Consider the following 144,179-nt stretch of genomic DNA (forward strand, 5'->3'; position numbering starts at 1 on the left):
ACCCAGATCAACTCTTCTATGTGAAATGGGCTCATTGTCTTTGGACCCAGCTTATGCCTGACTCTCTTCCTTAAGAGTGAGTTCTTCTCCCACCCCTCCTTGGTCCCGCCTGCAAAGAGTCTCCCGACAGCCCACCTCAGGGATTCTTTAAGCACTAAATTCTAAATTCCCAATGAACATGGTCTACATTAAACTATTATAACATTAGTAATTATTATGGCCCCCCGCTTCCCATCATCTTCAACCACATTATCTTGTGCACTGCAGTCACTGAAGTGTGACCAGGAGTCCAGCACAGCAAAAAAATGGGTTTTTCAAAAAATGCTAGTATCTTGCTACTTCTTGATCCCTCAGTTTTAAGCAGTATCTACTGACCTTCCCTTAGAGAAGATGAGACTTTAACTCCATTCTTTTCTCTTCCCACAGCACACACGTGGACCCTGCCCATATAGTTACATCATAATTTTGTTTAGTTTGATAATCAGTGTTTATCGATTACATGGTGATATTGAAAACGGAGCCATGTAGTAAGTCTAGATTACTTTTTCTTATACAACTTTTCATTTTCCTTAGGAATAACTTTCTTCGTTTAGTTTTCTACGTACTTATCAGCAGTTTCACTTCAAACTGTCGTTCTTTAACTCTCTCCTCAAAATGTTTAGATTTTGCTATCAATTCTATCCTCTTGAAGAAATCTCTTCCAGAGCCTTCAGACCTTTGCCAGTTTAGATCTTTTCCAGTCCACCCTTCAGACCTGGTGGAGCACTGTCTCCTGGGAGGTCCCTTCCCTTCATCCTACGGATTCTCTTCATCTTTTTCTTGGGGCCTGAATTCAAACTCTTCATCTTTCCTGTTTTTGTTTTCTCCTTTTTGAGAAGAGTGTATGAAAGGTAAAATTTCGAGAGCTTGCAAGTGAAACTGCCTTTATTCTAACATTTAATCGATTGTTGGGAATTTTAAAAATCTAGACAAAAATAACTTCTTCAGAATTTTTTTCTTCCAATTTTGAGATGTAATTGACACACAGCACTGTATACGGTTAAGGTGTACAGCATAATGATTTGACTTACATACATCATGAAACGATTATCACAATAAGTTTAGTGAACATCCATCATCTCATATAGATACAACATTTAAGAAATAGAAAAAAACATTTTTCCTTGTGATGAGAACTCAGGATTTACTCTCTCAAAAACTTCTGGAGGGGCGGAGTCAAGATGGCGTACTAGGAGGACGCGGAATTCGCGTCTCCTCAAAACTAGGGCACCTACCAGGCACCGGTGGGGGACCACGGACACCTAAGGGGACAGGAGGAACCCCCAGCGACCGGGTAGGACATGGGGCATGGGGGGAGTGAAGGGGGAGAAGTGGAGGCGGGACGGGACTGGCGCCCCTGAAGGGCGGCTGGGGGAGGGGAAGGGATCCCTCGCCCGAAGGGGGAAATTGGGGAACCACTGGGAGGACAGAGGATCAAAAGGGAGTGTGGCCAGGTTTTCCGTGCCCACTTGGGCCCCCAGGAACCTGCTGAGATCCCGGGCGTGATCCTCAGCCCACCGAGGAGGTCCAGCCGCGTGGGTCCTGAGGGAGTGGGAGGGAGGGAAGGGGGAGCAAAAGTAAAGGCTGGACCTCCGGGACCGGTACCCCTGAGGGGCGGCTGGGAGAGGGGAGGAGTTCCTGTACCCAGCGGGACCCACCCACGGTTAGGGGTCCAGTGGCGACGGGGGAGACCCTGGCGGAGACGGTGGGGGAGGAGCACAAAGAAACAGAAGGGAACGAGGCCAGTGCTTTCCCTTTCCCTTAGGCACGGGGAAGCCTGTTGGGCTCCTGGGCCTAACCCTCTGCCCTTGGAGCCTTCCTCTTGCCGTGCAGAGCCCGAGCCCCGCCCCTAAACCCCACCCAGGGCCCTACCTCTACACTCGGAGACCCCCTCCAACGAGATGGGCCTAAACCCCACCCAAACACCCTCACTCAGGGCCCTACCTCCAAACTCGGGAACCCCACACTCCAGAGGCCCTCCTTTCCACGTGCTGCCTGCCCCCTTCTGTGCAGGTCCTAAGCAGAGGCCCCGCCCCACGCTTGAACGTTGCCCGCCTAGGCCCCGCCCCACACTCAAACATCACTCCCCACCCGCCTAGGTCCCACCCCCAACCCCCCAACCCCCCCCCCCCCGCACCTGCCAAAGTTCCACACCCCCACCTAAACTCCGCCCCCATAGCCAAGGCTTTTTTTTTTTTTTTACCTCTTTTAGATTGGGATTCTGTTTAATCTCGTTGATTCATTGTTGTTGATTCTTTTATATTTTTATTTTTCCTAATGAATCTTTTATTTTTCTAATTTTTAAAAACTTTAATTAATTTATTATTTTATACAGCAGGTTCTTATTAGTTATATACATTTTATACATATTAGTGTATATATGCCAATCCCAATCTCCCAATTCATCACACCCCACACACACCCCCCCCGCCACTTCCCCCCCTTGGTTTCCATACGTTTGTTCTCTACATCTGTGTCTCAATTTCTGCCCTGCAAACCGGTTCATCTGTACCATTTTTCTAGGTTCCACATATATGCGTTAATATACAATATTTGTTTTGTTTTTGCGGTACGCGGGCCTCTCACTGTTGTGGCCTCTCCCGTTGCGGAGCACAGGCTCCAGATGCGCAGGCTCAGCGGCCATGGCTCACGGGCCTAGCCGCTGCGCGGCATGTGGGATCTTCCCGGACCGGGGCACGAACCTGTGTCCCCTGCATTGGCAGGCGGACTCTCAACCACTGCGCCATCAGGGAAGCCCCTACTTTTAGTTTTTTAAAGAACCTCCATCCTGTTCTCCATAGTGGCTGTATCAATTTACATTCCCACCAACAGTGCAAGAGGGTTCCCTTTTCTCCACACCCTCTCCAGCATTTGCTGTTTGTAGATTTTCTGATGATGCCCATTCTAACTGGTGTGAGGTGATACCTTATTGTAGTTTTGATTTTCATTTCTCTAATAATTGGTGATATTGAGCAGCTTTTCATGTGCTTCTTGGCTTTCTGTATGTTTTCTTTGGAGAAATCTCTATTTAGGTCTTCTGCCCATTTTTGGATTGAGTTTTTTTTTTTTTTAATATTGAGCTGCATGAGCTGTTTATATATTTTGGAGATTAATCCTTTGTCCAATGATTCATTTGCAAATATTTTCTCCCATTCTGAGGGTTGTCTTTTCATCTTGCTTGTAGTTTCCTTTGCTTTGTAAAAGCTTTTAAGTGTCACTAGGTCCCATTTGTTTATTTTTGTTTTTATTTCCATTACTCTAGGAGGTGGATCAAAAAAGATCTTGCTGTGATTTATGTCAAAGAGTGTTCTTCCTGTGTTTTCCACTAAGAGTTTTATAGTGTCCAGTCTCACATTTAGGTCTCTAATCCATTTTGAGTTTACTTTTGTGTATGGTGTTAGGGAGTGTTCTAATTTCATTCTTTTACATGTAGCTGTCCAGTTTTCCCAGCACCACTTACTGAAGAGACTGTCTTTTCTCCACTGTATATCCTTGCCTCCTTTGTCATAGATTAGTTGACCATATGTGCGTGGGTTTATCTCTGGGCTTTCTATCCTGTTCCATTGATCTATATTTCTGTTTTTGTGCCAGTACCATATTGTCTTGATTACTGTAGCTTTGTAGTGTAGTCTGAAGTCAGGGAGTCTGATTCCTCCAGCTCCAGTTTTTGCCCTCAAGACTGCTTTGGCTATTTGGGGTCTTTTGTGTCTCCATACAAATTTTAAGATTTTTTGTTCTAGTTCTGATTGAATCTGTAGATTGCTTTGGGTAGTACAGTCATTTTCACAATATTGATTCTTCCAATCCAAGAACATGGCCACCATCACCCTGATACCAAAACCAGACAAAGATACTACAAAAAAAGAAAACTACAGGTCAATATTTCTGATGAACATAGATGCAAAAATCCTTAACAAAATACTAGCAAACAGAATCCAACAGCACATTTAAAGTATAATACACCATGGTCAAGTGGGGTTTATCCCAGGAATGCAAAGATTCTTCAATATATGCAAATCAATCAATGTGATACACCATATTAAGAAAATGAAGGATAAAAACCATATGGTAATCTCAATAGATGCAGAAAAAGCTTTTGACAAAATTCAACATCCATTTATGACAAAAACTCTCCAGAAAGTGGGCATAGAGGGAACCTACCTCAACATAATAAAGGCCATATATGACAAACCCAGAGCCAACATTATTCTCAGTGGTGAAAAACTGAAACCATTTCCTCTAAGATCAGGAACAAGACAAGGTTGTCCACTCTCACCACTATTATTCAACATAAGTTTGGAAGTTTTAGCCACAGCAATCAGAGAAGAAAAAGAAATAAAAGGAATCCAAATTGGAAAAGAAGATGTAAAGCTGTCACTGTTTGCAGATGACATGATACTATACATAGAGAATCCTAAAGATGCTACCAGAAAACTACTGGAGCTAATCAATGAATTTGGTAGAGTAGCAGGATACAAAATTAATGCACAGAAATCTCTTGCATTCCTGGACACTAATGATGAAAAATCTGAAGCAGAAATTAAGGAACACTCCCATTTACCATTGCAACAAAAATAAAAAAATACCTAGGAATAAATCTACCTAAGGAGACAAAAGACCTGTAAGCAGAAAACTATAAGATGCTGATGAACAAAATTAAAGATGATACAAACAGATGGAGAGATATACCACGTTCTTGGACTGGAAGAATCAACATTGTGAAAATGAATCTACTACCCAAAGCAATCTACAGATTCAATGTAATCCTTATCAAACTACCAATGGCATTTTTCACAGAACTAGAACAAAAAATTTCACAATTTGTATGGAAACACAGAGGACCCTGAATAGCCAAAGCAATCTTGAGAAAGAAAAATGGAGCTGGAGGAATCAGGCTCCTGGACTTCAGACTATATTACAAAACTACAGTAAGTAATCAAGGCAGTATGGTACCAGCAGAAAAACAGAAATATAGATCAACTGAACAGGATAGAAGCCCAGGGATAAACCCACACACATACGGTCACCTTATCTTTGATAAAGGAGGCAACAGTATACAATGGAGGAAATACTGCCTTTTCAATAATTGGTACTGGGAAAACTGTACAGCTACATGTAAAAGAATGATATTAGAACACTCGCTAACACCATACACAAAAATAAACTCAAAATGGACTGAAGACCTAAATGTAATGCCAGACACTATAAAACTCTTAGAGGAAAGCATAGGAAGAACACTCTGACATAAATCATAGCAAGATCCTTTTTGACCCACCTCCTAGAGAAATGGAAGTAAAAACAAAAATAAACAAATGGGACCTAATGAAACTTAAAAGCTTTTGCACAGCAAAGGGAACCGTAAACAAGATGAAAAGACAACCCTCAGAATGGGAGAAAATATTTGCAAACAAAGCAACTAAGAAAGGATTAATCTCTAAAATATACAAGCAGCTCATGCAGCTCTATATCAAAAAAACAAACAACCCAATCCAAAAATGGGCAGAAGACCTAAATAGACATTTCTCCGAAGAAGATACACAGATTGCCAACAAAGACAAGAAAAGATGCTCAACATCACTAATCATTAGAGAAATGCAAACAAACTACAATGAGGTATCACCTCACACCAGTCAGAATGGCCATCATCGAAAAATCCACAAACAGGGCTCCCAGGTGGCGCAGTGGTTGAGAGTACATCTGCCGATGCAGGGGATGTGGGTTCGTGCCCCGGTCCGGGAAGATCCCACATGCCTCGGAGTGGCTGGGCCCGTGAGCCATGGCCCCTGAGCCTGCGCGTCCGGAGCCTGTGTTCCGCAACGGGAGAGGCCACAACAGTGAGAGGCCCGCGTACTGCGAAAAAATAAATAAATCTACAAACAATAAATGCTGGAGAGGGTGTGGAGAAAAGGGAAGCCTCTTGCACTGTTGGTGGGAATGTATATTGGTACAGCCACTATTGGAGAACAGTATGGAGGTTCCTTAAAAAACTAAAAATAGAACTACCATACGACCCAGTAATCCCACTACTGGGCATATACCCTGAGGAAACCATAATTCAAAAAGAGTCATGTACCACAATGTTCATTGCAGCACTATTTACAATAGCCAGGACATGGAAGCAACCTAAGCGTCCATCGACAGATGAATGGATAAAGAAGATGTGGCACATATATACAATGGAATATTACTCAGCCATAAAAAGAAACGAAACTGAGTTATTTGTAGTGAGGTGGATGGACCTAGAGTCAGTCATAAAGAGTGAATGAAGTAAGTTAGAAAGAGAAAAACGAATACCGTATGCTAACACATGTATATGGAATCTAAAAAACAAAAAGTGGTTCTGATGAACCTAGGGGCAGGACAGGAATAAAGACACAGATGCAGAGAATGAACTTGAGGATATGGGGAGGGGGAAGGGTAAGCTGGGACGAAGTGGGACTTATATATACTACCAAATGTAAAATAGATAGCTAGTGGGAAGCAGCTGCATAGCACAGGGAGATCAGCTCAGTGCTTTGTGACCACCTAGAGCGTGGGAAGGGGAGGGTGGGAGGGAGGCGCAAGAGGGAGGGGATATGGGGATATATGTATATGTATTGCTGATTCACTTTGTTATAAAGCAGAAACTAACACACCATTGTAAAGCAATTATACTCCAATAAAGATGTTAAAGGAAAAAAGAAAGAAAAAAACTTCCGTATATCACATACAGCAGTATTAATTATGTTTGTCGTGTTGCACATCTGTAGTACCTCTTTATCTTATAATTGGAAGTTTGTTCCTTAGGGGTTTTAGTTGTTGTTTGTTCTCTGAACTCCTATTTTATTTGCATTCTGGGTTTTTTTTTTTTTTTTTGAGGTTGCAATATCCCTCTGATATCTGGAGGATATTAATAACTTGGGGGGGGGAGTTTTCTTCCTCTTGTACAGTCTCAGTTCTCTGCAAGTAGCTCTTTCATATTAAAGGCTCTCTTCAGATATTTTGTAATACTTGCTGTCTGCTTATACTTGACAGTGAGGACCAAATAGCTGATTTGAAGCTTTGTTCACATGAGTGGAGCTTACCAATTGTGAGCTTCATAGGAGGGCAGTCTGGCTAGGCTGTTTCCTTGGGTGACCCTGATGTAAGTATATTTCCTCTGGACTGGTTCATTTCCCCAGAGAATCCTCCCTGTCTGTGTTCTGGAAGGTGAGGAGGGGAAGATCCCTGAGGAGTCTTGGCACCAGTAATCTCACTGTCTCTCAGTCTTCCCGCTTGGAACCGCAGTCTAGGGACTCAGTGTTTCATCTTCCTAGAGAATAAATCCAGTCTTCTGCCAGGAGGGGAGAGAGCAGTTCAAAGACTGTTCAGGGTATGGTGGGGATCCTGCAGATGTACTTACTTTTTAAACTGCTTTCAACCAATTCTCCTTGTTTTAATGCCAATTCCCAGCCCCCTTGCCTTACCTCCACGGTTAAAATTTCCTGGTGCCACCAATTACTGAGACTTTGAAGGTGTAAATTGTGCTGGTTTTACATTTCCTCACTGCTGACTTCAAATTCAGCTTTCTTCAGTCTGCTCGATCAGTTAAAACTAATCTAGTTGATTTCCAGCTCTCAAAATTTTGTGGTTTTGTCCTCTCCCCTTCTCACCATCCTTACAGGTTCATGTTAAATACAATTGCTTCATTGTTGTTTTTTGGGTTTCCAGGAGTAAAATGAGATGTCTGTGTTCTCTCTCTCATTAACCCTCTACTCTGGCTCTGACTCCACCCCTCCACTTGATGTCACTCGTACCAAGTTCACCAGGGACCTCTCCTTCTCAAATGTGGTGGGCTGTCTTTCACCCTCGACCTAGCCTCTCAGCAGCCTTAGTCAAAACTGAATACTTTCGGGCTTCCCTGGTGGTGCAGTGGTTGAGAGTCCGCCTGCTAATGCAGGGGACACGGGTTCGTGCCCCGGTGCGGGAAGATCCCACATGCTGTGGAGCGGCTGGGCCCGTGAGCCATGGCCACTGAGCCTGCGCGTCCGGAGCCTGTGCTCCGCAACGGGAGAGGCCTCAGCAGTGAGAGGCCCGCGTACCGCAAAAAACAAACAAACAAAAAACAACAAAAAAACCTGAATACTCTCTTACTTCCTGCACACGCAGACTGGAGTTAGCACACGGCACGACCCCAGGATACCCAGAGACCTCGACAGCGTGAACTGTGATGAACTTGGACCACTGCCACCCGGTTGGGAAGTCCAGAGTACAGTTTCCGGGAGAATATATCTTGTAGATCATGATAACCAAACAACTCAGTTTACAGAGCCACGGTTACACCGCATCATGAACCACCACTGCCAACTAAAGGAGCCCAGCCAGCTGCCGCCACTGCCCAGTGAGGGCTCCATGGAAGATGAGGCGCTTCCCGCCCAGAGAGATGAGAGAGATTTAGTCCAGAAACTGAAGGTCCTCAGACATGAACTTTCACTTCAGCAACCCCAAGCTGGTCATTGCCACATGGAGATATCCAGAGAAGAAATATTTGAGTATCACTTGCCGTGTGCTGCAGGTTCTCTTCTCTCGGCTTCTGGGACACCACACCTGTTTGGTTTCCCTCCCACTCTCTGCTCTCCTCTTCTCAACTTTCTTCTCAAGTTCCTTTTCCCCTACCCATCCTCTACAGAGTGGTTTCTTCGAGGTTTGATCCCAGGGCATCCTCTCTTCTCCCCTCTACACTCAGGGAATCTCTCACTTTTGTTCTTGGCTCCGACACCCACCTTCCTTTGACTTGCCATCTTCTCTATCCAGTTGCCTATTTATCTCCCAAGCATGTTTAAGTTCAAAGGAGCCAAAACGGAACTCTTTCACTGGGAGATTTTTGATTACTGATTCAATCTATTTACTAGTAATTGGTCTATTCAGATTTTCTATTTCTTCCTGACTCAGTCTTGGTAGGTTGTATAGTTCTAAGAATTTTTCCAATTCTTCTAGGTCATCCAGTTTGTTGATATATAGTTATTCATATGATCCTTTGTTTTTCTGTGATGTCAGTTGTCATGTCTCCTTTTATTTTTATTTATTTATTTTTAAATATTTATTTATTTGGCTGCTCGGGTCTTAGTTGTGGCATGCGGGATCTTTAGTTGCAGCATGTGGGATATTTTAGTTGCAGCATGTAGGATCTAGTTCCCCGACCAGGGATCGAACCCAGGTCCCCTGCATTGGGAGCATGGAGCCCTAACCACTGGACCACCAGGGAAGTCCCTAATGTCTCCTTTTACATTGATAATTTTGTTGATTTGCAAAGCAGAATTCCTGATATTTTTCTCTAAACTTATTCCTCATCAAGTCTTGTTACCAAGTTCAAGCTCATACTGCTCATTGCACGACAGGCCAATAAATTAAGAGATGAGCTGTTGGGGCAAGGAATAGCGACTTTATTTGGAAAGCCAGTAGACCAAGAAGATGGTAGACTAATATCCCAAAGAACCATCTTCCCCGAGTTAGAATTCAGGCTTCTTTCACACTAAAAGGGGAGGGAGTAAAGTCCTGGTTCCAGCCAAACTCCGGAGGGGATGTATTAATTTCTTCCTTCATGCAGCCATTCCTGGTAGGACTGGCCAGAGTGTTTCCTGTGAGCTAAACAAAGGTATTTTAGCTTAATGCTCATTATCTGGGAGGCAGGGTTCCTAGAGATGGGCTATTAAGTATAATTTAAGTTCATAGGCAACATCCCTTTAGCGATTAACTTGTAATAGAATACAAAGTTTCTTTCCTGTTATAGTCTCCCACATCTACCCAAATATGCAAGCAGAAATCAGAGTCGTTCTTGTTTTCTCCCTCTTCCTTACCCCAACATCCAAAGCATCAGCCAGCTTTCTTGACTCTTCCTCCGTAATGTGTCTCAAATTGATCCATTTTCTCCATCCTCATTGCTACCACGTTAGTCTATAAGCGACTGTCATCTCTTGCCTTGACTCTTGCAAAAATGTCCAAACTGGTCTCCCTACTTTTTCTCTTGGCTCTCTAAAATCTGTCCTCCACACAGGTGATCTTTTAAAAACCAAAGGTTATTCTCTCTTCTGATAAAAATACTTTGCATTGCTCTTAAAACAAAATCCAAACTTCTTACCATGGTCTACAGCAGACACCATGGTTTTTCTACTGGGCACCTGTTATTTCTCTGGGTGCATATACTTCTTCTGGGTACCAAGTCTCCTGCCAGGACATTGGAGCCCTAGAGGTGCCAAAGCACATATCTCTCTTATTTTTGTGTATGTTTCATCTGGTTGGTTGAGTGCAAGGGAGGGAACTCTATGCCCTAACAGCAAACATCTTTTGAGTGAAACTGTTGTCTAGTTTTGCTTACATCCTCCTCCTTTCTATAGGATTTGGACACAAGTTCACAGAGGAGGGGAGTTTGGGAGACCAGGGGCATGAGGAGGGCAAGAGGTGACTTTTAATAACAGGACTGGGACGCACTAGGAACCATCCCTCTTTCTGATAGCAAAGACCTTGCTCTTTGAGCCAGCTTGCTTTCCCCAAATCGTCCTCCCAAGAGGCTTCTCAGCCTCTCAAGCAAATAGAGCCACCCAAGCCTATGTCTAGATAGATTTAGATATATTTGAACAATTTAGCTTTACACTGTTCCCCACCACAATCACCTGCTTTTCAAAAACTCTGTAATCACTCCAGGCCCTGCCTTTCCCCCCTAAAATATCTGCATACATGCTCGAGGGACCAAAAGAAATACACTGTTCTTTCTGTATGGGGCTTATTAGTAAATGCACCTAAAAAAATCCTGAAGTTCTATTCTTATTTGAGTTGCTTTGTTAAGAGTGAAAACACCTGCTCTCTGGCCTGTGTGATAGCAGCAATTCTCTGAGACTCGGAAGTGAGTTGCTTGCTGGTAGCTGAGAACCTGAAATTCACATCAATTCATTCAGCCTTATGAAAGAATCTAACAGGAGGTAAAATCAATTAATGCAGATAATTCAAACATTCTACCAGCCCACACGTAATGTTTTGCTAGCTCATTTCTCCCCAGCGCTGCCAGGATCACACCCTATGCAACACAGATAATAAACAAAATCAAATCGTCGCTCTCATATTTGTGGCTTGTTCCTGGATTTGGTCTCATGGTTGTTTATGAGGGAGTTCTAAACTGTGGAAGGAGTATTTTTCACCCTATTTCCAGTAACTGTTCTATTTTTCTCAGTCCTAGATAGGATTACTCACAGCATAGACACTGCTTGGAACTGGAAAATTTCTCCCACGGCCTTTTTAATCTTCATTTTTCTCCTGTGAACAGTAGGAGAACACACATAGCTTTCCCGCAGTGGGGTTGCCCTTGGAGAAGACCTTGCAGGCTCTCCACCCTGGAGCCATGACATACGCAGCTACTTAGATGTTTGCAGGTCGCCAGCCCAGGTGAACAGCTCTCAAGTGTGAGATCAGCATTGTGATCAGTGAGTGCATGGACTTTGGGTCATAAAGACCTGGGTTTAACTCTTGGCTTTGGTGTTATGGTTGACATTGGATAAGACACTTAGCCCCCCTAGGTCTCAGTGTTCTCATCATGACAATGGGGCTTTTAATGGCACCTACCTCTTAACGTTGCTGTGAAGAGTAAATGAGCTAATCCATGTTCAAAGTGCTTATTATACAGAGACTGGGACATATAAGTTCTCTGTAAGTGTTGGCTATCATTAGTCACAGGAGCTGTTCCCCCAAGTATACCCGTTCCAGCCTGGAAGCTGTCCGTGCGCAGCCAAGGGCCATCTGATCCACCGTCTATCAGAAAGGTGTTCTTGCGGGGATGGACACCAGCCAGTAGGCCCGGTCAGTTTCCATGGTCACCTCTGGGTGCAAAAGGCAGCTGCCTCTGGGCAGAAACTTGTACCTGTCTATGAGCTCTCTGCCTGTCTGGCCAGAAGTGGAGACACCAAGAAAGGGAGAGGGGCCTCTGTACTTTCGGAGTCCCATTGGGGGTTAACTTAGCTTGTCCCCACTCTTTGTCTTGCTCTGAGGATGCCAGGGCTTTAAGGACACTGTGAGAGAGCAGGTCCAGGCAGCCCAGCAATGTCAAAAACTGGACAGAAAGACCGGCTGTCCCAGTCAGTCAAGGAACAACAGTGACAAGAATAAAACATTTTTAAGGATTAAAATCATAGCTGCCATCTCTTGAAGACTTGCTGTGTTAGGACTTATGTTCAGAACTTTCCAAGCACCGTGCCCTCTTTCCAACAACACTGTAAGGCCGGTACCATGCTTATTTCCATGTCATAAATGAGACCAAGGCACAGAAACATGCTTGTGGTCTCACAGTTAGTAAGTGTCAGAGCCAAAATTTGAACACAGGTTTGTTTGAGGGGGAAAATGCACAAAACATTCTAAATCCTTGGTTTACCTACCCCCCAGCACAGGCAGAGTCGGGTGAACCTCCGGAATGGACAGTGCACCGGGAGCTTCAAGCATCTGGACAAATTCCGCCTTCAAAATGCCCCATGGGCTCTCTCGGCTTCTTTTCATCAGCTCGTGAGCTGCCAGCTCTCTGCCGAGGCAGTGCTTTCACTGGATTATTACAAATGAAAGACCTGATTGTCTGTCCTGCTCTTTTTTTTCCTTCCCCTATTTACTATAATCAGGAAGTCATGTTTTTCATTTAGGGTAAGGCAATTACTTTTCTGCTGACTGAAGACTAGCAGAAAGCAAACTGAGCCTCCTTTCTACATTAATTTTATGGGGACAGGATTGAGAGATGGCCTGACTTTCCAGGGTCTCACCCCCTCTCTTCTAGGTCTATTCCTTATCTGATGAAGGCATCAACCACAACAACCACCACCGAAATGGCATTGACAGTGTAAATGACTGTGGTCCTTTTCCCCTCACCTGGGAAATGATGAATAAAAGTTGCCATCTGCTGCCCTGAGCTCTGCTGGGGTGTGGTCTAACTTTATACTCAGGTCTAGTTAACGGTCTGCCTCGCCCGAAGGAGAAGTGTAATAAATATGAAAATCAATTTGTATTTTTTCACTTGCCTGGGACTCATTTTTTTTTTTTTTTTTTTTTGTGGTACGCGGGCCTCTCACTGCTGTGGCCTCTCCCGCTGCGGAGCACAGGCTCCGGACGCGCAGGCTCAGCGGCCATGGCTCACGGGCCCAGCCGCTCCGCGGCATGTGGGATCTTCCCGGACCGGGGCACGAACCCGCGTCTCCTGCATCGGCAGGCGGACTCTCAACCACTGCGCCACCAGGGAAGCCCAACCTGGGACTCATTTTTATTTGCTCTGCCTGTAGAGGCAAGCAACTCTTTGCAAAGGGAAATGAACAAGACACACCGCCTCTCTTTAGTGATCAGAAGTCCAGGTTAACTGTGATATGATTAAGCAAACAGCAAACAAAAATGGTCTGAAAGTGCTTTCTTTTCTTTCAGAGAAAGAATCTCAATTATCTAGCCTACTCTGTGCTACGTGAACATTTCTGAGAACCTTCAAGAGCCCCAAGAAACAAGTTGCCTCCATTTTCCAGGCCACGGTCAGAGGTGAGGAGAACTTTCTGTTCCACATCTTTGAGCTTTGCCTCAGAAACGCAAGCCCCGGAAGTGCAGAGGATGATATTATTAATTCAGCCAGTACAATGTTAGAAGACATAGATCATGATGACTCTAAAGGCTCTTAAGAATATGTAATGCTATGTGGATATTTTATCAAGACCTTCTCTGGGTTTTCAGAATTCTCTTTGGAAGTAGTACTGTGTGAGTATGCCTTTCTGGATCTATTCTCACCTCTAATTCAGTACCCCTCTTTTCCAACTATCACAATCTACAATTTGAAGTTGTTCTGACAATTAAAAAACTCACCCGTCCACCTCATCATCACCAGATTTTCCTCTCCAGGCCATTTCCAGTAGACTGTGGCTCATATTCCTTTGTGAGAGAACAAATTGGTTATTCCTTACATCTTACTAATGAGCAGTGCTACACAGGAAGGAAGCATAATGAAATCAGAAACTCGGAAATACCCGCAACTGCTTTGTCCCGGGTTTTTATTCGGGGTATGATAAAGTGCCACGGGACATTGATTCAGGCACTGAGACAGATTTTGAAGTTATTGAAAGAACTTGCTGAATTTCTTTAGAATTAACCCAACGGAGCAGACCTCTCTTCTCATGAGAATTATTTGGTTTAAAGATTAGTGGAGGGAGAATTTAGTGTTTCATTTCACATTTAAATTTCATTTCCTATATAAATGTTTTGTGGTATCATATTTAATTACTTTTATTTTCCAAAATTCCCTTTTTCACATTTTCTAACCTCCTCAACCAAGTCAAAAACCCATTTCCCCTTTTGCCATTTTAATAATGATATTTCAGTTTCCCTTTCTTGTTTCCACCGTGGTTGTCACGTTTACCCCATCTGTCTGCATCACCTGAAGTCCAGGTGCATCGTACATTTCCCCCGGGGCATGGAGTCATTCTTCAAAGGCGAGAGATGCATGAATGGGCCCCCGTCAACTGGCACTGGCTGACTTTTTTTACCCAGATGCAGAGAATGGTATCAGATTTTGTCGTTTGGGGCGCTAACCTCAAGCTCTTCCTTCACGACAAAAATTACAGTTTGTAGAATAATGAGGACCTGTCAGCTAGCCAAGACTGGGGACTGGGAGGGGTGCTCAGTGGAAGCTGCTTTAATATCCTCCAGAGGGAGGGTAGGGGCTACAGTTCTGGTTTGCTCTGCTGAATCTGGAGCAGTGGAGTCCTTGCTGAGGGCTGGCATTCTGGCCTAAAGAGACTTACCTGGGGTCTGCCCTGGAGGCCAGAACTATTGCTGCTATTGCTCTTCCTCTGTATTACTTTTTTTCACTTGGAAAATTGAAACTTATAAGGCAGTGAATCTATCTTTACTCATTTTCAGATGACTGATCCTGATGGCAGGTTTGGGGTCCTGTGGAGCTTCTGTTCTGAACCCTGACCGCCTCACCCAAGGTCTCCTTTCCCTGGCTCACCAAAGTTTGGGCAGAGCCAAGCCCAGTGCTCCAGTTTCCATAGAAATGAGTCAGTGGTGGTGCCCACCACAAGGGGTGTTAAAGTCTCAGATATGTTATTTTGAGAATCCCATCACGTAACAAATACTACTCAGCAATAGTTTTTTTTTTTTAAGGTGTGTAAGTTTTATTTTGTACTGTCTCCTCCTTAAAAAAAAAAAAAAAAAAAAAAAAAAGCCTGTACGCCATACAATGTTTTTTGCCACATATTCAGGTATTTTTAAAATTTTAATATATTGACCATTATCTATCTGGCATATCGTGGCTAATACTTATTTTTAAAAAAACTTTCTGTATCACCGGGCATTAGTGAGTATTTCATAAAAGTATGTAGTCCAATATTATTTGTTAATCCAATCTGAAAAGCCTTCTCTTTAAATGAAGGACTTAAATACATTATTAATTATTATTATATATTTTTCCCATCTTCCTACTATAATCTAAATCTACATTTATATTTTTAATATTAGCTTGTATCCCTGTTTTATTTTTTTTTAACATCTTTATTGGAGTATAATTGCTTTACAATGGTGTGTTAGTTTCTGCTTTATAACAAAGTGAATCAGTTATACATATACATATATCCCCATATCTCTTCCCTCTTGCGTCTCCCTCCCTCCCACCCTCCCTATCCCACCCTTCTAACTGGTCACAAAGCACCGAGCTGATCTCCCTGTGCTATGCGACAGCTTCCCACTAGCTATCTATTTTACATTTGGTAGTGTATATATGTCCACGCCACTCTCTCACTTCGTCCCAGCTTCCCCTTCCCCGTCCCTGTGTCCTCAAGTCCATTCTCTAGTAGGTCTGCGTCTTTATTCCTGTCCTGCCCCTAGGTTCTTCATGACAATTATTTTAGATTCCATATATATGTGTTAGCGTACGGTATTTGTTTTTCTCTTTCTGACTTACTTCACTCTGTATGACAGACTCTAGGTCCATCTACCTCACTACAAATAACTCAATTTCGTTTCTTTTTATGGCTGAGTAATATTCCATTGTATATATGTGCCACATCTTCTTTATCCATTCATCTGTCAATGGACACTTAGGTTGCTTCCAAGTCCTGGCTATTGTAAATAGAGCTGCAATGAACATTATGGTACATGACTCTTTTTGAATTATGGTTTTCTCAAGGTATATGCCCAGTAGTGGGATTGCTGGGTCGTATGGTAGTTCTATTTTTAGTTTTTTAAGGAACCTCCATACTGTTCTCCATAGTGGCTGTATCAATTTACATTCTCACCAACAGTGTATGAGGGTTCCCTTTTCTCCGCACCCTCTCCAGCATTTATTGTTTGTAGATTTTTTGATGATGGCCATTCTGACAGATGTGAGATACTGCATTCAGCCATAGTTTTGAAAGGCATAATCGACTTCATTGCTCTGGATGACTTTGGCTAAGGCTTTCCAAAGTTGCAACCATCCCCACTTTAAAATAATTCATTCTTTTGTTTGTTTTTCAGCTTGATGGAAAAAGATGCCTAATCCATGCCAGTCGAGTTCTAGATTCTGAACAGATGGTTTAACACAATTTATTACACTTTATATATTACATTTAATTTATTACACTTATTCTGAAAGTTTTGGGAGAAAATTCAGTACCAGCTAGAGAGTCGTAATTAAAGGAGCACAGAGCCAAGCAGAGGCTCCAAGCCCCTATTGAAACTTCAGCTCTACCAGAGACAGCACCTTCTTCTGTGACTCTGGGTGATTCCACAAACCTCTCTGAGCTATGATTTCCTAGTTGGTAAAATCGAAGGACTGGATCAGCTGATCTCTAGGTTTTTCTGGGTTCAAAATTTCTCTGAATTTATGGCACTACATAATAGCCAGAAGAGATTCCATGAAAAAAATAGACTGTTCCTCTGCGATAATGATTTGGTAGGGATGGTGGTAAGAAATTTTGTTTTCAGGAAGGTTGATAGTAGTAACATCATAAAGGGAAGGAAAGAAAAGAAAAAAAGGCTACCATTTACCAAACTTTTGCTGTGTGCTAAGCGAATTCACAGACATTATCTCATGTGAAAACACATAATTTCGGAGATTTCCTCTGTAAGGGAGAGAGATGCCATTGTTTCTCCTTTCCCCCAAAGTGCAGTGATAGGTAACAATGATGAGTGCTTTCTATGTGCCAGGCACTCTTCCAAGCCTTTACACCTACTCACACAATTCATTATCCCCATTTACAGATGAGAAAACTGAGGCATAGGTGATAGTAACTTGTCCAAGGCTATCCAGTTGGTAAGTGGCAGCGTCAAGCTCCACACTCAGACAGTTGGGCTCTAGAATCTATATTCTTAACCACATCCCCATACTGCCTCTTGTCATTCATTCATTAAGCAAATATTTGATGAGCATTGACTACATGAAGGCATTGAATTAATCTTTCTTAAGGATTCCAAGCTAAATGAGACAATATCCTTGTCCTTGAGAAGCTTAAAATATACATGGTAGATGTTCAGAAATGTGTGTGCAATCAGTGACCACACTTAATCCGAGAACTTTACAACTATCCCCTGTTTTCTGGAAGTGTTTGCAATTCCATTCACATCAGTGGACAGTACCTGGCAAGAGGGAGCCTTGCTCCAGGCCCCTGTTCTAGAGGCCCTACTCTGGTTTTCTCTAGGGGCCAGGAATCCAGGGGCCATGGGCTGCATCCACCTGGAGTCTGGGCCCCAGCTCCTTCTAACCTCCCTTCTGGGTATCCGGGACCTTGCAATTCCCTGCCCCAAAGGCCCTGACGCTACTTCCAGAGCCTGCATTGGAAGCAAGCCCCTTGAGGGCAGATTGCATCCCCCAGCCACAGACTCCTCAGCCAGCCAGCGGGGTGGCCAAAGGCAGCGATCTGTAGGGGGAGAGCGTAGATGGAACGTGGACTTCTGGGTTTACAGCGACGTGTGTCCACAAGGACTCTTGCAGAGCAGGACTGACTTGGGGGCAGGGAGAGGAGTCACAGACTGGGTCAGCTTGGCCTGCTCTGCCATGTTCAGCGCAGAACTTCAAAGACTCCGAAAATTCTACTTTAGAACCTGGCCTTTCAGGTCGTTATGAAGATAACTTGTCGAGATAAGAGGATACAACATATTTTTCCTAAGTGTGCTAACTTGGTTTATAAACCTTTAAAAAGTAGATATGTGGTATGAGGGTTTCCATTTATACTTTTACTCAGGCCCCTTAGCCTGTCCACAGGTTTTGAATGGGCAGTTGTCTGATCTCAGCACTTTTTAGGGGTCCTTCTACATGGGGTTTCAAAGTCCTGCTGCTGCTGTGTCTACCGTCAACCCCCTCTTCTCCCAACCGGCTACCTAAGGGCCCTACAGTAGAAGCTTCTTGGCCGCCGTGGAGCCTCACCTCGTCCTCCTCCCCCATCAGCTCCCTCCCACACAGTGGGTTCCATGTGCCACTATTTCAGCCACTTCCTGGTCCCTCTGTCTTTGCACATTACCTCTTCCCAGGCTTGGCTGAACCCTCACTCACCTGGAACTCGCACCCAGGTAGCTGAACTCTGCTGAGGAATCTCCACAATCAGCAGCCTCAACTGGGCTGAGGACTGCCCCCCAAAACTTACAGCTCAGTCTTCCAGTCTCTGTAATAATGATGGAATCCTTCTCTATTTTTCTCAGTCTCTGAAATCCTCCTCCACCCACTCTCAGTGGCTAACCTTGCTTCTTACTTCACAGAGAAGATAAACCCCATCCCTTTGGAGAACGCTCAACATCCTAGTTCCAAATCTGAAATCCTCCCAGCCCTCCTCCTGCACTCCTGTTACAATAGTGCAGATAGAGGTGCCCTCCTCCCACGGGGGCAATCCCATCGCACTTCTGTGGCTCTCCCCCTCCTACCCCCAGGTTTCAGTATCCTCACCTCCTCCTCTAGCCCTAAACACGCTCTAGTTTCTTCAATTAAAAAAAGAATTCTAATGTGGACTTTCCCTCCAGCTGCTACATTGCTGTCTCATCCCTCGCCTCTCCTTTACTCTTGAACCCACTTCAATTTGGCCTCCACTGCCAACATTCCACTGAACTTGACCTCCCTGATGTTAGATCCCACGGTCCGCTTCTCGGTCTCCATGTGATGCAATCTGCCTTTTGTAGATGCACAGTCAGAACTCTCTCCTCTCTCAAGATCGCTGACATGCCACGCTCCTCTACGATTTCCCCTCTACGGCCTTTGCTGGCTCCTTCCCTCCACTCACCCTCCAAATGTTGAACATCCTCCGTGCTCACTACCAGACTTCTCTTCCCATGCTACCTCCCTAGGATCTCACTGACTCCTATGGTCCCAGCCTGGACCTCTCTTCTGGACTCCAGCTTTGTATTTATCTAACTGCCAACTTGACATCTTCCTACACATGTCACCCGGGCAGCTCAAAGTCAACGAGATCACAATTTCACTGCACCTGCTCCCTAATCTGACTCTGATGATCCCCATTCCTGCCTCTTTTCACACTCACCACTCCAGCTTAGCCTCCTCCCAGAGCCTCAGGAAGCTGGGTTGGCAGAGTACCTTCCTGAGGTGTTAATCCACATGGGCACTGAAACATTGCTGGAATCGATCAGAAACATGATGCCGGTTCACGCAGTTTTCCATTCCTGTCTCCGGTCACTGGCAAAATGTCAATTGGCCCTATTCCCAATTGGTACATATGTTAGATACCTTATTTAGAATCTGAATATGTGACAAGAAAAAATGATTGTTATTTATGATCCTCCACTGCCTGGTAATGGAGGATCTTTCAAAGCTGAGTGTGGACAATATCTTCGTCCTTCAAGTCTTTGATACGCCTGAAGAAAGTGTTAAGCTGTGGTTGAAATATCAAACGAGGAGTCAGATGCTGGGACAGAGGTAAGTTGCTTCTCATAAGAAAGGGAGCAAGACGGGGGACAGGAGAGATTGAGCTGCAAGGGGTTGGGGGCGGGAAGCAGGGGCTGGGGAGGTTGAACACTAGAAAACAAGAACAGGGAAGGCCAAGCTATTTGGGGAGAGAGACATTTCTTCAGGTATATTTCATATGCTGACGCCTCCTAAATTAATTTTCTAGCTGAGACCTCTCTCCTGAGTTCTAGACTTAGAGCCATGTGATAAGGAGAACTAGCACTTATAAAGCCACTTGTACTATATGCTGGAAACTGAGCTAAGTGCTTTACCTATGTGAACTCATGTCTCAGAGGCATTGCAAATTCAACCAAAACAGTATTCCTCATCTACCTGCCATTTCCAGACCTCTCCATGCAGATAACAATACTAGTTTGCCTCTAGGATTCCTCTTCTCAGTAACTGGCAATCCTATCCACCCAACTCCTCGCATCCTCCCACATCATCGTCTCTCTCTGCGAGCCTCCTAATGCTCTCCCAGGACCCAGTCTGGCCTCTCTGCCACCCGTTCTCCACCTACCTCCCGAGTGACAGTTCACTAAAGCAGATCTGATGCTGGCAGTGCGTGGCTTCAAGCTTACCAGTGTTTCCCATTGCTTTTAGGATGAAGTCTAAATCCCTTCCTATACTCCTTTCCATGCCTGGGTTGGCCCAGACTACTCCTGCAACTCCTCTCATGCTCATCTCATTTCCTTTCCTCACAATGCTCTGGCAGCTGAAACAAGGTTGAGAAGACCTGCTGGGGCGTCTTAAAAGGAGAAGCAAAGGCTGCAGAGGAATGGCCAGCCTGGGCCCTGGGGTTTGGCAGGCTCTGGGCTCAGCGTGAGGAGGAGGAGCCCCTGATCTTGGCTCAGTGAGTCTTTGCTCACTTCTGCATTATGGATCCTGATTAGTACCTGCCGGAGGGACGTCTAGCAGCTCTGTGCTAAACTAGATCTTCTTTAGTCCACATTACTCATTCCTACTATGTGCCAGGAATGCCCTGGACTTAGCCTACCTACTAGATGCTACATACTGAGTGCTATAGACCATGTAACCTAGTCTACATTCTATCCATTATATAGGATATAATGAATACTATACCTATATTCTGTATACTTTATAAGATATAATAACAGTACACATTACAGTATATATACAATTGGTAATAAACAAAATGTATTAGATGGGTATTATATCTACTAGCAGTGTTTTGCCATAATAGGTATTTAGTAAATATATGTTGAATGAGGGAACATACCTCAACATAATAAAGGCCATATATGACAAATCCACAGCTAGTATCATACTCAGTGGTGAAAAGTTGAAAGCGTTTCCTCTAAGATCAGGAACAAGACAAGGATGCCCATTCTCACCACTTTTATTCAACACAGCAGTGGAAGTCCTAGCCACAGCAATCAGATAAGAAAAAGAAATAAAAGGAATCCAAATTGGAAAGGAAGAAGTAAAATTGTCACTGTTTGCAGATGGTATGATAATATATATAGAAAATCCTAAAGACCCCACCAAAAAACTATTAGAACTAATAAATGAATTCAGTAAAGTTGCAGGATACAAAATTAATATACAGAAATCTGTTGTACTTCTATTCACTAAAAATGAACTTTCAGAAAGAGAAATAAGGAAAATAATCCCATTTACAATTGTATCAAAAAGAACAAAATACTTAGGAATGATTCTAATCGAAGAGGTAAAAGACTTGGAAAACTAGACATTGATGAAAGAAATTGAAGGTGACACAAATAAATGGAAAGATATACTGCACTCATGGTTTGGAAGAATTAATATTGTTAAAATGACCGTACTCTGCAAGGCAATCTACAGATTCAATGCAATCCCTATCAAAATACCAATGGCATTTTTCACAGAGCTAGAACAAATAATTCTAAAATTTGTATGGAAACACAAAAGACCCCAATAGCCAAAACAATCTTGAGAAAGAACAAAGCTGGAAGTATCATGCTCCCTGATTTCAAACTATACTACAAAGCTATAGTAATCAAAACCGTATGGTACTGACACAAAGCAGACCCATAGATCAGTGGAACAGACTAGATAGCCCAGAAATAAACCCATGCTTATATGGTCAATTAATCTATGACAAAGAAGCCAGGAACAGAAAATGGGGAAAAGACAGTTTCTTCAATAAATAGTGTTGGGAAAACTGGACAGCTGGATGCAAAAGAATGAAACTGGACTACTTTCTCAAACCATATACAAAACTAAACTCGAAATGAATTAAAGAATTAAATGTAAGACCTGAAACCATAAAACTCCTAGAAGAAAACATAGGCAGCATGCTCTTTCACATTGGTCTTAGCAATATTTTTTTGGATCTGTCTCCTCAGCAAGGGAAAAAAAAGCAAAAGTAAACAAATGGGACTACATAAAATTAAAAAGCTTTTGCACAGCAAAGGAAACTACCAACAAAAGAAAAAGGCAATCTACTGAACAGGAGAAGATATTTGCAAACAATTCCAATATCCAAGATATGCAGAGGACTCATACAACTTAACATCAAAAAAAATTGAAAAATTTAAAAATGGGCAGAGGATCTGAATAGACATTTTTCCAAAGAAGACAAACAGATGGCCAACAGGTATATGAAAAGATGCGCAACATCACTAATCATCAGGGAAATGCAAATCAAACCCACAATGATACCACCTCATATCTGCCAGAATAGCTATCATCAGAAAGACAACAAATAACAAGTGTTGGTGAGGATGTGGAGAAAAGGGAACCCTCAGGAACTGTTGGTGGAATGTAAGTTGGTATAGCCACGATGGAAAACAGTATGGAGTTTCCTCAAAAAATTAAAAGTAGAACTACTATATAATCCAGCAATTTTACTTCTGGGTATTTACCAGAAGAAAACAAAACTACTCATTTGAAAAGATATATGCACCCCAGTGTTCGTTGCAGCATTATTTACAATACCCAAGATATGGAGGCAACATAAGTGTCCATCAACAGATAAATGGATAAAGAAGATGTGGTATATAGACAATGGAATATTACTCAGCCATTATAAAAGAAATGAAACCTTGCCATTTGCAACAACCTGGATGGATCTAGAGAGTATTGTGGTAAGTGAAATAAGTCAGACAGAGAAAGACAAATACTGTATGAGATCACTTACATGTGGAATCTAAAAACCAAACCAAACAAACAAAACAAGCTGAAAACAGACTCATAGGTACAGAGAACAAAAGAATGGTTGCCAGAGGGGAGGAAGGTGGGAAGGTGGGTGAGATAGGTGAAGGGGTACAAACTTTCAGTTATATAATAAATAAGCCACGAGGATGTAATATACAGAATAAGGAATATGTTCAATAATATTGTAATAACTTTACAGGGACAGATGTTACTAGAATTATCATGGTGATCATTTCATAATGGATACTAATGTCAAATACTATGTAGTACACCTGAAACTAACACAGTATTGTACATCAAATATATTTCAATTAAAAGTGTATATATAGTCTTGAATGAATGAAAACAATACTTACTCAACACTATGGCATTCTGACAGAGCCTCGTCATTGAGGATTTATTCTTTCAACCCTTCTTTCTTAGCTGTCTCTTTAAGGCAGTTTCCTTCTTTTACCACATGTCCTGGCTCCTTTGGGACAGGCAAATTCTTTGGCTTACCCAAGTCTGAGCTCTAAGTGTGCGCACATGGAGCACGCAGAGCTGAGTGTGCACCTGGAATATCAAGGCCCTCAGTGGGTTTGGAGGGAAGCCTGCCACACCTCCCAGCCCCATCCAGAGAGAGTGTTCCGGCTGCCCTGCGATTCCTGAGAACAAAGTTCGAAGTCACAGAACTGGAAAGGGTGTTAGTGACAGAGAGTCCAGCCCAGCTCTCTCAGAAATTATAGGCCCTACTCTCTGCTCCTCAGACCAACTAGGACAGGCAGGGGGTCTGACTGCTCCTTAATTCTTCGTAGCAATAGTTTCTCCCCTGTTTCTGGGCTGTCATCAGCTCCACTGGTTTTGAACAAGTGGCCAGAAAGCTTGGGGTACCTTCCAAAGCCCCCAGGATGGATGAATGGAACGAAGGTGGAAGGAAGAAAGGAAGGGAGGGAGGGAGGGAGGGAGGTTGGGAGAGACGGATAAATAAAGGGGTAACCCTAGCCGGCGAGGCTGAACCCCTCGCGGAATCCACTCACTCCCATACCGCCCTCCTCCTATTCTCAGGCCGCCGCTCTTGCGTCCCACGTCCGGCTGGGGCGCACCGAGGGAGCATGCGGGGAAGCGTTTGACTTGGCACGGGGTTGGGGGTAGGGCAGCAAGGGCGGGGGGAGGTGGGGGAGGAGAGGTGGGGAAGGGGAGGGCCTGGGAGGAGGAGGAGAGGAGGGGCGCGCTGGGAGCCGGCGCGGCGGAGGGGGCGGCTGGCGCCGCGGGAGCTGGGCGCCTGGCTGCGGCGCGGGCGGGCAGGCGGGTCGAGGGACGCGATGCCGCCGCCGCCGCCGCCGCCGCCTCCTCGCCGGCCCGGGCTGCGCCGCCGGGGCTGAGCCGCCCTAGAACCGCGAACCGAGCGGCCGCTGGGCGCGCCAGCAGCGCAGGAGGATGGGCTGCGGCGGGAGCCGGGCGGATGCCATCGAGCCCCGCTACTACGAGAGCTGGACTCGCGAGACGGAGTCCACATGGCTCACTTACACCGACTCGGACGCGTCGCCCAGCAACGCCACCCCGGACAGCGGCCCCGAGGCGGGCGGCCTGCACGCAGGTGAGTGCGCCTGGCTCCCGCAGACCCCCAGCGCTGGGAGGCTGGGCACGGGAGGGGGAAGCGGGAGGGACGCGGGGCGCCGGGGCAGCCCAGTCCCCCAGAGAATTCTGTGCGGAATGGTGTTGGTGGTGTTGGGGCCGGGGGAGGAGCAGGGAGGCGGGAAACAGACAGCACCTGTCTGCTGACAGACTGACCGACCCAGGGCCAGGGAGCAGGGCCAACCAGAGACCCCTACAAAAGGCTCAGCTAATCCCCTGGGCCTCGCGGAAACCCCGCACCTCTTGGCCTCCGCCCGTGCCTGCTCATTGGCCGGGGCCGGGTCGGGTGGGAGGACAGCCCGCGCGGCTCGCACACCTGTCCCGCCGCCCACCCAGGCTTCTCGCCCGCTTGGACTCGCCTCCGCTGGATTTTGGCCCGTTTCCTCCTCTGGCCGCCTGGACACTCTCTCCCTTGTTTTATAGACTGGTCCAGATTACCTGGGTGGTTTCTTCCTCGTGGCTTCCGCCTTTTCTCCCGTGTCTCGGGTTTTGAAAACCAGAATCCTAGTTCAGGGCAAAATAAACAACGGCCGCCCCATCACTAGTTCTGCACTTCAGCTTACTTTTCAGGCAGTTGTTTCATAGCAAGGACTTCCTCTCTACCCCACGGTGCCTCGATGCTTTATACGAGGCAGGGCATGAAAGCGGATTACGACTATAAATTAAATACTCTTACCATTCTGGCAGAAATCTGATAGAAGGATATGCAAAGAACTTTCTGGACCTGTCGCAAATCATATTTTGTTTTTTCTTTTAAAGCAGACAGTAATAATTGTAACGTAGAGATGAAAACAGACTGTTGCCACAGACTGACCTTTAATCATAAACTTGTTAGTGACGTTAAACGGAAAAAACCTCACTGCTTATTACATGGATGTTGTCAGAAGCCAGATCAATATTTGTATAAGGATGTTTTAACTATTTCTCTTTATGTTGCTGGCATTTTTTAATATTGAAATCTAAGATAGAAAATGAGGTTAATTTGAAGAATAGCATATATTATAAGGAGGAGGAGAGAAATGTCAACTACTCCGAACACATCAGTAGCCCTAAATTCCTGCCTCCTAAATAAGAGCTGTCACTTTAATCCTGAGACTCTGTCTCCATCTTTTAGGACCAAGCTGGGTCCTTTTTCACATGAACTTTGTGATTTTTTTTTTTTAAGCGAGAACCGTCAGTGAAAATTGTGCAAGGCGTAATACTTCATTTGTCTCTAATTTTTCTGACTCACAGTAGCAATCATAATGGTTATTTCGTATTGCTGACGCTTTCAGTGGGCTTTCAGATGGTGTTGGCTGAATTCAGTGTCAGAATGAGGATAAGACACGCGCCTTCAAAATAGACCTGGTAAATGTTAGATGTAACAACATTTCCTGAGGAGGTAAGGTACCTCTCAGGAGACACTCAAAAAGACCAGAGCTGCACTCCAAGGAAATAAGGTTAAAAACATCTAACGTGGAAAAGAACAAAGTACAGCTTCAGGGAATGGTTGCCTTGGTGACTGGAACTATATAGTGTGTGTGTGTACATGTGTATGAGTGTGAGAGAGTTATTATGGGATGACTAAATATGTACATATTTATTTGTTTCCAATGCTTATTCATTTATTACTCTGCCATCCTGAGTCATGTCCCATCGTGCATCATGAGATCTGGTTCCCGCAACAGGTGGGGTCCGGGACAAGCATGCTCATTCATGGTACCCTACCAAACATGGGACAGCCCTGACAGGCAAGTGGTGCTGAAGACCTGAATCATTCACAGGAAGGGCTCGGCTCCAGTCTCAGAACAGCGCCCTGAAATTGGCAAGACACTTAGATGGGCAGGATCATTTCAATTCCCTAGAAATTTCCATCAGCCTCAGAGGAGAGGAACGTGTCTGAAGATCAAGATGGACTCAAGCTGTCCCTGGAAATCCACTGGCATTCCCTTTAGAGCCTTTAGAAAAAATGCCTTCTTGATTCTTGTGGATTTTCCAGACTAGCAACTTGTCATCTTTGGTCAGAGTGGGTCATTGGAGAAAGCGACAGTTCTCCTGGCTTTCAGCCACCCTGCGAGATTAGCCAGCATCCTTTATTTTATTCTTCCCTCCTGCTCCCCCAGCCTCACCCACCTGCTGCCAGTGCACCACCTGTGAATTCAGTTCCAGTCTTCTGGGGGGCACCCAGAAGTGGGGCCCGCAGTGACTGTGTGGTGATGAGAAGCCAGAATGCCACTTTTTCCTGTTTCCATCAACTCTTTTCTGATGGGGGGACAAAAGGAGAAGCTGGATTTAGGGGAATTCAGGTTGTAAAATCATCACTAAGGCCTTCATGACTAGAGCTCTAGAGCTGGAGAGGCTCTCTGAAGGTCATCTGTTGAAGGCAGATGGGATTCAGTTAAGTTGCCCCAGTCTGCACTGCACAGCCTCCCAGTCCTTTCACAGTTCTTATCCCCAGCTCCCTCAGTCCTCAAGAGTCCTTTCTTTCTGGGCCCCTGGTTACTCTCCTTTAGTAGCAAATTGAAGCCCCTTTCCTTCTAGCCCTCCCAACCTCAGGAGCTCTGAGGGCAGGGAGTGGACTCATGCATCTTTCTATCTTGTGCTTAGCCAGTTACACTGTGGAACCCCCAGCTGGGATTTTCTTGAACGCATAGGCTCTCCGTTTAACCCTCCCCTCCCCTGTCAGCTCTTCCTAGATTCCCTCCCCCTTTGCTCTGCCTTGCATCCCTTGCTGCCGATGTTTTCCCACTTGAATGAGTTTAACCTAGATTCCTCCAAGTGTCTTTCTGAGCCCACAGCTTTTCTTTAACAAGTGCCCCCAGCTTTGCCCTACCCCATTGAAACCCCTGGCCCAGCTCAAAGATACCATTTCTTCTGTAGCGCCACCACCCCTCAACCTCAACTCCACACCCATATCTACCAAAAAGCCCTATTTAAGCACATCTGCTTGTAAACCTCATTTCTATTTCTCTTAGTCCAGTCCAGATTGAGGTCACGTCACATGACAGGTGTTCAGTATTTGTTGAATGAATTCTGCATTTCACCGCAGGAAGGAGGCATGTTTTTCTGCCAGTTCCACAAAGGAGAGAGTTTCTTTCCTTCTTCTCCTTACTTACAGGATCCTTACATGATCCTGAGCCTTTGATCTCTGTGTTTGGGGATCACCTCCACTTGCCAGCAGAATTCGATTTTTAGATTTAGCTATTAGGTAGGCTGGAATTAAAGACCTAACTGAAGCCGCAGTATCTGATATCCATTGCTTCTCTGTGTCATCGAAGCCTGTCTCTCTGTCACAGGAGGAAATTAAATTGGTCTGGTGTGATTTAGTTCTCATAAAATCAGTTTACTGGATTGAATTTTACCTCTGTGGTCTGATGGAGGTCTCCTATGGAGAAAGGGGGTCTCTGAGGTTTCTCTGCCCCAGCCTAGCTCAGCCATTCCATACATGAGTAACTTCCTAGCTTCACCTCAATTTAATCACGAGTCCCTTAAATTACATCCTTAAAGATCCCCTTTTCTTTCTTTTTTTTTTAAACCTAGTATAGGACATAGACTATTTTAGATAGTCTATAGATTTTTTCTTTTGGGCTTCATTGGGTTGGGTCTTCGTTGATGCGCGCGGGCTTTCTCTAGTTGCAAGCGGGGGCTACTCTTCGTTGTGGTGCGTGGGCTTCTCCTTGCGGTGGCTTCTCTTGTTGTGGAGCACGGGCTTTAGGTGCGTGGGCTTCAGTAGTTGTGGCACGTGGGCTCAGTAGTTGTGGCGTACAGGCTTAGTTGCTCCGCGGCATGTGGGATCTTCCCAGACCAGCGATCAAACCTGTGTCCCCTGCATTGGCAGGTCCCTCCCCTTTTCTACTGTTAGTATTTTTCTAATGTCTCTAGAGAATAAAACATTTCAAATTTCTCTAAAATGCTTCTACTTTATAGTTTTAAATTGCTATAATACGTGCTTTAGTGAATGCAAGATGGAAGATTGCAGAATTAGACTCACAGCAAAATGATTTATCTAAATCAATTGAAATATGTCAGGTGAAATGAAGGGCACTTAATATTACCATTAGCTAACATTTATTGATATCTTACCAAGGGCCAGGCGCTATACTTAGTGGCACTTTATGTAAATCATCTCTCTTAATCCTCGCGAGGGGGGATGAGGTAGAACTATTGCTATCCTTCTTTTGCAAGTGAGGGAATGAGGCTTAGAGTGTGCAGTAACTTTTCCCGATCCAAGACTCGAATCCAGCTTTTTCTGAATCCAAAGCCCGCACTCCTAAATCCTGCCCTCCTGATGAATGAGGGGATCAACTATAGAATTCTTGATTTGACAGTGGATGGAACTCAGAGTCTAGTGTGGTCTCTTGGCAGTCTAGTCTGGTCTCAGCACAGTTTTCTTCCGCAGGATCTCTGAGGAAGGGATATCTCTTCCCTAGGGATGGAGGTCTACCCATACCTTTGTGGAGCAGTTTCCCTTGCAAGAAACTCTTCCTGCTGCCTTGTACTTTCCACCTGGTCTCACATAGATCGTTCCTTCAACATTTGAAGATTGCTGTTGTATTTTCTCTCACTGTTGGTCCGCCAGGCCAAACACATGCAATTCCTTCAGTCATTTCTCAGACTTCTGTGGGACTGACCATATTCCTACAAATGCACCGTTTGGTTTGTCAAAGTCCCTCTTGATACAAGGGACCTATGCTGCTGACGTCAGCTGAAGAGCCCAAGGAAATATGAGGTCTGTTATGATGTGGACACTGACCCTTTCCCGATGCAGGTAAAACCAGGTTAGGATTTGTTTGTTTTCCTGCTGTTGTTGTTGCCGTATTACCTTGATGACTCACATGAAGCTTGCAATTAGTTAAAACCCTTAGATCTTTCTTTCTAGTCACATTTAAGTTCTATGACATCAGTGACATTGTCTGAATTTCACTCTACATACCCAGCACCTGGAACAGTGTCTAGAATATAGGTGACACTCAATAAATGTTTGTGGAATGAGTGAATTTTTTTCCCTAATGAATCCTACATTTGTACTATTGATTTCCATATCCCAAGTTTGGGATTTTTACATTTCTTCTTGTTAAAACTAATCTTGTTGGTTTCAGTTTCGTGTTTAAACTTACTGACCTTGACTCATTTGGGTAGTGCCATGAAGACAGTAGTCTAGGTCTTTGTTGCCCTATGTTGGAAGTCTAAAGATAAAGGACATTTATTTGCTCGTTTGTTTATTCAATATACCGCTGGCACAAAGATGAGTGAGGTATGTTCCTCGACCTGAAGAACTTAATAGTACAGGGGACACAGGTGGACACACTTCAGGTCAGCATGGTGCACACTGGAACAGCATGAAGGAAGGGTGCTGGGGGAGTGCAGAGGACTGAGTAGTTCATTTTGCCTGGGGAGGGGCCGGTGTGTACAGACCCCTGCAGGAGGCTTCCCTGCAGAAGGAAGCAGGACTGCTCCTGCAGACCTGCACAGCCGGTTACCCTGATTCCCTCCTTGAGTGAGGGCACCTGTGCAGAACCCACCAGGGGCTTCCTGGTGGATAAGCCTCCCTGCTTCCCCCAGCTCTCTCTATATACCTGTTACCACTTGGTTATATTTTGAAACAATTTTTTAAATTGAAGTATAGTTAATTTATTAATTTACAATGTTGTGTTAGTTTTAAGTGTACAGCAAAGTGATTATATGTATATATATATATATAATTTTTCAGATTCTTTTCCATTATAGGTTATGACAAGATATTCAAACAGTTACTGACTAAGGTCTTCCCCCGTGGGAATGACTTGCTCTGTTAGTTAGGTAAGGTGTCTTTCCACTGGCCATTGTAGTCCTGTGCCTAACGCTGGGCCTGGCTATAGTAGGACCTCAAGCGATCTCTCTTCAATGAATACATCTCCTAAAACTTCTCTGTGTCCATTTCGTTCTTCCTTCAGTGCCCAGAGATAATGTTTTCTTTCCTCAAAAGTTCCATCTGCTCGTCCTTTTCAGGTTCTTGTCTACCTGATGGGTTGTATAGTAAGAAAACATCCCCACCTCTCTACACCCACTTTGCCAAACACAAGCCCCTTTGTTATAAGGGTGGTTTTGCAAAAATCACTTCAAGAAACAGGTGGCAGCAAACCCGGGCAGTTCATCAACATCTAGGAAGTCTCACCTCTCATGGCCCTGGTCTCTTGAGCAGTCACCCGTCCTGCCCCAGGCTCTCCAGGTGCTTTGTCCAGCCCAGTGAGAGCAGCGGTCACACTGCACTGCCGGGCTTGTTCCCGTCTGTGTCTCGGGGTAGCCTGTGAGCTCTGCCAGGTTGCGGACTGCATGATTGGCATTTGCATGCCTGACATCTACCACATGTGTGTTGAATGACTGTAAAAGTACCTAGGTGGATGAATGATCCAGCTAGGCAAGTGAGTTTTGTCTGTCTGTCTTGTACACTCTTTCCTGAGTCCTATCTTAGATGATTTTGTCTTGGACATTAGTCCAGTGAACCGTGTCTTCATTGGACACTAGATAAAGCTATTCTGGCTCTGATCAGAAATGAATTTAAGGCTCCAGGCTTGGGCCCCAATGCGAGGAAGAGAGTCCCCTCTCAATCAGCAGGGAGTCTTTTCGTGCACTCAGCAATCCCCCAACCCCTGGAGGTCCTGCCTTCACCCTGGGATCTGTGCACCTGTGACCCTCAGCCCCTTCCCGCAGATAAGGCCATTCTGTCCTTGAGTGAAGCTGGGAGTCTGAGCCTGTTGTTCCTTACCCATGGTGTCTGGGCTTTCATCCCAGGAGCCCTTCTGTGTCAGGCCCATGGCCTCTAGCCCCTCTCAGAAGACTATTTGACCCTGCCAGGACTCTTACAGAGGCTCTCTGGCTGGTCCCAATGCCACCTTTGCTTCCATCTGTAGAGGAGACTTGGTGGGTGAACCCTGAGCCACATTGTGGTCCAGCCCCTTCCAGCTCAGCCACCAGCAGAGTTCACGTCCTCACGTGCTCCCCTCCCACTCTGCCCCCCACCCAACTGCCTCCTTCTCTCCGGAGATAAAGCTCTTTCACATTGTTGCTGTGGGCTGAACTGTGTCCCACCAAGTGTATATGTCGAAGTCCTAACCTCCAGAATGTCATATTTTTTGGTTTTTGTTTTTATTTTATTTTTATTGAATTCAATTTACAATGTTGTATTAGTTTCTGGTATATAGCAAAGTGATTCAGTTATACATATATATGCATATTATTTTTCATATTCTTTTCCATTGTGGTTTATTACAGGTTATTGAATATAGTTCCCTGTGCTATACAGTAGGACCTTGTTGTTTATTTTATATATAGTAGTTTGCTAATTTCAAACTCCTAATTTATCCTTCTCCCACCCTCTTTCCCCTTTGGTAACCATAAGTTTCTTTTCTATGTCTATGAGTCTGTTTCAGTTTTGTAAATAAGTTCATTTGTGTCACATTTTAGATTCCACATATAAGTGATATCATATGGTATTCTCCTTTCTCCTTCTAACTTACTTCACTTGGTATGATAATCTCTAGGTTCATCCATGTTGCTGCAAGTGGCATTATTTCATTCTTTTTTATGGCTGAGTAGTATTCCATTGTATATATGTGCCACATCTTCTCTCTTTATTCATCTGTTGATGGACATTTAGGTTGTTTCCATATCTTGGCTATTGTAAATAGTGCTGCTATGAACATGGGGGTGCATGTATCTTTTCAAATTAGAGTTTTCTTTGAATATATGCCCAGGAGTGAGATTGCTGGATCATATGGCAACTCTATTTTTAGTTTTTAAGGAACCTCCATACTGTTCTCCATAGTGGCTGCACCAATTTACATTCCCACCAACAGTGCAAGAGGGTTCCCTTTTCTCCATAACCCCTCCAGCGTTTGTTATTTGTAGACTTTTTAATGATGGCCGTTCTGACGGGTGTGAGGTGGTACCTCGCTGTGGTTTTGATTTGCATTTCTCTAATAATTAGCGATGATGAGCACCTTTTCACGTGTCTATTGGCCATCTGTATGTCTTCGTTGGAGAAATGTCTATTTAGGTCTTTTGCTCATTTTTTTATTGGGTTGTTTGCTTTTTTGTTATTGAGTTGTATGAGCTCTTTGTATATTTTGGAAATTATGCCCTTGTCGGTCTCATTGTTTGCAAATATTTTTTCCCAGTCCATAGGTTGTTTTTTCATTTTGTTTATGCAAAACCTTTCATTTTATATAAGCAAAAGCTTATAAGTTTGATAAGGACCATTTGTTTATTTTTGTTTTTATTTCTATTGCCTTGGGAGACTGACCTAAGAAAGCACTGGTATGATTTATGTCAGAGAACGTTTTGCCTATGTTCTTTTCTAGAATGTGACGTTTTTTGGAGATAGGGTACTTACAGAGGTAATCAAGTTAAAATGAGGTCATTACTGTGGGCTCTAATCTAGTGTGACTGGTGTCCATATGAAAAGGGAAATGTGAACACACAGACAGACACTCAGGGACAATGCCATGTGAAGGTGAACGCAGAGATTGAACGGCCAAGGAAGGCCAAAGATGGCCAGCCAAGCAGCAGAAGCTACAGGAGAGGCATGAAACAGATTCTCCCTCACAGCCCTCAGAAGGAACCAACCCCACCAGCACCTTGATCTCAGACTTCTAGCCTCCGGAACTGTGAGACGATACATTTCTGTTAAGCCAACTGGTTTGTGGTACTTTGTTACAGCAGCTACAGAAGACTAATAAACATTTATTTATGAGCACAGACACTGAACATTTGGAAATAATAAGAGAGAGGATTTCTGTGGTCACTACCTCACACTTCCTTCAGAGATTGGGTCTCTTTCCTTGTCATTTATATTCAAATAGCATTTATTGAGCATCTACTATAGGTGAGAATTTTTCTCTTGGGATGTTACCTTACATAACTCTCTAAAATAACCTCAGAAATCATTGCTATCACCATCTACCAGATGAGGAAACGAGGTTCAGTGAGATTAAGAGGTTGAGCGGTTTAAACACAACACTGTAAATCAACGACGGTAAAATTTTAAAAATAACAGTACTAATAATAAAAGAGATTGAGCGGGGGGGTCACCCATCCAGGAAGTGGAAGCACCCAGCTCAGAATCCAGTCCTCTAGTTTCTAAATGCAGGGCAGTACTAACGACTAAGCACAAATTTAGGGCCCTCCTCCACCCCATCTGGTTTGGCTTTTTTGAAAATATGAGCCACTTGGAGTGGGAGCCTCCTGCCAGCATTCTCAAGGATGAGGACAGGAGTCTTTGAAGAGACACGTGCAGCTCTGTGACACTAATGCCACCCCCTGCCTGTGCTGAGTGTCCCCAAGCAGGGCTGCCGGGGCTGCTCAGAAAATCACCTGCATCCCACTCACCTGATGGGCTCGTTAAAGATGGAATAGTCTTTGGGCAGAATAAGATTATTTTCTGGTTTCAATGAAATGGGTGCTCCTCAAGAAAATCTAGAAAGTGCAGAGAAGCACACAGAAGGAAATAACGCCTCTGTAACATTTAGGTTTTGTCCTTAAGGTCCTGCATCTAGGTGTATGTGGTGCACATTGTATCTTCTGTAGGGTTTATGTAAAGTTTGAGGGGGCATGGGAAAAATATCCCTCAAATTGCTTGGAAGCTCAAAGGCCAAGAAAAATAACTTTTTTGTTTCTTTGTGTTGAGGAAAATATTTAGAGGTCGTGGCAGCCAAAGTCTAGTTTGAATGGGGGAAGAGCAGGGGCCAAAGACCGTGGATCAGCGAAGGGATTTTTCTCCCTGTTTTCTTTCAGTACTAAGCAAACGTAGTTGAATTCAGGTAAGTTATATACTAGACTAATGCGTAGTGTGAGTCCACTGTGTGTAACCCCTCCACCTCCCCCTTTCACCTCCCTTCCATCCCCCACAATTGGCTCGGGCTGAGGATGCTGTTTTATATTCTGCCTAGCTGTTTGCTGGGCTTTAGAGTTGCATTATGGGTGTAGAAACATGGTGTGTGTGTGTGTGTGTGTGTGTATGTGTACCAGCTCTCTGTCTGAGTCACAAATGCCCATGAGGTCGTGCAGGTTGGCTGCCCAGCGTTGGGGTTGCTACAACCCCATACACTGCAGCTCTGGGTCTCTGTGTCAGACAGAATAGATATGGAGTGTCTGCCTACATCTTGCCACGTGGCTTCTGTGTAATGAAGCAAAGCCAGAAGCCTGAGTAGATTTTCCTTAATCTAGCTCTATCTGCTGTACGAATAGTGCCAATTTTTCCCAGATTCCAGGATTAGGTTGTCCATTAGTCCTTACTTCGGGTAATGTTGTGAGTCTTGGTCTTTTTCTGTCTTCATAGGCATTTTAATGGGCATTTGGGCAAGGCTGAGTCAGAGGCTCCTAGCTAGATGCCCTTCAGCCTGGAAGTCCAACCCAGAGCTGCTAGACCTTTTCCTCCAAGCCACTGCACCCACAGCTGTCAAACAGCCACACCTACGGGAGGGACCACTCAGCCAGATCTGATCTCTCTGTTTACAATCTCCTTCTCATGTGACCATGTCCTAACTTTTCTCTTCATCATCATCATCATCATCATCATCATCATCATCATCATCATCATCATCATCATCATCATCAACTTCCTTGTTATTTTGCTTGGAGATAGTATAGTTCAGTGGTTAAGGAATTAGACTTTAACAGCAGACATTTACCAGCTGTGTGACCTTGAGCAAGTTTCTTAGCTTCTCTGGGTTTCAGTTTCCACACTGTAAGATGGGAGTCATTGCAGAATTCACGTACTCACAAATATGAAGGGCATAGTGTTTCTTTCTTCTTTTTATACAAAAGGATTTATTAAAAAAACAGTAAGACCCTACTATATCATGACACTGTCGCACTGGGCTTTTAACACAAGACTTGCTCTACAATACTGGGGAGGGCGGGGCATAAAACACAAATTGATTCTGAAGCATAGCAATTAAGAAATACAGCAATGAAAGCAAATTTCTTTCCATGAGAACTCAGAATTAAACTCCAGAGGGACCCAACGTCATACTTCCAGTTCAGGGACTTGATACAAAAAATTTAGTTTGAACTGCTATCAGCAGGTGGCAGGGGCCACCTTTAAGTGAATCTTCAATTTGGAAAATACTGCTTCACCACCTGTTGGGGCTAAGTTGCAAATGGAACAATTTAGTATGGTTTGCAGCTGTTTTGATGACCACCTCACCTGGATACTTTCCCATAACCACTGTGCTGGTCCCCACCTCTTGCGCGAGCTCTTCCTGCAAATCCTCCTCTGGATCCCCACTGTTGCTGTCGCTGATGATGTTCCTTCGATATAGCTACTTATATCTCACATTTACTAAGACCAGCATTGCGGTATTTCTTTTCCATTATCTTCTTCACTGGTTCCTCTTCCTTAAAGGTAATAAAGCAGAATAAGGGCATAGAGTTTCAGTGCTGCCCATCCTGGCACCCAGGATCCCCCGCCTCTTCAATCTCGTCCTGGACTCATCTCGCCAGTCACAAACCCGGGGTCACCCCTCCTCTGTTTCTGAGTTGCTTGGCGTTGCTGTTGAAAGTCATGAGTGTTAGCCATTGCATCCAGTAGTGATTCATGCCTAGAACCTCAGTGTCCTTACCAGTTCTTGGCAGTTCTGTTAGTTCCTTATTAATGTGCTGTTTTAGTCCCCATGTAATACTCCCAATGATATTATTCTGTTCTTGCCCTCTGAATGCTAAAAAAATGGAAGACTTTCTGTGAATTCTCCCATCTCTTCCTCCAATCACCTATTGTATATCCTTCTTGCCACCTCAGCATTTTTAAACATCGTTAGCCATCCTCTCTCCTCAGATCTGCCTGTTTGGATTCTAGGCCCACTGATGAGGTTGTTCCTTGTTGTAACAATAGATGAGGCCATCACAGGTGGTTCCATATTTTTTCTGCACTTACCAAAGGTCTGGAGATTGGTAGCCACGCTGCTCAAGGCCGCTATCAAGGACCCAGGCTCTTTGAGCTTATTGTTTTGCCATCCTTGTTGTGTGGATTTCATCCTCATAGTTGCAAGTTGCTGTGGCATCTTATTTTAGATAGGAAGAAGGGGGAAGGGTAGAAAGAAGCATTCCACCTAAGTTTTCTTTTTAATCTGTAAAACAATAGCTTTCCCAGAATCCAGTAAACTTTGCTTGCATGTCACACTGGCCAGAACCGTGTTACATGGCTATCACAGGCCTCAAGAGCCTAGGAAATCAAGACTTTTAGCTGCGCTCATGACCCCCTAAAAGTAATGGGTCCTTTTGCAAAGAAAAAACGGGGAGAACAGATATTGGGTAGGCTGCAGGCAGGTGCATGTACCTTTCATCCGAAGACCATGTCAGAGGAGAGAAGAGTAGCAGGAGTCAGGGGAAAGGAGAAAAGGAAGTAGAGAGGGGAGAGGCATAGGTCTGCCAGAAACCAAGACAACATAATTACTAGTATTAAGATTTTGCTGTAATAATAATATATAATAATAATAATTGTGTGTTTTCAGCTTTCCCATGTGTCAAGCGAATTCATAAAGGTGAATATTTGCTGAAAAAGTTACATGTGCCAATATTGAACTAATCTCAGAAATACTGCAGTAATAGCCCAAACTGAAATCTTTTAAAATGGTCTTTCGACATCAGACTCTGTGCTGTGTACACGCGACACGTGGTGGACATTTCCTTGTTTTCTGCTTCATTTTCTTTCAAAGTTAATGCCAGCCAGAAACTGATGTGCCAGCTGATCCTCTGTGGTACCTATTTCCAATTAGTGGGAACATTTGTGCAGGTTCACTGTGCAGGGTCGCTCTGATGCCCGGGCTGGGGGCTTCTGCTGGAGAAGCAGCAGACAGCTAATTGTCTAATTTAAAGAGTTACAGTATTTCCTGTGAAAGTTTTAAAAAAATCACCCTGCTATTGTCTCTAGGTCTGGTGGACTTTAGGGCACAGGGAAACCAAAAGGATTTGTAGAAAATAGCAGGGCTGTTTGGGAAACTCGTTGCCATAACAACAGGGCACAGCACAGCAGCAGTTACAAGGGAGGTGGCGATGGCCAGCGCCCTTCACAGGAGGGACGATTCAGGTTTAAACACCTCCATAAACAACAGTTGTGTTTGACGATGAGGCGTCCATAAATTATTACGTCCAAGAGTCACTTTTCAAGGACTGTCTTCATAGCAGCCAGGTTCAGATTTGCTTGCTGGGGAGATAAGTGATGTGTGTGCCAACGCTAAGGAACATAGCCACTGCTTCGTGAGCGTGGCTTCTGTTAACTGAGTGCCCAGCACGTGCCAGGACTTGCGTATTCAGTATCTAATTCTGTTACCCCCATTTTACAGATTGGGGGAAGTCAGGGAGGTGAGGTACCTTGCCCATGGGCTGCACATCAGGTTCTCTTGGGGAACCTAAAATAAAGCCTGCACCCCAAACCTGGGGCTTCAGATATGGTAGAGGGGTGGGGCCAGAACTCCTGCGTCTTTAACAGCTTCTTTAGGTCAACACTGAGAGGCATTCCCTCTGTCTGTGGTGGAGCCAAGATTCTGCATTTCTAACAAGCTCTCAAGTGATGCTTGGACCTCTCTTAGAGAAGGGAGGTCCTAGATCAGAGCCTGGCAAACCTTTTCTGTAAAGGCCTGGATGGTAAATATTTCAGGCTACGTGGGCCACTGACCGACCTCTGTTGCAACTACTCAACTTTGCTGTTTTTAGCACCAAAGCAGCCATAGGAAGAGATACATAAATGAGTGGCTGTTTGTTTTTTTGATATTGAGCTGCATGAGTTGCTTGTATGTTTTGGAGATTAATTCTTTGTCAGTTGCTTCATTTGCAAATACTTTCTCCCATTCTGAGGGTTGTCTTTTTGTCTTGTTTATGGTTTCCTTTGCTGTGCAAATGCTTTGAAGTTTCATTAGGTCCTATTTGCTTATTTTTGTTTTGATTTCCATTTCTCTAGGAGATGGGTCAAAAAGGATCTTGCTGTGATTTATGTCATAGAGTGTTCTGCCTATGTTTTCCTCTAAGAGTTTGATGGTGTCTGGCCTTACGTTTAGGTCTTTAATCCATTTTGAGTTTATTTTTGTGTATGGTGTTAGGGAGTGTTCTAATTTCATTCTTTTACATGTAGCTGTCCAGTTTTCCCAGCACCACTTATTGAATAGGCTGTCTTTTCTCCACTGTATGTTCTTGCCTCCTTTATCAAAGATAAGGTGACCATATGTGCGTGGGTTTATCCCTGGGCTTTCTATCCTGTTCCATTGATCTATATTTCTGTTTTTGTGCCAATACCATACTGTCTTGATTACTGTAGCTTTGCAGTATAGTCTGAAGTCAGGGAGCCTGATTCCTCCAGCTCCGTTTTTTGTTCTCAAGATTGCTTTGGCTCTTCAGGGTCTTTTATGTTACCATACAAGTTGTGAAATTTTTTGTTCTAGTTCTGTGAAAAATGCCATTGGTAGTTTGATAGGGATTGCATTGAATCTGTAGATTGCTTTGGGTAGTAGAGTCATTTTCACAATGTTGATTCTTCCAATCCAAGAACATGGTATATCTCTCCATCTATTTGTATCATCTTTAATTTCTTTCATCAGTGTCTTATAATTTTCTGCATACAGGTCTTTTGTCTCCTTAGGTAGGTTTATTCCTAGATATTTTATTCTTTTTGTTGCAGTGGTAAATGGGAGTGTTTTCTTAATTTCACTTTCAGAATTTTCATCATTAGTGTATACGAATACAAGAGATTTCTGTGCGTTAATTTTGTATCCTGCTACTTTACCAAATTCATTGATTAGCTCTAGTAGTTTTCTGGTAGCATCTTTAGGATTCTCTATGTATAGTATCATGTCATCTGCAAACAGTGACAGCTTTACGTCTTCTTTTCCAATTTGGATTCCTTTTATTTCTATTCTTCTCTGATTGCTGTGGCTAAAACTTCCAAAACTATGTTGAATAAGAGTGGTGAGAGTGGGCAACCTTGTCTTGTTCCTGATCTTAGTGGAAATGCATTCAGTTTTTCACCATTGAGGACAATGTTGGCTGTGGGTTTGTCATATATGGCCTTTATTATGTTGAGGAAAGTTCCCTCTATGCCTACTTTCTGCAGGGTTTTTAATCATAAATCGGTGTTGAATTTTGTCAAAAGCTTTCTCCACGTCTATTGAGGTGATCATATGGTTTTTCTCCTTCAGTTTGTTAATATGGTGTATCACGTTGATTGATTTGCATATATTGAAGAATCCTTGCATTCCTGGGATAAACCCTACTTGATCATAGTGTATGATGCTTTTAATGTGCTGTTGGATTCTGTTTGCTAGTATTTTGTTGAGGATTTTTGCATCTATGTTCATCAGTGATATTGGCCTGTAGTTTTCTCTCTTTGTGACATCTTTGTCTGGTTTTGGTATCAGAGTGATGGTGGTCTCGTAGAATGAGTTTGGGAGTGTTCCTCCCTCTGCTATATTTTGGAAGAGTTTGAGAAGGCTAGGTGTTAGCTCTTCTCTAAATGTTTCATAGAATTCGCCTGTGAAGCCATCTGGTCCTGGGCTTTTGTTTGTTGGAAGATTTTTTTTTTTTTTTTTGCAGTACGCGGGCCTCTCACTGTTGTGGTCTCTCCCGTTGCGGAGCAGAGGCTCTGGATGCGCAGGCTCAGTGGCCATGGCTTACGGGCCTAGCCACTCTGCGGCACGTGGGATCTTCCCGGACCGGGGCACAAAGCCACGTCCCCTGCATTGGCAGGTGGACTCTCAACCACTGTGCCACCAGGGAAGCCCTGTTGGAAGATTTTTAATCACAGTTTCAATTTCAGTGCTTGTAATTGGTCTGTTTATATTTTCTATTTCTTCCTGGTTCAGTCTTGGAAGGTTATGCTTTTCTAAGAATTTGTCCATTTCTTCCAGGTCGCCCATTTTATTGGCATATAGGTGCTTGTAGTAATCCCTCATGATTCTTTGTATTTCTGCAGTGTCACTTGTTACTTCTCCTTTTTCATTTCTAACTCTGTTGATTTGAGTCTTCTCCCTTTTTTTCTTGATGAGTCTGGCTAGTGGTTTATCAGTTTTTTACCTTCTCAAAGAACCAGCTTTTAGTTTTATTGATCTTTGCTATTGTCTTCTTCATTTCTTTTTCAGTTATTTCTGATCTGATCTTTATGATTTCTTTCCTTCTGCTAACTCTGGTGTATTTTTTTTTTTTTTGTTCTTCCTTCTCTAATTGCTTTAGGTGTAAAGTTAGGTTGTTTATTTGAGATGTTTCTTGAGGTAGGATTGTATTGCTATAAACTTCCCTCTTAGAACTGCTTTTGCTGTGTCCCATAGGTTTTGGGCCATTGTGTTTTCATTGTCATTTGTCTCTAGGTATATTTTGATTTCCTCTTTGATTTCTTCAGTGATCTCTTGGTTATTTAATAGTGTATTGTTTAGCCTCCATGTGTTTGTAGTTTTTAGAGATTTTTTCCTGTAATTGATATCTAGTCTCATAGCATTGTGGTCGGAAAAGATACCTGATATGATTTAAAGTTTCTTAAATTTACCAGGGCTTGATTTGTGACCCAAGGTATGATCTGTCCTGGAGAATGTTCCATGAGCACTTGAGAAGAAAGTGTATTCTGTTGTGTTTAGATGGGATGACCTATAAATATCAATTAGTCCATCTTATTTAATGTATCATTTAAAGCTTGTGTTTCTTATTCATTTTCATTCTGGATGATCTGTCCATTGGTAAAAGTGGGGGTGTTAAAGTCCCCTACTATTATTGTGTTACTGTCGATTTCCCCTTTCATGGCTGTTAGCATTTGCCTTATGTTTTGAGGTGCTCCTATGTTGGGTGCATAAATATTTACAAGTGTTACATCTTCTTCTTGGATTGATCCCTTGAACATTATGTAGTGTCCTTCTTTGTCTCTTGTAACAGTCTTTATTTTAAAGCCTATTTTGTCTGATATGAGTATTGCTTCTCCAGCTTTCTTTTGGTTTCCATTTGCATGGAATATCTTTTTCCATCCCCTCACTTTCAGTCTGTATGTGTCCCTAGGTCTGAAGTGGGTCTCTTGTAGACAGCATATATATGGGTCTTCTTTTTGTATCCATTCAGCCAGTCTGTGTCTTTTGGTTGGAGCATTTAATCCATTTACGTTTAAGGTAATTATCTGTATATATCTTCCTATTACCATTTTCTTAATTGTTTTGGATTTGTTTTTGTAGGTCCTTTCCTTCTCTTGTGTTTCCTGCCTAGAGAAATTCCTTTAGCATTTGTTGTAAAGCTGGTTTGGTGGTGCTGAATTCTCTTAACTTTTGCTTGTCTGTAAAGGTTTTAATTTCTCTATTGAATCTGAATGAGATCCTTACTGGGTAAAGTAATCTTGGTTGTAGGTTCTTCCCTTTCATCACTTTAAATATGTCGCGCCACTCCCTTCTGGCTTGTAGAGTTTCTGGTGAAAGATCAGCTGTTAACCCTTTGGGGATTCCCTTGTATGTTATTTGTTGCTTTTCCCTTGCTGCTTTTGGTATTTTTTCTTTGTTTTTAATTTTTGATAGTTCGATTAATATGTGTCTTAATGTGTTTCTCCTTGGATTTATCCTGTATGGGACTCTCTGCGCTTCCTGGACTTGATTGACTATTTCCTTTCCCGTGTTAGGGAAGTTTTCACCTATAATCTCTTCAAATATTTTCTCAGACCCTTTCTTTTTCTCTTCTTCTTCTGGAACCCCTATAATTCGAATGTTGGTGTGTTTAATGTTGTCCCAGAGGTCTCTGAGACTGTCCTCAATTCTTTTCATTCTTTTTTCTTTATTCTGCTCTGCAGTAGTTATTTCTACTATTTTACCTTCCAGGTCACTTACCCATTCTTCTGCCTCAGTTACTCTGCTATTGATTCCCCCTAGAGAATTTTTAATTTCATTTATCGTGTTGTTCATCATTGTTTGTTTGCTCTTTAGTTCTTCTAGGTCCTTGTTAAACGTTTCTTGTATTTTTCTCCATTCTGTTTCCAAGATTTTGGATCATCTTTGCTATCATTACTCTGAATTCTTTCAGGTGGACTGCCTGTTTCCTCTTCATTTGTTTGGTCTGGTGGGTTTTTACCTTGCTCCGTCATCTGCTGCATATCTCTCTGTCTTCCCATTTTTCTTAACTTACTGTGTTTGGGGTCTCCTTTTCACAGACTGCAGGTTTGTAGTTCCCTTTGTTTTTGGTGTCTGCTTGTGTAGGCTTCCTGGTGGAGGGGACTGGTGCCTGTGTTCTGGTGGGTGGGGCTGGATCTTGTCCTTCTAGTGGACAGGGCTGTGTCCGGTGGTGTGTTTTGGGGTGTCTGTGAACTTACTATGATTTTAGGCAGCCTCTCTGCTAACAGGTGGGGTTGTGTTCATGTCTTGCTAGTTGTTTGGCGTGGAGCTTCCAGCACTGAAGCTTGGTGGCTGTTGGGTGAAGCTGGGTCTTAGTGTTGAGACGGAGATCTCTGGAAGAGCTCTCGCTGATTGATGTTGCCTGGGGCTGGGAGGTCTCTGGTGGTCCAGTGTCCTGAACTCAGCTCTCCCACCTCAGAGGCTCAGGCCTGACACCAACCAGAGCACCAAGACCCTGTCAGTCACATGGCTCAGAAGAAAAGGGAGAAAAAAAAAATTTATAAAATAAAATAATTAAAATAAAAAAATTATTAAAATAAAAAATGTAAAAGAAAAAGAGAGCAACTAAACCAATAAACAAATCCACCAGTGATAACAAGCACTAAAAACTATACTAAGATAAACATAAAAATCAGAAACAAGTCAGTCGCAGACAACAAACCCCAAGTTCACAGTTGCTCCCAAAGTCCACCGCCTCGATTTTGGGATGATTCGTTGTCTATTCAGGTATTCCACAGATGCAGGGTACATCAAGTTGATTGTGGGCATTTAATCCACTGTTCCTAATGCTGCACAGAGAGATTTCCCTTTCTCTTCTTTGTTCGCACAGCTCCTGGGGTTCCGTTTTGGTTTTGGCCCCGCCTCTGCGTGTAGGTTGCCCTCAGGCTTCTGTTCTCGCCCAGACAGGACAGGGTGAAAGCAGCGGCTGACTAGGGGGCTGTGGCTCATTTAGGCTGGGGGGAGGGAGGGGTATGGAATGTGGGGGGAGCCTGCGGTGGCAGAGGCCAGTGTGATGGTGCAACAACCTTAGGTGCGCCATGTGTTCTGTTGGGGGAGTTGTCCCTGGATCATGGGACCCTGGCAGTGGCGGGCTTCACAGGCTCCCAGGATGGGGGCAGGGGGGGCAGTGTGTGGATAACTGACCTGTGCTTGCACACAGGATTCTTGGTGGCTGCAGCAGCAGTGTTAGCGTTTCATGCCCGTCTCTGGTGTCCGAGCTGATAGCCATGGCTCGCGCCCATCTCTGGAGCTCGTTTAGGCGGTGCTCTGCCTTCTGTGGGCAGACAGGGAAGGAATTCCCTCTCCTCGAGCACCCTGAAGTAATGGTCTCTTGCCTCTTAGGCAGGTCCAGAGCTTTTCCCGTACTCCCTCCTGGCTAGCTGTGGCGCACTAGTCCCCTTCAGGCTGTGTTCACGCAGCCAACCCCACTCCTCTCCCTGGGATCTGACCTCTGAAACCTGAGCCTCAGCTCCCAGCCCCCACCTGCCCTGGCAGGTGAGCAGACAAGCCTCTCAGACTGGTGAGTGCTGGTTGGCACCGATCCTCTGTGCGGGAATCTCTCCACTTTGCCCTCTGCACCCCTGTTGTTGTGCTCTCCTCTGTGGCTCCAAAGCTTCCCCCCTTCCCCCCCTGCCAACCTCCGCCAGTAAAGGGGCTTCCTAGTGTGTGGAAACTTTTCCTCCTTTACAGCTCCCTCTCAGAGGTGCAGGTCCCGTCCCTATTCTTTTGTCTCTGTTTTTTCTTTTTCTTTTGCCCTACCCAGGTACGTGGGGATTTTCTTTCCTTTTGGGTAGTCTGAGATCTTCTGCCAGTGTTTAGTAGGTGTTCTGTAGGAGTTGTTCCACATGTAGATGTATTTTTGATGTATTTGTGGGGAGGAAGGTGATCTCCACGTCTTACTCCTCTGCCATGTATTTGATGAGTTTCAATTAATTGCACTTATTATTATTTGTGTGTGCCTAAACTGTTCCATTTTTGACTAATGGGAGCCCCTTGGTTTGATTCCTTTTTACACAACTCCAGTAGTCTTTGATAGTCCTTGTTTTCTGGTATGATGTTTTTTCTAGATTTATATTGTATTTTTCCTGTGCTAGACTTGGAATTAACCATTTCTCTAAGGAGTCCTGGTTCCTTTAATTGAAATATGATATTTAGAGACTACAGCCTGGGCACCTGGGGTGCTCATTGCTATTGGGTTGGTTGTTGTTTATAGACCTTTTCAGAGGACAGAGCTAGGAGTTATTTTCTTTTTTAAAAAGATGATATATTTGTATTGATATTATCAATTCAAAATGTTCAATTGTAGGGCTTTTCTTATTTAATTATTATCTTTTGCGGTACGCGGGCATCTCACTGCTGTGGCCCCTCCTGCCGCGGAGCACAGGCCCCGGACGTGCAGGCTCAGCAGCCATGGCTCACGGGCCCAGCTGCTCTGCAGCATGTGGGATCTTCCCGGACTGGGGCACGAACCCATGTCCCCTGCATCGGCAGGCAGACTCTCAACCACTGCACCACCAGGGAAGCCCTTTCTTATTTTTTTTATTTTTGTATTTGTCCTTTTTTTTTAGGTGCTGAAAATCTTGGTTCCTAACAACATTAGAAGTACTTATTTACTTTTTATATATCTAACAATATGTTACTGAAAATATTTTTAGATTTTTATGGGATTTTGTCCTTAAGGTGTAGTACAATAGAAATATACAGTTAGATTGCTGTGTTTTACAGTAACTTGAAATAATTTCTTGCTGTATCGTTAAGCTATCAACTTGCCATAGAGATAGGTTATTTGTTTCATTTTGTGGCCAAATTGTTGCTTTTTAAAACTTCAGTTTAATTTTGTTTTATATTTAGGTAAAAAATTTACATGGGTCCAATGACAAATCTACAAAACAAGCTACATTTAAGAAGTCTAACTTTTATTTCTGCCCCATCTACTCTGTTCCCTTTGTCCTCCTCTAGTTTTGGTTATCTTTTCATATATTTATACAATATATGCATACACACACACACACACACACACACACACAACACATACACATACATTCACATGCTCCCTTTTAAAGATAAAAAATAGCATACTATACCCTCTGTTTTTTCTGTATGTTGGCCTTTTCACTTAGTATATTCCAGAGATCACTTCAGAGCAGTATATAGATAAATTTCTCATTTCTTTTCATAACTACATATTGCTCAATTGTGTGGATATGTCATAGTTCATCGGGGTTGTTTCTAGACTTTTGTCCATGTGTTTTCTCACTTTTGCCAGTGTATCTTTAGGTAGATTCTTAAAAGTGGGATGACTAGGCCAAAGGCTGAATGCAAACAGGTACTGCCAGATTCCCCTCCACAGCACTTGTACTATGTTGCATTCCCATCAGCAGTGTCTGAGAGTGCCTGTTGTCCCATAGCCTTGCCAACGGAGTATATTGTCCAATTTAGGGGTTTTTTGTCACTTTAATGGGTAATAAATTGTCACTTAGTTTTAATGTGCATCACTGTGAGTGAGGTCACTGTCTTTTCATATGATTATGGGCAAATTGCCTTTTTCCTAGGTGTATACAGTCTGTTTACATCTCTAGGCCTCTTCTTTTGACCATATTCAGTAGTTGGGAATCTTCATCCTTTGAGGATGACTGAGATATTTCGAAGAGCAAAAAGTCCCTAAAGTTATTTGGTGAATGAAATTGTTGGGTTTTTGCTCTCAGGTGGAGCAGCTGGGGCTGGCTGGGCATCTTTCCTTATGAGTACAGTCCCAGGGCTTCTCCATATGGTCTTTCTGCATGAGCTAGTTTAGGCTTCCTCACAGCATGGTGACCTCGGAGCAGTCAGACTGTTTACATAACTACTCCGAGCTCCAGCACATGTCCCAGCTGAAAAGGCAGAAGCTGTATTACCTCTCGTGACCTAGCCTTGGAAGTCACGCGGTGTCATTTCTCCTGCCTTCAGTTGCTTACAAGTGAGTCACAAACCTGCCCAGACTCAAAGGGAGGGAATTAGACACCATCCCTTGATGAAAGAACAGCAGGGTTCTAGAAGAGCATGGCAGTGTTAAGAACTGTTAAGGGTCTGAGATTTTACCTGACAAGTTGGCCTGTGACAGTGTCTTGGAAGCTGTTTAAGACATGAGACTCCTGGGTCAGAAACAAAGGACTTGATCACTATGGCGCAGCAAGCCTCGTGCGAGTTAGCGTTTTCATCAGTTCCCTTTTTCCCCAAGTCTCACAGGGGTGACGCAGATGGGTCCAGGTTCCTGCAGCCACAGTAGATGGCGTTACAGGAGATTTCTGTGCCTACGAATCCACTGAAGCTCTTCTCCCAAAGAGCGATATTGTAGATGCAGAGTCAGCGCTCATTGCCCTTGGCTTCTCTGCAGCTTTCAGCACTGTCTTGATCTGGCTAATCTCCTCTGCCCACACCCTCCTCCCCACTTTGGAAATCAACCTTCTCCCTGAGTTTTCCACCCCCGCCACTGGTGAGTTTCCCTTCTACCTCTGATTGCATCTTCTCTGCCTCATTCTCCTTTTCGGGCTCCTCTTTCCTGGTTTCCCTTCACCCCCCTCCCATAGGTATGTGACTCTTCATGCCCTGTCCTGGCTCCCTTTCCTCATTCAGCATGCTCACTGCTGGGGAATCATCACATTTCCAACTGCTCGAGTGCCTTAGCTCAGGGCCTCCTTAATGCTCACCTTTGAACAGCCTCCCGTCGACCTTCCTGCATGTGGGGCATCCTGATGGTGAGGCAGGCATCCCCCTCCTCTCTCGTTGCCCCATACTTGTCTCTCCCTTAACCACAGGCTCAGCTGAAGTTTTTAGATTTCTCAGCCAGTGAACAGCCTTCTTTTCTCCCTTCCTTCCTTCCTTTCCACGAATATTCTTCAGCACCCACTGTGGGCGGTAGGAGGCACTGTTTTAGATATTGTAGCAGTGAACGAGGCAGACAAGGCTCTGCTTTTGGAGCTTACATTCAGGTTGGGTGTAATGGTGATGGGCAGAGAAGTAAATCACCAAAGTAATTTCAGATATTGGTAAGCACCATGAAAAAAACCAAGGTAATGAAATAGATGGAGCTTGGGATAGGGTGAAGGCTAACAGATTGTGTGGTCGGGGTAGGCCTCTTTGAGGAAGTGGTATGTGAGTTAAACTGTGAGTGAAAAGCAGGGCTGGCCTTGTGAACATTAGGGGCCAGCGTGCTCCTGGACAGCCACCAGCAAGTGCAAAGGCCCTGAGGCTGGAATGAGCTTGATGTGATGGAGGCACAGAATGAGGCCACAGTGATTGGAGGGAACTGAGAGAGGGGGATAGTAGGAGAGGATATGTGTAGGGATGGAATATGTAGTAGCACCTTGTGGGTGACGGGCAGGAGTGTGGACTTCGTTCCTGGGGCAGTGGGAAGCAGGGCTGGGATTACCCCCATGGAGTGTCTGAGCCTCTTGTTTACTTCTGACCTTTCCTTTCTTCAGTCATTCCTCACACTCCTGCCAGGATCTTTCTGGAGCATGGATGTGATCCTGTCACTCAGACCCCCAAATGTTTCACGAGCCCTGTTTCCCACTGGACAAATGATGAAAATTTTCAGCATGGCCTTCTAGGCCCTTGGGCCTCTGGCTTGAACGTTCTATCCCTACCAGCTCCACACTCTTGACCCTCACCGCTTCCTAGGTCTGCCCTTTCCTTTCTTCTTTATGTCTTTAGTCTTGCTCGCTCAGATGGAACATTTTACCTTCACATTTGCTCATCGCACAAATCTAACTCCAAAGCCACACTCTCTGCAAAACCTCCTAACCGCCCTAGGTTCTCCCCAGGTAGAACCAATCTCTGTTTCCCTACTTCCCTATTTTTCTTCTGATCATTATTTCCACTGCTCTCTGGTCAGCCTTGGGTGCATGTGCACAGGTCCATCCTTCTGCAGGAATGAGGGCTTCCTGGGGACAGAAATTTTGTCCTGCTCATTGTCTGAGATATAGGAGCTCCATTAATGTTTTCTGAGATTGACAAGATAGGCAAACACCAGTTTGTTATTCTCTCTTGCATTTGAAGAAGATGTTGGGCTGTTGCTTGGCTGTAACACAGTGGGGTTTCGGGCACGGCTCTACGGGCGTTTAGCTGTGTGGTTGCACGGTCACATAACTGTGTGCTGCAGTGACCTCATGACTGCTTTGCTACATGACCACATAACTGCATGATCACATGGCTGTGCAGTTATTTAGCTGCATGAGTATATGGAAGCATAGCTAGCCGGCCACAATTTGGACAGCTGCATGGCTGGCCAGCCACTTTGCCATATGGCTGTGTGGCTGCATGGCCATGTGGTTCCATTGCTTTGACAGAAAAACTTCCCTTTGCTTTTCTATGAATTGCATCAAGATTTCTACCAACATTCTGAGGTTGGTTGGGTTTTCCATAGGGAAGCCATTGGCATTTGGGGTGGGGCTGCTGCATGCAGTCATAACCATTAAGCATCCCTTGACCCTGCCACCAAATTGCAGTCTGGTTCTCATCATCAAGACAACCCAAAACGTCCCCATGCCTTTCCACACTCCCCATCTCCGCACCTGTTAAGACCGCTAGATCATGAGGACAGGGGAGTAAGGTGAAGGAAAAGTTACAAAGAAATTGTACTCATCAGAAAAAGCTTAGAGCTGAAAGGGATCCACGTAATCAAAGCACAAGTCCTGAAGTCTTTATGAGATAATCAAGACCTGCGAGCTTAAGGGCCTTGCCTGAAGTCCCACAGCTTGTCAGCCACAGGACCCAAACTAGAAAGCATTTTTAAAATCTGTGATCTGTAAAATAGGGATTTACTTTTTTTTGTTTTGGCTGTGCTGTGTGGCTTGCGGGATCTAGTTCCCCAACCAGGGATCGAACCCGGGCTCCCATCAGTGGACGCACAGAGTCCTAACCGCTGGTCTGCCAGGGAAGTCCCTACTTGTTTTTATATAACAAATACTTGTGTATTTTACTTACTTTGGGCCAGATACTGTTCTAACCACATAACAAAACTCACTGAATATTTGTAGCAACTCTATGAGGTCAGATTACACCCACTTTGCAGACGAGGCCACACAGCACTTACTTTCTTTATGTCACTTTAAAAAAATAATACAACGCACCCCCAGAATGTCGTGGGGAGGATCGAGTGGTGTAATATATGTCAAAGACTCAGCCCTCAGTAGTGCTCAGTAAACGCCAGCCATCGTTCATGACGGCTGTGACTTTGTCCCCCTGTGCTCCTCCCCGTGCCCTTCCCTCCTCTAGGTTATACAATTTCAGCTTCAGAGGTGCTAGATCTAACTGTTGTCCGAGTAGGGCCGCCATTGTTTTTTCCCTGAAACGACACACATTGTGGGTACAGGACACAGATATATCTTGGGAGAGGAGGTCATCTTTTCACAAGTGCCTTTAGGGACCCAGAATTTAAACTTCTGCCACTCCGTGTCATGCTTGGTTCTTAGAATCCACTTGCTTCTGTAATTACAGAAGCACTTGTTTCCACCAGTCTCTGCTCCTGAAACGCTCAGGGCTACCCCGTGGTTGTTTTTGTTCAGAGAGTGAGAGAACAAGAGGCGAGGGAGGCAGATAAAAAAGGAGGTAGAAACTACATATTCATCACTGAAGAGAGAGCCCTGCTTTCCCAGACTGCTTTTTTCAGGCCTCAGGAATACTTTCTTTGTTGCCAGGGACCTCCTTGAATCAGGGCTTGAAATGAAGATGTTGTCGCAGGGGAGCACCTGAAAACAGATTCCATGTTTTGGAATATGGGCAGGATACTTGGCAAGCAGGTTCTCCCATAGCCAGCAGGTTGGGGAGAGGGAGCTAGTGATTTATTGTTATCCAGAAAGATCCAATTTTAGTTTTTAAATCTCCAGAGTGGTTTATTCAGATAAATATATTTGAATGTGTCTCTGGTTTGTTGAATTTGTTCAAACCCAATGAACACATTAACCATTAATGAGGTGCTTGGGCATCTTTGAAAGCCTGGTAATAATCCTCTTAAGAGAAAATCATATCTATTTAATCTCTTCCTCTGTGTGTAATGCTGAATACAGCATCTAAAGTGGATTTATACTCCACAATGCCCAAAGTGACTTAGCTTACTACAGTCACAGATACATTAGGATGCTTACATCCAAATGGACTCTGAAAATACATGTCTTACAGGTTAATTCGAATGGTTGGTTCATAAGACAAATTGAGAATCTAGTTCTGGATGAAATGTAATCCTTTTGCCCTTATGAATCCCTTGACTCCACAGTTACGCCTCAAATGATGTCATGAATATTTATTTATTTTGTTACCTAAGTTTTAATTTTCTTTGGTGCAGGTTTTGCTATTGGGATGATATAGAAATAGACATTACTGAAGGGCTTGAGACTAAGGCGAACCAAATATTGACATCCTCCTAGTCATCGAAGTGTCCCTACTTTTTACCCTAAAAAATGAATGAATTAATTTATTCAGCAGTTATTTAGGCAGCCCTGACAAAGTGCAAGACATGGTCCTAAGCACTCAGGATAGATCTATGAAGAGCCCTTGTGGAGTTTACAGTCAGAGCAACTCTGTCCAATAGAACTTCCTGTGATGATGGAAGGTTCTATGTCTGCATTGTCCAATACATTAGCGACAGCTATGGGTCTTTTGGAATGGGGCTAGTGCAGCTGAATTTTTTATATTCTTTAATGTCAATTTAAATTTACATAGCTCATTGCAGCTAGTGGCTGTTGTATTGGAAAACACAGGTAGAAGAAGAGGTAGATTAACTGATTCACACAGCTAATGAATTACAATCATTATAAGTGCTACAGGAGAAGCCAGGTACTATGGGAAAATAAAACTCAGAAATGTAACCTAATCTAAGGGTCGGCTAAGACTCCTCTGAGATATCGATGTTTGTGTTAAAAACTGAAGAGGGGGCTTCCCTGGTGGGGCAGTGGTTGAGAGTCTGCCTGCTAGTGCAGGGGACACGGGTTCGAGCCCTGGTCTGGGAGAATGCCACATGCCGCGGAGCAACTGGGCCCGTGGGCCACAACTACTGAGCCTGCGCGTCTGGAGCCTGTGCTCTGCAACAGGAGAGGCCGCGATAGTGAGGGGCCCGCACACCGCGATGAAGAGTGGCCCCCGCTTGCCACAACTGGAGAAAGCCCTCGCACAGAAACGAAGACCCAACACAGCAAAAATTAATTAATTAATTAATAAACTCCTACCCCCAACATATTCTTTAAAAACAAAAACACATACACCCTTTAAAAAAAAACAAAAACAAAAACTGAAGAGGGCTTGGGATTCACCAGGTTTGGGTTGACATGGGAACATTTTTAGCGAAAGGAACAGCACGTGCAAAGGCCTGGGGCAGGCCTCCAGCCAGTGCAGCGCAGTTGGAGCATCTTCAGAGCAGTGAGTGAGAGGAGTAGGCAGGGCTGGATCACACAGAACCCTGTCCACCGTAATAAGGATCTGAGATGTTACCCGAACAGCAGTGAGAAGCCTTGGAATTGTTATGACCAGGAGAGTAACTTGATCCAATTACGTTTTAAAATTTTAAAAATATTTTTCAGTTATCCATGCGCATACTTCAGAGTCAATCATTTCTGTAAGGCTTGTTATGAAAATCAACAACCCCCTGTTACAACTTCCTAGTTTTTCAATTCCCAAGGGGACATTATTTTCACCTCTTTCAACTGATTCTCTTGGTATTTACTTGTCTCTAAATAATATGCAGATCTTGTCTTGATGTTTCAGTTTAAGGCCTGATCTGTTAATTATCCACATGGAAGGTGAGGATTTCTCTCTTTCACCCCCACCTGCACCACTCCCAATATAGTTGTACATAGTTTGGTTAGATCAGTGTTCACTGTTTCTACTGGTACATTTTGTTAACACTGTTTACAGCTGAACCATGTAATATACTGTGATTACTTTTCCTTTCACAGAATTTTTTTTTTTTTGCTGCACTAAGAATTTTTTTTTTTTTTTGATTTGAACTCATCACTAATTCACATTAAACTGTCCTCCGGTTGTGCAAATCTCCTTTCCACATGTTCAAGCACATTAGGAATTCTTTCAGTTTTTTTCTTTTTGAAGAAATTGCCCTTGGAGCTTTCTGACCTGCTGCAGTCCTGGGCTAGCTGCTCTCTAGGCGAGTGGCACAGCTCTTGGTTCAGAATCTGCCTTCACCATTAATCTGAGGATCCCCTTGGCCTCTCTTTTGTGTTGAATTCCTGGATCCTGTGTCTTCTTTCTTGGTTGGTTCTTTTATTTTGGCCCAAAACATCTTCAAGTACCTTCCTATGTGAGAGGTAACTTTTTGTTTTTTAATTAATTGATTTATTTTTATTGAAGTATAGTTGATTTACAGGGAGGTAATGTTTTTTGAGACCTTGCATTTCAAACATCTCTTTATGCCTTCTCTATTTAATTGATAGCTTGGCTGGATATAAAAGTCTAGGATGGAAATCACATTCCTTAGGTTCCGAAGTTGCTGTTGAGAAATCTGATGTCATTCTGATTTGTGATCATTTGTATGAAATTTGGCGTCCTCCCCCATCCCTACACTCCCCACCCTGCCCACATCCCCCTGCATACTCTTTCCTCCCTCCTGCAAGACTTTTTTAAAAATCTGGAACCTAAGAGCTTTCAATTATGGAAACATTTTCTCAAGTTATTTTTTCTCGTAGACTGGTCCTCTATTTTTCTTATCTTTTCATTCCTAGTTTACATCTCTTTGGGGTTTTTCTGTTTTGTTTTATTTTTCCATTGGGTTTTTAAAATTTCTTATACAATTTTTAAAGGATACAGTCATTTACAGTCACTACAAAATATTGAGTAAATTACCCATGTTGCACAATACATCCTTGCAGCCTATCTTACATCCAATAGTTTGTACCTCCCATTCCCCCAACCTGATATTCCACCCCCAGTGGTAACCACTAGTTTGTACTCTATATCTGTGAGTCTGTTTCTTTTTTGTTATATTTACTAGCTAGTTGTAATTTTTAGGTTCCACATATAAGTGATATCATACAACATTTGTCTTTCTCTGTCTGACTTATTTCACTCAGCATGATGCCCTCCAAGTCTATTCCTGTTGCTGCAAATGGCAAAATTTCATTCTTTTTTATGGCTGAGTAGCATTCCATTGTATATATATATACCACAGCTTCTTTATCCATTCATCTGTCGATGGACACTTAGGTTGCTTCCATGTCTTAGCTATTGTAAATAGTGCTGCTATGAAAGTTGGGGTGCATGTATCTTTTTGAATTAGTGTTTTTGCTTTTTTCAGATATATACCCAGGAGTGGAATTGCTGGGTCATATGGTAGTCCTATTTTTAGTTTTTTGAGAAACCTCCATACAGTTCTCCACAGTGGCTGCACCAACTGACATTCCCACCAACAGTGTACGGTGGTTTCCTTTTCCCCAGATCGTTGCCAACATTTGTCATTTGTGTTATGTTTGATGATAGGCATTCTGACAGGTGTAGAAGAGATATCTCATTGTGGTTTTAATTTATATTTCCCTGATGATTAATGATGCTGAGAATCTTTTCATATGCCTGTTTGCCATCACATTTCCTCTTTGGAAAAATGTCCATTCAGGTCTTCTGCCCATTTTTAACCGGGTGTTTTTTATATTGAGCTGTATGAGCTGTTTGTATATTTTGGGAAGTAATCCCTCTCAGTCATATCATATGCAAAAATTTTCTCCCCTTTAGTAGGCTGTCTTTTCTTTTTGTCAGTGGTTTCCTTTGCTGTGCAAAAGCGTTTAAGTTTAATTAGGTCCCGTTTGTTTACTTTTGCTTTTATTTCCTTTACTTTAGGAGACGGACCCCAAAAAATATTGCTGCGATTTATGTCAAAGAATGTTCTGCCTATGTTTTTCTCTAGGAGTTTTATAGTATCCGGTCTTACATTTAGGTCTTTAATCCATTTTGAGTCTATTTTGTTTATGGTGTTAGAGGACAAAAACAGACGCATAGATCAATGGAACAGGATAGGAAGCCCAGAAATAAACCCACGCACTTATGGTCAATTAATCTCTGACAAAGGAGGCAAGAATATACAATGGAGAAAAGACAGTCTCTTCAATAAGTGGTGCTGGGAAAACTGGACAGCTACATGTAAAAGAATGAAATTATTATAGAACATTCCCTAACACCATATACAAAAACAGTCTCAAAATGGATTAAAGACCTAAATATAAGACCAGAAACCATAAAACTCCTAGAGAAAAACATAGGCAGAACACTGACATAAATCATAGCAATATTTTTCTGGATCTGTCTCCTAAAGCAAAGGAAATAAAAGCAAAATAAACAAATGGGACCTAGTTAACCTTAAAAGCTTTTGCAAAGCAAAGGAAATCATCGACAGAATGAAAAGACAACCTATTGAATGGGAGAAAATATTTGCAAATGATATGACCCATAAGGGGTTAATATCCAAAATATATAAACAGCTTACACAATTCAACATCAAAAAACCAAAATCCTCAACTGAAAAATTAGAAGATTCTCTTTGGTTTTTTGCTCTACTTTTTGGGAGACTTCCTCATCGTTATCTTCCTACTTTTCTGTGGAATTTTCATTTTTCCTACCTTACTTTTAATTTCTAAAACCTCTCGGTTTTCTGAATGTTCCTTTTTTGTCGCATCCATTCTCATTTTTTACATGCAGTAGCTTTTTGGTGATGATTTTAATTAGGTTGTTTCCCCTACAGTCTTCGTTTCTTCCCGTTTATTTTTCCCTTGTTTGTTTCTCTGCCTGTGGTTCATTTGGAAGTTTTCAGCCCTTGGCTGTTTGCTCATATATAAGGAGAGACCACTAAGATTTTGGAAGCTCCATGCACAAAGTTGGGGCTTGAAGTCTGTCCTTTTCACTGTGGAGTATCTGGCTGGGTCATTCCACTGAGGAACTCTTGATGTTTGTATTTTTAGGCCTTTTTGAAAGGAGGGGATGATCAGATTCCACTGGGCAGATTCTCCCATTTTCCTGCATGGAGGGTATCTGCCTGTTTGAGTTGGGGAAGAAGTCTGGTGTCTCATGTGCCCTATTTTCAGTTTAATGGCCCTGACCACCATTGTTCTAAGTGATCCTCAGTCCAGAAATTTTCACCAGAAAATAACACTACAACCTCCTTCAGGGTGGAGGAGGGTCAGTCATTCAGATCTACTATGTTGGGGAGAGCACCTGGGGTTCTAACTGCTTCTTAACCTGATTTCCCACAAATTCCTTCTCTCCCACTTCCAAAAGTCTCCATTGTCTCTAATTCCTGTCTCTAATTGAAGGATATGAACCATGTTCATGCTTCTCAGCTTTCCCATCTTCTGCTTAGGATTCATCTTTCTTAGACGGCTAAGCCAGTAACCACATGCTCATGTCCTTTCCAGCTTCCAAAATTTTGTTGTTCTCTCCTCTTCTCTTCGGCCTTGTGGGTTTATTCCATTAAAAAAATCCCTTACATTTGTTTTAGTGGGACTTGGGAGTAGAATAGAGCTAACTGCAATTGCAATTATAAAATTTTCCATTTAAAAATTGGAGTTCAATGAGCCTGCTTAAAAAAAAAATAAAACCTTGGTTATAGTAGAGAAGAGGGATTTGATGGTTCTGGCGGTTTTGTATTGGATGAGGTAGTGGATAGAATTGTGTCTCCCGGAAAGATATGTTCAAGTCCTAACCGCTGCCCGCCTCCCTCCCCGCCCAGTGACCCTAACCTCTGAATTTGATCTTATGTGGTAATAGAGTCTTTGCAGGTGTAGTCAAGTTAAGATGATGCTATACTGGATTAAGGTAAACCCTAATCCAATGACTAATGTCTTTATAAGAAGGAAATTTGGACACAGACACAAAGGGAACGCCATGTGGAGACAGAGGCAGAGGTTGGAGTGGTGCATTTACCAACCAAGGAACACCAAGGATTGCCAGCAGCCACCAGAAGCCGGAGAAGGGCATAGAACAGACTCTCTCTCAGCGCCTCCAGAAAGAACCAACTCTGCCAACATCTTCATTTCAGACTTCCAGCCTCCAGAACTGTGAGAAAATAAATTTCTGTTATTTTAAGCCACCCAGTTTGTGGTACTTTGTTAACGGCAGCCCCCAGAAACTAACACAGATGAATACTGTTATGTAACTTAGTGTTCTTAGAAATGAAATGTGCTTTGAGAAACGGAAGGTGATTTTCCCTGAAACAGGAATTTGTTCTCTACACCATTTGTTATCTGGAAGTTTCATTTAGTACATGTCTTAACTTTTCTTGGACGCTGTAAAATTGTCATTATGTAGCGCCCCAGTTTGGGCTCTTCCTCAACTTTGCTGCAGCTGCTTTATCTTGGAATTGTCACTCCAGGATTCGTTTAAGTGTGAACGACTAGGCTTTCCTTTAAATCCATTTTTGCTGTCCTTACTCTCTCTTTGGACTTCTGCTCTGCTTCTGCCCCTGTTCTAACCCCTGCCCCTGTCCTTGTCTGCTTCTGCATCTGCATGGGACAGTGTATAGCTCCAGCAGACTTTTCTAGACTGCCTTTAAAATAATTGTCTGGGGACTTCCCTGGGGGCGCTGTGGTTAAGAATCCGCCAGCCAATGCAGGAGACACAGGTTTGAGCCCTGGTCTGGGAAGATCCCACATGCCGCGGAGCAACTAAGCCCATGTGGCACAACCACTGAGCCTGTGCTCTAGAGCCCACGAGCCACAACTGTTGAGCCTGTGTGCCACAACTACTGAAGCCCGCACACCTAGAGCCCATGCTCTGCAACAAGAGAAGCCACCACAATGAGAAGCCCGTGCACCGCAACGAAGAGTAGCCCCTGCTCACCACAACTAGAGAAAGCCTGCGTGCAGCAACGAAGACCCAATGCGGCCAAAAATAATAAAAATAAATAAATAAAATTAATTAATTAATTTTTTAAAAATTGAGAAAAATTGCCCCCCCCAATTGACAAAAAACTATTATGAATTCAGTAATGCTTTTAAATGAAATTCCTTTTTTGAGTTCACCTACATTTGGAAAACAGTAGTTAACATGTGAGACATAGCATTTTTTCAGGCTATAGGCAATGCTTAATATGTACTTGAATTTGCAGACTTTACCATAACCCACCTGGGCAGTGGTTCCCAGATATGGCGTATGGACCAGTATCAGTCCTGACCAAGTTATCATTGGCTTGCAGCAAAACGAGAAACAGAGCCAGTTTAGTGAGATCTTCACAGTGTCACTGAAGTGTTAGCCCTACAAGGGTAGGGGCCATGTCTTCTTCATATGGTCACTGCTGTATCCTTAGCCCCTAGTACAGTGTCTGCCACAGAGTAAATGTTCACTGTTTATTGAGCGAATGAAAAAATTAGTCAATTGAAAAGACAGTTCTTTATTCTGATATTTCTTAGTGTGATGGTATATAGTAGTTTGATTTTTTCAAGCTTTATTTAGCAAAATAAAACCCTGTTTTGTTTCCTGTATCAATTAGGCTTAGGTTTAATTGTGAAGAAGAAACCTGAAAAGTAATGATTTAAAACAAGATGAATGTTTATTTCCCTCCAGGGCCTGTATGGCAGCTCTTAAGTCCTCAGGAACCCAGGCTTCCTCTAGCTCACTGCTCTGCCATGAGCTTACTGCCTTGCCATGCTCAGGTGGCCTTTAAACTTACGGTCCAGGCATAACATTCACATTCCAGATATCAAGATAGGGGAAGAGAAAGGAGAAGGACCTGCCTCCTTCCTTTAAGGAAACTTCCTGGTAGTATCCTATATCACTTATATCTTATTGGCCAGAACTTAGTCACATGACCACATCTAGCTGCAAGGGAAGCTGGGAAAAGTCTTTTAGCTGAGTGGCAACATGCCAAGCTAAAAACCAAGATTCTGTTACTAAGGCAAAAGCAAAGGATTAACATTAGATGGCAGCTAGCAGTCTGGCCATGATTCCCCCAGTTTTTTCAGATCATTTTAAAAATATGGGAACCACTGCTGAAGGAGGCTTCCCCACTTCCATCTCCATGCATGCAATTATACAGGACAGAGCCAGTCAGAATGTGGCAGGCTGTTTTACCCTCTTCAGTTACTCATTTTTCTCATCGTGCAGCACACTGGGGGTCTCATCCCTGTGACCCAGCATTGGGAACCTCTGCCCTGTGTTGTCTCAGCTCCAAAGGAGTTGAGATGGGAGGGGCTGGTGAGGATGGTTCAATCTCTGCTTATGATTGGTTTCCTTCCAGTCTTTTCCAACTGTGGGCTTTCAATTCCTAGGCTATGAATTGGCTGGGGTTTTATCTTGCTTAAGTCATGATCCAGGAAGTTTTTCATTATGCCTCAGTGTAAATCAGTATTTCAAAGGAAGAATTGTGGATCAAAAACTTTTGTTTTTGAGGGTGGAGGCTCTGGGACCCTGTCCTCCCTTTCTACTGACTACTGACCCTTTGCTAGGCTTGAATGAGTTTGAGCTGATGAGTACTGGTTTCTTTTCCCCATGTGTTTCCAAGCCTTGTGTGGGAAGAAAGTTTAGACAAAATATTCTTTTACTCATTTTACAAAGGTTTTCCTTTGGGTTTCTGTTGTTCAGATGGATAGTCCTCAAACTCTAGAAATAAGATGGTGGGGATATTTGGATCTGAGAATTTCAGTTTCTTTTGATAGCCACCTATCCCATGCAAAATTCCCCACCTCCTCAACAACCTGGGTTCCTCTGGAACTTGAGTTTCTGGTTTTTACTCTACGTACAGCTGCCTAATATCCCCACAAAGTGAGCAGGGCAAAGGTGATACTTGGAGTCATGGAGTCCAGAGTTCTAATCCTGACTTTGTCTCTTACTAGATTAAGACTCTGGGAAAGTTACTTGAACTTTCTGAGCCCTGGTTTTCTTATCTGTTGTCCTGGGATAATAAGAGCACTTACCTAGTAGGGTAGTTGTGGGTATTAAATGAGAGAACATACCGTAACTGAAATTTATTGGGAATTTATTATGTGCCACACAATATTCCAAGTGCTTTGTATGTATTAACTTGTTGAATTCTCCATGAACTTTTTGAAATAGGAGCTATTATTGTTCCCATTTTTCAGAAGAAGAAACTGAATCACAGAGAAGAGAAGTAGCTTTCTTATGGTCATTCTGTGTTCCTGGCACATAGAGTGATGGTTTTCATTAGTATACTCAATGGTGGAGAAATTAGGAACCATCTGGTCTACCACTGTCATCAGCGCTCAGCCTGGAGCTGCTACTTAGTAGGGTAATTTTGCAATGGCAAAGGAATATGTCAAAGTGTATTTCTCAAAATGTTAAAACCTTAGTTCTCATACAAATAGTGAGCAGGTGTCACTCTTTAACTCATTAATAAGGGTCACAGCAGGATGATAAAGCCAGGTCAAAAGAGAATATGCAGGTGTGGTTATTAAAAGGGCAACAGGGATCCTTGTGGTGATGAAACTGTTCTGTATCTTGACTGTGGTGATGGCTACACGAACCTACATATGTGTGAAACTGGATGGGACTAAATACAGATGCACAAATGAATACAAGCACAGCTGGGGAAATCTGAGTAAGATGGATGGATTGTACCCATGTCAGCACCCTGGATGGGATCTTGTATATAGTTCTGTGTGAAACTGGTAAAGGACACACAGAGCTCTCTGCATTATTTCTTACAACTGTATGTGAATCTACACAAATAAAAAGTTTAATTTAAAAACAAAATACAGCTCAGAAAAAAATATGAGACACTTTTTTTTTTTTTCTTCTTTATGGTACGTGGGCCTCCCACTGTTGTGGCCTCTCCCGTTGCAGAGCACAGGCTCCGGACGCGCAGGCTCAGCGGCCATGGCTCACGGGCCCAGCCGCTCCGCGGCACGTGGGATCCTCCTCAGACCGGGGCACAAACCCGTGTCCCCTGCATCGGCAGGCGGATTCTCAACCACTGCGCCACCAGGGAAGCCCACTTTTTTTCTTTTTAATAGGCGGTGGAAAGAAGGAAGCTGAAGTAAAGTTACTAAATTAAATATAAAACTCGTTCTATCCTATGGGGCAAAAAAGAAAAGAAAAACATAGTCTTTGGGGTTATCCTCTCTAGCAAGTGAAAAGACACACATTATCAGTTCCCAGAATTATAAAATATTTGGGTCATGACCAAATGTGCGAACAAAGTTGCATACTCTAGAACAGGGTTTCTCAACCTCAACAATATTGACATTTTGGGCCTGGAAAATTCTTTCTTGTGGGAGGCTGTCCGGTGCATTGTAGGATGTTTAGCAGCATCCCTGACCTCTACCCACTAGATGCCAGTAGCTGCCCCCCAGTTGACAACCAAAACGTCTCCAGATGTCTTTAGCGGGTAACGTCATCTTGGTTAAGAACCACGGTATTAGACTCCCAGGGTCCATGGAGCCTGAAGACCTTTAGGTGAGCTTGTTAGGAAGTGTTCCTAGCAGAGATGACATTTATCATCTCTTCCAGCTTTTGGGTAATTGTTCTTCACAAATAAAACTACCAATTACAGGGTCACTGTGCTGGACAGAAGCACAATGAGCTCTACCAAGAGTCACAGACTTTTAGCAGAACAGGCACCTCAGACATTCCCTAGGTCTGGTCCAACCTCCTCATTTTCCAGCTGTGAGTGGAGATGGCTTCTCTAAAGGCAGACAGCTAGTTCCTGGCAGAGTGCATTCAGTTAAGCTCTCTCTTGTTCCAAAATGGATTTGAGCCAGTCACTGTGGAGTCATTACAACTCTGTGAGCATCAGTTATGGGCTGATGTGCTGGAAATGGTACTGAGGTGGTTGGGGGTAGTCGAGGGTCCTGGTGGCCTTAGGGTCTCAGGGCTTAGGGATGTATAATGAGGACTAGAATTCACAGTTCCTGATCAAGGAGGGGTGGCTGTACCCACTGCTGGAGCCCTGAGTTGTTGCTCCCGGCCAGAGAGAACGCGAGGCCCAGGCCAGGTCCTGGGATTCCTGACAGCCCAGGAGAGAATGATAAGAGAGGGGGATGTGGAATTGGGGAGCTGTGAAGAACAAGGGAGAGAAAGGAGCAGATTTGTAGCTAAGAGATAAGGGCAAAGGTAGGACAGAGTGGGCTAGTGGGAGGAACACAGTTCCAAGATGGAGAACGGAGGACAGTGGAGCCCAAGGCAGAGGAAGCAACCGCACCGTGTTCAGAACCCAGAAGTGCCAGTGGCTCGTTGTTACTAGTCGTCATCGGTCCTTAGGGAGCTGATTGCATGGGAACCTGAATCCGGGTCTTCCAGGCTGCCTGCACCAGGGCTCATGCGCTTGGCCACGGGGAAGATACGGCCTCTGGAACGGGGGTTTGAATGCTAACCTCCAAAAAATCTTGGCAGAATCCAGGCCTGGCTGGCACAGGGTCTGCTTCCAAGATATTTTAGATGCAGGGCGTCAACCTCACCACAGTAGCAGTTCAAGGAAGAGGCTTCCAACGTCAGCATCCTTCAAGATCTTCTGTCCTTCCTCGTGACCCACTACAGGGTCCAGAGAGAAGTAAACTAGAAAATAGGGACCAGTGGGAGAGCCACCCTGCCCCAGGTGTCAGGAGGTCCCTGCAGTAGGTGGACCATTTAGGCTTCAGTACAGCTGCCACAGAATCACTAGCAGTGGTCAGTACTTTTCCAACACAGAGCTTGGGGTGAGTATTGCACCTACCAAGCCCCATCACCCCTGCTGCATACTGCCCCACTAACCTAGGTGTATAATTACTCAAGTTGGTCCCAGGCATAGAAGTCATGGTTGTGTCGTTGGAATACCTAAGTTTGCAGAGCACTGTTAGGTACTAACCGAATTCCAATGTGTGGTCCCTGAAAGCAGGAGGGGAAAACTTCCATGATGCCAGGTATATTAGTTTCCTGTTGCTGTTGTAACAAATTACCACAAATGTAGTGGCTTAACCAACACAATTTATTACCTTCCAGTCTGTAGGCTAGAAGCCTGATGCGGTCTCCCTGGGCTAAGGTGTCAGCAGGGCTGCTTTCCTTTCTGGATGCTCTAGGGGAGAATTCATTTCCTTGCTCTGTCTGGCTTCTAGAGGCTGCTCACACTTCTTGGTTTATGGCGTCTTCCTCCACAAAGCCAACGAGTGAAATTGCATCTCTCCATGCCTTCCTTTTGTAGCCAGGTCACCCTTTGAGTCTTATTCTTCTGCCTCCCTCTTCTACTTTTAAGGACTCTTGCGATTACACTGGATAATCCAGGATAATCTATTTTAAAGTCAGCTTAAAATAGCAACCTTAATTGGAATTAGCAACCTTAATTACATCTGCAACCTTATTTCCCCTTTGCCATGTAACCTAATACAGTCACAGGTTCTGGGGGTTAGGAGCAGACATTTGTGCTGTGTGTGGAGGGGCATTATTTCTGCCTCCACACCATGTCCTCAGTCAGAGTTGTGCTCGAAACCTTGAGATCTGCCATTCATTGAGTGTCTTTTGTGTGTCAGACAGTAAAGTAGGTGCTTTATAAAGTATCTCATTTAACCTGTCAACATTCAAGCCCTAATTTACAAGTGAGAAAATGCTGGCTCACAGAGGTTTAGTCACACAGCTGGTGACTGTGGAATTCAGTCTGTATGTCCTCCAGTCCATGCTGCCTTCTGCTACCCTTTGCTCCTCCCAAACAGGCCCAGAGGCTTCAAAATGTAAGTATATGTGGGATTGATGGACAGAAACACAGTAAGAAGTCACCTCTGAACTTGAAGCCAAGGAGAATCAACTTAACGTAGATGAGAGGGGCAACCAGAAGCGGTGACTCATCCAAAGAGAATTGGTGACTATTCGACTGCAGACAACAGAAGGCCATGGTGGGGGCAGGCTCGGGAGACCTATCTGGACTAGAGCACAGAGGGCTGTCATTTACTTTGTTGATTTGTAACTTGCCTGACGTAGGGCTACCTTTGGAGTCTGATCAGAGCAGGATCTGTGTCATAAGAATGTCTCAGTTTTTTATCCAGCCCTCTGTAAAGGGAGGGCACAAGTGTCATGACAGAGAGTAGAGCAATCTTCCTGTCCTGGGCTTCACCGCTCCAAAGCCTGGCTGGAATAGCCTCAAAAGCTTCTCATTCTTTGTGCTCTGTTCTGTACTCACCAAGCAAATTTCTGCCTGATTTGGTCTTTTATAGCTAATTGGCTGTCCTGCAAAACCGTGATTTTAATCCTCAGCCAGGCCCTGATTACTGCAAGTCGACCATTTGACTCAATCTAGATTGGCCTCGTCTCTCATTCCTTTCTTTGACCCTCCAAACCTTCACTGCCCTGCAGACCCCCGTTCCCATCACTGGCCCCTTTCTCTCAGGGGAGCATAGTGCCTCCTACTTCTGCTGAGAAATGGACCAAGGAAATCCTTCAAATTTTCTTCTCCCAACTTTTCTATTTTTTTCCCTCTGTTTTCAGCTTCTGGATTGTTGTTGTTTTTCTCCTTTCTGATGTTTTCCCCCATTCTAGTTTGGAATTTTCTCAATCTCTTTTCTATTCTAGTGGTTACCCTAAAGTTGTAACATGTACACTTAATTTATCAAAATCTGAAGTTTATAAATACCTTTCCTTGTTCCTGTGTGAGCTTAATTCCTTCCTAGGGAAAAAAAAAAAAAAAAAAGACACTGGTGCTTGAGAGTAACACGTGGGGCTCTGTCCCGGGCCTCAAAGTTAAATGATGAAACTTGTGACCAAAGACACCTCAGTGAGTGATCTGGGGAGTTTGTAAACTGGAGTCTGTTGATACCGTGTATCTTTCCTCCCCCAAGCAGGGCCATTCGAGAAAGGATTCAGTCACCTGTCACCAGCTCTGATTTCTGCTAGTCCTTTCTCTTTGATACTAAGTGTGTTCGTTTTCTAGGGCTGCTGCAACCACGTACCACAGATGGGATGGCTTAAAACAACAGGAATGTATTCTCTCCCTATTCTGGGGGCTAGAAGTCCAAGATCACGGTGTCGGCAGGGTGGTTCCTTCTATGGGCTGTGAGGGGGAACCTGTTCCATGCCTCTCTCAGCTCCTGGTAGCTTGCTGGCAATCTTTAGGGTTCCTTGGCTTGTAGAAGCATCAGCTTCACTTGTACCTTTATATGGTTTCTCCCTATGTGTGTTTGTGTCCAAATGTCTCCTTTTTATAAGGACATCAGTTATCATGGATTAGGACAATTACCTCATCTTAACTAACTAAGTTAACTAATTACATCTACAACAACCTCCAAATAAGGTCACATTCTGAGGTCCTGGGGATTAGGACTTGAATATATGAATTTTGGGGGGGAACACAATTCAACTCATTGTACTAATAGAGTAAGTATACTAATAAATGTAGTAAGTTTAACTATAATAAGTATACTAATCCTTTCTAATGCATTTGTGAAAAAATCCATATCCGAAGGGTACTTTTGAACATAGGGGTTTAACCTCCATGGTACTAATGAAGCATACTTTATTTTTTTCCAGCTTTATTGAGATATAAGTGACATATAACATAAACTTTACATATAGCATGTAAGTTTAAGGTGTACAACATGATGATTTTATATATGAATATTGCAAAGTGATTACCACAATAAGGTAAGTTAACACATCCATCACCTCATATAGTTACCTTTTTTTTGTGTGTGGTGAGAATGTTTATTGTCTGCTCTGTTAGCAACTCTCAAGTATGTAATCCAGTATTGTTACCTATAGTCATTAAGATGTGTCAATACATTAAATCCCCAGAACTTACTCATCTTAAAACTGGAAGTTTGACCACATTCACTCCCCACGCCCACCCTTGACAACCACCCATCTACTCTCTGTTTCTATGAATTCAGTTTTTTTAAGATTCCACATGTAAATGAGATCATACAGTATTTGTCTTTCTCTGTCTGACTTATTTCCTTTAGCATAATGCCCTCAAGACTCATACATGTTGTCACAAATGGTAGGAATATTTTCTTTCTATGGCTGGATAATATTCCATTATGGATGTATATGTACGTACTCTATTTTCTTTATCCGTTCATCCACCAATGGACATTTAGGCTGTTTCCATATCTTGGCTATTGTGAATAATGCTTCAATGAACAGGGGGTGCAGATATCTCTTCAAGATAGTGATATAATTTCCTTCAAATATACCCATAAGTGGAATTGTTAGATAATATGGAAGTTCTAGTTTTGATTTTTTTGAGGAACCTCCATACTGTTTTCCATAATGGCTGTACCAATTTATATTCCCACCAACAGTGCACATGTGTTCCCTTTTTCTCCATCCTCGCCAACACTTATTTCTCTCTTTTTCTTAAATAATGGCCGTTCTAACAGGTATGAGGTGATATCTCATTGTGGTTTTGATTTGCATTTCCCTGATAATTAGTGACGTTGAGCACCTTTTCATTTACCTGTTGGCCACTTGTATATCTTTTTTGGAAAAATGTCTATTTAGATCTTCTGCCCATTTTCAAATTGGGTTATTTGTTTTTTCTATTGAGTTATGTGAATTCCTTACATATTTTAGATATTAACCCCTTGTCAGATACATGATTTGCAAATATCTTCTCTCATTCTGTGGGTTGCCTTTTCACTTTGCTGATGGTTTCCTTCACTGTGCAGAAGAATTTTAGCTTGATGTAGTCTCACTTCTTTATTTTTGCTTTGACCGCTTGTGCTTTTGCTGTCAAATGCAAAAAATCCTCACTAAGATGCGTGTCAGGGAGCTTTCCTTCTGTATTTTCTTCTAGGAGTTTTACAATTTTAGGTCTTACACTGAAGGCTTTAATCCATTTCGAATTTTTGTGAGTGGTATAAGACAGGGGTCCAGTTTCATTCTTTTGCATGTGGATATCCAGTTTTCCCAGCATCATTTACTTAAGAGACTATCTTTTCCCCCAATAAAGCATTATACTTTAGTTTATGCCAGGGCTTCTCGACCCAGCTGGCCTGCATTATTGCCTCATACATGGTCTGGGAAAACAGAAACCAGTGTGCCTTTTACCAAGAGCCAGGTGTGCATCCTTCCAGTGCCGGGACTCTGTTCTTGAAGGTCAGCTGCGTTTCCATGGAGCACATCTTAACCTCCAAGCAATAGCTTGGTATTGCAATTCCAAAGGTACCATATGTGCTTACCTAGAGGTCTATTTTATTAGGTGCACCTGCCTTAAATTTGTGTGTGTTTGTTTCTCCTTCCCAAATACACCTGTGGGAAACAATGTCTTTCTTAGAAATGGCTGAATGGTGGAGCATCTCAATCGCTGAATTTTGCGGGGCACTAGAACTGGAATGGAAACCCATCCCTCACCTCTGAAGGGAGGAGAGGAGATTGGAGCAGTTTACCGCTCCCTGCTTGCATTGTTCAGTTAGCTAGGAAACACCTTTCTGCAATTCTAAGAACTCTGCAGGTTGTGAGATCAGCTTAACAGCTTTTAAGAGGGGAAAACACTGAGAGGATAAAATATGGCATCAATTTAAAAATATACTCTAATATCAGAAACAAAAATGTGCTGTTTGGAATTCAAGATGTACACTATTTCCTTTTGGTTTTAATTGAAGTATAGTTGATGTACAATATTATATGTTCCAGGTATACAACATAGTGATTCACAACTTTTAAAGGTTACACTCCATTTATAGTTATTATAAAATATTGGCTATATTCCCTGTATTGAACAATATGTCTTTGTAGCTTATTTTATATATAACAGTACCTCTTAATCCCCTATATTTATTACCTCTCCCCACTTTCTTCTCCCCACTGGTAACCGCTAGTTTGTTTTCTATATCTCTGTGTCTGTTTCTTTTTTGTTATATTTACTAGCTTGTTGTATTCTTTAGATTCCACATATAAGTGATATCATGTGGTATTTGTCTTTCTCTCTCCTCTGATTTATTTCACTTAGCATGATGCCCTCCAAGTCCATTCATGTTGCTGCAGATGGCAAGATTTCATTCTTTTTTGTGGCTGAGTAGTATTGCATTGTATATATATACCACATCTTTATCCATTCATCTGTTGATGGACACTTAGGTTGCTTTCATATCTTGGCAGTTGTAAATGCAGCTATGAACATTGGGGTGCATGTATTTTTTCAAATTAGTGTTTTTGTTTTTTTCAGATATATACCCAGGAGTGGAATTGCTGGGTCATATTGTAGTTGTATTTTTAATTTTTTTTGGGTGGTTTAAAAAATTATTTATTTTATTTTTGGCTGCATTGGGTCGTTGTTGCTGCATGTGGGCTTTTCTCTAGTTGCCGCGAGCGGGGGCTGCTCTTCATTGTGGTGCGCAGGCTTCTCATTGCGGTGGCTTCTCTTGTTGCAGAGCACGGGCTCTAGGCGTACGGGCTCAGTAGTTGTGGCTCACGGGGTTCGTTCCTCCGTGGCATGTGGGATATTCCCAGACCAGGGCTTGAACTCGTGTCCCCTGCATTGGCAGGCGGATTCTTAACCACTGCGCCACCAGGGAAGTCCTATTTTTAGTTTTTTGAGAAACCTCCATACTGTTTTCTACAGTGGCTACACCAATTTACATTCCCACTAGCAGTGTACGATGGTTTCCTTTTCTCCACCTCCTTGCCAACATTTGTTATTTGTGTTCCTTTTGGTGATAGCCATTCTGACCAGTGTGAAGTGATACCTCTTTGTGGTTTGGATTTGCATTTCCCTGTCGATTAGTGATGTTGACCATCTTTTCATATGCCTGTTGACCATCTGCATTTCCTCTTTGGAAAAATGTCTGTTCAGGTCTTCTGTCCATTTTTCAGTTGAGGACTTTAGTTTTTTGATGTTGAATTGTATAAGCTGTTTATATATTTTGGATATTAACCCCTTATGGGTCATATCATTTGCAAATATTTTCTCCCATTCAATAGGTTGTCTTTTCATTCTGTCGATGATTTCCTTTGCTTTGCAAAAGCTTTTAAGGTTAACTAGGTCCCATTTGTTTATTTTGCTTTTATTTCCTTTGCTTTAGGAGACAGATCCAGAAAAATATTGCTATGATTTATGTCAGTGTTCTGCCTATGTTTTTCTCTAGGAGTTTTATGGTTTCTGGTCTTATATTTAGGTCTTTAATCCATTTTGAGACTGTTTTTGTATATGGTGTTAGGGAATGTTCTATAATAATTTCATTCTTTTACATGTAGCTGTCCAGTTTTCCCAGCACCACTTATTGAAGAGACTGTCTTTTCTCCATTGTATATTCTTGCCTCCTTTGTCAGAGATTAATTGACCATAAGTGTGTGGGTTTATTTCTGGGCTCTCTATCCTGTTCCATTGATCTGTGTGACTGTTTTTGTGCCAATACCATACTTCTTAAAAAAGTTTTTATTGGAGTATAGTTGATTTACAATGTTGTGTTAATTTCTGCTGTACAGCAAAGTGATTCAGTTATATATATATATATATATATATTATTTTTCATAGTCTTTTCCATTATTTTTTGTCACAGGATATTGAATATAGTTCCCTGTGCTATACAGTAGGACCTTGTTGTTTATCCATCCTATACATATTAGTTTCATCTATCTGCTAGTCCCAAACTCCCAGTTCTTCCCTTCCCCACCACCCCTCCCCCTTGGCAAGCACAAGTTTGTCCTCTATGTCTTTGAGTCTGTTTCTGTTTCATAGATATGTTCATTTGTGTTGTATTTTAGATTCCACATATAGGTGATATCATATGGTATTTGCCTTTCTCTTTCTGACTTACTTCACTAAGTATGATAATCTCTATGTCCATCCATATTACCGCAAATGGCATTATTTCATTTTTTATGGCTAATGTTCCATTTTGTGTGTGTGTGTGTGTGTATATATATATATATATATATATATATATATATATGCATGCCCCATCTTCTTCTTTTTTTTTTTTTCTGGCTGCACTATGTGGCTTGTGGGATCTTAGGTCCCTAACCAGGGATCAAACCCGTGCCCCCTGCAGTGGAAGTGTGGAGCCCTAACCACTGGACCTCCAGGGGATTACCATACTGCATCTTTTTTAGCCATTCATCTGTCAGTGAACATTTAGGTTGTTTCCATGTCTTGGCTATTGTAAATAGTGCTGCTATGAACATAGGGGTGAATGTATCTTTTCAAATTATAGTTTTGTCTGGGTATATGCCCAGGACCAGGATTGCTGGATCATCTGGCAACTCTATTTTTAATTTTTTGAGGAACCTCCATACTGTTTTCCATCATAGATGCACTAATTTACATTCCCACCAAAGTGTAAGAGGCTTCCCTTTTCTCCATACCCTCTCCAACATTTGTTATTTGTAGACTTTTTAATGATGGCCATTCTGACCCACGTGAGGTGGTACCTCATTGTAGTTTTGATTTGCATTTCTCTAATAATTACCAATGATGAGCATATTTTCATGAATTGGCCATCTTTATGTCTTCTTTGGAGAAATGTCTATTTAGGTCTTCTTCCCATTTTTCTTTTCTTTTTTTTCCCCATTATTTATTTATTTATTTTTGGCTGCATTGGGTCTTTGTTGCTGCCCGTGGGCTTTCTCTAGTTGCAGTGAGTGGGGGCTACTCTTTGTTGCGGTGCGCAGGCTTCTCATTGTGGTGGCTTCTCTTGTTGTGGAGCACAGCCTCTAGGCGCATGGGCTCAGTAGTTGTGGCTCGCGGGCTCTAGAGTGCAGGCTCAGTAGTTGTGGCACCTGGGCTTAGTTGCTCCGGGGCATGTGGGATCTTCCCGGACCAAGGGTCAAACCCGTGTCCCCTGCATTGGCAGGCGGATTCTTAACCACTGCACCACGAGGGAAGCCCCTCTGCCCATTTTTCGATTGGGTTATTTGGGTTCTTTTGTTATTGAGTTGTATGAATTGTTTGTATGTTTTGGAAATTAAGCCCTTGTTGGTCGCATTGTTTGCAAATATTTTCTCCCAGTCCATAGGTTGTCTTTTCCTTTTGTTTTTGGTTTCCTTTGCTGTGCAAAAGCTTATAAGTTTGATTAGGTCCCATTTGGTTTTTTTTTGCTTTTATTTCTATTGCTTTGGGAGACTGACCTAAGAAAACATTGGTATGATTTATGTCAAAGAATGTTTTTTTTAATTTTTTTTAACATCTTTATTGGGGTATAATTGCTTTACAATGGTGTGTTAGTTTCTGCTTTATAACAAAGTGAATCAGTTATACATATACATATGTTCCCATATGTCTTCCCTCTTGCGTCTCCCTCCCTCCCACCGTATCCCACCCCTCCAGCCTGTCACAAATCACTGAGCCAATATCCCTGTGCCATGCGGCTGCTTCCCACTAGCTATCTACCTTACTACGTTTGTTAGTGTGTATATGTCCATGACTCTCTCTCGCCCTGTCACAGCTCACCCTTCCCCCTCCCCATATCCTCAAGTCCATTCTCCAGTAGGTCTGCATCTTTATTCCTGTCTTACCCCTAGGTTCTTCATGACATTTTTTTTGTGTTAGCATATGGTATTTGTCTTTTTCTTTCTGACTTACTTCACTCTGTATGACAGACTCTAGGTCTATCCACCTCATTACAAATAGCTCAATTTCGTTTCTTTTTATGGCTGAGTAGTATTCCATTGTATATATGTGCCACATCTTCTTTATCCATTCATCCGATGATGGGCACTTAGGTTGTTTCCATCTCTGGGCTATTGTAAATAGAGCTGCAATGAACATTTTGGTACATGACTCTTTTTGAATTATGGTTTACTCAGGGTATATGCCCAGGAGTGGGATTGCTGGGTCATATGGTAGTTCTATTTGTAGTTTTTTAAGGAACCTCCATACTGTTCTCCATAGTGGCTGAACCAATTCACATTCCCACCAGCAGTGCAAGAGTGTTCCCTTTTCTCCACACCCTCTCCAGCATTCATTGTTTCTAGATTTTTTGATGATGGCCATTCTGACTGGTGTGAGATGATATCTCATTGTAGTTTTGATTTGCATTTCTCTAATGATTAATGATGTTGAGCATTCTTTCATGTGTTTGTTGGCAGTCTGTATATCTTCTTTGGAGAAATGTCTGTTTAGGTCTTCTGCCCATTTTTGGATTGGGTTGTTTGTTTTTTTGTTATTGAGCTGCATGAGCTGCTTGTAAATTTTGGAGATTAATCCTTTGTCAGTTGCTACATTTGCAAATATTTTCTCCCATTCTGAGGGTTGCATTTTGGTCTTGTTTATGGTTTCCTTTGCTGTGCAAAAGCTTTGAAGTTTCATTAGGTCCCATTTGTTTATTTTTGTTTTTATTTCCATTACTCTAGGAGGTGGGTCAGAAAGGATCTTGCTGTGATTTATGTCATAGAGTGTTCTGCCTATGTTTTCCTCTAAGAGTTTGATAGTTTCTGGCCTTACATTTACGTCTTTAATCCATTTTGAGTTTATTTTTGTGTATGGTGTTAGGGAGTGATCTAATCTCACACTTTTACATGTACCTGTCCAGTTTTCCCAGCACCACTTATCGAAGAGGCTGTCCTTTCTCCGCTGTACATTCCTGCCAACTTTATCAAAGATAAGGTGTCCATATGTGCATGGGTTTATCTCTGGGCTTTCTATCCTGTTCCATTGAGCTATCTTTCTGTTTTTGTGCCAATACCATACTGTCTTGATTACTGTAGCTTTGTAGTATAGTCTGAAGTCAGGGAGCCTGATTCCTCCAGCTCCTTTTTTCGTTCTCAAGATTGCTTTGGCTCTTCGGGGTCTTTTGTGTTTCCATACAAATTGTGAAATTTTTTGTTCTAGTTCTGTGAAAAATGCCAGTGGTAGTTTGATAGCGATTGCATTGAATCTATAGATTGCTTTGGGTAGTAGAGTCATTTTCACAATGTTGATTCTTCCAATCCAAGAACATGGTATATCTCTCCATCTATTTGTATCATCTTTAATTTCTTTCCTCAGTGTCTTATAATTTTCTGCATACAGGTCTTTTGTCTCCTTAGGTAGGTTTATTCCTAGATATTTTATTCTTTTTGTTGCAGTGGTAAATGGGAGTGTTTTCTTAATTTCACTTTCAGATTTTTCATCATTAGTATATAGGAATGCCAGAGATTTCTGTGCGTTAATTTTGTATCCTGCTACTTTACCAAATTCATTGATTAGCTCTAGTAGTTTTCTGGTAGCATCTTTAGGATTCTCTATGTATAGTATCATGTCATCTGCAAACAGTGACAGCTTTACTTCTTCTTTTCCGATTTGGATTCCTTTTATTTCCTTTTCTTCTCTGACTGCTGTGGCTAAAACTTCCAAAACTATGTTGAATAAGAGTGGTGAGAGTGGGCAACCTTGTCTTGTTCCTGATCTTAGTGGAAATGCTTTCAGTTTTTCACCATTGAGGATGATGTTTGCTGTGGGCTTGTCATATATAGCCTTTATTATGTTGAGGAAAGTTCCCTCTATGCCTACTTTCTGCAGGGTTTTTATCATAAATCGGTGTTGAATTTTGTCAAAAGCTTTCTCTGCATCTATTGAGATGATCATATGGTTTTTCTCCTTCAATTTGTTAATAGGGTGTATCACATTGATAGATTTGCGTATATTGAAGAATCCTTGCATTCCTGGAATAAACCCCACTTGATCATGGTGTATGATGCTTTTAATGTGCTGTTGGATTCTGTTTGCTAGTATTTTGTTGAGGATTTTTGCAACTATGTTCATCAGTGATATTGGCCTGTAGTTTTCTTTCTTTGTGACATCCTTGTCTGGTTTTGGTATCAAGGTGATGGTGACCTCGTAGAAGGAATTTGGGAGTGTTCCTCCCTCTGCTATATTTTGGAAGAGTTTGAGAAGGATAGGTGTTAGCTCTTCTCTAAATGTTTGATAGAATTTGCCTGTGAAGCCATCTGGTCCTGGGCTTTTGTTTGTTGGAAGATTTTTAATCACAGTTTCAATTTCAGTGCTTGTGATTGGTCTGTTCATATTTTGTATTTCTTCCTGATTCAGTCTTGGCAGGTTGTGCATTTCTAAGAATTTGTCCATTTCTTCCAGATTGTCCATTTTATTGGCATAGAGTTGCTTGTAGTAATCTCTCATGATCTTTTTTATTTCTGCAGTGTCAGTTGTTACTTCTCCTTTTTCATTTCTAATTCTATTGATTTGAGTCTTCTCCCTTTTTTTCTTGATGAGTCTGGCTAGTGGTTTATCTATTTTGTTTATCTTCTCAAAGAACCAGCTTTTAGTTTTATTGATCTTTGCTATTGTTTCCTTCATTTCTCTTTCATTTATTTCTGATCTGATTTTTATGATTTCTTTCCTTCTGCTAGCTTTGGGGTTTTTTTGTTCTTCTGTCTCTAATTGCTTGAGGTGCAAGGTTAGGTTGTTTATTCAAGATGTTTCCTGCTTCTTAAGGTGGGCTTGTATTGCTATAAACTTCCCCCTTAGAACTGCTTTTGCTGCATCCCATAGGTTTTGGGTCGTTGTGTCTCCATTGTCATTTGTTTCTAGGTATTTTTTTATTTCCTCTTTGATTTCTTCAGTGATCACTTCAATATTAAGTATTGTATTGTTTAGCCTCCATGTGTTTGTATTTTTTACAGATCTTTTCCTGTAATTGATATCTAGTCTCATGGCGTTGTGGTCAGAAAAGATACTTGATACAATTTCAATTTTCTTAAATTTACCAAGGCTTGATTTGTGACCCAAGATATGATCTATCCTGGAGAATGTTCCATGAGCACTTGAGAAAAATGTGTATTCTGTTGTTTTTGGATGGAGTGTCCTATAAATATCAATTAAGTCCATCTTGTTTAATGTATCATTTAAAGCTTGTGTTTCCTTATTGATTTTCATTTTGGATGATCTGTCCATGGGTGAAAGTGGGGTGTTAAAGTCCCCTACTATGAATGTGTTACTGTCGATTTCCCCTTTTATGGCTGTTAGTATTTGCCTTATGTATTGAGGTGCTCCTATGTTGGGTGCATAAATATTTACAATTGTTATATCTTCTTCTTGGATCGATCCCTTGATCATTATGTAGTGTCCTTCTTTGTCTCTTTTAAAAGTCCTTATTTTAAAGTCTATTTTGTCTGATATGAGAATTACTACTCCAGCTTTCTTTTGGTTTCCATTTGCATGGAATATCTTTTTCCATCCCCTTACTTTCAGTCTGTATGTGTCTCTAGGTCTGAAGTGGGTCTCTTGTAGACAGCATATATAAGGGTCTTGTTTTTGTATCCATTCAGCCAATCTGTGTCTTTTGGTGGGAGCATTTAGTCCATTTACATTTAAGGTAATTATCGATATGTATGTTCCTATTCCCATTTTCTAAATTGTTTTGGGTTCGTTATTATAGGTCTTTTCCTTCTCTTGTGTTTCTTGTCTAGAGAAGTTCCTTTAGCATTTGTTGTAAAGCTGGTTTGGTGGTGCTGAACTCTCTCAGTTTTGCTTGTCTGTAAAGGTTTTAATTTCTCCATCAAATCTGAATGAGATCCTTGCTGGGTAGAGTAGTCTTGGTTGCAGGTTTTTCTCCTTCATCACTTTCAGTATGTCCTGCCTCTCCCTTCTGGCTTGTAGGGTTTCTGCTGAGAGATCAGCTGTTAACCTTATGGGGATTCCCTTGTGTGTTATTTGTTGTTTTTCCCTTGCTGCTTTTAATATGCTTTCTTTGTATTTAATTTTTGACAGTTTGATTAATATGTGTCTTGGCGTATTTCTCCTTGTATTTATCCTGTATGGGACTCTCTGTGCTTCCTGGACTTGATTAACTATTTCCTTTCCCATATTAGGGAAGTTTTCAACTATAATCTCTTCAAATATTTTCTCAGTCCCTTTCTTTTTCTCTTCTTCTGGAACCCCTATAATTCGAATGTTGGTGTGTTTAATGTTGTCCCAGAGGTCTCTGAGACTGTCCTCAGTTCTTTCCATTGTTTTTCCATTGTTTTTAAACATTCACAGTGAGCTGTAGAAAATGGCTTGTGAAGCTTAATCCTGTCCATTCTGGCTGTGTCCTTTTGAAATTGTTACTGAAAACCTTTTCATCTAGACTGTGGTTACAGTTGATTATCCTAATTAATTTACTATTGTTTTCCTTTCCTGCCCCTTTCTTTCTAAATGTTCAGTTGCCCTTGTCAGGTGTGCATTTCGGCAAAAGGCATCTTTCTGAAGTGGCATAATTGCCAGTCGCGGCCTTCTGAGAGTGGTTTCCAATTTGGTGACTCCAGCTGGGAAGATAATCACCTTAAAAATGCATTCAGAGGGCTAAGGGAGCCTCCAGAAGGGGGCAGAGCCCCAAAGGCAAGGCTCTCCTTGTTGGACTCCCTGCCTCCAGGCTCAAGCCCTTCAGGTGGATCCTCCACACTGTTCTCAGGCTGCTATTGCCCACAGGACACTGTCCAAACTCCTTGACAAGGTACCTATGACCACCCATGATTTGGCCTCTGCCTCCCTTTGGCCTATTTTTGTACTTTGCCACCAACAGTACCTCTTGGACATCTTTCTTGCCTGCATCCTGAATATCTCCACCAAAGGGCAAGGACTGAATCTCTCCCTCCTTCACTGCTGCGTCCCAGCCCTAGAGCAGAGCCTGGCACGTCGGAAAAGTGCACTAAATATTCATGAACCGCTGGTCCATGGCCTGTTTTCTCTGGCTCTGTGCATTTCTCTTCAGCACAACAAAGGCCCATAGCTGGCCACGCACCAAATGATCTGTCCTTCTAAAGAAGGTGAGGCCCAGTGAGGGCTTGTGGATACTGTGTTTTATCTTTTATCCCTGTCACATGTGTCACATATCAGCCCTCTGATAACATATAGTAAAGAGACCCTAATGTACCAGCCAGCTCTGTAATCTGGGGCTCCTGCATTAGCTCAACCTTCTGACCTCTTGATGGGCTCCCTGGGGCCCTGTAGTTCTGGGTCCTACACCCTTTAGGAGTTGCTGTGCCCTGACTGGTTCTGGGACAAAGTTGTAGAATTGCCACAGTTGATCTTTGATAATACTCTTTTTCCCCATCTCTTTTCTCCATTTTCTTTCACCCACCTAGTACCCCTGCATCCCTTTATTCTTAAGAAAAGATCTGATATCAGCTCTTGTTGTGCCTGGGGGTGGGAAGTTGAGAAATCAACCCTGATTGTGTGCCAGGCCCAGAGCCAGGCTCGCCTACCCTTTTTCCCTTTGATCACCAATCTTTGATGCAGATATCATAATTCTCATCCTTTACCCAAGGAAATTGAGGCTTAGTGATGCTAAGTAGTGGGACAATGACAGAGACAGAAGATGGGAACAAGATGTCTTTGGAGTCACACAGATCTGAGTATTGAGTCTTGGTTCCGCCATTGGCAGGCTGTTTGTCTTTGAGCAAGTTTCGTGGCTTCTCCGAGGCAGTGTCCTAGTCTGTAAAATGGAAATAGTTATAGCAGAGAGTTTGATACTTGGTAGGCCAAAAAAGGAAAAAGAGGTGAATGTTATTATTAAGTCACTTTGGAAAGGTCACACAGCTTGTAAGGGGCAGAGCTGGGATTTGAACCCAGGCCTGCCTGGCTCCAGTGCTGCCCCACTGTAGCACGTGTGTCCTGGACGTACAGCCAGCAGGCCACCAGTGACGCTTGCTGAATGACTATGAACTTAAATCATTCAGCTCACAGGCACTTAGGGCCCCAAGAAGTTCAGTCTCAAAATGGAGGCAGATTCAGAGATATGGAATGAAGGGAAAAAAAGCAATTCAAGTCCTGCTCTATCTTACAAGAAAAGTATCCCAAAAGAAGGAGTTTTTAAAATTTTTTTCAGCTTTGCTGAGGTTTAATTGACAAATAACTCTGTAAGATATTAAAAGTGTACAACATGACTTGATACATGCATACATTGTGAAAGAATTTTCCCCCATCGAATTAATTAACACATACCCATCACTTAAGTTCTACTCTCAGCAAATTTCAATTATACAATATGGTATTATCACCCACTATAATACTATCACCCACCCATATAGTATTATATGGTGATTATAACAGTCACCATGTTATACATTAGATCCTCAGACCTTATTCATCTTATAGCTGAAAGTTTGTACCCTTTTACCAACCTCTCCCTATTTCCCCCATCTTCAGCCCCTGGTAACCACTTTTCTACTCTCTATTTCCATGAGTTTAACTTTTTGTTATTATTGTTTAGATTCCACATATAAGTGATACCATGCAGTATTTGTCTTTCTCTGTCTGGCTTATTTCACTAAGCAAAATGCCCTCCAGGTTCATCCATGTTGTCACAAATGGCAGGATTTTGGAAGGAGTTTACTTTTGATGCACAACAAAACCTCTTTTTTCGGGGGGGGAGGTACGCGGGCCTCTTACTGTTGTGGCCTCTCCCGTTGCGGAGCACAGGCTCCGGACGCGCAGGCTCAGCGGCCATGGCTCACGGGCCCAGCTGCTCCGCCGCACGTGGGATCTTCTCGGACCGGGGCATGAACCCGTGTCCCCTGCATCGGCAGGCGGACTCTCAACCACTACGCCACCAGGGAAGCCCAACAAAACCTCTTTGAAATCCTCTGACTCAGACATTTTTTACAAACCAGGCAGTGGCTCCCTTCTCCGTAAATCTCTCTCCTTCCTCTTTCTGTCCCTGACATGGCTTTTCTGTTTCTTGCTCCTCCTCCACCTAGACCCTAATAAGTACAACTTAATGTCTCCTTGTTCTTTGATTTCCTTTCTACCTGTTAATTACCTGGATTCTTCAACTCAGAAGCAAGCCATGAGATCATTCTAGCATGCAAGAGTCCTCTCTGCTTTTAAACGATTGGGAGAGGTAGAGAGAGGTGAATTTAAGTTACCATGCTCTCTCTCCTGGAACTAAAATTTAAACCTTAGCACTAATCATAGTATAAAAGATACTGTCCCCTGGGTAAGGAATTTCAAGCATTGGTGGAAAAGAGGGAGCACTTTGGAGGCTGGGGGGTTCTTCTGTACAAAGCTGGTCCTGTAGACCTTCCTGCCTGGACTCAAAAGGCCCAGGGGTCAGGCCCTTGGCACCTTTCCCAGGCCCCACCATCAAAACTCCCCTTTCCAGCAGTGAGGCAGCCATCTGTAGAGAGGGGAAAGGAAGGGCCCGTGTGACTCACCTCTCGCCTGTACCGTCACCAGCCCTCAGGCAGCATTGCCCCGTCTGGTCACCAGCCCTTCCTGTAGGTGGGTACAGGGTGACCTTACTGGGCTGACATTGTGGGAGAACTGCTTTTGCCAGAGGGCTGTGACATTCATGATAAGGGGAAGCCATCCCTCCTTCCTGCAGCACGAGCCCCCAAAGGGCAAATGGAATCTGGGGAGACCTACAGTACTGCCTTCGGGTTTGCACGCCGCCCCAAATCCTGGAAAGACGGCAGCCTTGGGAGCCCCTGGGAGTCACAGTAACCTGAAGAGGAGTGTGGGGTCTCTCCTGGGGGCTGCTGATACTGTTTATGTGAGCTCTCTCCTCTACTCCCTGACACCTCCACAGTCATTGGAACTGCTGGCATGTTGCACGTTTGCACTTGCTTCCTTTGGAATTCCGGCTGTTCGGTACATCAAGGGAGAAAACACTGAATACACAGAGGTCTCTATGGCAGCCTCTTCCTGAGTGATGATACGAGCTCTGGCAACCTGCTCAGTGGTTCGCCACGCTTCCAACAGACGTTTCTCGAATGCCTAATGCATGCCAGACCTGGCCATGAGCAAGGCAGGCATGGTCCTTGGCTTGGTGGAACACCCACACTAGTGGGGCAGGCAGGTCTGGAACAAAAAGTCCCAACAGTGATGAATGCTTCAAAGACGTACAGGGTGCTTTGGGAGGGAAACAGGGGAACCCAAGTCAGTGTGAGGGAGGAGTCTGGGAAGGCCCCCCGAGGAAGTGACGCTCAGGTTGAGACAGAATCAGCCAGGCCGAGGGAAGAGCGTTGTGAGTAGAAGGGAGAGCGTGTATAGGGGGTGAGGCACCTCTTGCACACAACAGGGCAGGAGCGTAGCAGACATGAACCCGTGAAGCCCAAGGAGGCAGGAGAACCCACCAAGAGGCTTGTGGGCGTGTCGGGATTGGGGTCTTTCGCCTGAAGGCGGTGAGAAGTCAGTGGAGGGGTCGGCCAGGATTAGCTTCGTGGTTCTAAGAGATTGTTCTGGCTGCCTGGGAGGAATGGAGCCCACAGGCCACCAGCCCTTCTCCTCCTTGTTTGGCTGCTTCTCTCTGTCCTCTTGCTTGGATCACCAGATGCCGGAAATCCCCTGGCTTTATGAGCGTCCCTGGAATTATTTTCCATCCCCAAGCAAGTAGTCATGTTCCCACCTGGAATAGATATTGTCCAAGGCCAACTGGCTGCATCCCTGAAACGGGAGGTGCTGAGTGTAGAAAATGAGTGTTAGGGGATAGACGCTGAATTTTCCAGGGAGGACCAGCGGGCTGAGCACCTGGCGGGAGGAGAGTATCAGGGGTCCGACGGGTAGAAAATGCACAAAGGTAGTTTAATTAAATGTACTCATCTCCCGGCTGTCTGTGCTTCAGTGTGACCTTGATGCTGCTGGCAAGTTACTTGGATTCTGAAGTATGCCAAAGACCTGCTCCACCCTGGAGGAGTAAGACCTCTCTGAGCTGTGGATTATCTATAAAACAACAAACCAAAAGCCTTTCATTTATTTCGATGACACCATACATCTCCTTGTTATTGCCTAGCCCTGAAAAGGGAGAATATGATTCGTTGTAGATTTTTTTAAATGATGTGAGTAAACACAAATGCATGTGAAAGCAAAGGTTCTAGAGTCTGACTGACATTGGGTAGAAGCCTGGTATTGACCTCAAGCAGGTTACTTAACTTCCTTGAACTTCAGTTTCCTCTTCTGGAAAAAAAAAGGATGGGGGGAGGATCATAACACCTCCTCTGAAGCTTGGTGTGATAGCAGAGTTGGGAATCAAATTCCAGATCTATGCTCTTAGCTATCAGTTATTTCAGGAGTCTTTCCATCTTTATATCTTTTTTGTTTGTTTTTTTTTTCCCGGTACGCGGGCCTGTCACTGTTGTTGTGGCCTCTCCCGTTGCGGAGCACAGGCTCCGGACGCGCAGGCTCAGCGGCCATGGCTCACGGGCCCAGCCGCTCCGCGGCATGTGGGATCTTCCCGGACCGGGGCACGAACCCGCGTCCCCTGCATCGGCAGGCGGACTCCCAACCACTGCGCCACCAGGGAAGCCCCATCTTTATATCTTTAGCTCTGAGCATGGGGCTGGCACTTATTGGGAGCCCACAAATGTGAATTTCGTTTCATTTCTTCTATTACCCTTCATGCCCAAACCGCCCAGTCTTTCCTTTTAAACACTGCTCAAGAATCCTCTCTCCTGTGAGGACTAACCACATCTGAACTCAGTCACATGAGTAATCCCCAGGTTCTTACCAACAACTATAATTTGCTCTATCCACATTTACTGTTAGGGTGCCTCAGTGAACTGTCTGACTGCCCCACAGAGAGTCAGACATCTCATCCCTTGATTTTATTTATTTATTTAATATTTTAAAAAATTTATTTATTTGGCTGCGTCAGGTCTTAGTTGCGGCACGTGGGATCTTTGTTGCTGCTCGCTGGCTTTAGAGCGCGGGCTTAATTGCCCCGCAGCATGTGGGATCTTAGTTCCCCAGCCAGGGACTGAACCCGCATCCCCTGCATTGGAAGGTGGATTCTTAAACACTGGACCACCAGGAAAGTCCCTCACCCCTTGATTTTAAAGTGGTTGAACTGCCTTTATAGAATAGGCTAATAGCAATGCAGTAATTCTTGTGTATCGTCCTTGTTCTTGTGCGTCGTTATATTTGATTACCATTTTTGATAGCATATTTGATGATTAAATGTAATCTAACAACTAAAAATTAAATAGCCAAATATTCTGGGAGTTCCCTGGTGGTCTAGTGGTTAGGATTCAGTGCTTTCACTGCCGTGGCCCAGGTTCAGGCCCTGGTGGGGGAACTGAGATCTTGCAAGCTGAGCAGCACAGCCAATAAATAAACAGATAGCCAAATAGCCAAATATTCTGGGTGGGTCCAAAGCCGTTACCAAGGAGAAAAGACAGAATATGACCTAGCTCTATCTTTTTAAAAATCATTTTTATTTCACAAGTAATATATTTAAAAAGTAGAACTGTAATAGGTAAGTCCCCATAACCACCCTCCGATCTTGGTCCCCTGTCTTTTCCCTAGAGACAAATATTGTTATCAGTTTGTTGGGTGTATACACACCACACACACACATGCACATGCACACACACACACACGCACATGCACACACACACACACATATATATATATACACACATATAGATAGATATATTTATACACATCTATATGTGTGTATGTATCATGCAAAAAAATAACAATAATAACATAGTATGTAATATAGTTTTTTCTTTCCTATGCAAAAGCTGTCATTTGTACATATTTATCCTCTACTTGCTTTATTCCATTCATCATTATATACTGGACTTCTATCTACATAAATCTGTATACTTTTAAATTATTGTATAGAATTCCACAGTATAGATAAAACACAGTTAATTTAGTAATTATCCAACTGATGAATGGCTACCTTGATTCCATTTTTCACTGTTATGGGGGTGTAAAGAACATCCTTGACAGGCCTCTGGTAAGTGGTTTTCTACAGTAGATACGACTGAAATTGCTGAGTCATGATGTGCACACATTTTACACTTGCGTAGATTCTGCCAATTGTCCTCCAAAATATATAGTTCTGTTTGCCCTCCCACCAGTAATAAATATATGAGAGAACTCATTCACTGACACCCTTTCAACATTTAATATTATCAGACTTCTTAACTTTTGCCACTCTGATGGGTAAGAAATGATACCTTGTTATTTAAAGTTTGCATGGCTCTATTTTCCAGTAATTCTTAAATAAGCTATTAAATTTCCAATTAAATTACAGAAGCAGCAAGGATCCAGGCAGGCAAGTCTTTTATATTCCCTGAGGACAGCCCAGTGCTAGTAGGCACAGGGGAGGCACTCAGAGATGCTAGAGGACTGATAGATTTCTTTGGATGATTTTAAATGTTCAAGATTAAAATTTCAATTCAATTGACCTAAATCTCCTAATTCTGATTGACCCAAATATGCTTCTTACATCTAATAAGGCTTTACCACGAAATTTCTAATGTCCACCTAAGAGAACAATTTAGTACCAGCTACAGCTGGCCTGGAAAGAGCCTGCTGAAGAAGCTGGTTGTACTAAACTTAGAAAATGTCAAGGAGTTTAAAACAAAAAACAGGAAACCAGCTGCCACTTCCTTAAAGGGCTAACCACCCCAAAAGTGATTGAACCAAGGCAAAAAGAGAATTGCATTGGAAGACTTTTTCCCTGAGGACAAGTTCCACTGACTAAGCAAGAGTCTAGGGCAGGCCATGAAGACTCGCCTGGAGCCAGCCACTTTTGGAGCAGTGTGAGGTGTAAGCCCCCCAGGTGTTTTTAAATCCCTGACTGATTAGATCTGCAGACTTTGTGGAAAGAAGCCAGGCCACAAGCAGGATGCCTGTCTGGACACATAAGGAAATGAGCTAGGAAAAAAAGATCAAAGTAAGCCTCCCCATTCAAGCTTACTTACCAAGGAATGGGATCACGAGGGGCAGGGCCGTGGCCAAGGACTGCCCCAGCCACTGGAGGAGTGTCCTCCTCCCACCCGAGTCGTGGGACCTTATCCTGAGGCATCGGTGCATCTCCCTGAGAGAGTGTTCCATGGGGAGGACACCGCTTGTCAAGGTGCCTGCGGTTGTTCAGGTGAACAGTTCCTTGGAGAGGCAGTTTCAGCCCGAGTAAGAAGGTGGGCTCCAGACTGGGCCGCGTGGATGAGGAAGGCAGAGTCAGATACATGACGGATCTGATTTATTGTCTTCTAAGTGTCCTCTGCCTTGCCTCGCCCTCCATCTCTCACAGAGGATTGTGTCAACACCAGTTCAAATTCTTGTCTTCCTTCTCCCATCAATGAGAATTCAATCTTTCCCTCCATCCTCGGGATCCTTTCTGGCGTGGAACTCGGGGACTTAGAAGAGACCGGGAGAGGCAGGAGGAACAGGAAGGCGGGTGGGGGGAGGATTGAGCTGAGAGACTGCAGCCCTACTGGACTATCAGTCGCAGGTATAAGCCCAGCATCCAGCATAGCGCCTGGCACATAGTAGGCAGTGAATAAATATTTTTCAAATGTTGGGATAATTGAAAGACGGATGATAGAAGAATAAGTGATCTATGAAGAGGAGGAAGCAGATGAAGGAGGAATGAGCCTGAGTAGAAATGGTGTGATAGATAAGGGGGAAAATGGAACAGGCTTAGGGTATAATCTCATTTCTTAAAAACGATGTGTGTCAATGCAGTGAAAAATGTTTGAGGACATAGTAGGGAAAACGTCAACTAACAGCTATCCCTGGTTGGTGGGATTATGAATAATGTTCATTTTCTTATATTTTTCTTACCAATATAGTCAAGTTTTCTACATGAAACATCTATTTCTTATATCAGCAAAATAGAAACATTATTTTATAAAAGGAAAAGCAAGGTGTTACAGGCTGAACTGTGTCCCCTCAAAATTGGGATATTGATGTGACAACCAGTACCCTCAGAATGTGATTAGATTTGGAGATAGACCCTTTAAAGAAGTAATTAAGTTAAAATTAGGTCATTTGGATCGGTCCTAATCCAGTATGACTGGTGTCCTTCTAAGAATAGGTGATTAGGATACAGATAGACAAAGGGGTGACACAGGGAGAAGACAGCCATCTACAAGCCGAGGAGAGAGAGCTAAGAAGAAACCAGCCCTTAAAAAGGAATGAAATTGAGTTATTTGTAGTGAGGTGGATGGACCTAGCGTCTGTCATACGGAGTAAGTCAGAAAGAGAAAAACAAATACCGTATGCTAACACATATATATGGAATCTGAAAAAAAAGAAAAAAAGGTTCTGAAGAACCTAGGGGCAGGATAGGAATAAAGACGCAGACGTAGAAAATGGAATTGAGGACGTGAGGAGGGGGAATGGGAAGCTGGGACGAAGTGAGAGAGTGGCACGGACATATATACACTACCAAATGTAAAATAGATAGCTAGTGGGAAGCAGCCGCATAGCACAGGGAGATCAGCTCAGTGCTTTGTGACCACCTAGAGGGGTAGGATAGGAAGGGTGGGAGGCAGACACAAGAGGGAGGGGATATGGGTATATATGTATATGTACAGCTGATTCACTTTGTTATAAAGCAGAAACTGACACAACATTGAGAAGCATATACTCCAATAAAGATGTTAAAAAAAAAAGAAGAAACCAGCCTTGTTGACACCTTGATCTAGGACTTCTAGCCTCCAGAGCTGTGAGAAAATAAATTTCTGTTGTTTTAACCACCCAGCCTGTGGTACTTTGTTGTGGCAGCCCTAGCAAACTGAAACACAAGGTAGACATTTTTAAAGTCTAAGATAATTATTCAATATACCTGTAACTTTTATAATATTGTACTTCAACTATACTTCAATTAAAAAATATTTCTTTAATACAAACAAAAATAACCTGTAAACTTATAGCCACCAAAAAAAAAAAAAGAATTATTCAAGGAAAGACAAAGAGGACAGGGAAGGACATCAGAGACGTGTTTTGAGCAATTTGGGAGGAAGGCTTCAGAAAAGCATAAGGTATTGTTATGGACATAGCAGTATTGCCTACCTTAGAAACAAGATCTTTTTTTTTTTTTTAACATCTTTATTGGAGTATAATTGCTTTACAATGGTGTGTTAGTTTCTGCTTTATAACAAAGTGAATCAGCTATACGTACAGGGACCTAGAGTCTGTCATACAGAGTGAAGTAAGTCAGAAGAGAAAAGTAATATCTTTGATGGGCGGGAGAGCTGAATTTTCATTACAGAGTTGAGACAGCTGCACGGTAATTAACGCAGAGATATGGCCCTCACCCACCCTGGAGAATCTGCTCTGTAATGATCTCAGAGCAGAGGTGGAAGCCGCAAGGAAGGGAGGTGCCACTGAGGGATCAAAGAGAGAGGGAAGGGTAAGACTGACAGGTTGTAAGGGCATCAGTAGGAAGAAGAAAAGTGAGGTTTTGAGTTTTCCTTTTGGGCTGCCTCCCAGTTCTCTAGCTTGTTTGCTGTCTCCTGGGTGTCTCTTTGGGGAGAGAAGAATTCAGGCCTGATTTCACCAAGGACAGATGGGACTTTCCTTCCTTCTCGTGGTCCTTTCCGTTCCAGCTGTTGCTGTCAGCAGGTGTCTTTCTTGCACGCTGCTGGGTACCACGGTGGCGGAACCATTTCCACCACCAAGCCCCACGGCCAGGGGCAGATGTGACAGGCTGGTGATTCATCTCCAGTGCCCTCCTAGTCAGGACCCCATGACCTTTGGGGACTGTGAGGCTAGTGCTGCAGGTGTCCGTATAGACTTGAAATCACTGGTCAATCCCTCTCCCTGACTTTTTTTTTTTGCGGTATGTGGGCCTCTCACTGTTGTGGCCTCTCCCGTTGTGGAGCACAGGCTCCGGACGCGCAGGCTCAGCGGCCGTGGCTCACGGACCCAGCCGCTCCGCGGCATGTGGGATCTTCCCGGACCGGGGCACGAACCCGTGTCCCCTGCATCGGCAGGCGGACTCTCCACCAGGGAAGCCCTCTCCCTCACTATTGCTGTTCAAATCCAAATGTGCTTCATTCTCTCTAGACAGTATAACATTCCAAGATGTGTTGCTCACCATTTTTTAAATTACAGCTTCATTGAGCTGTAATTCATATACCATACAATTGACCTATTTCAAGTGTACAATTATGTGGTTTTTCGTATAGTCTCGGAGCTCTGAAACCATCCCCACAATTTTAGGACATTTTCATCACCTTAAAAAGAAATCCTGTGTCTATTAACAGTCACTCCTCATCCCCCCCACCCAACCACCCCAGCTCCAGGCAACCACTAATTTACGTTTCTGTCTATAGATTTGCCTCTTTCTGAACGTTTCATGTAAATGGAATCATACCATATGTGGCCTTCTGTACCTGGCTTCTTTCACTTAGCATAATGTTTTCAAGGTTTACCAATGTTGCAGCATGTACCAGTATTTCATTTTGTCTGCTGCCAGATAATAGTCGACTGTAGGTATATACCTATTTTATTTATCCATCCATCAATTGGTGGATATTTAGGGTATTTCAACTTTTTGTCTATTATGAATAATGCTGCTATGAACATTCATGTGCACGTCTTTGTGTGGACATAGGTTTTCATTTCTCTTGGGCATATACTTAGGAGTGGAATTTCAGGGTCGTATGGTATCTATGTCTAATCCTTGAAGGATCTGCCAGGCTGATTTCTAAAGGGACTGCACCATTTTACATTCCCACCAGCAGTGGATGAGGGTTCCAACTTCTCCACGTCTTCGTGAACACTTATTGTCTGTCTTTTTTGTAGCCATTCCAGTGGTTGTGAAGTGATACCTCATTGTGATTTTGATTTGTATCTTCCTGATAGCTAGTGCTGTTGAACATATTTTCATGTGCTTATTAACTATGTGCATATCTTTTTTGGAGAAATGTCTATTCACCTCCTTTGCCTATGTTTTAATTGGGTTATTTGTCTTTTTATTGTTGAGTTGTATGGGTTTTGGGGAGTAAGAATCCCTTACCAGATACATAATTTCAAAAATTGTCCTGTTCTGTGAACTGTCACCTCACTTTACTCATGGTGTCCTCTGGAGTACAAAAGTTTAACATTTTGATGATCTGCAATTTATCTACTTTTTGTTCTTGTTGCTTGTGCTTTTGGGATCATTTTTAAGCAACCATTGTCTAATCCAAGGCCGTGAAAATTTATGCCTATGTTTTCTTTTAAGTGTTTAATAGTTTAAGCAATTACATTTGGCAATTCTTTGATCCACTTTGGGTTAACTTTTGTATATATTGCGAGGTGGGGTTCCAATTTCAATCTTTTGCGTGTAGATATTCAGTTATCCTACACACTTGAAAAAAACAGTTCTTTCTCCATTGAATTGCTTTGGCACCCTTGCCCAAAATCAATTGACAGTAAATGTAAGGGTTGCTCACCATTTTTAAGGATTTTCTTACACTAGCCATACAAAAAGTTTCGTATAAGCCTCTTACACATTATGTATGTTCAAAAATTACCCATCAGATTGAAGAAATGACAGGCACCTTCCTATTCTAGTTCATTTTGAAAAATGAGGAAACAGATTCTCGGTAAGTGGCTGGGTAGGTGCAGTTTATTTAATTTATAACTCGGTTCACACAGAATTACCATCACCTATGTGTTCTGAGCCCGAGCCCAGATAGTGTTTGATGAGCCAGAATTTTATCTGATGTGACAGTAGGAGATTCTTCCCAAACAGACTGCTAATGACTTATACTTTGGATTTTGATCATTGAGGGAATGACCTGCAGGTGGTTTCAGTGACTTTGAAATCTGTGATCGCCTTCACTGAGGGCTAAGGAGGAATTGCCCCTTGTCCTGCTCCCCACATGGCTTCTGGCTATCATCTTTAACTTCTATGCTCTGCCCCTCTCCCAGATCCATTTCCAAAATAGCAAGAAACTGGCAAGAAGTCCTTAGCTGCAATTTGTCATCAAGCTTTGGACACAGCTGTTTGCCATCTTTTGGCAAAGTCAGTGATTTGGCTTGTCTTCTGGGTGGAATGAACATTTTGTGAAGGATGTCCAAAAAAGACATACCCTAGAGGCACACAAATGTCCCTCAATTTACTACCACTGTGGAGAGAAATAGAGATGGACATTTTTCAGGCAACCTTCAAAACCAGTAGGAGGGTTGATCTCTATGTCAGGAGCCTAAAAGTGTAGTCTTTAGAATTCCCTGCTTCAGAATCACTGGAGGTGAGGAAGGATGGAAAGAACTTGTTAAAATGCATGTTCCTGGGCCCCTACTGAATCAGGAGTTCTGGGGATTAGATGTAAGGATCTGTATTTTAAAAGACACTTCAGGTGGCTCTCATGCACACTAAAATTTGAGAACTGCCCGCTTGGGAGTGTTTCCTCAAAGGAAATGTGAATACTTACTAAGACCACAAACTTTGGAAATATACGTAACCTGAGTTAAACTTCGGTTTTCCTCTCCTATAAAATAAGGGTCGCTCCTCCAGGCACTAGGCATGAGAGGGGTGGCGTGGAGTAGAGATGCAGATGGAGATCGGTGTCCAGTACAATGCAACTTTCACAACAATGTCCCCCCAGTCTGGGGCACTTGGCACCCAGTAGAGTTGCCAGATAAAATTCAGGACACCCAATTAAACTTGAATTTCAGAAAAGCAACAACAGTGTTTCAGTATTAAGTGTGGCAGCAATGCTGAGGTGAGTTGCCAGGGTCCAGGGGTTGGTGGGACAAGGTCCACAGAAGGATTTGGGACATTGTTCCTTGATTGATAGCCTCTGTGTCTCAACCTCTAGCCCTTCCAGATGTTCTTTGAGCACCTCAGATCATTCAAATGAGTCACTTTTCTACTTTACTTCACCGGTGTCAACTTTTGTTGCTTGCAGCTACGCACTCTGACTGATACAGCATCTGTACCCCCCTACTCAGCAACTTACCATCTGTGTTCTCTTCCCACCACTCCTCTGAGCTCTCCTTGAAGTCTTCAGGAACCTCCTAATGGCACAACCTCCCTGGATTTTCTTGGTTCTCTGCCCTTTTCTGGTGGAGGAGTGTATAGAGGACACGGTGCACCGGTGGAAACCCTGCCGGGAGGGAGCTACAAAAATAAAGGCCCGACCTCAGAATGCTGCTGAAGAGCCTCCACCTCAGTAGCTAGCGATGCCCATTGGCAAACCCAACTAGAAGCCAGTGGGCAAGGGAGCCTGTTAATATGGTGCTTTCAAGTCAGTGTTCTGGGACCTGGAGCAGGGTGAAGAGGAGGGGAGGGTGAGTGTGGAGGGGCAGACAGAACGTATCCAGCACGCAGGATATATATGCTGTCTTAGGTTTGGTTCTCTAGAAGCAGAGCCCGACATGGGGATTTTATGTGAGTGACTCCTAGAGATGCTCCTTGGAGGAGAACCGTGTGAGGGAGGGAACAAGGGAAGCAGGATGGGCCAGGGGCGGGAGCTGGGCAAAGATGCAGTTTCAGGATCAGTCTAGCCCTGGCCTGATCCCCTGAGTTGCTCTGGAGAAAAGTTGCTTTGTAGAAATTGTCCTGCTCAGGGGCAAGGGGGCTGGGCTGTTGTACACACACCTCTCCCCCACCTATCCCACCTACACACTTTTAGACACTTATCGGCCATGGGCCTCTGCCCGTGAGGGGGCCTCCTTTGGCCAAGGACAAGCCTTAGGAGAAGAGGGCAGGCATGAGCTATCAGCCACCAGCATCCACCACAGCCGGGGGACGCGTGCAGGGGTCGGGTGAGTGAACCTTGGCGGGGGCGCCAGTAGCATCTGTCAGAAGGACATCGCCTCCTTGTTATCTCTGCCTGGTGAGGTAAAAATTATTTTTCCTTTGTAGTTTACAGGTTTTCTAATATTGAGTTTATTATTTTTGGAACTAGAAAATACAAGTCAAATTAAATCCATGCAGCAAAACCACCTGATTTATTGCAGGCAGAAGTAACAGTAAATGACCCCATATTCCTGACCCCCTGCAGCGAACCCTTGACCACACTGAGCAGATGAGCCTGCTCGCTGGCAATGCCAGCCCCAAGCCTGGCCCTGTCTCCCTGCTTATGGTCAGAGCTTTCCGGCTTGTGTATCAGCCTCAGTGGGCCAGTCTTTTAGCACTTCGCAGGGCCTGATTGTGTGACTCATAAATCAAGAATGGAACTAATATGGCTAACGGAGCGAGATGCCATGAGGAGACAAGGCAGCTGCTGCTGGACCATAAGTAACAATAAGTGCAATGTATGCGCCAAACACGTTAGAACCTTAATATATATTGTCTTGTTTAATCCTTAAAACAGCCCGTGAAGTAGGCATTGTTCTTCCCATTTAATCAATGAGGAAAGTCCCTAGATTGGGGATGAAGAAACCAGAGTTCTTTATTTGCCAAGCAGAAATAGAGACACAGGCGTAGAGGACAAATGTATGGATACCAAGGTGGGGAGGGAGGGTGGGATGAATTGGGAGATGGGGATTGACGTATATACACTACTATGTATAAAACAGGTAACTAGTGAGAACCTACTGTACAGCACAGGGAACTCTACTCAGTGCTCTGTGGTGACCTAAATGGGAAGGAAGTCCAAAAAAGGGGATATATGTATACGTGTGGTTGATTCACTTTGCTGTACAGCAGAAACTAACACAACATTGTTAAACAGCTATACTCCAATAAAAATTAATATTAAAAACAAAATGAAACAGAGTTCTAACTTTTGTTCAGTTACCAATGAAAACTGAAAACACTAGACCAAATGAGTGACTTTCCAGCGGTGTTTCTAGAAACCCTGGGGCTCAGTAGAGATGCCCAGGGAATAACTGGGCTGCTTAGAGGGAAGGACTGCCTATTTGTACTTCAGCCGCAGCAGCTCTGCCTTGATCTCTTTTAAGTGTTGTCAGGACTGGCTTCGTGGGTGTGCAACCAGTGCAGCCCCACAGGGCCTGCCGGGCTCAGAAGGGGCCTGTGCTTAGGGTTTAATGCTCTGCAGTCGCCATCTTGAAATTCTTAATAATTTTGTCTTTGAATTTGTGTTTTGTATGTGAAATACTATGGAACGATGGCACGTGTGCCAGGGGCTTGGAGGTCTAAATCATGCCTGGTCCCACTTCCTGTCGCCTCTCTGCTTCCCTCGATGTGTTCTCCACTGTCTGCTCTTGGCCCCTGGTGCCCTCAGCCTCCCCTTCCTGCCTTGCCACCTTCCTCCTGGGTCAACAACTGGGTTACCTTGTGGGGGAAGGGGGAAGGGATCTGTGTTCCATGTCCTGTAACCCCCTTAGGGGCCTGGCCATGGGCAAGGGGAGGACCGGGGTCAGGTTTGCATCTTGAAGTGTCTTAGGGTGGGACAAAGTGGGGGTCATCTGGACGCAAGCTGGAAGCACCATGGTGCATTCAGTGGATGGCTCAGGAGGGCCTCTTACCTGCCCTCAACCCAGGTACCAAGTTATGACCCACAGAGAAAATGGTAACATCCATATGGCCCCTTGTGGTAAACAGTCAAGGCAATACTGGCCAATGTTGAATCCCACTCAGCAGCCCCAAGGGCAGGAAGCACCCTACACTTAGGTAAGCAAGGTATCTGCCTTGGTCTTGTGCTTTAGAGACCCCCCTTTCTGCCCACCACCCCCTTCCATACAGGGCAGGTTATCCAGGGGCCAAGGGATCATACCTACAAAAGCCTCCATCCCTCCTTCAGGACCAGTTGCCTTTTTTCCCCCAGTCCATCGCAGACAAATATGTGATCCTATGTGCGTGATTAATACACAGCTCACAGCACTCGTGACTCACCTTGTGAGTTTGACAGCACTGGTACTGGTCTTATACCCTCTTCGATCAGACAAGTTCAATCTTGGGTGTTCCAGCAATGTCAGATTGCCATAGATATTTCCAAATGCTTGTGTTCAGTTTTTATACTTATCCCACAGCAGACCAGTAACAACAGTTTGCCTGGACCAAAATGAGAAGCTCTATTTTATTTATATTTATCTATCTATCTATCTATCTATCTATCTATCTATCTATCTATGCATGCCATGCTGCATGGCTTGCGGGGTCTTAGTTCCCAGAGCAGCGACTGAACCGGGGCCCACAGCAGTGAAAGCGCTGAGTCCTAACCACTGGACCACTAGGGAAGTCCCAAAGCTCTGTTTTAGACTCTTCTGTGGGTGCCAGGACCCTGGAATTACCAGCCCAAATCACACCAAACCTGCTTCCAAGGTCTTCATGGGCCTCTTCACCTGATTCGTTCTCTGGGTTTGCACTCCCCTAGGCCAAGGGACAGCTGTTTGCAGGAGCAGTGGGGATGGAGATTGAGTATGTGTACTGGGGCGTCTATACACATGCATCTGAGGCACTGTTGATACAGGATGGTGGGAGGATGGGAAGAGAAGGGGGGCAGCCTGCCAGCTGGTGGAAGAAGAGGGACACAAAGATTTGGGGTGAGCCCAGCTGAAGGCATCCATTTCTCTGCACATCTGGAACTTAATCACAGTGCATGCCAGTCAGGAAACTTTGGACCAGGCATCTTCTATTGTGACTTACAATGCTCTGAATTCTGATTTCATTCCCATGGCCATGGTCGAGAGCCTGCACTTTGCAGAGCAGGTGGGTGACACGTGGACATGTGTGTCCTTTGGATCATTACCCCCTCAGCTGCATTGGAACTGCAGCCTCCTCAGTTCTGCTCCTTCCTCCCTTAGTATATCAGATACACTGTGCCTGCCTCATGGCAAATAATTTCTCAACACTCTGGGAAAGGATTTTGTTTGTTTTCCTCAAGTTTCATTGAAAGCAAACCTAGGCTATCACCCCAAAAGTAAGATAGGCAAATGACTTGACAATTAAAAAACACATACATGCAATTAGCCAACAGGAACATAAATAATATCTCTAGTAAATAAAGAAATATAAACCAAAGCGATGAGATAATTTATTTTGCCTCTTAAATTGGCGAAGATAAGAAGCAAGAAAACGTTCAGTGTTTGTGAGGGTTTTGGGAACATTGCCATTTCATATACTGTTAGCAGAAGGGCAATAGGGTGATTGGAGAAAGACTTATAGAGATAAATCTGGCAATGAATTGCAAAAGACTTTAAAATGTGTATATCTTTTGAAATCTTGAAGACATTGCATAGTTTCCTTACATCTGTTAGTTGCTGATGAAAAGCCTGATGTCAATCTCATTCTTGACTTTTTTCCCTCTTCTGAAACTTTTGTTATCAATGACATTCTGAAATTTCACTAAGATCTCTCTGGGTTGCGTTTTTCTTTTTATTTGTCCTGCCAAGTGCGTGGTAGGCTACTTCATATACATTTTAAAAATTTTATTGAGGTATAGTTGATTTACAATGTTGTGTTAATTTCTGCTGTACAGCAAAATGACTCAGTTATACATATATATTCTTTTTCATATTCTTTTCCATTATGGCTTATCACAGGATGTTTAATATAGTTCCCTGTGCTATAGAGTAGGACCTTGTTGTTTATCCATTCTATATATACTAGTTTGCATCTGCTAATCCCAAACTCCCAATCCTTCCCTCCCCCACCTCTCCTCCCCTTTGGCAACCACACGACTGTTCTCTATGTCTGTGAGTCGGTTTCTGTTTCATAGATATGTTCACTTGTGGGGTATTTTAGATTCCACATATAAGTGATATCGTACGATATTTGTCTTTCTCTTTCTGACTTCACTAAGTATGATAATCTCTAGGTCCATCCATGTTGCCATTATTTCATTCTTTTTTTATGGCTGAGTGACATCCCACTGTCTATATATATGTCACATCTTCTTTATTCATCTGTCGATGGACGTTTAGGTTGTTTCCATGTCTTGGCTATTATAAATAGTGCCACTGTGAACATAAGAGTGCATGTATCTTTTTGAATTATAGTTTTGTCTGGGTATATGCCCAAGATTGGGATTGCTGGATCACATGGCAACTCTATTTTTAGTTTTTTGAGGAACCGCCATACGATTTTTCATAATGGCTGCACCAATTTACATTCCCTTGGTAGGCTATTTCAATTTGGGCTTTCATGTCTTTTGTCAGTTCTGAGAAATACTTAGTATTATTTCTGTGAGTATTGCTTCTGCTCAATTTTTTTCTGTTCCTTCTTTCTGGAACTCCTCTTAGATTAAGGTTGTAATTTCTGGATTTCTATTCTGTGTCTCTTTCTTTTCTTTTTTTTTTTTTTTTTGAGGTACGCAGGCCTCTCACTGTTGTGGCCTTTCCTGTCGCGGAGCACAGGCTCTGGACGTGCAGGCTCAGAGGCCATGGCTCACGAGCTCAGCCGCTCTGCGGCATGTGGGATCCTCCCAGACCGGGGCACGAACCCGTGTCCCCTGCATCGGCAGGCAGACTCTCAACCACTGTGCCACCAGGGAAGCCCTATTCTGTGTTTCTTAATGTGTTTTTCATACGTTCACTTACCCCTTCCAGGAGAGTTCCTTGGCTTGCTCTTCCAGTTCACCAAATTGCTCTTTAACTGTGCCTGTCCTGCTATTCAGCTTCTCTATTGAGTTTTTAAACTTCATTTCAACAGTTAAAACTATTATTTCAGGGGCTTCCCTGGTGGCGCAGTGGTTAAGAATCCGCCTGCCGATGCAGGGGACACGGGTTCAATCCCTGGTCCAGGAAGATCCCACATGCTGCGGAGCAACTAAGCCCGTGCGCCACAACTACTGAGCCTGTGCTCTAGAGCCCGCGAGCCACAACTACTGAAGCCTGCGCACCTAGAGCCCGTGCTCTGCAACAAGAGAAGCCACCGCAATGAAGCCCACACACCACAATGAAGAGTAGCCCCCACTCCCCGCAGCTAGAGAAAGCCCACGCGCAGCAACGAAGACCCAACACAGCCAAAAATAAATAAATTTTTAAAAAGCCGAAACTATTATTCCAAATATTTCTAATTGAACCTTTTTGGTCACTCTTGTCCTCATATTATCTTCCCTTACTTTTCTGAGCAGATTAAATACACTTATTTAAAATTCTGTGCTACATCCTGTATTAATTCCATTTCCTTTGAGGTCTCCATTATAGAGTCTGTTGTCTCTCTTTTTTGGTGTTGACCTTCTCCAACTGTTTGTATATTCTTATTTTTGTACTAATTTCTGTCACTGAAATTTCCTGTTACAACATCAGCTACATCTCTTTAAGAAGCCAGCTTGGAAGGCAAGGATGGAAACAACTATTGGCTTACTCTACTGGTACTGTTTTCAGATAGCAAGCCTTCTTGGCATGACTTTTCTCTTTTTCTCAGGTGTCACTAGCCCCTGAGAGCACTGCCCTTCTCTCTGAGCCAAGGCCCTCTCTGTGCTGTTTCTACTCAACTATACTTCTGACACCAAATGTGTGGGGTTTTATCCCCCAAATCAACCAATTCTCCAACTCTCCAGACACCAACTGGGTGTCCTACTACTCAATTCAATTCTGACACTAACTGTCTGGGGTTAGCATAGACCCACAGGTTAAGGGCCCAGTCCCCCAAGACTGCCTCTCCCCCACTTCAGACACCAGTTGCAAGTCCCAGGCTGCCACCTGTACTTCTGACCAGCTGGCTATAAATCAGGGTTCTCATACCCCCTCCTCAGGTTCAGTAATATGCTAGAATGACTCACAGAACTCAGGAACACTTTACTTATGTATACCAGATTATTGTAAAAGATATTATAAATGAAACAAATGAACAGCCAGATAAAGAGGTACAAGAACTCCAAAAGAGTTCCAAGTGCAGGAGCTTCTGACAAGCTTCTGACTTTGTGGAGTTGGCGTGTGCCACCCTCCCAGCACATATATGCTTTCACCAACCTGGAAGCTCCCCCAAACGTTGTCACTTAGGGATTTTTATGGAGGTTTCATCATGAGGCATCATCAATTACTAACTCAATCTCCAGCCCCTCTCCCCTCCCCAGAGGTTAGAAGGTGGGGCTGAAAGTTCCAAGCTCCTAATCAAGGTTAGGTCTTCCTGGCAACCAGCCCCCATCTGAAGCTATCTAGGGGCCACCAGGAGCTGCCTTGTTATAACAAATAGGGCTCCTCTGTGTCCTATCACTCATGGAATTCCAAGGAATTTGGGAGCTCTGTGTCATGAAGTGCGAGCAAATACCAAATGTTGTAACAAAAGATGCTGCTATCACCCCTGTTAACTCAGGAAATGGCAAGAGTTTTAGGAACTCTATGCCAGGAACTGGGGACAAAGACCAAATATATATTTCTTTTTATATCACAATGTCTTACCCTCACAGACTGCTCCGTCATTGCCATCTGGCCTCAGCTGGTGGAGGAATAGAATGACTGACCTACCTGGCTGCCCTTGGCCTCCCTGTGGCCATGACAGAGCCTCTGCTGGCTTCTCGTCTCCCACTTGGCACTCGCCCTCACGCTCCCTGGACTGCATTTTATCTTTTCAATCAGATACTCTTTATCCATGAATTTCTCTCTGTAGTCCTCCTCTTGCTTGTTTTTTTTTTTTTGGCCATGCCACGTGGCTTGTGGGATCTCAGTTCCTTGACCAGACCAGGGGTTGAACCCATGCCCTTGGCATTGTAAATGCAGAGTCCTAACCACTGGACTGCCAGGGAATTCCCTCCTCTTGCTTTTCAATTAGGCTATATTTAAACTTCATTCTATCATTTCTTGGCATTTCATGGAAGGAACACATGCTCAGTCCAATACCTTGAGGTGGAATTATGTAAAAAACGATATATAAACTTCAAACCAGTAACCCACTTCTAGGAATTTATCCTAAGGAAGTAATTAAGAATAAAGCTTTAACCCCAAGGAATTTCATCATAGTAACATTTGATATGAAAAAGTGAAAACAGATATCCAATTAGAGGGGTTTAGTTAAATGTGACACATCCATACAATGACAGAGTAAGTATGTGAAAAATAATATGGCAGAGTATTTAAGGGTATAGAAAAATGTCATTGATGTATTATTAAGTAGAAATTTCAGGTTACAAAATTATTTTAAAGTCTCATTTTTGTAAAAAAAAAAAAACCACACATGTTCTTATAGAAAATGGTAGCTCTGCATGGTGGGATTTCTGCTTGACTTTTTTTTCTTGTTTTTGGCTGTCTTTTTTTCCACACTCTTGGAGATTGTTTTCAGTAACTGCTATGTGCAAGACTCTAGTCGCATCCTCTGCTTCCCTCCCCCAGGTGGGCTGGAAGATGGCATGTCCTCCAACAGTGTGCCCCGATCGACAGCCCCAAGTGGAATATCCAACCCAGAGAAGAAGATGAGCTGTGGGACCCAGTGCCCAAATCCCCAGGGCCTCAGCTCAGGCCCCCTGACCCAGAAACAGAATGGCCTCCGGACCACAGAGGTAGGTCGCAGCCACAGAACAGACTTGGGACCGGAGACAGGGGGAGAAGGTTGCTTCAGGGCAGAGCCAAGCTGAGACAGCACCCAGGGAAGGAGCAGTGACAGCTCACCTTGCCAAAGGAAATTCTCCACCCACCCGTGTGAAAATTGTTGCAAAGAAAATAGCAAGGCTCCCCCTCCCACCCCCTGCCTCAAGGGTTGCTGTGTTTTGTTGAATCAGCGGAAATGGGTCCTTGATATTAGCGCTCTAAAGGAAGTGTGTGTTTGTTTAAATACAGCTTTGTTCAAGGACCTCCTTTGCTGTCGCAGCTCTCAGCATCTTGATAGTGAGGTCTGTACTGGCTACGGGAACTAGTCTCAGGCCAGGCAGTCGGCCATCGCAGGGGCTGGCAGGGAAGAAGACCAGCGTGGTGGGAGACAAGCCTGGTGTTCTACCTCACACCCTCCAACCAGGTGGGCAGTGGGAGGGTCTGCAAGGGGGGTTCTTGTTGCAGAATGTGGTGACAGCATCACCCCACACTGTTGCTGTTGGAGATGAGGCAGGGCTGCGGAGTCCCTGGACCTACCTGGCATCCTGTCTGATTCTTTTCTCTCCTGCTGCCCCGACCGCTCCTTAGCAGACCAACGCAGCCGTCTGCCATTCCTCCCTCATCTTCCCCATCCCCTCTAGCTCCCACCTTCAAAGTCCACTACTTACCCAATACTCCAAATCCATTTTTCCCCTCTCCCCTGTCAAAACTTACTGGTCCTGTCCCTCAGGCCAGCGCCGTCTGTTTTCTGAGGATCCAACTGGGTTATCTAACGATGGAATTCTTGCCCACATCAGTGAGTTCCCTTTCTAATCTTTGGTCAGAAAACCTGTTGCAAATCCAATTAAGTAAGTAGCTTTGCAGGAATCACTCCGTCTCCCACAGTCTCAGGTTCTTTATCCACACAATGGAAATAGTACCAAGATGAGAGAACAGATGGGCCTGTTCTTTGTGAACTGAGAGGTGCTGTGAGAAAGGCAGTAAGGCACCCAGCACCACAGGCCAATTAAAGGAAACACTGATGGTGGCTCTTCAGACATGTAGAAGGTCATGGGTGGGGGGTAGATCTGAGGGCAGCAGTGGCCTTCCTGGTGTCCTGTATTGCCTGCTTTGTCTGTGTATAAGCTGGCCTTCTAGAGGCCCCAGCATCATCACCATCTCCCAAGGCAGTCTGGGCCCCACAGAACTATGCTCAGAAGCTTGGTCATTGCTCTAGGGCAGGCCCTGACTTTTGTACCCTAACCTCCTCCCCACACTGTGCCCTCACCTTTTGAGCCAAGATGTTCCATGAATGGGAGGAAGTGGCTTTGCCTGTCACATGCTTGCTTTCCAACCTCACTTCCATCATCCATCACTTTCAAGTTGTGTTCTGCAATTTACAAAGTGCTTTTAGTTCTACTGGCTCATTGAATCCTCCCAAGAGCATGTAAAGTAAGCGTCATCCCATTTCAGAGACAAGGAAACTGAGATGCACTTGATTGATGACATGAATAGGTCATATAAGTGCTAGAGATGGGTGTTGGTAACTTTAAATTGAAACAGGTGACTATTAGAAAAGTGGAGCGTAGAGATCTTAAAGTACTTTTTTGTCAAAGAATAATGTATCAGTCAGCTAATGCCACAATAATGCTGCATGACAAAGCAAATCAACATTCAGTGGCTTAAAACAACCATCTTTTTCTCCTCACAATCAGCCACAATTTGAATGGCTAGGCCTGACTTCAGGCTCCAGGCTCCAGGTCTAGCTCAGTCTGTTCTGTGTATTTTATTTTGTGAATCAGGCTAAAAGAGCAGCAGCTCTCTGAGGTATATTATCATGGCTATGGCAGAAACCCAAGAGGGCAAACGCATTTCATGTCTCTGCTCACACCATACCATCTAACCTCCTATTGGCCAAACCCAACATCAGTAGGACAAGGCAGTGTACTCTGTCCCCCGTAGAGAGACAGCAAAGGATTAGGGGCAATAGTGCAATCTACCACATATAACATATATATAGAAAAATGTACAAGTCTGTCATAAGTGCAATGAATTTTAATAAGGTGACACACCCGTGTAACCATCTTCCATATGGAGACACAGAACAGTATCACTACTCCAAAAATCCCCTGTGTGCCCCTCACCACGGTGACTGGGATATGCCAGTCACTGTCCACACCCCAACAATATAACCACTGTTCTGACATCTAGCATCATAGACCACTTTTGTTTATTTTTGACTTTTATAGATGGCATCATACAGTATTTGCTCTTTTGTGTCCGGCTTCTTTTGTTCAACATTATGCTAGTGAGAATCATCTATGTTGTTGTGAGTTGCAAAAATTTCCTCATTTTCATTGCTATGTATATTTCATTAAATGAATATACCACAATTTAACCCTTCTACTTGAAGGACATTTGGGTTGTTTCCAGTTTGGGGCTATTGTGAACAATATAGCTGTTAACTTTCTTGTACGCTTAGGTGGACATTCACTTCTCTGGGGTATATAGATATACCCAGGAGTAGAATTCCTGGCTCATAGGATGGGGATATATTTGACTTTAATAGATACTGACACAGTTTTCCAAAGTGGTTATACCACTTTACATGCTGACTGGCAGCAGATAAGTTCCAGTTACGGACCATAAGAACTTAAGGCCAGTAAGTCGTGCTTAGTCCTGTCTTTCTTAGGCCCGCGAGAGCAGCCTTCTAGGTGCCGCCTGGGGTGCTGAGCACTTCCTTGTGTTATCTCACTTGATCCTCACAGTGTGATATTGTGTGTCTCCAGTTCACAGACAAGAATGGAGACTCAGGCGGCTCGGGAAAGCTCTCCGCACACCACACAGGCGTGCACTCTGGGAGCTTGCGTGGTAGTTAAAATGGGGCCGGGTGGAGCCAGCCCGCCTCGGACTCCAGCCACAGTGAAAACTGTGTCGCAGGGGAGTGAGGACCACGCACCTCACCAACACAGCACCAGGGGGCAGATGCCACACACTGATAAGCTGGTCACCAAACCAAATGTGAAATTTTGTTTTCACGATTCAGTGAACAATGCTGTGTTGTAAGTATTTCCAAAATAAGATCAGGGAGCGGATAGCTTCAGTTTTAAGCATTCAGACAATTGCTGAAATGCATCAGGGGTCTTCCTGTCCTGAGACCTCACCAGCCACCAGGCATCCTGACTTCCTCAAAGGCAAAGGTTTCTATTTAAGGTGTCAGCTTACAAGACAAGTCAACCTCTGATTGAAGCTTCTGTCAGCAGAGCTATCTCGTACCAACACAGATCTCAGCTGCCTAGAATCTGCCTAAGGAAAATAATTTTCTTCCTATTCCGTCCAGGGCCTTTGACATACTGTCTCTTCCTAGCTTGTTTCATACTCCAGGCTAGAGGTTCCTGCGTTTTCTGTGCCTGGCTCAGGCAGTGTCTGGCTCACCTCTTCTGGTCCGCCTTTGCTCCCCCCAGGATGAACTATTAGCACCTCACCGCGTTCCCCTGGACATCATCGGGCCACCGGCTGATGGTTCTTGGGCACTTTTTTAAAAGCTTTCCTTCTCCAGAAGAACCCGTTCATAAAGCATGCATCCTCAGGCACGTGTCTACACAGTGTTCCCGTTCCGGTTTTTTTTTTTTTTTTTTTTTTTTTTGCTGTATGCGGGTCTCTCACCGTTGTGGCCTCTCCCGTTGCGGAGCACAGGCTCTGGACGCGCAGGCTCAGCGGCCATGGCTCACGGGCCCAGCCGGTCCGCGGCATGTGGGATCCTCCCGGACCGGGTCATAAACCCGTGTTCCCTGCATCGGCAGGCGGACTCTCAACCACTGCGCCACCAGGGAAGCCCCCGTTCAGATTTATAGACCAAGTTTGTCCAGTCACTGGGCCTGGAAGATTTCCTCATCAGGTCCTATAAGCACTCTTCGGATTCCTTCATCTAATGTTCGTCCACTGAGTGCCATCTGGGTGCCAGGCACTGTTCTGACGCCAAGGATCCAAGAGGGGAACAGGCACACATGCCCTTTGCTCTGAAGCAGTTGCCAATTTCTTTTTTCTTTTTTGATGTTCTAGAAAGGCACGATTTAATAAAATAGAGTCCTTGGTCTCAAGGAGTTCACAGTCTAGTAGAAGAGACATAGCAGTGAATACACTATTATAACACAGTGTGGTAAGTGCTATTATACAGGGGGTCATGTGATGCTGAGGGAGCCCCCAGGAGGGGCACCTCTTGTGTGCTCAGTACAGCGCCTGGCACTTAGCAGGGGAGCAACAAAAGCCTGTCAAGGGATTGAATGAATAAACCCAACCTGGATGTCAGAGAAAGCTTTCTGGGGGAAGAGAAGCCATATCTGAGAGCAGGAGAAGGAAGGGGGAGGGCTAGCCAGGTGAAAGTGGTGGACTAGGGTTGGGACGAAGGGGCACGTGAGATAGCAGCGGAATGTGCCTTGAACTCTCCCAGGTTCTGGAACATGTGCCCAGCTCAGGATATTGTGCATAGTAGGTGCTCAGTGAAACCACGGGGACCCTGTAGGGTCTTCTATTCAGGCCTCTGTTGTGCAACTTCAGGAAGCAGCTTCTACCACTCCCTTGCACTGTGTGCACAGGGCAGTCACAGCCTGCAATGCAGGTGCTGCCTTTGGAGTTGAGCAATGCGGTGCTACTTCCTCGGAATCCAGATGTCTCTGTCTGTCCTTTTTGATGCTGTCTGTCATCTGGTTCCACCGTGCTTAGTCTCCCTGTTTTCTGCAGTACACACCCTTTGCTCCTGCAAAGCCAGTGTGTCTTCTCAGTACACACCCTTTGCTCCTGCAAAGCCAGCAGCTGGCAATTTTAATGGCGCTGAGCCTGGGGAGGCAGATAATACAGAATAAATGAAGACAGATTTGAAATGGTGCTGCGAAGGAAAGAGAAGGCCCCTGGAAGGGGATAGCAACTACTCGATTTAACACAGATGTGGTCCACAGTTCAGAGCACTTTCCAAAGGGCCACGAGGGGCAGCTGGCTTTGCTGATGCCTGGGAGCAGCTGGGAGCAGCAGCGTTCGGAGCCCTTCTCCACTCTGTCTCATCAAACAAACCACATCTTCTTTCAGTTCCCTCTGGCCCCTGTCTCATGCCCAGCGTTAATAGGTGCTAACTGGCAGAAAGATTGTGGCAAAAATGATGTCTCACAAATTGGGACTGTCTCAGTGGGGCGCTCTTTCTCTAGTAAACCTTGATTTGCTCCAGTCACTTGGGACCTTTCTGACTGTGCAGCATCTGATAAATCATCGACTGTCTCCTCCCCCAGCCTTCCCTGAGCTCAACAAACAAGCAAGGGGAAGCTCTGTAGCTGCTTGTTCTCTCCTGCTAATTAATTACTCAGGAACTCTGGGCTGCCTCCAGACATTTACTCTCCAAGGTGAATGTGCCGTTTCTTCAGGCTTAGGACTCTTGTATTTCTCCTCCAGAGGTATAGCCTCAAGTATTCAGCTAAGGTAGAAAAGTGGATGGTGGATGTAGCTCGGGGCAGACAAAGCTCTGAGTCTGTGGCTGGCCTCCCAGTGAGCCTTCACGTCTTCAGAGGTTGCATCTCTTTTAGTTGCTTTATTATTCTTGGCAAAGTGGCCGGACCTTGCCAAAGAAATTAGCTGATGCCTGGAGTGATTCGCAGCTAAGTAGCCTCATCCTTCTGTGCTTCCTGCCCACCCCTCCCCCGCCCCCCCCTCCAGTGTCTGACTGTCAGCAAGGCTTGGTGCGGTCCAGGAAAGGTAGGTGAAGCCTCAGAGACGTGGATGTGACCAAAGAGGGAGGCCTAATCCAGAAAGGAGGATGGGACCAGCCCAGAATTTCTCCTGGTTGGTGGTAATACGAGATCCGTGAGGAGAGTTTGGAAAGTAAATATGAGTCTCTCCTAGAGAAACAAAAACATGACATTAAAAGGAGAGCGAAAAAAAGAAACCATTGAGGACAACCAGAGAGGGAAACCTCTTAGAAGGACACTTTGGTGCATATTCTAGTTTAAGCCTGGGAAAAGGAAGCAACGTAGCAGCATAGGGATATGTGTGTGTGTGTGTGTGTGTGTGTGTGTGTGTGTGTGTGTGTGGTGATTTGCACAATGCATCTATATATCAGCTGTTACCTTATGTAGAAGAAGAATTGCAAAACTCAGTATTCACCTGAGGGTCTGCAGAAAAACCAATTCGATTAGAAGACTCTCAGGGCAGAGACCTTCTTCTTCTTTGTATTCTTCCCTTGCCCCCTGAGCCTGCTTCAGGGGTATACACCTAGTATGTACTCGCTGATTGTTGCTTGAATGAGGTCGGCCTAGGACTTCATTAAGATTAGAAAAATTGGGACTTCCCTGGTGGTCCAGTGGCTAAGAATCCACCTGCGGGTTCGATCCCTGGTCAGGGAACTAAGATTCCACATGCCCCAGGGCAACTAAGCCCACACGCCACAACTACTGAGCTCGCACCTCAACTAGAGTGCCCGAGTGCCACAAACTATTGAGCCCATGCACCCTGGAGCCCGGGCGCCACAACTAGAGAGAAGCCCGCGCGCTGCAGCGAAGAGCCCATGTGTCACAGCGAAAGATCCTACAGGCCTCAATGAAGACTCCCGCGTGCCACAACTAAGACTGGACGCAGCCAAAAAAAAAAGGATTAGAAAAATTTCCCACGGCTCCACTCCCCACTCACCCCCTTCCCACGTCCAGCCTCCCACCATCTTTAGTTCAACTCAGTACCTCTGTTGACATTGGCCTCAAGCAAATTGCTTTAGTCTGAGTGACTTCAGTTGCCTCCTCGGGAAAAGTGAACACAGCTACATTCCTGGCCGTGTCTCAGGGATGGTGCAAGGAACAATCAATCACGAGCATGATTGAAATCCTAGGAAAGTTCTAGAATGTTTAGGCAGGGCAATGCAGACAGGTTCTGTTCCCCAGGATTTTTTTTCTCTTTCTTTCTGAAGATGAATCTTCACACACATGTTTTTCATCAAATTATTTGTCAGAGGTCTATTATGTGATGAGCACTAAGTTAGATGCTGAGAACACTGTGGTGAATGCAACAGACTGTGTCCCTCCCTCCTTGAAGTTTTAATCTGATGAAGATGTATAAATAAGTAAACAAGCAAATAAATATATAATCCAAAGTCTGGTTAAAGGCCAAGAAGAAAGTACAGAATACCGGGAGAGAGAATAAGGAGGCCCCGTACTGTGCCTGCTTAGAAAATCCCTGCAACTCTCCCTAGGAAATGACTGGCCGTGATTACCTCTGGGGAAAACACAGCGTGGCCAGAGCATGGGAACAAGTGTTACTTCTCACTGTGCTTTTTCTCTACTCTTTGGATTTCTTTTACCATAATTATGTATCATTTCTATAATTAAAAAATACTAGTTATGCAGAAAATTGGTGTCTGATAAATCATGAACTCAGTAAGCCTCTTTTCTTCATTGTCTAAAAGGAACTGTGAAAAGGTTGGTGCAGCCCTGTGTTAGGTATATTTGTGCAGTCAAATTAAAGCAGAGAACATCGCTCTTTCCATTTGGGAGAAAATGAGAAAAGGTGAGCTGACTTAGCTGCCCTCTTGGGTCCGGCCCTCCTTCCACGAGAATGAGCTGGGTCATTGACTTCTAAACCCCAAGAGAAACACGTCCACCTGCCAGGAAGTTATCACAGTCAATCTGGTTACCTTTGAGAAATGGCAGCTAATAAATGACTTTTAATTAAAGAGGCAGTATCAAGAGGACTAAAATCTATGATTCTAAACCTGCGGAAGTTAAAATGAGGCAAGGGAAGAATAGAGAAGCTGTAAAACCAGGTGAGAAACAAGAGTGTGGCCCATTAACAAAAATCAATGGTGAGAAAACAAAACAAGAATTTTAGAAGTGAAATTAGCAGACAGCTGCAAAAAGAAAAGGTACCAAATAGGCTTCTCTCAGCATTGAGTTGGGAAGTGTAAGATTTTTTTTTAAGCCAGTAATTGCAATAGGGACACGTTTTCTTTTCCTGTCATTGAATAAAGAGGGTTGGCTGTTAAATTAAAAGGTTTGGCTGGCTAAAAACCACATCAGAGGGGAAAATATCTATGTCATACAAAATGTCATAGTCCCAGAGGTACAAAGGGTGTAATTGTTCCGTGTATCTATATAGCTCTTTCTCAGAGGAGGGCAAAGCAACTTCTTTCTTGGAACTTTTAGAGAAACTATCTGGCATTGTGGTTCTCTTTCTCATTCATCTTTGTCCCTGTCATTTGGGCTTCAAATCTGAGGTTTCCAAGCTGTGACTAGATTTCAGCAACTACCAACCTCCTAGATAATCATGCTGCTTTAAAAAGGGTGGGCGCCTCTCTGAGGTCTCAGACTCGGAAGTTTCTCTTTTATAAAACACTTTCAAGTCAGTGCATTGTTGTTCTGATTGTTCAATTTGCCAAATAAATACAGTGTAATTATTTGAAAGTGGATTTGTTTATGGCTTGGAACCTTCTGTGCCCATCATTAGAATACAGAACTCCAGTTTGTTCTTTATCCAAATGTGGATCTTGTAGAGTTATTACTATTATTGGTATTTAGAAGTAGTCGTAGCAATAGTCATGATTTCAGTAGAACAAGCAAGTTTTTGATTTAAATTTGGTATGTTTGACTGACGTTATTTTGCGAACAGAATTAATGTCAAAAGCTATATAATTGGGGCAACTAACTGTCCTGGTTTGCAGGGGCCTGAGGTGGTTCCTGGAATGTGGGACTTCCCGTTTGAAAATGGGACAGTCTTGGGCAAGCCAGAAGAAGTTGATCACCCTATTAATGCTAAGTGACATGCTTAATTTTCTCCCCCCCCCCCCGCAAAAACAAACAAACAAAAAAACCCACTAAGAAGTAGGCATTATCCCCGCTTTTGGATAAGGAAACTGAGATTCAGAGGTTAAAGCAATGTCTCATGCAGCTAACTAATGGCAAAGCCTCGTGCCAAATCCGGGTCTGCCTGGCCTCGAAGCTTGTCCTCTGAACATCTCCATTGTCAGGCTTTTGCTACACAGATTTAAGAGATTGCCCCACTATTCTTGAGAGGCAAACCATTCATATTCTGTGGCTCTTCTGGGAATGACTATTTTGTAGCCTCTGATTCTTAAACAGGCTGAAAAATTAAGAATCATCCAACTATTGAATGTTTGCTTGAATTCTTAAGTTTATGAAGGCAGACTGAAACTTAGAGCAGAGCACTTTCTGTGTAGAATCTTTAATAACTTTTTGTGAAATCTTGCCAATAACTCTAAAGAAAAGCGGTTATGCAGTTCAGAAAGTTTACATTTCCATTCTGGAAAGCTCTCTTACTGCCCACTGGTTTGAGGGGAATGCTGCCCTCAACTTGGCTCATTTCAAATAAGGCCTCTGTGTCTCTATTCCATGTCCCAGTCCTCAAAGCTTTTATGCAATAACGCCCGAAATGGAAATCAGGTGGAATTAGCCTCATAATTGCCACCGTTTTCTTTCGGAAACAAAATTGGTCGTGGGACTTTGTGAGTTCTCTGCTTTTAGGAGGAAATAAACCCATAAAAGTCACTGCTAGGCCCTAGTGCCGGTTCAGGCCTGGAGGAGCTGAGCATTAAGACTAAGTCCTTAGACAGCATTGACTTCTGATTTTTTTTTTTTTTCAGTACGCGGGCCTCTCACTGTTGTGGCCTCTCCCATTGCGGAGCACAGGCTCCGGACGCGCAGGCTCAGCGGCCATGGCTCACAGGCCCAGCCGCTCCGCAGCATGTGGGATCTTCCCAGACCAGGGCACGAACCCATGTCCCCTGCATCGGCAGGCGGACTCTCAACCACTGCGCCACCAGGGAAGCCCTGGTTTTGTTTTTAGTGGCTTCACTACCTTCCATCTGGTCATCTTTAATATTTTGTCCCTTTTTCTAGCCAATCAGCTATATTAAGTCAAATACTAGAAACTGTATTTCCCTAAATCTTTTTGCACCTAGAAAAGAGCTTCTGCCTCAAATGTAATGATACAGATAATAACTAATGTCCTTTGATATGCAAAGCCAACTTTATACCTAATTGTGCATCATGGGCTGCTCAGGACTATATGGCATTTTCTAAAATGGACTTAAAACAAATGGGATAAGTATGTGTTGTAGGGTGATAAGTGGAGGAAAATATGGAATTAAATTTTAGAGAAACTGGAATTAAAAAAATATCGCTGTTTCTGCTGTTCAGTAGAAAAGATTTTATAGAGGAGGTGGGCTTTCAGAAGCAATGGAATGTAAAATTTTTGAGAGATTTGGTGTTCCAGACATGGTATGTGGACTGGGAAACAGGATAGTTTAAAATAATAGGCCTTGTGTGTTTTCACTGGAAGGCAGAGGCAGATTTACCATGAAGCTAGTGACGCTCAAGCCTCAGAGCTCCATTTAATTTTACATTTGAAATCTGACCTTCTCTTAAAAAGAGTCCCTAGGGCTTCCCTGGTGGCGCAGTGGTTGAGAGTCCGCCTGCCGATGCAGGGGACACGGGTTCGTGGCCCGGTCCAGGAAGATCCCGCATGCCGCGGGGCGGCTGGGCCCGTGAGCCATGGCCGCTGAGCCTGCACGTCCGGAGCCTGTGCTCCGCAACGGGAGAGGCCACAACAGTGAGAGGCCCGCAAAAAAAAAAGAAATGCATGGTGTTTATTCGTTTATTCATCCATTTATTCAACCTAAGTTAAATGGAGGGCCTCTTGGGTCTCAGACTGTGCTAGGTAGGCACTGGGAACTTGAAGAGGAAAGCAATGAAATCCTATCTCATGAAATCAATGGATAAGGCTAAAGTTGCGTATAGTCAAAATGATCCTTAAACATCCCTCAAATTACCCATAGAGTATTATCTCAGGTCAGGATCCCTGGAAGCAGAGCCTGAGATGAGGATTCTTGTGCAAGTAAGTGAGTGAAAGCATAGTCTCAGGTGAAAGAAACCCTTAAGGTAGTGGGAAACAGGGTAGGGCAGAGTTCAGCAAATATGTGAGCTCAACTGAACAGCTGTAGTGTAGCCTCAGCCTGATCCCAAAGGGAACTCCAGAGCACGAATGGCATCATAGATTTATACCCCCTTGAGGCAAAAGGACCCGCTTTTACATTCCCAATAGTCAGGCATTGGCTTTAGGCTGTCTCTGGAAATTAGGGTATAACCTCTTTGGTATTTCTGGATGAGGTGACTCTGATCAGACGAGGGCAAGTCTCAAAAGAAGGGTGCAGCTCTGAGTGATTAGCGGCCAAAACACAAAGCAGCTGAGGGTTGGATGCACCAGCCAAGTAAACGGAATCTGAAAGGGACATCAGCAGCAGCTACTACACAGGATACATGTGCCCTGTTAAAAACCTGCATATCATTTGCTAATAAATACAACAGCGCAATTTATTTATTTTTCTCCAGTGGTGTGATAGACCACCATTTCTTGGGATGCACTGCAGATGAAGTATTGATACTTGGCTTATGTGCAGGGACCATGTTGTATGAAAAATCTGCATCTGTCAACACTAGACTCATATCCAGAATGGGGAGATGCTCACGCTGTGGGAGATGCTCCCACAGATCTGAGACTGACTGTTTTCCAGGAAGCTGACTCTGAGATGTCATTATATGAGATGTTCTTTGGGAAGTGCCCTGTCAGCACTGCGGGAGGGAGGGCTGGAAGCAGGAGCGGGCAGAGGGAGAAGTGGAGCCACAATGCAGGTCCGCCCACAGCCGCGGCTGACCCCACCCCAAGGGAAGCTCTGAAGCTAAATGGCAGGTCAGAGCTGTCCTGCTTTGGGTCAGATGGCCAGGCGTTTATACCCCTGCACTGGGCCACCTAGGAAGGGAAGGCCCTGGGTGAGGGGTTTTTCTGCAGCTGAGGCCGCCCTGAAGGGACAGCTGGAGGCTATTTGCCTGCTGCACTCCCTGCAGCTGGGCAGAGGGCCTTCCTGGAGTGGGGTTGGGGGCACACATCTCTGTCCATCCTCGACGGAGACAACTCATGAGGCCAGTCTCGGGCTCACTCCGAGCACATATCACTGAATGGAACGGGCACAGGATGACACCCCAGTGGTCCAGCCGTCTTCTCTTGAGGGGGAATGGGAGGATTGTGCACAAATGCTTGAAGAACCTGCAATTTAGTCAGTACTTTAGTATTTAATATAGATTCTGGACTTTCCTCACTTATAAGTGGATAATCTACAGATTTAGAGAACAAACTAGCGATTACCAGTGGGGAGAGGTAAGGAGGGAGGGGCAATATAAGGTTGGGGGAAAAAAGGGTTATTATGGGATTACATGAAATCATGTATGTGAAACTTCTGAAAATTGCAAGGCACCATGGAATTTAAAGAATCTTTCATTCAATAAAAAAATTGAAAAAAGAAATGGATAATATATCCTCCTTTTTACTTATTATACTTGTCAAGTCTTTTTTTCCCCTCATTTTTAGTTAATGACAGGCATTGTGCTAAGTACCTTACATTCATTACCTTAGGTAATCCTTATAATACCATTATGCGTTAGGTACTATTATTATCCTCCATCTTATGGATGAGGAAACTCATCTAAGGGTTAGAGAGGTTAGAAAAAACTTGCCCACAGTGAAATTATATAGTCAGTGTTCAAACCAAAGTCTGACTCCAAAGCTCAAACCCTTAGCTGCTCTACCAAAGCCAGCTGTGAAACCTCTCACATTGCCCTTTTTTTAAATAGATTTTTATTGGAGTATAATTGCTTCACAATACTGTGTTAGTTTCTGTTGCACAACAAAGCGAACCAACCGTATGCGTACACATGTCCCCATGTACCCTCCCTCTTGAGCCTCCCTGCCACTCCTCTAGGCGGTCACAAAGCATCGAGCTGATCTCCCTGTGCTATGCTGCTACTTCCCACTAGCTATCTATTTTACATTCCATAGTGTATATATGTCGATGCTACTCTCACTTCACCCCAGCTTCGCCCTCCCACCCCATGTCCTCAAGTCCATTTTCTATGTTTACCTCTTTATTCCTGATAAAGAAGATGTGGCACATATATACAATGGAATATTACTCAGCCATAAAAAGAAACGAAATTGAGTTATTTGTAGTGAGGTGGATGGACCTAGAGTCTGTCATACGGAGTTAAGTATGTCAGAAAGAGAAAAACAGATACCGTATGCTAACACATATATATGGAATCACATTGCCCTTTGATGGACCTTTGCCAATTCATTCATCCATTCATTCAACGGTGCTTTACCAAGCATTTCTATGCCAAGCTCTGCTCTAGGTTGGTATTAGAGATTCAACAGAGCAGCCTATGAAAAGGAGTATATGTGCATGTGTCCTTGTGGGTCGTTCTTCCTGCATCTGTGTGTGTGTGTGTGTGTGTGTGTAACAACTTCAAGAGATTAATGCAAATGTCAGGACCTTTGGATATTTCCTAGTAACTCAATTCACTGTGTTTAAACTTTTTAACAGGCTAAAAGAGACACTAAGCGGACGTCTGGAAAAGAAGTCACCATTAATGTCGCAGACAGCATCCGACAGGTGGACAGAAGTCGAAGAATCACAAAGAACTGCGTCAACTAGCAGAGTGTTCAGCCAGTTGAAGGGCAGAGGGACTTCTTTGGTGCCCTTCACATCCTGGACCCCATCACGGAACCTTGAAGACGTGGGTAGCCCTTGCTGTGTGGGAACGCTGCTGAGTGCCTTGGGAGACTGTCTTAGCCTGTTGGGACGTTCTCAGCCTCCTATTTATCACGTAAATGCATTGGCAGAGTACTCCCATAGGGTAATAAACTGCAAATGTATGTTCAGTTTGCCCCTTGCAACTGCTGTAGTGTGGTCTGATGGAAAAGTGGCGAGCAAAAGCACGGGCCAGTTTAGGAAACAGAAAAGTAGAAGGGGTAGGTTCCTGGCTGAAAGAGGCACAGTCAGTTCTGAGCTCTCCTGGCCATGGTCGTGCGCACTGTTTCAGGCAAGCTTATTCTTTCATTCTTCCTTTTTGAAATACCACCATCTCAAAGCTTTCCGTGTTCACTTAAGCGTTGGCTTTCACCCAACTCTAAACCCACAGGTATGAGGAATCAAGAAACAGGAAAACTCTCTGTTACCCTTGTTTCCTTAGCTCAGGATGAGGTGGATTCAGATCCAATTTTACACAAACTAACCCCACCAACACCCATGGTATGTCCCAGGGAGGGCCTCTGTGATACAGTCACACCCATTTCTCTCTCATCTGCTTTCTGCATCCCTCCGGGCCAGGGTCCACGTCAGCCTCTGAACCATAGTATCACGGTAGTGGTCACTTCGGAGCCCTCAGGGTTCAGCAGACATTGCATTTTTCCAGCTTTCCACTTCCCTTTGCTTGTGTTCTTGAGTGTTTTTTCTCTCCAATAAGGCCATTTGCAGTTGTTAATCAAAGACCAGGCTCACAAGAGGGAGAAAATCTGGAACATGTTGGCTTCCCTTTGGCCACTCTGCACAGCCCAGGACTGTGTCATTTGGTATCTGCAAAGGAATTGCTTTAAAAAGTCAGTAACTAGTTGGTGTGCGTTCACATGGACATTGGATCCACATGCACTGTGTTAGAAATCTGTAGCTGAGGCAGTAAAAAAAACAAAATTGGTAGGAATAAAATTTTCTAGCATTTCTTTAAACATGTTAAGGTGGAAATATTTTCCTCCGAAGTAATGGAGCGTGATTTTTAAAGGACTGTCAACATGCCTGGAATTAGGAAAGGTAGGACTAAAGTTGTACCGAATGATACCAATAAACTCCATGTTTAGCAGAAATAGGTAGTCTGATGGTGTGTATTTATCTATCATAGTCCGGAGAAGGTTAAAAATTCAGATACTTGGCCTCTTTACCTGCCAACTCTGTTATTCCTCAAACACAAGTGGGCAATGTCCGTCCCTTCCTTCCTTCCTTCCTTCCTTCCTTCCTTCCTTCCATGGATTGTATATTTATTCAGTAAACATTAAATGTCAACCCTGTGTCAGGCACCGTGCAGATGCTGAGAGATCTGGAGTCTGGCCAGTCACGGTTGTATATCCTGAATTTGACAGTGAACTTAATAACTAGGGGCCTGGCTTAGACGCTGGGGTATAGTGTATGGTGTGAATTGCTCTGCAGTGTAATCTTAATTTTATAGCCAGCATAGGTTTCTGTCCTAAACTCCAGATATGGGCATTCTCCTAATCACTGTCCAGGCCTTTACTGTGCACAAAACTACACTGTCCCAAACCTTTGTCATTTTGTGATTCTTTGAGAAAGGGCTTTTAGGGAACTTCATGTTCCGAAACTTTTAAATATAATAATAAAGCAAAACCTGTGACTTCCATGACCCCTGTGGTATGATTCAGCAGGAGCCACCCACTGCCAAAGTTTGGCATTGATCCTGCAAGTTCAAGGGCTTGCTGTCCCAGGGCACCTGCACTGTGTTTTTGTGCAGTGTTTCTTCACCAGTCACTAGCTAACCTCGTTCCTCTTTGCAACTTTGTTTTTGCATCACTTAACTGCAGCTCCTTGTTTGGAATTTATCAACTTGAGAGGGTGCCTCTGTCTTACATAGAAACAGTTTCTCACTTCTGGAGGAGAGGAGAATGAAGGGCATACATGATCTTCCCCTCTCCAGAACAATCTGGATTTCACCAAGACCAGAAGTTAAACCATGTTACTGGAAATTCATCTGGCAACTTCTTCATGTGTGTATGATACAGGAACTGATTCTTACCGTCCTATTAGCATAACACTTTCTATTGCAAAGTTTGTGTCAGTAAAGTCATCCATTTCAAACACATGGACAGTTACAGAGAATCTTTACTGGAATGTTAAATGTGTGTGTAGAGCTGGTTAGATTTTTTGTTTCTTTCAAACAAAGGGCTTTTAAGTTAAGTGATACCTGTGAATCCTCCAAAAAGCCTTGTGAAATAGGTAAGGGGAACACAATTAGCCCCCATTTACAGTTTAAAAAGTATGTATGGTCCACGCATCCAGTAAGGGCGGAGGAGGGATTCAAGTGAGGGAAGTTTGCTGGCACATCCAGTGCTTTTTCTACTGTACAATATGAGGCCTTTCCCAGCAGGAAGGTCTGGCGTGGCTGGGAGATTCATTTGGAGGGGAATTGCCACGGAGGTGAGATTAAGCTGGGCACAAATCTAAGAGGGTGACAACAGTGACAAGAGAGGGCTGGTGAGCTCCTGGGGCATTTGGGTTTGGCCAGGCTCCCTTCTCCCTCCAGAGAGGGTGACCCTGACCTGGTGTGAGAGGCATCTTTGGTGAAGGTCAGAAAGAGGAGAGACATTAGGATTCAGAGGAGATTGAAATTGAACCCCTCAGAAGAGCTGCTAAGAGATGGAAGCCAGGGCAGCCACTTCTGCCAACACCCGAGCCCTCTGGGTGCCCAGGTGAAGGGCTGGACCTCCTCATCCTTTCCCGGCTGTCACCCCACCCCAGTGATCCCATCCGACCCCCACCTCCCAGGCCACCTGAACACGCTGCTGCTTCCACTCCCTGTCTAAGCCCTGCTGTTTACGACCCTCACCAGCCCTGCTCACTGGCTGCCCCACATGCCACAGAAATGTATCCCATCCTTATTTGCTCCCCTACATAGGGTTCACAAAACTGTCAGCTCTGCTGAACCAGATGGCAGGCGTGCTTTGTTTGGCTGTTATGGTGTTAAAGCTTGAGAATGTCACAGAAAAGTCAGCTCTGGCAGAGACGCCTGGTTTAGAACTCCAGTATCCATTCTCCTCTTCCTCCTGCCCATTTAGAATAAAGATTATACTTTCTAGCTTCCTTTAAAGTTAGGAGTGGCTACATTATTAAGTTCTGGCCAATGAAATGAGTGATGCTTGGAAGATTCCAGGAAGTCTCCTTATAAAAGAATGATCAGGCCCTTTCTTCCCTTTTTTCCCTCCTGCTTCCTGGAATGAGGAGGTAATGGCTGGAGTCACAGCAGTCCCCAGGATCATGAGGTAACCTTGGGAATGGAAGACATGCCACGCTGAGCAACAAGTTAGAAGAAGCCCGGATCCCTGATTCCACTGAGTCTCCATGAGCCCAGGACCATACACCCCAGACCTCTTTTTGTGAGAGAGAAATATACTTCTACCTCATTTAAGCTGCTTTTTCAGGTCATTACTCACAGCCAAACCTAATTCGAATTAATATACAAACTTTATCTTCTTTTGAAAACTCGGAAGATCTTTCATCCTTGGGCCCTTGTCGTCACTCACATACAGTAAGCCAGAGCTGATAAGGTTGTGTTAGCTGAAGTTGGGGGTCTCCAGCTCATGAGGGCCCCCACCACTCACTGTGGCCGGCACACGGCAGCCTTCCCATTTGTTACCTGCTGGAGCCCTGAGACATTTGTGTTTGCAACCCCTGCTCCAAACTGTGTTCCCAATATATTGTTTTCATGTTCTTTTTAGGAGTCATCAAAATATAGAAGGTCCTTTTACCCCATTCCACATTCTGGAAAGTCAATCTCAGGAGAATTTTATGTGCAGGCAAACTACAAACATGATTTAATGGTTAACATTCTATATTCACTTCCCCTTTCACTTACTCCATACGTATTTACCAAGAAGTTTAATGTGTCAGAACGTGGGATATGGTGAGGAATAAAATAGACTTGTACCCTGCCCTCGTGGAGCTGCTGTTCTAGTGGAGAAAACAGACAATAACGACATAAGGAAAGAAATTATTACGATAATTTAAGGTGGTGATGAATGCTGAAAAATAATGTTAACAGGAGAATGGATTGGAGGGAGGCAGGAATGGAAGCAGGGACCATTTAGGAGGCCACTGCAGCAGCCCTGCGGAGAGATATAAAGAACAGAATAATGGTTGTGAAGATGGGTAGAAGTGGATGGATGCTGAGTACATTTTGGAAATAGAAACATTAAGATTTGCTCATGGTTGTAGGAAATGAAGAGAAGGGACAAACCAATGTGATTCCTAAGTTTTTTTTTTTTTTTTTTGATCAACAGGGTTCTTGGTAAGATAGTATAAGACGAAGTGAAAAAACTTGTTTAGGTTTTTTGACAGGGTGGGTGGCTCTCTCAGCTGGGCCATGTTTACCAGCCTGCCTTGCTGTAAGTTCCTAAACTACTTCAGCAATATTTAATTCTCCTTAAATTACTTCAAATTGTTCCTTAAAACCATCCCTGTTGGAAGACCATGAAAGCCAGCATCAGAAGGGATGTATACTTAATTCTCTTGGGAATATGGAACAGTGAAACGGTCCTGACATTATCAGACAATGGATCACCCAGATTGCAACCCAGCAGAGAGCTAAGTCTGGGCACGTATTGCCAGAGCGAGCGTTGCAGTTTTAATTTCTTAACTAGACCTTCTCCAGGTAGGACTTCATGTTAAAAGGAAAAGGGGTAAATAATATTGCCCTTTCTGATCCAAATAGCCATTTTCATAACATCGCCGTGTGCCAGGGAGGTGGCTGAATCTGTTCGCTTTTTAAATTTTATTATCCAGAGAAAGTTTCCCTCTGTTCTGATAGATAAATCAACCATGGGATGGCCTCTGAAACAAGGGGCTGCAGCCAGCCAGCCAGGAAAAGCAGAGAAGACAGGCTTCAGGTGCAGGAGACAAATCCTAACCTGGCATCTAACAGCTTTGTGCCCTGGGGCAAATGGTGGAGCCTCTCAGGGGAAATAGTAGCATCTTTCTGAGAGTGTGTTGTGAGGATTAAGTGAGATAACACATGTAGATAGCTTACTGTGCCACGTAATAATAATCACCGCCCTGTGCCAGGTACAGTGCTTGGTGTGTCACACACACGACTTGTAATCAATAAAGCTGTCCCGCCACATGAGCCTTGTTAGCCCCCCTTTACAGATAAAAGGAATGGAGACTAGAAGGTCAAAGGCTATGCAGCTACTAAACGGCAGAGCTGGGATGTGAACCTATGTCTGCCTGTCTGGGAAAACCCCTGCTCTGGCCACTGCGCCATGAGTAAGTACCTAGAATGTGTTAATCTTCTTCCTGTCATGATGGATGGCAAGTGACTTCACAGCTCTTTTTATAGCATTGGTGTCTCAGCACCACCAAGTTGTCCTTGTTAATGCCAGGATCAATGACAGCACCCTGGATACAAATCTGTGAAATTTCATCATTGTTTCTTTTAAACTTTTTTCTTAACAGCAGCAAAGGCAGGAGCCATCTTTTGGTTGTGCCACAATATTAAAATTCCTCTGAAGGTAATACTAGTAAATTTGGGGGTCTTTCTAAAACGTATTGCAAACCTAAGTATTATAGAGCTATCATAGTAATCGCTCCTTCCTCTTTGTTCTAGAATAGGAAGATGAAGGCCTGGGCTAGCTGGGTCCCCCAGGAGAAAGGGCAGCACTGTGTCTTATAGAAAGGGATGAAATGGAATAGAATTAGTTTCTAGTGGGAAAAAAAAATTTAGCAGGTGGAAAGAATGATGATTGCTTAGCACTGACGGTTTGCAATATGGCTGCACATTGGAATCACCTGGGAAGCTTTAACGACTATTCAGGCCTGTTCCCTCCCCCAGAGATTCTGATTTAATTGGTCTAGGGTGCAACCTGTATATTAAGACGTTTAAAACTCCCAAGAGGGTTCAAATGCGCATTTAGGATTTAGAACCAGTGCCTTAGCAGATCACAGACAGAATTAGTGTCTCCAAAACTCTCTGAGAGGGTCTTAAATCAGACTCCCTGGGTTTGGATCCTGGTTTCACCGCTTACTAGGTTTATGACCTTGGGTAAGTCATTTACGCTCTTCATGTTCCTGTTTGCCTGTTTATAAAATGAAGCTAAGAGTATCTCATGGTGTTACTGACCAGGGTTCTTGGCCTCCTTAAACAATAGAAATTGATAAGAGACCAGACAAGAAATTCAGGCAAGGCTTTACTGCTTCAGCAGGGTGGAGCCAGAACAAGTAACAGGTTCCCCTGCTTCCTCCCTGAAGTGTGTCGGGGAACGGGGGGGGGGGGGGGGGGGGGGGGGGGGGGGGGGGGGTAGGCCGGGGTGAGCTGGTCCCTTAAATGGGGTGAGGATGGGGGCTGATTGGTTGGTCGGCAGGAGGGGCAGCTTAGGTGGTCCGCCCACCCCCTCCTTGGTGGTGCTGTGTGCAGGGTGCATGCACAGTCCCCTGCTTTTGCTCCCAGCTCCTCAGAAGTGGTAGTCAAGTCTTTGGTCTTTTTGTATCTTGTTGTTCATAATTTGTCTCAACTGAGCATGCACGCAGTTATTTTTAGTCCTTTATAGTTTCTCTGTATTTTGTTGCTCCAGCAGATGTTTGTTCAGGTGCAAGCACTGCAGCAAATGGTCCCAGGTCCCATGTTTCAGGTCCCAGCCTGTCTCAGTGATAGCAGGAGGATTTAGTAAGGATGTATTGATACATGTAAAGCTCTTAGCACAGTGCCCAGCATATGAGGATAAACACAAGGTTGTTTATTATTGTTGAACTGTTATCCAGCCCTGAAAATTCCAGGACATGGGCAAGGCCTGATATATAAAATTCAGCTCTTAAAGGTAAATGTACCAGAGAGCTGACTCCTTACTTAAGTACTTTGTTTCTTCTCATGCACCACAAATGTACCTTTTTCCCAAGTAAGTACTTCTTTTTTATTTTTATTTTTGGCTGTGTTGGGTCTTCGTTTCTGTGCGAGGGCTTTCTTTAGTTGTGGTGAGCGGGGACCGCTCTTCATGGCGGTGCGCGGGCCTCTCGCTATCACGGCCTCTCTTGTTGCGGAGCACAGGCTCCAGACACGCAGGCTCAGTAGTTGTGGCTCACGGGCCTAGTTGCGCCGCGGCATGTGGGATCTTCCCCGACCAGGGCTCGAACCCGTGTCCCCTGCATTGGCAGGCAGATTCTCAAGCACTGCGCCACCAGGGAAGCCCAAGATAAGTACTTCTTATCCAATACAAAATGTACCTTGGGCATCATGAGATGAAGACAGCAACCGTCTTCAAGAAATCTTCCTAAGGAGCCTGTGCTTTACTCTGGGCAGAAGAACTGACCCAGGATAATGCAGAGGAAGAAAGCTTGCTTAGCTTTGGGTTCTGGAAACTTTATGCTGTCCCTTTAAACTTGTCTGAGCTTTCATTGGTAAGTTCTCCGGAGGGTAGTCGTCCCCAGATTGGTAACTAGCAAGTGAGACATGATTTTAGATATAAAGGAGTCCCGTGTGAGGAGTGGTACAGCCATGGATTTGGGGTTTCCACAGTTTTCCTTGGCACTAATAATGTCCAGCCGCTGGCATCAAATATGCGATGCTGTTCTCTAGGAAGACAGAATGCCCCATTCCAGCATATTGGACAAAGCTGGCAACACCCCTGCAGATCCTGTGCAGACCTGTTTGGTTCTGTCCTTAAGACATCCCAGCTTTCTCCCTGGCTGTCACAACCAGGAAAGATTCAACTAAATATGTATATTCAAATATATCACTTGAACGAGCACAGAAAATTAATCCTTTAAAAGAAAAGATCCTTCTAAAACAGCTTTGAGAACTCTAAAAGAAGAATAGGGACAGTTCACCTACTACTTCTTGAGCAAAATCAAGGCTAACTTTTTTTTTTGGAATTTTATTTTTTTATACAGCAAGTTCTTATTAGTTATCGATTTTATACATATTAGTGAATATATGTCAATCCCAATCTCCCAGTTCATCACACCACCACCACCACCACCACCACTGCTTTCCCCCCTTGGTGTCCATACATTTGTTCTCTACATCTGGGTCTCTATTTCTGCCCTGCAAACCGGTTCATCTGTACCATTTTTCTAGATTCCACATATATGTGTTAATATACATAGTTGTTTTTCTCTTTCTGACTTACTTCACTCTGTATGACAGTCTCTAGGTCCATCCACGTCTCTACAAATGGCCCAGTTTCGTTCCTTTTTATGGCTAATATTCCATTCTATATATGTACCAAATCTTTTTTATACATTTGTCTGTCGATGGGCATTTAGGTTGCTTCCACAACCTGGCTATTATAAATAGTGCTGCAATTAATATTGGGGTGCATGTGTCTTTTGGAATTATGGTTTTCTCTGGGTATATGCCCAGTAGTGGGATTGCTGGGTCATATGGTAATTCTATTTTTAGTTTTTTAAGGAACCTCCACACTGTTCTCCATAGCAGCTGTATCAATTTACATTCCCACCAACAGTGCAAGAGGGTTCCCTTTTCTCTACACCCTCTCCAGCATTTATTGTTTGTAGATTTTCTGATGATGCCCATTCTAACCGGTGTGAGGTGATACTTCATTGCAGTTTTGATTTGATTTTCTCTAATAATTAGTGATGTTGAGAAGCTTTTCATGTGCCTCTTGGCCATCTGTGTGTCTTCTTTGGAGAAATGTCTATTTAGATCTTCTGCCCATTTTTGGATTGGGTTGTTTGTTTTTTTAATATTGAGCTACATGGGCTGTTTATATATTTTGGAGATTAATCCTTTGTCCATTGATTCGTTTGCAAATATTTTCTCCCATTCTGAGGGTTGTCTTTTCATCTGGTTTATGGTTTCCTTTGCCGTGCAAAGGCTTCTAAGTTTCATTAGTTCCCATTTGTTTATTTTTGGTTTTATTTCCATTACTCTAGGAGGTGGGTCAAAAAAGATCTTGCTGTGGTTTATGTCAAATAGTGTTCTTCCTATGTTTTCCTCAAAGAGTTTTATAGTGTTTGGCGTTACATTTAGGTCTTTAATCCATTTTGAGTTTATTTTTGTGTATGGTGTTAGGGAATGTTCTAATTTCATTCTTTTACATGTAGCTGTCCAGTTTTCCCAGCACCACTTATTGAAGAGACTGTCTTTTCTCCATTGTATATCCTTGCCTCCTTTGTCATAGATTAGTTGACCATAGGTGCATGGGTTTATCTCTGGGCTTTCTATCTTATTCCATTGATCTATGTTTCTGTTTTTGTGCCAGTATCATATTGTCTTGATTACTGTAGCTTTGTAGTATAGTCTGAAGTCAGGGAGTCTGATTCCTCCAGCTCCATTGTTTTCCCTCAAGATTGCTTTGGCTATTCGGGGTCTTTTGTGTCTCCACACAAATTTTAAGACATTTTGTTCTAGTTCTGTAAAAAATGCCATTGGTAATTTGATAGGGATTGCACTGGATCTGTAGATTGCTTTGGGTAGTATACTCATTTTCACAATATTGATTCTTCCAAACCAACAACATGGTATATCTCTCAATCTGTTTGTGTCAGCTTTGATTTCTTTCATCAGTGTCTTATAGTTTTCTGAATACAGGTCTTTTACCTCCTTTGGTTGGTTTATTCCTAGGTATTCTTTTTGTTCCAATGGTGAATGGGATTGTTTCCTTAATATCTCTTTCTGATCTTTCGTTGTTAGTGTATAGGAATGCAAGAGATTTCTGTACATTAATTTTGTATCCTGTAGCTTTACCAGATTCACTGCTTAGCTTTAGTAGTTTTCTGGTGCTATTTTTAGGATTACCTATGTATAGTATCATGTCATCTGCAATCAGTGGCAGTATTACTTCTTCTTTTCCAATTTGTATTCCTTTTATTTCTTTTTCTTGTCTGATTGCTGTGGCTAGGACTTCCAAAACTATGTTGAATATTAGTGGCAAGAGTGGACATCCTTGTTTCATTGCTGATCTTAGAGGAAATGGTTTCAGTTTTTCACCATTGAGAATGATGTTTTCTGTGGGTTTGTCGTATATGGCCTGTATTATGTTTAGGTAAGTTCCCTCTATGCCCACTTTCTGGAGAGTCTTTATCATAACTGGGTGTTGAATTTTGTCAAAAGCTTTTTCTGCATCTATTGAGATGATTATATGGTTTTTATTCTTCAGTTAATATGGTGTATCCCATTGATTGATTTACATATACTGAAGAATCCTTGCATCCCTGGGATAAATCCCACTTGATCATGGTGTATGATCCTTTTAATGTGTTGTTGGATTCTGCTTGCTAGTATTTTGTTGAGGATTTTTGCATCTATATTCATCAGTGATATTGGTCTGTAATTTTCTATTTTTGTAGTATCTGTGTTGGTATCTTTGTCTGGTTTTGGTATCAGGGTGATGGTAGCCTCGTAGAATGTGTTTGGGAGTGTTCCTTCCTCTGCAGTTTTTTGGAAGAGTTTGAGAAGGATGAGTGTTAGTTCTTCTCTAATGTTTGAAAGAATTCACCTGTGCAGCCATCTGGTCCTGGACTTTTGTTTGTTGGAAGATTTTTAATCACAGTTTCAATTTCATTACTTGTGATTGCTCTGTTCATGTTTTCTATTTCTTCCTGGTTCAGTCTTGGAAGGTTATACCTTTCTAAGAATTTTTCCATTTCTTCCAGGTTGTACATTTTATTGGCATAGAGCTGCTTGTAGTAGTCTCTTATGATGCTTTGTATGTCTGCAGTGTCCATTGTAACTTCTCCTTTTTCATTTCTAATTTTATTGATTTGAGTCCTCTCCCTCTTTTTCTTGATGAGTCTGGCTAAAGGTTTATAAATTTTGTTTATCTTCTCAGAGAACGTGCTTTTAGTTTTATCGATCTTTGCTATTATTTTCTTTGTTTCTATTTCATTTATTTCTGCTCTGATCGTTACGATTTCTTTCCTTCTACTAACTTTAGGTTTTGTTTGTTCTTCTTTCTCAAGTTCCTTTAGGTGTAAGTTTAGATTGTTTATTTGAGATTTTTCTTGTTTCTTGAGTAGGATTGTATTGCTATAAACTTCCCTCTGAGAACTGTTTTGCTGCAACCCATAGGTTTTGGATCATCGTATTTTCATTGTCATTTGTCTCTAGGTATTTTTGATTTCCTCTTTGATTTCTTCAGTGATCTCTTGGTTATTCAGTAATGTATTGTTCAGCCTCCACATGTTTGTGTTTTTTACGTTTTTTTCCCTGTAATTCATTTCTAATCTCATAGCACTGTGGTCAGAAAAGATGCTTGATATGATTTCAGTTTTCTTAAATTTACTGAGGATTGATTTGTGACCCAAGAGGTGATCTATCCTGGAAAATGTTCCATGTGCACTCGGGAAGAAAGTGTAATCTGCTGTTTTCGGATGGAATGTCCTATAAATATCAATTAAATCTATCTGGTCTATTGGGTCATTTAAGCTTATATTTCCTTATTAATTTTCTGTCTGGATAATCTGTCCATTGGTGTATGTGGGGAGTTAAAGTCCCCCACTATTACTGTGTTACTGTCGATTTCCTCTTTTATACCTGTTAGCATTTGCCTTATGTATTGAGGTGCTCCTATGTTGCATGCGTATATATTTATAATTGTTACATCTTCTTCTTGGATTGATCCCTTGATCATTATGTAGTGTCCTTCCTTGTCTTTTGTAACATTCTTTATTTTAAAGTCTGTTTTATCTGAAATGAGTATTGCTACTCCAGGTTTCTTTTGATTTCCATGTGCATGGAATATCTTTTTCCATCCCCTCACTTTCAGTCTGTATGTGTCCCTAGGTCTGAAGTGGGTCTCTTGTAGACAGCATATATACAGGTCTTATTTTTGTATCCATTCAGCGAGCCTGTGTCTTTTGGTAGGAGCATTTAATCCATTTACGTTTAAGGTAATTATCAATATGTATGTTCCTATTACCATTTTCTTAATTGTTTGGGGTTTGCTTTTGTAGGTCCTTTTCTTCTCTTGTGTTTCCCACTTAGAGAAGTTCCTTTAGCATTTGTTGTAGAGCTGGTTTGGTGATGCTGAATTCTCTTAGATTTTGTTTGTCTGTAAAGCTTTTGATTTCTCCATCGAATCTGAATGAGATCCTTTCTGGGTTGAGTAATCTTGGTTGTAGGTTCTTCCCTTTCATCACTTTAAATATATCATGCCACTCCCTTCTGGCTTGTAGAGTTTCTGCTGAGAAATCAGCAGAAATCTGCTGTTAACCTTATGGGAGTTCCCTTGTATGTTATTTGTCATTTTTTTCTTGTTGCTTTTAATAATTTTTCTTTGTCTTTAATTATTGTCAATTTGATTACTATGTGTCTTGGCATGTTCATCCTTGGGTTTGTCCTGCCTGGACTCTCTGCACTTCCTGGACTTGGGTGGCTATTTCCTTTCGCATGTTAGGGAAGTTTTCAGCTCTAGTCTCTTCAAATATTTTTCCGGTCCTTTCTCTCTCTCTTCTCCTTCTGGGACTCCTGTAATGCGAATGTTGGTGTGTTTAATGTTTAACCCAGAGGTCTCTTAGGTTGTCTTCATTTCTTCTCATTCTTTTTTCTTTAGTCTGTTCTGTGGCAGTGAATTCCACCATTCTGTCTTCCAGCTCACTTATCCGTTCTTCTGCCTCAGTTATTCTGCTATTGATTCCTTCTAGTGTATTTTTCATTTCAGTTATTGTATTGTTCATCTCTGTTCTTTAATTCTTCTAGGTGTTTGTTCTTTAATTCTTCTAGGTCTTTATTAAACATTTCTTGCATCTTCTCGATCTTTGCCTCCGTTCTTTTTCTGAGGTCCTGGATCATCTTCACTCCCATTATTCTGAATTCTTTTTATGGAAGGTTGCCTATCTCCACTTCATTTAGTTGTTTTTCTGGGATTTTTATCTTGTTCCTTCACTGGGTACATAGTCCTCTGCCTTTCATTTTGTCTCAAGGTTAAAACATGGGAATGCCTCTGGACAAAGCAGATAGAGTGGGTGAAACTCTGGTAACCCTACATTTACTATTCAAGCCTTGATCACATTTAACAGCCTCAGGTCAAGGGCCTGGGAGACAGACAGACCCAGGCTCAGCTCCAGGCTGGGCTGCTTGTCGTTGTAAGCAGCACAGTGGGTAGCACAGCTCCTGGGACATGATTACAATATGGCGTTCCTTTAAAATGTATCCTAAATGGGAAGGTTTTCTCCCGCCACTTCCAGCAGTCCTAAGACTTTTCTCAGCACTCTTAGGTAAGAGAAAACCCTATAGTCACTGAAGATTGTAAAGTTGGTCTCAATTCAGAAATCAGAATGGCAAGTCCTACAAAGGTATCAACAAGTCAGTCTGCACTCAGAGATTTCTCCTCACCTTCCCCCTTGCTAGGGCCTGCAGGAAGTGGCCAACCTGCTGTAGGGGAGGGGTTCTGATCAGCTCACATCACTTCCCTGCTCACTCCCGTATTTCAGAATTTGCCAAATAATAAGGGGAAAGGAATCGAGAGTTCTTGACAGTTAAAAGCTTGCTTTAGTTGTCAGGATCTTCTGACACTGTAAATTCTTATTTGTTTCCTTGTTGTTGTTTTTGCCTGAAAACTTTTCTGTGTCCTCATAAACTCCCTTGCTGGCCCTCTCTAACTGCCACTCCTGTGCTGGGGGCTGTGTGGCTGCTGTTCCCCACTCTGCCTCTGGTTCCAGGGGTCCACTCCATAGACTCCCTCTGTTGCAGCCCATCACCCTCCCAAGCTGTCCTCTTGAGCAGGAGTCCAAAGGGCTCCAGCCCAGCTCTCGCTCCCCAGGCAGAATCTGTCCCGGTACAGGATGCATGGTCAGAGCTGGCCTCTCTACTGATGGAACGTTTGAGCTGATATCAGAGTGACAAGAGGGAGCCAGCTGCATGGAGATCAGGGCAGAGAGGAGTCCAGGCAAAGTCAAGGACAAGTGCAAAGGCTCTGAGTGTGGATTGGGAAAGGCCAGGGTGGCTTGAGCTGAGGGAGGGAGGTGAGATGGGACAGCAAGGCCGAGGCTGCATTGGCAAAGCCTCATGGGCTGTAGCAAGGAATTGGTGGGGGGTGTGTGTGTTATTTTTAAAGGTCCCTCTGGTTACTGATTTGAGAAGTAGATGGATTTGGATACACTTTAGAGGTTAAGCCCTCAAATTTTGATTTTGGGCCTAGAATTGGGCCAGAGAACAAGTGAGGAAATCAAAGATGATTCTTAGATTTGGGGTTAGAGCAATTGACTGGTTGATGATATCATTTGTTGAGAAAGAGAAGATAGAGGGAAGAACAGGCTTGGGAGAGAAATGAAGAGTTTGTTTGGGGACTGAAGTGTTCAATGCTTATTAGACATCGAGTTGATATTGTCAGAAAGGCAGCTGGATGTTCAAGTCTGTGGCTTGAGGGTAGGAGAGCATGGTCAGGCCTGGAGATACAAATTTTGGAGTAATTGGCTCCAACGTGTGGGGTTTGTTTTTCACACCACCAAACAATTCTCCCATGCCAGCTGGGTGTCCTACAATTCAACTCAATTCTGACACTATCTACTTGGAGATAGTGTCTTCACCACTTCAGAGGCCAACCGGAAGTCCAGGTTGTCACCTGTGCTTCTAACAGATCTGCTGTAGATCAGAGGTTACCAACACCCCCTCCTTGGGTTCAATTAATTTGCTAGAACAGCTCACAGAACTCAGAGAAACATTTTACTTACTGGATTACTGGTTTATTATAAAAGGATATAATTCAGGAACAGCCAGATTGAAGAGATGCATAGGGCAAGGTAAGGGGAAAGGGTTTGGAGTTTCCACGCCCTCTACAAGCTTGCTGCTCCCCCCAAACCTCCATGTGTTCACCTACCCAGAAGCTCTCTGTAACCCCATCCTTTGGGTTTTTATGGAAGCTTCATCACACAGGCATGATTGATTAAAATCATTGGCCATTGGTGATTGAACTCAATCTCCAGCCCCTCTCTCTTTGCAGTAGATCTAGGGGTGAGACTGAAAGCCCCTCCCTCTAATCACATGGTTGGTTCCTCTGGCAACCAGCTCCCATCCTTAGGAGTGGTCCATGTCATCTCATTATCATAAAAAAAGACAGCTTCATTGCTCTCATCACTTAGGAAATTTTGAGGGTTTTATGGAGCTCTGGGCCAGGAATGGGGATGAAGATCAAATATGTATTTATTGTTATAGATCACAATATTGTGTTGGCAATACATGGCATTTAAACTGGATAAGCTCACCTTGGGAGATAATCTGCAAAGATAAGCCCTTCCCCTTATTTTTGTTTTTTATATTTATTCACTTAACCAAAGTGACAGTAAACGATTTCAAAGGCAAGTGCAGAAAGTCACTGGTAAAGAAACTTCACAATCTGTTATTAAAAGCAAATTAACATTTCAGAGAAAACTTAGAGAAAAAAATCAAATTCTAGTTTTATACCTTTTCACACTTAATATTAAAATCCACTTATTTAATCAAATTCAATCTAATCTGACAGTCTTTTTTTTCTTTTTTTTGGGCTTCGTTTCGCACTGGCTTTCTCTAGTTGTGGCAAGCGGGGGATACTCTTCATTGTGGTGTGTGGGCTTCTCATTGCGGTGGCTTCTCGTTGCAGAGCACGGACTTCAGTAGTTGTGGCATGCGGGCTCAGTAGTTGTGGCTCGCAGGCTCTAGAGCACAGGCTCAGTAGTTGTGGTGCACGGGCTTAGTTGCTCTGCAGCATGTGGGATCTTCCCAGATCAAGGATTGAACCTGTGTCCCCTGCATTGGCAGGCGGATTCTTAACCACTGCACCACCAGGGAAGTCCCTTCCCCTCATTTTAGTTTCATAGAAAACTATGCTCAGCAAAGCTTTGTTCCAAATTTTCACATCTAATCAACAACAGAATCAGGATTAGAATCCAAGTGTAATTCCTGGATTGGGTGACACTGAAGGATTCCAGGATGTGGGACTTTCAATGTTAGAACCATGATAGTCCCAGGCAGCCCAGGACAAGTTGATCACCTTATTCCTAGACCAATGATCTTCTAGACATTTTCTTCTTTGGTGACAGGAGCTGAGGGAAGTGATTACAGTCGGTGATTTGTTTATTATTGTCTTCAAAGGAAGATTGTTTTCATCCTGCTCAATTTTTTTATGTTAATGAAGTATTATGTTCATTTTGAAGGAGATTTAGCTTCTCCTGAGAGGAAATTAAGGAGCAGGAATGATCAGAGCAGGAAAGAGAATCTTTCTGATGGTACCACCTGATAAACCCTCCAGACAATGTTGAAATCTAAGCTGGTGAGAGAGGGCAGGAGAGAATAAAGTTCGCCAAACAGAGCTCAGCCTCTCCCCCAACTAAGTTTCTCCTCCTGACCAGCTACTCCTTTTGACTCTTCTGCTTATATTGCTGTCACATCTTTCCTCTCCCATCCTTTTGTCTTTTTTTTTTTTTTTTTTTGATCTGAGAGTCAAACATGTTGGTGATTCTGGGTCAGATCTTTTTCCTCTCAGCACCGAAGAATGAGGAGCCAGCCTAGCACAGGGGATGACTCATCGTTGCATTGCTTTCCCTCCCCCTTTTTAAAGGATATAGTTATTAGGTACTACGATGAAGAAAAATCACGTAGATGAAGGGAACGTGGGTTATTTAGTCCAGACTGTGTCTCTCAGAGGAGCAATGTTCATGTCATGAGAAATAAATCCCTGATTTGTATTTTTTAAGACAAAGAGGTTAAAATTGTCTTATGAAAGCTGTGCACATAAAAGTATATATGTTATGTCGTAGAGTATGGTCTAAGGGCTTGGGCTCAGGAGGAGGATGGAGGTCTATTCAAATCCCAGCTCCCCAGTTACCAGTTATGTTGCTATCATGCTAAGCCTGTTTCTGCCTCCATGGGATGAGAATAATAATAGTGCAAATCCACATCATACATTTGATGTGAAGATGAAATCCTGGTGCTGGAAACTCCAAGTGAGCCATTGATGTTAAAAATATGAGAAAAATTGCATATTTAGAATTGATGGCATATGGTCTGCAAAGCACTTAGAATAGTGTCTGGCACATAATAGGTGCTGATTAAGCCTCAGCTATGATCAATGTCATCACCCTCTTCCTCCTCATCACCATACTAGCCTGAATTTCATTACCTATGACAATGTTTAGCCCCAAGTTAAGCTATTTTTGTAATACTTTTCTTTCTTTTCCCTCTGATTGCCAATGAATTTCTCCTAATATGTACTATATTTATCCCAATATTTCCCAAAATGGCTCAAAAAAGTGTTAATCAGTTCCCCATGACCATGAGACAATATTGGATTCACGGTAAATGCTCAATACGTATTTGTTAGTTAATATTTCAAAATATTATCTCTATACACAGTTACTTTATTTTGTGACCCAAAAGTCAGGATTCATCATTATATCCATGGTCTGACAATGGGACAGAACATTTAGAACTGAGACGTCCCCAAATCATCCTGACTACGTACTGTGCTATAGATATTTATTGGACTTGACCAAGCTTTGTCATCAAAATTGCTTCCTAATCAAATTCTGACCTAGGAACCCCATAGCGTGCCTCTATTTAAAGATGGATGGGTCTCCTCTCAAGGAGAGTCCTGGTAGGTTCCTTGTTTGTACAATAGGATGCCAGCTTTCCTCCTGCTTGTCTAGTGCCTAGAGTACCTGCTCTCAGACAGCATCTCTACCTGCCAGTATTCCAGAGCCTTATAAGAAGAGATAGTGTCAGTCTGATCTTTTGCTTCTAATTAATCCTCAGTGAGAAAAAAGATGGTCCCTGGTCACTGGCTGAAGAATGTGTTCTTCAGTCTTCTCAGAACTCTAATTGCTAGAGTTGTATCACACTGAATCCAAAGCTATATATGAGTATTAATAACTGATGTTTTTTGAGCACTAACTAGTTCCAGACACTATGTAAGCACTCTATACTCATTATCTCACTTAATTCTCAAAATAATTCTTTGAGGGAGAGTCTCTTATTATTTCCCTATGGCTGACCCTGTGGAATGGCTACTCAAAAGTAATTTACATCCCTTTCCTCTTTCGTGACTGAAATGCTGGTTTGAGAATGAGGGTACAGCAGCCATTTTGCAACCATGAGGCAATAGGCATGAAGACAGAGGCCTTCATGCTAAGGATGTCAAAGCAGAAAGACAGAGTGAACCTGGAGCAAGACAACATTCATTAATAGCTTCATTGGCTCTTGGATGGACCAATCCTGGACTTTTTATATCAGAAAAATAAATCCCCAGTAACTCTGACAGATTTTTTTTGTTCCTGTAGCCAAACATATCTCTAATTAATACACTTCATTTTATAAATGGGAAACTAAAACTCAGTGAGTTTGGGTAACTTTTTCAAAGTCATGCAACCAGTAGGTGTCAGAGACAGGATCTGTACCCAAATCTACCCAACACCAATGCACATGCTCTTAATCACAAAAGCAGCTGCCCTACCCTCGCATCATTGTATTTCTATCAGTTTACCATGGCTCATCCTTTCCAAACTATGTGTCACAGAACTTGGGGATTATTCTTAGGTGAATCTCAGAAGAAAAGCTTCCGTGGTAAAAGAAGAGCCACTGCACTGTATCGTCCTTTTTTTTTTTTTTTTTTTTTTTTGAGAACCACAATGCGCATCTACACCTCAAAGCTTGTGAGAAATCCTGCAACAAAGAAATCTGCTTGACTTTGATTAACTCAGTGGTTCCTAAACTTATTTGAGCGTGGAACACATTTTTTTTTAAGTTACACTCATACTGATATTCTCAGAACATTGTTCCCTAGAATATCAATTTGAGAGGTCATTCACAGAATTTTAACAGTTATTTTCTCAGCTTTGTTTTAAAGTAAAACAAAATGAGTCACAATTTGCTACTTTGTGAATATTGTTGAGGATTTTGTCCACCATGCAACTTGGGGCCCCTTATAAAGTCCCAGAAGATAAATTTCTCAGGGCTTCCCTGGTGGCGCAGTGGTTAAGAATCCACCTGCCGATGCAGGGGACACAGGTTAGAGCCCTGGTCCGGGAAGATCCCACATGCCGCAGAGCAACTAAGCCCGTGCGCCACAACTACTGAGCCTGCGCTCTAGAGCCCTCAAGCCACAACTACTGAAGCCCGCATGCCACAACTACTGAAGCCTGAATGCCTAGAGCCTGTGCTCCGCAACAAGAGAAGCCACCAAAATGAGAAGCCCTCGTGCTGCAATGAAGAGTAACCCCTGCTCGCCACAACTAGAGAAAGCCCGCGCGCAGTAATGAAGACCCAGTGCAGTCAATAAATAAATAAATAAATAAATAAGATAAATTTCTCTGAGAATTTGGTTCCAGGACAAAATATGCGCCTCGTGAGGAAGTTGTCTGCTTCCTTTTCTCTAATAATGAGAATTATGTGACTTACTGTGCCTTCTCTTTTGCTTTGCCTTTCCGGAAGCTCAAAGACAAATGGGACAATTGCTGGCTCAGATTCCTGGGTTTTATGTGTTTAAGTTTTCTTTGTTCTGATCTTGATTTTCCTTGGTCCCGATTCTGTATTTGAATTTTATTGGTAGTATTGTGTATGCTCTTGTGAGTGGTGTCGTATTCTTTGTGGAATGGGGTAGAGTATAAAATAATTAAACAAAAATCAAGACTGTCCTGAAAAAATGTCACACAGCCTCCTTGTCTACATGGTCATGCTGCTGGTGCATGATCAAAGAATCAAGTTAATTCATGTAAATTGATACTGTAAAACTTGAAGTTAGGTCGTATAAATATCTAAAAAAGGAAGGGGAGTAGACCTTCAAAGGGGGAGTATAATCTTGGAGATGAAACATAAATATCTTTACTTTTATCTCACTATGTTCTAATACAAACTGAATATTTATTGGAATTAATTCTATTTCTCTAGATTCCAGAGCTATATCAACATCCATTCCATCAACTTAGGTAACCAAATTCATCACAACCTTGCAGAAAAATAAAATTAAGAATGATAGACATGCCCTGTGATACATATCTATTTCAGGAAACTGAATTTAGTTAACCATGGTTGAATAACCATTAGTTCCTTAAGAAGGAATAGAATATTTGCTGCATTCGTCAACACAGAGGAGCTGCAGTTATTCATGAGGTTGGTGATCTGTGCCACTCATCAAAGGGGCAAACTGACAAGCCCCAGATCAACTGTTAGAGTTAGTTAAGCTGCATGAAACAGAAAACAGAAAAATAAAAACAAAAATGGAAAAGGCATAAATATAGTAAATATAGAAGTGTATTTCTTTCTTATGAAAACAGTCTGGTAGTGTAAAGCTGGTATTGTCATCAGATCCTCAGACTTTCTCTATATTTCAGTTCCCTCCTAGTCCTTGTTCCTTGCAGTTTCAAGATTACCTCCTGGTACAAGATGGTTGCTAGAGCTCCAACCATTATATCCACATCTGAAGAAATAGGAACTAGCGAAAGGCAAAGAGTATCCCTTCCCATTGAGTCAACTCACTTACACGGCCATTTTAGAAGTCCCACACAACACTTAGACTTATATTTCATTTGCCATAATTTAGTCACATGGCCATGCTTAGCTGCAAGGGAGCCTAGAAAATATAATCTTTTGTAGGGCACAAAACTGATCTAAATAAAATCAATACTGTGTTAGGGAAGTAGAAAGGGAGAATGAATATAACGTTGCAAATAGCAATCTCTGCCACATTCCTGAAGAACTCAGGGTGTAAAGTTGAAACCATAAATATCGAGAATAGGGTTATACAAGAGCAAATTTTCTCACCCCAGATGAGATAAGCATCCTTTGGACTGGGTGATGAGGGGAGGAACAGCCGAGAGAGGCCCACAGGCCTGAAGATGCTTTGAGATTGAGATGAGAGGGATGCAGGGTGAACTTCCTGGACCAACCACCAGAGACCACATGGAGAAGCCAGATGTCCTAGAAATTTCCTGCAGGGATAAAGTACATCTCTATAGATGCCGGCAGGGACAGATGCCTCCCCCTCCTTCAACACTGTGGCTCTGTGAATGCTCCCCGTAATTTATACCTAATCCAGAGAATGGGGGGCGGGGTGGGGAAAACCATGAAGTGACTGCAAAAAAACCACCTGCTTTGAATGAGAAAACTCTGATTTGACTAAGTTTTCTTCAGAAAGGCGAGGATTACAGTCTGCCATCAGGCAGAATGGGGACCTGAGATGAAAATTAAGCTCAGTTATAGGAAAAGGAATGTATATAGCTGAGTGTATGACTTGAGAAAACTTATCTGCAACACACATGTTCTCAGTTTGTCAGATCTCACCCTCGGAAGTCATTCAGCTCAGAATTCTGACACCTTCTTTCTTCAATTGTGTCTGAAAAGGAGTGACAAATGAACGTTTTGCTGTTTCAACTGAAGTTATTTTGAGAGAGCAGAATTTCGCTGTCACGTTGCTTCAGTAATATTGTGCCTCATATCTATGACTCACAAACACCCTCCCCATTCCCTGCCTACAGGCGGCTCCATAGATGGCCTAAGATGTAGTTCCCAAATCTGAGCTGCATCTGAGGTGACCAGTTTGTCCTGGCTTGCCCAGGGCTCTTCAAGTTTTAGCAATACAAGTCCTGTGTCCCAAAAATCCTTTCAGTAGTCCCAGGGAAACCAGGACAGTTGGTCACCCTTGCATCAGAATCACCTGGAGGACTTATTAAGCAAGACTCTTGGGCTACCCCAGAGCTTCTAACTCAGTAGGGATGGGGGTGGAGGCCCAAGATTTTGCATTTGTGGCAAGCTCCCAGGGATCTGGTGCTACAGGTCTATGGACCATGTTGTACTACCTAAGAGATAGGTCAGTTTTTTCCCCAACGTTACCATAATAAAGCAATGATGTTGATCCATATATTTAATCAATGACAAATTCATGGGCAAAGCTTTGACCAAGAGCTTAACTTTTTCTCCTCTTGCTTTACAGCAATTCCTTGGCCAAGTCAACTCTGAACTAGAGCTCATCCCTGGGGGGCTTAGCCTAGACCCTGCCCCTCCAGCCCTTCCAGAAGTTCTATAAGAACCTAATTTTTTATGGTAGATCCCTTTCTGCTAAAACCAGTGAAAGAGTGTTCTGTTATCTGTAACTAAATCCTGACTGATAAATCCCAGGACATTGGATCACAGGGCTTAAGAAATGGTAAAGGAAGGGGGAAAGGAGTTTGTGCACAACTCAGGGACCAGGAGAGAAAGAAAAGCAGAGATTTCCCATGGGTGCAAAGGCCTGTCTAGGCAAAGATGCCCTTGTACACCTCTGCCATTTACAAGCAAAACACTTATAAATTCAGCTATAGAAAACCATATCAATACATTCCTGAACAATTACTGCAGTCAGCAGAGAAATGACATCCTCCTCCTCTCAAAACAATAAGCCTGGCTCTAACTCTATATACAACAAAAGCAAAATCTGATTCTCTAACAGATGGAAATAAACAGGCTTTAAACTCATGGTGATCTTTCTGTGGTCTAACTAGTCTCCCCCAGTACTAGATCTCACCGTAAAAGATTACAAATCGAAACACTAGACACAGTACGATCACCTGAGCCTTGTGAAGATTGCTAGAACCAGAGACCCAGGTCCTGCTGTACTAAGAGGTTTAAACACAATCTAGAAGAAAGCAGTCTTCAAATTCTCACATATCTTCAAAGAAATCAACTTCAAAACCATTCCTTTTGAACTTTTATTTAAGCCTTAAAAAATTAATTCACTATGTAAGGTAGAAAAGAGATGGCAGACATACTCTCAATTCTAAGGTCACTAATTTGCTAAATCAAGCATGGAGGGAGGAAAGTAAGCCATGAAATCTCAATGTAGTCAGTCCTTGATTTTAACTCAGACATGCCCATTAAATTCTTTAAATTGGATTATGCATGTGTAAGGAACCAGTGTTAGATATTAAAGTTAATATTTCTCCTGATGAAGCGGTACTTCTGCTAAGACTCAGCAAGTTGGTCAGCACCCCGATAGCCCCATCCATCAGAGGTGAAATTGACACACTTGGGGAAGTACCACACTTTTTTTTTTCTTTTTATTATATTATTTATTTATCTATTTAAAAATTTATTTTATTTTCCAGCTTTATTGAGATATAATTGACATATAACATTGTGTAAATTTAAGGTGTACAACAGTGATAATTTGATACACGTATATATATTGCAAAATGATTATCACAATAAGGTTAGTTAACACCTCCATCACTTCACATAATTACCATTTTGTGTGGGTGTGGTGAAAACATTTAAGATCTATCCTCATAGCAGCTTTCAAGTATATAATACAATATTGTCAACCATAGGCACCATGCTGTACATTAGATCCCGGAAGTACTGTACATTTCACTAGACTGATTCTCATGCCATTGTAGGCACCTTATACAGCCAGCTTTGACTCATTTAAAAAATTCTTTTCTGGGGCTTCCCTGGTGGCGCAGTGGTTGGGAGTCCACCTGCTGATGCAGGGGATGCGGGTTCGTGCCCCGGTCAGGGAAGATCCCACATGCTGCGGAGCGGCTGGGCCCGTGAGCCATGGCCGCTGGGCCTGTGCGTCCGGAGCCTGTGCTCCGCAATAGGAGAGGCCACAACGGGGAGAGGCCCGCGTACCACTAAAAAAAAAAAATTCTTTTCTGACTTGCAGAAGAAGTGCAATTGACTCTCTTTATGTAAACCTGATTACTATTCTGTAAGGTCCCATTCTTAGGAGACCAAAGAATCAGCATCATCCTTTTTTTACCCTCTCAAAATGTGACTTCTTATCTCAATAGAAACTTTTCACCCACAAGGCTGTATACAAGGTATAAAACAATCATATGTTGCAGTTGCTACATTTTTACTTCTGCTTTTCTCTCCTGCTGCACTTGCAATAAACTTCCCATAATAAATTTATACATTCATTGGAAAGCACTTTATGTACAACAATTCGTCAAGTTATGGGGGAAGAGCAAAAGGGTGGCTGGATATGTAATGACTTGTTTCTACCCTTGCACATCTCTGATCCTTCCTCAACACAGCAGCAGGGGCTTTGCAAAATTTAAAACTGATCGTATCTCTCCCGCTTAAAATCTCTCAGTGGTTTCCCATTGCACTCAAAATAAAAACACTCCTTTCCATGGCCCATAATAGCAGACCTCCTGTCTACAGTTTTTTGTAAGTTCATAAATGTAAAACTCTTGGAACTGTGCTGGCACATAGCAAGTGCCCAGTAAATCTCAGTTATCCTTCCCTTCCCTCCTCACCCTCTTGTTCCTCACTCTTACATGACAAGGCTTTCCTGCTTCTGTCCCTGGCCTCACTCTTCACTCTCAGCCATCTCCTCCCTCCTTCATATGCTGCATCCACACTGCTCATCTTTCAGATACTTGAGCATGTCAAGCTTTTTCCCATTTCAGAACCTTCCCCCAGAATTCCCCCTCCCTTTCTTCCAGGTGGTTCCTCCTAGTCTTTTAGGCTTCACTGGCTCCTGCTCAGAAAACTTCTTTGTCTGCTTGATCTCAGTTGGCCTCTGTGCTCTTCTCCCAGGGCACCAGGTTCTTTTCTCTCAGCATCCTAATCACAATTTGTAATTGACACTTGTTTTACATCTTTAGTGTCTCTCTTTCCCATTAGCCTTTAAACTCTGTTGGGAAAGGGGACATCTGCTTTGTTCACCACTTATACTTGGCATATAATATCTGGGACATAGAGAAAACTCAATATTGAAGGAGAAAAAGAAAAATAGTGTAAAACAACTTGAAATATTTATTAAACCCCTGCTACCTGGCTAGGCGTTCTGCTGAACACTTGGCATGTGCTAGCTCATCTCATCTTTCGAATGTCCATAAGGTAGATAATTACCTCCATTTTACATTTGTAGAAAGTGAGACTCAAAGAGTTTATAAAAGCCACATAAGGACTAAGTTTCAGAGTTAGGAATTGAACCGAGGTCTGTCTGGCTCCAAATTGCTTTGAGTAACAAGGCGGAGAGGGTGTGTAAGATTACGCAACATGATAAACAGCTGGTTCTACCTCATTTATGGCACCATAAAGTCTTCCTGAGTGAGCGGTTTAGCTCTCCTGGAATTTGTAACACCAGTGAGACAATTTGCTGAACTGTGATGAGCTTTGCCTTGAGTATGTGCTTTATACTTAAATCAATAAATACTCAGCAATACTCCAGATCTTGGGTATGCACTATGTATTAATTGTGTGACTTCAAAGTACTGAACAGATAGTGCTCCCCTGAGGGCTGTGTTTTCTGTCAGGTGCCTTTAGGCTCTTGGCTTGTTATCATGTGAAAGGGAAAATGGTCCATTTCCAAAACAATCAGAGGCATCCTCTGCAAAACATGCTCACTGGGAAGAAAGCAACTGAGTATTAAAGGGACAAGGGAAAATAATGGGGGAAAATCTGTTGATTCCAAATCAGCAACTGTCAGTCTTAAAGTCAGTAACATCTTGTTATAGATTGAATGTTTGTATCAGCCCCAAATTCATATGTTGAAGCCCTAACCCCCAATGGGATGGTATTTGGAGATGTGGCCTTTGGGAAGTAAATAAGGTTAAGTGAGTTCACAAGGGTGGGGCCTTCATGATGAGATTAGTGCCCTTGTGACTTATAAAAGGAAACCTGAGAGAGCTCCCTCTCCCCCTCCCCCTCCCCCCTCTGCCTCTCCTTCTTCCCCTCCCTCTCCCTCTCCCTCTCCAAGCACATGGACTGAGAAAAGGCCATGTGAACACACAGTGAGAAGGTGGCTGTCTGCAAGCCAGGAAGACGGTTCTAACAAGAAGCTGAATCAGCCAGCACCTTGATATTGGACTTCCCAGCCTCCAGACTGTGAGATGTGAACTTTTGTTGTTTAAGCCACCTAGTCTATGGTATTTAGTTATGGTAGCCTGAGATAATACACATCTTAAGTTATGAGTGATTACCCATAGGCTAAAGGCTCTTTGGCTCCTGTTTTATTTCCTATTTTTTCCCAAATAGTGGCATATCCTTAAATATTGAGTTTTAACCTTTCTAAGTATTTCCTTGAAATTTTCTAAGTGAAGCTAATGTTAATTGCAATTCATGCATCACTGGATTTATGACATATTAAGCCTGAGCTAGTCAATCTGGGAAGGGCAACAGTGGGCCCCAGGAGGAGGCATGAGGAATGGGAAAGAAGGAGAGGAAGAGAACTACTGTCTCTTCACCCACAAAGTAATATTTGTTTGGTCCACATCATATGGCTGTTGCAAGAATCAGAGGATCTACATTTCAGCAAGTGCTTTGTATTCACAGTACACCATATAAATGAAAGGAATCATTACTGTTTAATAAGCCAGGGAAACAGTTCACTAAATTATTAGTGGTCTGAGTTACTGTTCAGTTCTCATGTATAGGATCATGCCTAAATGTTCCAAAGAAAATTTTGATCTTTAAAAGATTGGTGTGTATCATAAATATAAACTAATAATAGAGTCATTAACTGGCATAAATTGTCCCGCTACTGTGACTTAATTACATGTCAACAAAAATCTAAAGCACGTAATAAAATTTTCTCAATACGTTGACATAATTTGAGACAGAATTCAGACAAGGATATAAAAGCACTTTGTTAACTGGAAAATGCCAAACAGGTGCAAATTATTATTATCAGTTGAATTAAAGTTTTATTTATCTTCCTTTTTTTTTTTAAGTTCATGTTGAAATATATCAACCAATTTCCAATTCAGTCCTGTGACAGTATTTATTGGTGCCATCTGCTGGAAGTTCCTGAAAAATTGATGATGTTAAGATGAACCAAATGATAAACAGCACAGTACATAGCATTTTAAGTACATGCATTCCTCACATATTAAAATTAATGTAGGTAAAATTCCTGGCATTCATTTCTTGTATTAAAATTTGCTATGCAAAACATTTTGATGTTGAATAGATGAATATATTTCATAAATTGTAACATTCAGTCATTGCTTCATTCATTCAACCATTATTTTGAACTCTGGCTGTCTGCCAGGCCTTGTGATGAAAACTAGGGATGCAGGGAGGTGTAAGTAACTGTCTCTGCTCACAAGGGGTCAGGTCCTCCATTTAGTGGGGGGATGACAGTTCCACAAGCAACTAAATGTAACGCATTGGGCTAAGCAAAGACTTCATGGGGGCAACTGAGGAGGGAACCTCTCCAATACAGGAGGCGATGGCCTTTTTCACAAAATATGGAAATCCACTATCTTTGCACAGGTGGAGGAGAGAAGGAAGAATTACAGAAGAAAAATCAAACTTGAGAAAGTGAAGCCATCAGACAAGCAGAGGTAGGAATAAAAAAAAACAAGCTTCCTCCAATTCTGTGAAACATCACAGGTGTCAAATGGTCTCCATGAACTTGAGTTCTATTTAAATTAATCTAGCCTTTTGTCTATTAAATGCACCATGGATTTCAGTATAGAGTGTATATATTCTGAAGACATATATTTATCATAAAACCCCAGCATAATTTGCCCTGCAGTGAATTCAGACAAAGCACAACTCTATGGGCTTTCATGCTCCTCAAAAAGCCCATGCCAATCAGTTCATTAATCCCACAATAATGCAACCCTGCAATTTAAATGACTGAAATTTTTGGACCCCACTTATGGAACTCTAGGAGGATTTACAGGTATGGATAATAAAAGTTGTCTTTAGACCAGTGGTAATCAAACTTCAGTGTGTAGCAAAATTACCTGGAGGGCTTCTGAAAACACAGATCTACTGGGCTCCACCCTCAGAGCATCTCATTCAGGAGGTCCTGAGTGGATCAGATCATTTGAGTTTCTAAGGAGTTACCCAGTGATGCTGATGCTGCTGGTCATTCTGACCAGTACGCAGTAGTACCTCATTGTAGTTCTGATTTGCATTTCTCTAATAACTGAGGCTTAACTATTGTTGCCAGAACTACTGACACATCACTGAGGCCCAGTGCTGCCACAGCTGCCACCCACTGACCAGCAGCAGCTGTGGGCCACTAAAACTGCCTAATGGCACTGGAGTTTGTAGCCATTCTCCCCTTCTCCCACCTCCCATCAGTGTCTTCCATTGGCACTGGGAGTTTATTGAAAGGAAATGTAGTTTTCAGGATCTAGAATTCAGCACTGTCCAGTAGAACTTTCTGCAGTGATGGAAATGTTCTATCATCTTTGCTGTCTGATACAATAACCACTAGCCACTTGGGGACTACTGAGTGCTTGAAATGTGGCTGCTATGACTGAGGAACTGAATTTTAAATTGTGTTTAATTTTAAATTAATGTAACTTGAAGAATCACATGTGGCTAGTGGTTTCTGTATTGGACAGTGCAGATTTAGCATCCTGCAATGCAGAGCAGATCATGGAAGGGCTAGATTGGAGCTGAGAGCAAACAGGCAAATGGCTGGTAGAGGGTCAAAGGTCAGAGAGACCTGGGTTCCATCTTGCTCTCTACTTACTAGTGTGTAACCCTGGGCAAGTTACCTGTTCTCTAGAAGCCATCTGTAAAAATGGCAATGATAATAGTACTTACCTCCTAGGATTAGAGAGTTATTAGTAGAACCAAACAAGATGATGCAACCATTCAGCAAATGCCTGACTCATGTTAAGTACCAAATAAATGTTCATTATAATTATCATCTAAAATAAATATTTCCAAAATTTTTATTGGGAGGAAGAGGGTAAGATACAGGAAGTCTTTAGAGAGATGGTAGTCTAATTCGTTTCCCAATGTTTCTTTTAGCTATAATTCTATGCATATATTTGCTGAACATTTTCCTTTCCTATGTTATTCTTTCTCTCTTTGTCTAGCAAGAGATTTTAGTCTTTCTATCCTTCTTATAATATATATAGACTGTTTGGTTGTTTTTTGTTTTAACTTGACTGATAATTACCATACTATTAAAGCCATACTATTATGGAAAACTGACTTAATTATCATACGTTATAGAAGCTCACAATTATGCCAAAATAACGTTTGTTGGACTTGACACAGTGATAGAAGTTTTCTTGCTTTTTACTGTTTTGTTCCCAGGGGTGATTTCTCTGGCACCACTATGACATGCTATGAGGCTTTAGTCACACGTTATTACACTGTATGTTTATGTTTACCTTTTCCTTATCATATTCTGAAAGATTTGTAAATGTTTTATAATAGTTCTAATATGATACTTAATTTATTACCAAATATATTATTTTGTGCTCAAACTAGCTATCTTTCCCACAATCTTTTCTGCTTCTTTGATGGTTTGGACAAACAGACTAACATCTGGATACTTATTTTTTACACAAATAACATTGATATGGCCTATATGTTGTCAGCTGCTTAGAGAACACATATTCCAGTTGAAAATGACAGGAATTTCACAGGACATAGCCATCCTTGCAAGGGTGTTGGAGGAGCATCTTGTCTTGGTTCAAGTCAGAAACAGTGCTAATGAGACACACCCAGGAGTGAAATAATTCTCTCATGAGTGTAAAAAAAAAATATATATATATATATATATATTTGCTCAACTACATTGTTAAACATGGTACATTTCTTAGATAACTTATGAGGGAGCCCCATGAGGAAAGGGTAAACATAAAAGGAATGTTGAGCTTTAAATGGAACCTAACACAACAGTAGCAAGATGAGGCTGCAAGCAGCCAGTGGGCTGTGATTAGTATTCCCTGATGACATGTCCATGGCACTTAAGCTAGTCAAAGTCATGTATGCTCTGAATTTTTCCTGTGTATATGCTATTAGCACTAGTGGGAGAGCTTTACATTAAGAAAAAAAAAAAAAATCACAGGGTCCCAGTTCTGCCATCCTGTCCCTCTCATGTTAAATCTAGTCCTCACATCTGGGAGAGTGATCCTTAAGGCCGGCGTTTGCTAAGACTAGGATCAATTTTTTCTTTTTTTTTTTTAAAGCAGTCTAAGGCATTAGAACATAGAAGTCAGTAATTTGCTACAATCTTCCTTTCTAACTCTGAACAACATTTAAGCCAACAGCGGGAGATTAGCCGCAGGTCATCAGTTAGTGTTGTCTTTCAATTTTAAGTTATTTCCACATAGGTTATGCATACGAGACTGTCACTTGAAGAAAATCAGAAGAAATGCACGTGAGAAAATGCAGATGAGATGAAGAGGCAGTCAAACAGTTGTTTTCCTACACTTTAGAGGACACAGAAAGGAAAACGTAAGAAAGCTTATTCCGCATTTACCTGTAACGTTTGACAGTGCTATTACCGCTTTCCAGAAGAGACTCTGTCTAGTTGCTGTCCCCTGAGTTACAGCTGCTGTGACGCCCTTTAGCACTGTGTGAAACTCCTGGAATGATGCCTGGACAAAAGGGGGTAATTTCTCTCTAACTTTGGCTTTCTAGACCACGATTCTTGATTATCAACAAGAGCGTGGCGTGGCATGTTCGTGGGGAGCTGAGACTCACAATATGAGATTATTTAATCTTGGAAGGGCTTTGAATTCCCATTTTCTGGCACTCTCTATGGTCATCCCAACACTCCTACATAACTCTACCTCTGATAAAAGGAGTAAGAGAACCTGGAGGAAGGGAATCTTGGGCTATTAGAGCTGTAAGCTATCCTGGGGACCACAGAATCCATCTCCTCCCTTACACATTAAGGTAAAGCTAGAGTGGCTTGACCCAAGTTTTCTTATGATTCTTTCCATGATGCCATGCTACGCATCATGAAAAAGCATCAAGTAAAATTCACAGCGTCCATCTAGTAGAGAGTGGGCAGTGGAGGGACTCACTAGGCATCAGGCACCACGCTAAGGGTTTTATGTACATTCTCTCATATATTCCTCATACCAAATCTATAAATTATTAGTATTCTCATTCTGCAGATTTATAAACTGAGGCTTTGAGAATTTAAGTCACAGAATAGTAAACGGCTGAGCCAGGATTCATACCCAGTTATGTCTGACTGGAAAGGCCATTTATTCAAACTGCTACACCATACTATATTATCTGTGTACAGTATAACTCATTCTAAAGAAAGAAGAATTGCCAAGAAGTGGAGAGTAACTTGAGACCCCAGGAGACCGTGAGATCCCAGGAAACATATCCAGGGCTACAATCATCCCTTGATAATAATAATAATAGTGATAGTTGCCATTAACTGAGGGCCTACTAAAGGCCAGGCACGTTATATTTGTTACTTCATTTAATTATCACAACAACCTTGTGAGGTAGAGATATTATATACCCAATTTTCACATGAGGAAACTGAGAATTAGAGAAATTAAATAAATTTTCCAAATCACTTAGTTGGCAAGTGGTAGAATGAAACTTTGCATTAAATATGAGTGCTTTGAAACACCGTGCTATTCGTACTAAGATGAGTGCCTGGCCCATGGAATCTGTTTCATAAATATTAAATGCATGAACAAGTGAACGAAAAAAAATGCACGAATGGGAACTAGAGTAGAGTATGTACCTGTTATGTAATGCCCAAGTAGGCCTTAATTAGAATCTTTTGAAAACAAATAAGTAATGCATACATAATGTACTGTTTTGCTCCAAAAGTTAGAACTGGGACAAATCAGTGGAAATTGCAGACTTCATGTGGCTTCCTGTACAGGAATCTGGCTTCAAAAAGTTCATTGCCTAGATGACCTTTAATTCTGTGATTCAAAGATTCTGTGAGAGTCAGTGTCTCTACAGAGGCATAATAAAGAAAAGCGTTTTAACAATGAGAGCTGCCTGGTAAAACAGTGACCTGCCCATTTTTGAGGGTGTTCCAGCTACATGACCACCTGCCGGAAAATCTGTAGAAGAAATTATTAAATTGGGCACTGTAGAAGATTGTTTGCAAAAAATGGCTGCAATTATTTTCTTCCCTTTTTCCACTCCCCTTTGCAAGATGACATTGGAGCTCTGCCCATTGAGAGATGGCATTTCCCCACCCCTTGAATCTGGGCTGGCCTTGTGGACTGCTTTACCAAACAGAACACAACAGAAGCAATACTATGCCAGTTCTGAGTCTAGATCTCAAAAGGCCTTGCAGAGTTTCACTCTCCTTCTAGACATTTCTGAGACCCATATGAACAAACCCTAGCTAGAGTAGTCTGCTGGAGAATGCCGGGCCATATGGAGAAGTATCACAGCCAATAGCCATCCTACCTCTGGAAGCAGAGTCGCCTAGCTGACCTGTAGCTGATGACAGATACATGAGAGAGCTTAACCTTTAAATTCATGGGCAATAGTGGTTGTTGTGTGTTTCTCAAAAGCACCTCCTGAGATGAAAGGAAGAGATAGGGAATGCCCGATGTCCCAATCAGAATAGGTCATGCCACCATCATCTACCTGTATTCCAGAAGGCCTCCAGGGACTTTCTTCAATGGACTTAGTGGTCAACATTAATTGGGCATCTTACTACTCTCCAGGCCATAGTTTTAATGCTTTATGTAAATTAATTCTTAAGCCTCAAAAGACCTAGTGAGAAATGTATTATTATTGAACTGATTTGACAGATATAGAAACCACGCCAGAGAACTGAAGGCACTTATCTAAGGTACAGAGTTAGTAAACATCTAGCCTATGTTTTGAACTCAGGAAGTCCAAAGCTACAGCCCTAGCTGTTAGCCACACTACTCTGCCTCTTGCTATCTGACATAAAGGAGAAGATTGCCTGCAGGAACTATATATATCTTCACAAAACCTGGTAGTTGTAAATACTCCCCCAATGCCTTTCACCAGGCTCTCTTTACAGAGCCTGGGATGTCACAGAATACCTCATTCATTTTCCAGGCCTCTCCCATCTCAAAGTCGTTTTTCTTACTTCCCGTTCCTAAGGAATTCCATTGTTATACTTAAAGTTTAGAACCATGATCAGGAGAAATGTTTTAAAAGACTCATTACCCAAAGCATGGGAGCAATTAGAAAAAAAAAACACAAAAACCTCCTTTTCCAAAAGAGAATCAATTTTCCAGTATAAGAGTTTCCATCCTACCCAGGAATGAAAATGTGCATAAATTAGGTTTAGAAAAATATATGAGATGGGCTTATGCAAAAAGGCTTAACCAGGGAATCAAATGCTAAAT

The 144,179-nt window shown here is 43.1% G+C and overlaps 1 protein-coding gene and 1 long non-coding RNA gene across 3 annotated transcripts; both read left to right on the forward strand.

Moving 5' to 3' along the window:
- Positions 1-10,049: 10,049 nt before the first annotated feature.
- LOC117203481 (uncharacterized) lies at positions 10,050-22,297 on the forward strand. Its single transcript, XR_004486248.2, has 3 exons — positions 10,050-11,471; positions 13,438-13,545; positions 16,513-22,297. It is a non-coding gene; the product is annotated as an uncharacterized LOC117203481 (long non-coding RNA).
- A 2,067-nt stretch (positions 22,298-24,364) lies between these two features.
- On the forward strand, positions 24,365-113,332 carry BAALC (BAALC binder of MAP3K1 and KLF4). 2 transcript variants are annotated; one of them, XM_004275322.3, is made up of 3 exons: positions 24,375-24,659; positions 97,421-97,587; positions 111,012-113,332. In XM_004275322.3, exons 1-3 carry the CDS (start codon positions 24,500-24,502, stop codon positions 111,120-111,122), a joined length of 438 nt encoding a protein of 145 aa, XP_004275370.1. In that variant the 5' UTR covers positions 24,375-24,499; the 3' UTR covers positions 111,123-113,332. The 2 variants fall into 2 exon arrangements, with proteins under 2 accessions (XP_033294047.1, XP_004275370.1); XM_033438156.2 differs by lacking the exon at positions 97,421-97,587 and having other exon boundaries at positions 24,365-24,659.
- The last annotated feature ends 30,847 nt before the right edge of the window (positions 113,333-144,179 follow it).

The sequence above is a fragment of the Orcinus orca genome, chromosome 17, assembly GCF_937001465.1.
Source record: "Orcinus orca chromosome 17, mOrcOrc1.1, whole genome shotgun sequence".
Classification (NCBI taxonomy): Eukaryota; Metazoa; Chordata; class Mammalia; order Artiodactyla; family Delphinidae; genus Orcinus; species Orcinus orca.

Coding starts and splice junctions, on each gene's coding strand:
- BAALC (XM_004275322.3), top strand. CDS start 24,500: ATGGGCTGCGGCGGGAGCCGGGCGGATGCCATCGAGCCCCGCTACTAC. Junction 24,660..97,420: donor GGCGGGCGGCCTGCACGCAG/GTGAGTGCGCCT, acceptor TCCCTCCCCCAG/GTGGGCTGGAAGATGGCATG. Junction 97,588..111,011: donor ATGGCCTCCGGACCACAGAG/GTAGGTCGCAGC, acceptor ACTTTTTAACAG/GCTAAAAGAGACACTAAGCG.